This window comes from Mus caroli, unplaced genomic scaffold, assembly GCF_978045245.1.
Source record: "Mus caroli unplaced genomic scaffold, Mus_caroli_1 scaffold_15, whole genome shotgun sequence".
NCBI lineage: Eukaryota > Metazoa > Chordata > Mammalia > Rodentia > Muridae > Mus > Mus caroli.
The window spans coordinates 111,253,704-111,397,882 of NW_028227270.1; the positions used below are offsets into that span (position 1 = coordinate 111,253,704).

At 42.1% G+C, this 144,179-nt stretch overlaps 1 protein-coding gene and 2 pseudogenes across 5 annotated transcripts; 2 read left to right on the forward strand and 1 right to left on the reverse strand.

The window, feature by feature from the left end:
- Positions 1-578: 578 nt before the first annotated feature.
- Positions 579-83,497, reverse strand: Larp4b (La ribonucleoprotein 4B). Of its 5 annotated transcripts, none has more exons than XM_085831298.1 (18): positions 83,477-83,497; positions 53,517-53,635; positions 51,810-51,869; positions 38,012-38,159; positions 37,637-37,777; positions 31,112-31,190; positions 29,393-29,529; positions 27,437-27,540; positions 24,853-24,963; positions 23,870-23,923; positions 23,573-23,782; positions 16,472-16,578; positions 15,891-16,142; positions 9,949-9,994; positions 7,889-8,053; positions 5,628-5,752; positions 5,424-5,532; positions 579-3,686 (listed from the first exon to the last, which is right to left on the reverse strand). In XM_085831298.1, the coding sequence occupies exons 2-18, from the start codon at positions 53,595-53,597 to the stop codon at positions 3,396-3,398; spliced, it is 2,220 nt and encodes a 739-aa protein (XP_085687424.1). In that variant the 5' UTR covers positions 53,598-53,635; positions 83,477-83,497; the 3' UTR covers positions 579-3,395. The 5 variants fall into 5 exon arrangements, with proteins under 5 accessions (XP_085687424.1, XP_021035820.1, XP_029324431.1 ...); XM_021180161.3 differs by lacking the exon at positions 83,477-83,497 and adding an exon at positions 83,133-83,428; XM_029468571.2 differs by lacking the exons at positions 15,891-16,142; positions 83,477-83,497 and adding an exon at positions 83,133-83,427.
- Positions 34,130-37,146, forward strand: LOC147001074 (large ribosomal subunit protein eL39 pseudogene; annotated as a pseudogene).
- Positions 58,568-59,085, forward strand: LOC110308435 (small integral membrane protein 29 pseudogene; annotated as a pseudogene).
- Positions 83,498-144,179: the final 60,682 nt, after the last annotated feature.

The following is a 144,179-nucleotide window of genomic DNA, read 5'->3' on the forward strand; positions in this document are numbered from 1 at the left end:
CACAAAAGGAAACTTAAATTACCAATAGTTTACATGTAAGCTTGATTCCAGTCTTAATGAAAAGTAGAACAGAAACAGAAACCCTCAGGCAAGCTTCCACTTGTTACACTCCCCGTTCTGTGACTTGCAGCTGTTAGCACTCCTGGAATCTTCGATTGTCTGTTGCTTTCCGTATAACAGGCTACAAAGCACACAAACCCACAACTACAGCTCACTGAAGGGGACACAAAGACAGGTATGCACCATCAGTCGCCTGCTGTGACACACTGAACCAGTTTTTCAATATCAACTGCAGAAACCCTAATACAGCAATATAAGACTTTTTTTTTCCTTTTTTTTTTGTCTTTTTTCTTTTTTTTCTTTTTTTTTTTTTTTCTTGCCACCCACTAGTGGCAACCAGTGATGCAATGACAGGAGGGGTTCACAGAGACATCATGACACTGACTATGAGAGAGGAATCACTTGAAATTCATGTCTGGTGAAGTGGGGCCAGATTCCTAGTCCATATTTCCATATGATAATTAAGCATCATCACACAATTTTACAGGTTAAAAAGGTCATTGTGACTGTGGTATCTCTGATTCTATACCTTGAGATACTGAAAGGAATGAGTAAACTTAAAAATAGATTATGAAAACCACATATCACACTTGCTGTATGTGACATAGCAAGAGTCTGCATGCACCCTCAACAGCTTCCTATTTTGATAACTTCCATTTTTTTCTGAGTGGAAAACCACAAAGTGTTCAGGAAGTCTCTGTTTTGACATTATACAGCTATTTGGCATATCACCTTTGCTTCCTGAAAATGAGTGCTTATAAAAATCACATCTGAGCAAGGCTTTAGTTCCTGATGCCAGGCTGTCACTGGCTAAGCAGTAATCAGTGTCCCACCTCGTGCATCTGCCTACCTGCCCTTGCGTGCGGCCACTGAGCTGTACACTTCCAGCCAGCAGACAGCAAGCACCTACAGCTTGGCTCTGCCACACAGGTTTCGTGCTGCAATGCTCAGCCTTGGGGAAAGGACTTCTCATTAAAAATCAAAGCTCCTCTGTGAGAGCACCCTTGGGGATAAGGGGTGCTGACCATAATTTGGCCCCTCTTCCAGGAAAGATGTGATGTGAAGGGCCTGAGGCCTCAGGCTCGACTTTCCAGATAGACAGTATCTGCTAGTGTGGGTTCAAGAGGCCAGCTGTTTTCTTCTTCTTCTTTCTTTTATTTTTTAATTTTTGTCAGTGATCTGACATCTCTAAGGAAATTCGTCCTATGTTCCTTTCACAGGCGTCTGAGACGTCAGCACTGCGTATACTCCTATGTAACTGAATGACAGTTGCTCTGAAGGAAATGGTCACGTGCATCAGGCCATCTTTGCCTCTGGCAGGAAAAATCACTTAACAAAGTATACTTTTAATTAGCACATTCTGTTCTTTACTTTCATGGGAAGATCCTGCCAGTCTCTGCTTTCTATACTCTCCTTCAAAACCCTCACACATCACATACGATTAGTATGCACTTACATTCTTTTTAGAGCATGAAGACATCCAAAGGCTTTCAATAAGACTCTCCATTTCCCTTTTGCAGCAAAGAGGCAAAATCAGTTCAACACACCAGTATAAGGGGAAAAAGAAAAACCTTAACAAATTAAAATAATACTCAAAGCACAACATTTAGTTTATCTACATCAGCTCAACAGCAACATTTATAATATATCAATAATTCTTATCAGACTCTTCTCTGTAGGGTACCTTTCTCATATGTTTTGATTATTTACACTGTACACGCAGAGCACACTCCCAAGTGCACACATTTCACACAGTAGCGACTAGTTGCATTTACAGGACTTTTCAACAATCTGAAAAAAGATCAACTGTTGAAGATCTGTAGGTATGTTACAAAAACCACTGGAGTTCTTGTACAACAGTATGCGTTCTCAGCAAAACCAACACCAGGAGATCCGCATGGCAACTGAGTAACCGATCCACTCCCGCCAACCCAGGGGCAGGTCTCCGTGAGCTCTAAGCTGTCTTATACAAAAGTTAAGGCAAAGTCATTTTCAAGTTTAAATAAAATTCAAGTCTTTAAATATTGGATGGAAATCATTTTTTTCCTTAGAAAAAAAAAAGAAAAAGAAACCAAAACAACCTTCAGTCTTATTAAATAGCATTTTGTGGAATAAGCTGTATGGTTACATATAGCAGGAAATATTTTAATGTCTGCTGCTTAGAATACTTAAAGAAAAATTGTAGGCATTTTAAACAGAATAATTTATCAGTAACTTTGTTATGAACTTGCTAACTTGACTGCACTCTCGCTCTTCAGAGGTGCAGCTTCTGAAACAATCAATAAGACCCTCGTCCTGGAGGTAAAAGAGCAAGGACTCTCTGTCCTCGCAAGCCAGAGGGGACCACCGACACCACTCTCTCACGGCTAGGTACTTCTAAATCCACGTGCTGATGCAGAGGGACAAGAAGACATCCACACAGAGCTGGCTAAGACAAGACTCTCCAGAGAGTGTGTGTGGGGGACACAGATAGAGCAGGCACTGGAGGATGAGAGCCAGGTAGCCCACTCACAGGGATACACATCATGGTACAGCTTCTGACATCAGTGGGCAGCAGTTTTTAATTTCACCTAGGTTCTATTCACAATGTGCTTTCAATTTATTTTACATAGTAGCCACTTGGAACTGGAGTGAGAGAGAGGCTGGTTACTTGCTCGCAGGACATCAAAACTCAAAGGTTTCAGGTCTTTCTAGGGTGCTCTTTGCAGGTTCTGCCCACTAGATCAAAAAAGAACTGTATGTACATCTGTATCTTGTTTTAAAGCTAGAGTTACCTGTTGCTAAGGGTTTAGATGAAAACACAGCTCCTATGCCAGTTTGTCAGTGTCCTGACATGCCAGTCCCTTGCTCTGTGAGGCCATGGCTGCCTCTGCCAGTGCCATCAGCCCCCATCCAACTGCTGGACACCCTACCAATGCGCACTTGCAGACCAACTATTAAAATAAAAAAAAAAAAAAAAAAAAGGAAGTAGCAGAGTTCCCTTAATTTAGAAAAACTCATTATAGCTTTGCACTCAGAGCCACGTGGAGGCTTAATAAAAAATATCCATTTGTTAGGATAAATACATTTTCTATCCTGAAAAACATCAGACTTCTGTATCACCTCCAGTTAAGCACCAACCTAAAATAAGGTTTATATTATATAATTAAATCCTGAAAAATAGATTTTTTTTTTCAAGAGGGGGAATATCCGACTCACAGAAGGAAGTAACTTGCAGGTATCCCACGGGCCCCACAGACACTGCAAGCTCCTAACCAGCGGCTCATTCCGTACTGAGTGGGAGAGCTTCTCACGGTGAATACAGCTCTTCCAGACCCCTCGCAGGCATCCAGCTTTCACTGAGGAGACTTGGGAGGCGTGCTCTGTTCCTTGTTCAGGCGCTTCCCAGCAGCTGGAGGCGAGGGTCGGCGCCCAGGCTGCCTCCTCTGATCTTTGGGGACTCCAGGAGTGGACTTGAGGGCAGGGGGCTCTCGGCGTCTCTCGACAGGCTCAGAAAGGCTCTTCTCCTCCCTCCCACAGGCGACAGTGTTTGGCTTCTGTTCTTTTGGGGGTTGCAATGGAGAGGAGGAAGAAGGGTCTTTACTCGTTCTCTGACAAATCTCTGCATAACTGGGCTTTCTCAATTCCTGGAAACATAGAATGTGGGGTTATGCATACAAAATATCAGGGATGGAAGCTCTTTCAGGGATGAAGTTATATAAGATAAAGTTTTTATTTTAATTACAATTTCATCTTCATGGGTATTTTTACTTTTAAGAGATTCATAAAATTCAAGAGCAACTTCTGGCATGTCTATGGCAGCTAGTGATCAGCATCAAAGCTCCTGCCTCTAGAGCTTGTGGACATGTGTACAGCATCAAAAATTCACTCTGCGAGAAAACAGTTATTGGTATACTTGTAGGATGTGGTGATGGACTATGTCACAGAGTTTGAAATTACTGCAGAAGCAAGAGTAATTACTAAATAGGGACAATGTAACAATACTGCTTCCTAGAGGAGGGGCCTGAAGCACAAATGCAGTCTCTTGACTTATGTTACATTCTGGCTTTTTATTTGTTTAGATTCCATAAAGTTAAGTTTCTATTAAAATTAAATAACTTGAAAATACACATCCATTTTTTCTAAGCTAATCATGGTTGTCTTGAAAAAAAAAACACTAAGTTTTAAAGACTAAAAAAATACAGATGTCTTTGATTTTAAAAAGACACCGCTCCCTTTCCTTGCAGTACAGTTTCCCTCTGAAGATACTATAGAAATGCCTCTCTAGAACAGCCAGCAGCCATAAAGGCACAGCAATAAAATGGTGACCAAATTCTGACCAACACAAAGCCTTAAAGCATTCTTGAGAAACATGGAAGCCTATGAGGCTCGAGGGAAAAAAAAGACGCAAACACTGGCCCCTCTTTGTTTAATCTAAGTCGTGCAGGTGCTATGCTTACACAGAGAGCAGGCGGGGACAGTGTGACACAGCAGTCAGGCTGTGAGATGGCTTCACTCCCGATCCTTCACATGGAGCATTACTGCAGAGCCGTAGCTGGTTTGGCACTTACACAGACTTGTGGAATTCAATCTTCCTACTTCTGCCTCCCAAGTATAGAGATGCCAGATCATCAAAGACAGAAACTCCTGCCTCACTGTGCATCGCTGGCTGGCTGAAACTTGCTATGTAGATCACAGGACTCAAATTTGCAGTTATCTCTCTGCCCCATCTCCCAAGCATGGGACCTATGGGCCTAAGCCAGCAGAGCTGGCAGAGTCACTGGGACACATAAACGGCAACAGGACACCGCGTTGCTCTTTATGTCATTCTGCTTTATTCCATTCCTCATCCTTTTATTCTTCTCTCATATATATTATTACATCCTGACCTCAGTCTTTCCTCCACTGCTCCCAGTCCCTCCCTCAAAGGATGAAGAAGCCGTGAACCACCCATGCCTCTCCTCTAGACCCCCCCATCTGTCTAACCCTTTGAAGTAGACAAACTTTTGTTGTTGCTGTGTTTTTCTCTGTGTAGCCCTCCCTGGCTGTCCTAAAATCCGTTCTGTAGACCAGGCTGACCTTAAATTCAGAAATCCACCTGCATCTGCCTCTACAGTATCTGGATTAAAGGTATACGTGTACCACCACTACCCAGCTAATTTTTTCATATATACAACACACACAATAAATACAGAAATCACCAAACTCCATATAGGACAGAGTTGGGACCTTGTTACTATCTGAAAGACCCCATACTGAAATAGAAGATCTCAGTGAAATCATACAGAGAAATGAAGGCACACACTACTGAAAGCCCATCCATCGTCAGAGTCAGGACACACACGGAATGCCTGAGTGCTGTGGAGGGCAGGCAAGGCACTTACTGTTGCTGCTCCATTCACCTGCACGGATTTACATGCAGTTGTAGTAGGGGTAGAAGGGAGTCTGTCCATACTCTGAGTTTCCCTCTGCTTTTCTGCCATCTTGGGATCCCTGTGAAAATGCCATCTGGTTTAAGAATCACACTTAATATTACAGAGCACTCAAACTTGTACCTGGAAGAGGGCTGGCAGAATACTGATACTCACTCAGGTAAATGGACTGGGGACGGGGAACGTTCAAATGCTGCCGACACAGCACAGGGCGCTGGCACGGAGGGCTCTCTGGGTCCCACTACAGGAACAGTGTTTGTGCTTGCATCTGTACTGAGGTTCTGAAAACCATTAAAGTATTAGTTAGCAGTTGTCATATCTTTGCCCAAGAAGTTAAGGGTCCAACCACGGCAATCTCAACCCATCTTTGGAGACTGCTTCCTAACCCCTATGACTGATGCCGGATGGTGTATCCATACTCCAAGCAAACAAAACAATGGCATGTTACCAACAACTGTCAAGTCACAGCAGAGACACAGGAGAAGCCTCCAGCAAACATAATGACATTTTGAGTCTGTCATTGGCTGCACAGCACTCAGCCTTCTTGCTCTCAGCAAATGCACTATAATTACCCGTAAGTTTGTCTTTTCAAGTGAACAGCTTCCAAACATCCCTTCCTCATCTGACATATCAAGGATCTGACGTATCAGCTGGGGAGGAATTACCAAGTTACACTATGGTTCCCACTTGTAACTAATACAAAACAAAGACCGACATGTCCATGTGCACATAAATCTCAGTGCCCGGGGGTGGGAGGTAGATACATACCCACAGGAGCTCTCACGAGAATCCACAAACCACCCTTGGAAGCAGGTGTACAAAATTACTTTACCCAATTTAATAGGCGAGGTAACTAAGCTAAGACCTGAGTGAATCAGATATTACCCCATCAAGAGTTGCTTAGTGGAGCCGTGATTCATACAAGTGTACACATGGTGTGTCATTAACCCAGCATGTGATTTTAGGGCAAGTTAAGTAATTGGCTACAAGTTTAAATACAAAAAGACAAAATATACTAACTGCTTTTCTCTTCAAAGAAGGTGTAAGTTCAAAGGTAAAAAAAAAAAAAAAGTTGCTGGAACTTCAGCTTTGGGAGAATGGAACAATTTACACTTTTGCCTGGGGGGAGGGGGTATGGGAGTGGGGACAGAGGCTCTGCTGGATTGAGAACAAGTGAAAGAAACCTAACACAAGGAAGCTAGTGGCTTTCTATTTGTAAAAGCATGCTCAGATTCAGCGTGTGTTAAACACTGACTCTAACAGATACATATGGCACTTTGCAAAGTCATAAATCCAGGTCAAGCATGGAGGGGCTAGGTGGCCTAATGTCCCAAGTCCTCTGCAGTTTCTGCAGATGGATCACCACTGGCAGCAGTGAAGACTGTGTAACTTGGCCACCAAATCAAGAACAACCTTTCAGAAAGCAGTAACTGTTTCTTTAAAAAGGGCTTTCCACAGAAACTGCAGGGCGTTCAGAGCAGCAGCTGGTTTATCACTAAGGGAGGAGAACATGCTTGAAAACAAGACTTCATGGCTGTCGAAATGATAATTTTCTGTTTTATAAGCCAACTGGAAATTATTAGGTGAATGTTAAGACTTACACTGTCCAAGACATCTCAAGTCTAACATGTAACCCTTACTAGAAAAGATAGGGTCTTGGGAAACTCAGTGCCCATGCTAAAAACAGTAGCCATTACTATCCTAATCTGAGATTCAACTTTTCCCTGACCTTAGTCTCAAGTTACTGTAGCAAAGTCATCTGCCCTAGTAACTACGGCAGCCACTACTGTAGCGTAGAGTGGTGTCCCGCCCTCTAAAGAAAAGACACATGTGCTACCTGACGTTCAGCCATAGTTTACCGTGCAGCAGAAGGGATGCCTGGAACTAGGACTATTCTACAGCCCCCCAGTGTGTGTACCCCAGCACTTAGCCATACTTTAGTAACTGGGCAGAAAGTAATTTCTCTACATGTCCCACAGTCTTCAATCACTGACCCTGGCAGAGGGACAAATCCCATTTCCAACCTGCTAGTTAAGTGTCCTTCAGAAGTAGCCCTGGAAAGGAATCTCCTGAGATGAGGACTGTAGTGAAAGACCACGCTGCAGCCCAGTTTCCCTGAAGCCACTATACTACAGCAGAGCAAGCCTAAGCTTCCCCTACGTGCACTACGTAGGTTACCACAAGTCTTATTTCTGCTCTAATCCAGACTTCTATGTCTCATTCCGTGCTTCAACGGCAACCCCAGCAGATGGCAAGACAAAGGATGGCTTGAGCTGGCTCCAAAGACAAACACCCATCACCCAAACCCCAAACCTCAAAGCTCTCCCTCCCTTTCTAATGTGTGCAAAAGACCTGGGTCAAGTCCTGGTACAAAATCAGTGCTTAGAAACCATCAGCAGCTCTAACACATAGCTTACTCTTTCTTTTGAAGATCCTATGATCAAGCTGGAAAGCCTGTTTTCAAACAAGTCCTCTGTCTTCAAATTGCCTGCAGCTCCAGGTAATGGGGGGAAGTTGGACAGTCCCAGTTCGAAGCTCGGTGATGGAGGCTTTGGTGGTGTTGGAGACTGCGTCTGACTGCTCTGCAACACAGCAGCACCCCGTAAGGTCACACAAGTGCGGAGTGACAAGGGTAGAAAGCCAGGCAAAGAATTTCCAACTTTCACACCCGTCCCAAAACTTATAAATGTTGCACAATTAATTTCTAGGGTCCAACTAACTTGAAACTTAGGCCACCATGATAAACTGTGAGCAGAGTCTAGAAAACAATAACGTCAGAGTTCAAATGTAAACAGTAGGCCAGTGTGAGGGTTCAGTGGTCAAATGTCTGCTGCCAAGCCCGAGGATCTAAACTTAACCCCTGGGACCCACACAGTACAAAGAAAAAAAGAAACTACTCATACAAGTTGTCCTCTGACCTTCATATATGGCCAGACATGTGAGCTGTGCATATGCACACGCGCACACACACTTACATACAAGTTGTCCTCTGACCTTCATATATGGGCCAGACATGTGAGCTGTGCATATGCACACGCGCACACACACTTACATACAAGTTGTCCTCTGACCTTCATATATGGGCCAGACATGTGAGCTGTGCATATTCACACGTGCAAACACACAAACACACACTTACAAAATTCCAAAGGTAAGCAGGTTAAAAGATGTGATGCATCTAAGGTGACAAACCAAACAGAGGCTGTACTGATAACCTTTCAGCTGAAGTTCATCTGTCTATGAGCCCTTACAACCACTCTTTTAGTAGCCGTCTTGGTGATCAGATCAAATGTGATCTCCCAGAGCTTGTTTAAAAGTAACCCATACCTCAATGGCTCCAATATGTCAATAAGAGAGAAGCAGAAAGTGCTTCCTGCTGAGAAAAGGATGAGGTTCTCTACTAATGGGAAGAAAGACATCCACAACCCTAGGTACAAACGAAGCCTCTGCTCACGGTGCTGCAGAGGGAAGACGGGCTCATACTAGCTTGGCTACTGCATCTAACATCCAAACAAACTTGATGTTTCCTATTAGCCAAGGTTTCAGCATCCACTCTCGAGTCTTAGATGCTTCCCAGTGGTTGGGAGGAGAGCTCTTGCTTAAAATCCCATTACAGTTACCCACTGAGGGCCTTTTCTGAACAACATATAGACTGAACCATTCATAAAAGTGAGCTCGTACCTGAATTGTTCACAGCACCGTTATTTACATATTAAAGAAACATACCATAAACCAGCTTGTCATCTCTATTCCTAAAAACCCCACAATCCTTTCTTAATTAGGCCAAGCATGTCAGTTACAATTTAATGATACCACTTTTTAAGTTCTTTGCTCTGTTCCTCCTCATATCTCAGTCTTAATCCACTTAATTGGTGCTCATGTTTGCTATCTATTATATTTAAATGTCTTAGAAAGATATCCCTTTGGGGATAAGAGATGGTTCTGTAAGTAAGATTGCTTGCTCTGCAAACATGAGGACCTGAGTTTAAATCCCTGGAACTCATGTAAAAAGATAAATGTAAGCCGGGCGTGGTGGCGCACGCCTTTAATCCCAGCACTCGGGAGGCAGAGGCAGGCGGATTTCTGAGTTCGAGGCCAGCCTGGTCTACAAAGTGAGTTCCAGGACAGCCAGGGCTATACAGAGAAACCCTGTCTCGAAAAACCAAAAAAAAAACCAAAAAAAAAAAAAAAAAAAAAAAACAAAAAGATAAATGTAGCTGGATGTCTGGAACGCTAGCATTGACGGGATAATCAAAGGAGCTCACTTGGCAACCAACCTACCTGAAACAGGGGGCTTCCCGTTCAATAAAAGACTATCTAAAAACAATAAGGTTGAGAGTGATAGATACCTGAAGTCTCCCTTGGCTCTTATGTATTCCAGTGGATGGGTTCATACATTAGTGAGCGTGTGTGTGTGTGTGTGTGAGTATACATACACGCACGCGCACACACACACACACACTTTATATATACTTACTGTAAACTTCTCTTCTCTTTTCTTCCGATAGCCAAAGGAATTTTTCCTAGAAGAAAGAAAGCAAAAGACCATTATTTTTCCCCTCACTTGAAAAATTTGCAAAGCTCATGTTTGGTTCATGTATATATACAAAGCAGCATGCACCAACTCAACCAGTCTTTAATATGTTTAATCTTTCATTAATAAATTTGGATTCTAAAAGTGAACTTTTAAAAGCACAGCGGGATTGTGCTTTTAAGACATTGCAGCACACGCCTGCAGGTCTAGTGCTGGGGTGGCCGAGGCAGGAGGCTGGCAAGCTTATGGTCAAAATGGTCTTATGGTCTTAAACAAAAGTACAAATAAATCAAAATGTTGAAAGGAAATCATTAAGTTAGATATCCAGAAAGATAAGAGAAAAATAGTTATTCTTGGTAGCTACTTAGAATTTCTAAGATTTGAATGTTTAAATCCCTTCAGCTGGAATGACAAGATATATATATAATAGAAAATCTAACACTAAACTATATAGGTGAGCTATTTAAAACATGAGTAAAAAAAAAACTATAATTATTCCTTACTGCAAAAGTCACATTAAGAACCTCTAAACCTTAAGAGGTCCCTAAAGTTCAAGCTTGTCTTCCCATCAACAGCAGCCAGACCCTAGGCAGAAAGGCTGAAGTCTGTGCCCTGCAGCTCCACAGTGAGCCACTGCATCAAGATTTATAGCATCCTGGATGAGTCTGTGTTGCCTAACAAGACACACATGACTCTCAACTTGTAATTTTATTTTTACTTTTTATCTCTTCTATTATTTCAATTGAACATACTCCCCAAAGGAGATTCGTTATATAAACATAAAGAGGATTTTTATAGAAAAAAAAAAAAAAGGTTTTCCTAAAGTATTTTTATTAGAATAATAAGCTTGAGGACTGCTCTACAGACCCTCTGGTTAGCTTAGTAGGGGTTAAATGCCTGAGGAGAGATGAGCTATGTGCCACAAAGGTGGGCATGAGCAGCAACCTGTAGGAATAGGTCCCTTGGTCCCAGTGGGCATGTGGGTCCATTGTGAGCACTTGTGTTACAGTTGCTGCCTCAAGATAACATAAAGGCTCATCACTGGGCTGGCTTCCCTCAGGTATGTGTGTAGCAATACCAATACTGCCTGACAAGTGTCTTCCTGTCAGTCTATGGCCTTCCACAAAAAGTATTACTGCCTTCAGAGCACCTTGATAGCCTACTAGGAACCTACTGAATTCTGTAATGGCAGGATGTCCTGGAACACATTATCTGTGCCCATCCCTCACAAAGTGATTGCAAAGTGAAGACACTGCCAGAGGCCGAAGTCCACAGGGGACAGGCAAGGAGACAGTCCCGGCACCACTCAATCTGCAACTGGATACTGGGAATTCTCATGTTTTGGACCACACACATGGGCATGCTTCTGCTCTGTGAGCTAACAGAGCTTCACAATGTCAATCAGCACCTGGCGTTTGGAGTTTTTTACTACATTGACCTTGGCATGCACAAGGGTAGCAGATACACGATGGAAGCCTTGAAGATGCTATGGGAACCTCTCAGTGCTTCAGACCAACAGAAAAAGTTAATGGGTAACAAGTCCTCTGAAAAGCAATGGGAGGGAGATCTGTGAGCTCAGTGGAAGAGCAAGTGTTTCAGGAAGGAAGATCTAGATCACCCCTCCTGCTTCTGAATACACCCTCTAGACATGGGCCATATGATGCAGTAAGAAGGAAGCTACACATTAATCCTGGTTCCATTGGTCCATAGCTCAAAAACAAGGACTGAAAGCTACATCCATTCATGGTTCATCCATTCATGTTAGTAAAGTGAACATCCTAGCTTCTCTCAAGTTTCACTGGAAGTGTTAAGATCTTACTTAGGAACATGACTCTTTGGTTGAGAAACAGTAAGAATCTCCATTATCTGTCTGGTAGAAGCATAAACCTGTCCCAGAAGCTACTTGGAAGTTCAAATACTATTGGGAGACTAACAGTGACTACGTCACCGAAGAAGTAGAGCATACTGGTTAACAAGATGTCCTCCAGGCTCGGCCTACCTCTTGTTTTTCACTTTGTAAGGTGGCAAGGATTCTGCAAACACTGCTTTTCCTCTGACAGAAGCTCTGCTAAGCTTTCATTACCAAGTTCTGGAAGAACATAGGAAATTTACCCTTCAGCTTATAATCTTTTTACACTGTACCTGCTGGACCCAGAAGGTCTGTTGCTCAGACTCCCTTCTCTCGAGATTCTAGCCTTTAAGAATCTCAAACATGATCCTTGGCTGCCACCTGATGTCACTGTGTTACTCAATGCTACCCTTTTGACTTTTCAGGCTCCAATAACCCATTTGGTATAAAATGGCTGGAAGAGCTTTCTTCCTTGATGACTCACAGGCCATTGTTAGTTCTATTAAGCCATGGTGCCTGTGGCCTATCTCACAGTAGCTTCAAGATGCTGCCACCATCACTGAAGACAGGAGTTGCTGCTTCCAAATCCATCAAACTGCACTGAAAGCCAAGAGATCCTCTCCTCCTGTTCCATGCTGTCCTTCATGGTTATGAGCATTTATAGGTAGCAGCCCCAGCCAAGCAAGAATTTCCATGCTATTTCCCCTATGTCACTCACTTACTGTGTCTTTGTGCCACACTTTAAAAATCAGCAATATTTCTAACTTTATTGTGTATTTTGTGGTAGTCTGAGTTTTAAGATTACCACTGCGATTGCTCTGGGATGTCAAGAGCTTCACCTATATAAGATGGTGAACGATGGTGAACTTAACAGATGAATATGTGGTCTGAAACTTTACTGACCAGCTTTATATTTCCCTATTCCCTGGGGTACAACAATATTGAAATGAATTGTACAATGCCTTACAAGTGTTTAAGTGAAAAGAAGAGCCATATGTCTTTCTCTTTAAAATCTAGAAATGATTGAGCTAAGTGGAGAAGGCACAGCACAACAGAGAGACGGTGAATAGCCATCACACATCAGCCAGTGAATACATGAGTAACAGGAGAGCCAACTGGCCTTCCTGCTGACAGAAGACATTCCAGGGACCCAGTCAAAAGACCAAATGAGCCACAATATTCCCAGACGGATATGGGAATGATGGATAGCAAGGTTCCCTCTTTTCAGTCCTGTGGGAGTGAGAGAGGCAAGGAAGTTGTAGATGCTGACAGAGTTGGCATGTGACACACAGGAAAGAAGTATCTCCCTTACACCAAATCACAGGTGAAATGGCAGGCTCTGAGGCAGAGGATGCAGAGAGGTAGCCAGAAGACCCAGCTACCAGCACACACAAGAGGGTTCACCTAAGTCAAACAGCTTCCCATTGAAGGAAGATACAATCTAGGACATGCCAGCTACAGAAGTCAGTGCCCAGCATTGACACTTTTAATGGTCCAGCTGACTCTCTACCAGGGACTGCTGTAGCTTCTGACTATTATGACATGGTTACTCAATGTTTTAAGCAAGTACTGAAAATGTATTATTAAGAGTAAATCATTCTTTTCAGATTACTATTGTTTGTCGACAATGCACCTGGCCATCCGAAAGCTCGATGGAAACACAGATTAATAACATGTTAAAAAAAAAAAAACAAAACAAAAAACAACCTAACAACATGCATTCTGCAGTCATGGGCCAAAAAATAATTTTAACTTTTGGGCCTTAGTGTTCAGTAAACGGACTTCAGAGGAACTGGGTAGATGGTCAGTCCGAAAATGCTTGATGCCCAATCATTAAGACCTGAGCTTGAGCCACAGAACCCGTATTTTAAAAAAACATGCACTGGGGCTAGGGAGATGGTTTTTGTAAATTGCATGAAGCCGAGTTTGCATCTCCGGGTGCATAAAAGCCAGGTGCAATGGCTCTGCCTATAACCCCAGTATACACAGGGAACAACAGGCAGATCCCTGGAGCTCACTAGCCTGCAAAGGTTGCCAAACCGTCAGCTCCAGGTTTAGTCACAGACAAAGGTGGAGAGTGAGAGAGGAAGATTGTCTCTGGCATCTATGTGCATCACCCAAAGATGTATGTCTGTACATACGTAAGAACATTAGAGGTACGGACTCTCTAAAATAAAATTGCCAAGTGATTATGTTTACAATCCTGGTTTTGGGGTATTTGGGACAAGGGAAACCCTGTAGTCAACCAGCCTGGCCTAAACTGGTGAGCTCCAGTTAAATGAGAGAAATTGTCCTCAAAATGAAGGGACATGGGATGCGAGCAAGACCCAAAGTTGATAAACATGATACACGTAGCCTGCTTATTCCCTTCCCCAACACACACACACACAAAACAGTCGTAGACAACAGCAATCCTCTGAAAGACAAAGTCAACTGAGCGCCTTTGGAAAGGACCCAGCATCTCAGGTGCTGCTAAAACACCTGTGGTTGGTGAGAGGCCATCAGAGGGCAACAGTGATGGATGGATGTGGGTTTCGTGGGAGGAAGTGACTTCGGAGCAGGATGAGATTTGAGATCAGCCGGCTTCACGATCTCCTAACTGTACTTATCCACCCTTCAATGGTTTAGGGAGCTGCTTCGTACAGATCAGCAAAAATATGGTTTCTGAGATAGAGCTACTAATGACTCAGGTCTTCCAGTGGTATGGATGGACAACAAAAGGTTAAGACTACCACTGGGCGATTAGGCAGTAGCAGGGGGTGAGATCTGTGAGTAAAATAAACAGCAGCATAGGCTTTTAAAACAAAGAAACTGGACTGGACTGTCTTAGTCTTGGGTATCGCACACCTATACTAACCTTCAACACTTTGAGTCACTCAGTACACTAAACAAAAGCCTCTGTGGCTTGCTTTGCCATGATACCTACTTTATCGTGCTGCTTTAGACCAACACCTGCTGCACCTCAGAGGTGTGCCTTTGGTCTGACTCTGTACCAAGAAAGAGGAATCAACAGCCTTGAGTTTCAGTTTGTCATTAATCATGCTGCATAAGTATGTGTGGAAAGCTTAAGAGTTTTTTTCATTTAAACATTTCAAAATAGGTAAAAAGAAAAAGCCTAGGTAGGTGGACGTTTTTGCTTAGCATTTGTTAGAGGAAAACCCTGACAGGCTTCATCACATTAGCAACAGGCCTAGTTAACACTGGGTAGGGTGCAGACCCTGAGACCACCGGTTTCTTTTCTAATGTCACTTCTTTAGAGGAAGTATAAACGGCAGGAGAAAAGACAGTGAGCAAAAAGGAAGCTGCATTAGAGGCTACAGGAAGAAGTACAGTAGCTTACACTCAGTGTATGGAAATCACCCTAGATAATGACAACAAACATCAAGACTCCAAGAACTACTTGCTCAAGAATGGAAATAATGTGGCAATAGGAATTGCTCTACAAGAGCAGCTTTTGTTTCTAATTAAATTTAGTAGAAACGGAATTTAAATGCTGGCTTGTGTGGCTATGTGACTCACATCTGTCTACTATATCCCAATGCCAGTTCCAGTCCGGTTTCTTTAATTTGTGTGGAGCACTAGGCACTGAGCCAGGACCTGTTTATGCTAGGCATGTACTCCACAGCTGAGCTGCATGCCCAGTCCTTCTTACTACCAGCCCTAAAGAAAGCAAGGCCAGGAGCCCACGGGACATACCTTAGAGCCCAAGTCCGTGCAGGGCAGTGACCTTGAGGGCCAGGGCTAACTGCTAAGGTGAAACTGTGTGCAGGAAGAGCAGGCTAGAAACTGGACAGCCCCTAAAATACCCGCTTAGGTTTATGAAAGAAAATGTCATTCGTTTAAGAAAACAAAAACAAAAAACCAAAAAAACCCCCTGACTATCCTGAGGAATTAAGGAAAGCATTGTATAGCCTTTCATTTGATTTTTCTGAAGTGTATTACGATATAATTATAAAAATCTAAGTTGAAACTTAAAATATTAATAGTTCATGATCGGTACATGATATCTGTTTGACAAAATATGTGAGTGACTTACCTTCCTCTCCCTAAACCAGGAGAGGATTCAAGACTACTTGGCTCCACACGCCCAGTTCCAATCTCTCTCTTGGCATAAGCTGAAGGGTTTTGTATTCGTGTTCTAGTTTGCCCTGCTTGCCTCGTCTGTGGGCTCCGGACACCATTAATTAATCGATCTGCAGTGAAGTTAAATATTGAAGGACTTTCTAGCAGCCCAGGCCCTCTCTCTGTACTAGGAATCGCATGGCGCAGATGAGACTTACTAGGATTCCTGTAAATGAGATGTTTGTATATGCTGAGTTATAAAGCAATCAAGGAGTAGAGAATGAACATGCTAATGTGAACTATGTATGTCAAGATCTGCTTCCTGCTGAATAAAACACACGGTAAAGCTGCCCCCAAGCCTTCTCTGAAGAGAATCTCTTCCTTACTACCGGCATCCATTTGGGGGTGCCACTACTACTTTAGACTACAGCTTTGAGTATCAGGTAGTCTCATCTCTGATGAGCTTTATGAGTGTTACACAGATCTCTCATCACAGACGACCCGGAACACCGCAACAGGACGTTCATAAGCACTGAAAGAAACCTCTGAACTTGCCTGCTTCTAGGAGGGTATTGTCTGAGTGACGTCAGAGGAGACGTTGCAGGTTTGAAGGTCGGAGATGTAAACCCATTTATAAATCCAGTACTTGGAAAAGGGGTTACCTGCATTAGCAAAACATAACAAACAAACATGTAAAACACAAGACACTTCAATTGCATTTACACTGTTGTATCTTAGGTAAATCAGATTATGTTTTCTTCTTGTCAGGTGTTAATTCCATTTTATGCTTAAAAATGACTGCAGTGTAAGGAAAAAACTCACATTATGACTACAGGTAATGTCTATCGAGCACTATTGCTAAGAACGTTCGTTCTCCCTATCATGTAGTTAATTCTTATACTGACCAAGTGAGAACAGCAAGAAACAACACGGAGTCCTGAATATAGGCAGTGCTCAATTGCTTAAATAAGTCACTGCTACGAGCACAGCTACTTCCAATCTGGCGAGAGGAAGATGATTCTTTAGTTTCAATAGCCTTAATGAAATTCAGCAAAGAAGGCAGGTGTTGTTGGCGCACGCCTTTAATCCAGCACTTGGGAGGCAGAGGCAGGTGGATTTCTGAGTTTGAGGCCAGCCTGGTCTACAGAGTGAGTTCCAGGACAGCCAGGGCTATACAGAGAAACCCTGTCTCAAATAAAAACCTAAAAACCAAAAACCAAACCAAACCAAAACAAAACAAAAAACACCAAAAACCCAGCAAAGATCCCAAATTTAGGAATTCTCACATTCTTACTGTCCCTAGCCATGCGTATGCCACTCCCACAGCTTCTAACAGGGATTTCTTCTCTCCACTCCCTGCCCCTTTTAAGGTTTACTTTTCATGTAAAACTTGCTGTAAACAGCATCTTATATTTCAAACTATAATTTTTTTCATATATTGTATTTATATGTTCTTCATCATTATAAATTATTATAAATAATAATCTAAAATGAAGAACATATAAATACAACAATATAGGTTCAGGCCTTTAATCCTAGAACTTGGGAAGCAAAGGCGGGTGGATCTCTGAGTTCTGATTTCAAGCCCAGCGAGGTCTACAAAGAGAGTTCCAGGACACCTTAGGCTACAGAGAAACCCCGTCTCAATAAAACAGACAAGCAAACAAACAAACAAACAAACAAAAACCAAAAAAGCAAAAGAAAATTACAACATGCCATAATGGCTTCAAGATTTGAGCTAAATGTACTTTTAAAAAGTTTAAGAGCTTAAATGCAGGATTCTAAGTACCACTCGACTGTGTTTAACATCTTAACACATAAAAGTAAGGTAAACCCCAGCAGCGTCGGGACACAGATTTCACCACTTCAGGTCAATCCTTGGACGCCAGAGGGATATCTCCTCAGAGTGGTCCTTTGTCCTCTGACTGGTCCATGGACATCCTAGCATGTGTCCAGCTACAGACAAAGACACACACTTTTAAAACCTCAGTGTTGCCAGGCGTGATAGTGCATGCCTTTAAACCCAACACTCAGAAGGCAGAGGCAGGCAGATCTCTCCATTGGTTCACACAGGTGTGTGTGTGTGTGTGTGTGCGCGTGTAGTGTGGTATGTGTGTGTGTGTGTGTATGTGTGGTGTGTGTGTGTGGGTAGGTGTGTGTGTATGTGTGGTGTGTGTGGTGTGTGTGGTGTGTGTGTGTAATGTGTATGTGTGTGTATGTGTGGTGTGTGTGTGGTGTGTGTGTGGTGTGTGTGTGTGTGTGTGGTGTGTGTGTGTGTGTGTGGTGTGTGTGTGTGTCCGTGTCCAGGATAGTCAGGTTACAGAGAAACCTTCTCTTAAAAAAAAACAAAATCAAAACCAAGGGTGGGGGACACACAGTGAGATGGCCCCGGAAGGGTAAAGACACCTGCTGTTCAAGCCTGGTGACCCGAGTTCAATCCATCTCTAGAACTCACATAAAGACAGAAGGAGAGAACCAACTTCACACTCTTGCACATGGGCACAAAACCATCACCATCACCAGCATCACCACCCTCATCACCATCAACAATAACAAGACAGAAGGGTGAGGTCACTACCCTTCTGCCTCTGCGGCACGCGGTTTCAAATACTTCCCAAGTAAACACATTACTTTCCAAGGCACTTAGCTGCCTGAGGCCTTCCAGTTCCTTCATTTTTCACTCAACTGAAAGAAATACAGGTCCCATACAGCTGAGAAAAGGAAGAAGGAAAGGGAGGGAGAACCTAAGCAATTCTCTTCCGTACTAACAGGAAACAGACACTCTGATTTAAAATAGCTATTAGAGCTAACATATCATTCCTTGACTAAAAAATTAAAGCGATGAAAATACTTTTAAGGAATCCACTACTTGACAAACTCCACAATCCATAAAAAATATGCTGCTTAAAAAAAGTCTCTCCCAGCTACACAGACAGGAGATTAATATCTAGAATATTTGAAGAAATCTAAAATTAAACACAAAACCCCAAATCATCCACCTAATAAATGGGCCAATGAACTGGACATTACTCAGTTCTCAAAGGAAACTGACTGGCAAGTTTATACTTGAAAGGTACCCGGCAGCCTCAGCCATCAGGGAATGCAAAAACAGACTCTTTCTGAGCCCGGGATAGGGAAGGATACAAATGCTGACCTACCCCCAGAGCTCATGTCTCCAGCTGCATATGTAGCAGAAGATGGCCTAGTTGACCATCATTGGGAAGAGACGCCCTTGGTCTTGCAAACTTTATATGCCCCAGTACAGGGGAACGCCAGGGCCAAGAAGTGGGAGTGGGTGGGTAGGGGAGTAGGGGGTGGGTAGGGTATAGGGGACTTTCAGGATAGCATTTGAAATGTAAATGAAGTAAATACCTAATAAAAAATTGGGGGGGGGGGAGGAACTCGTAACTAGCCGCTAGTGTAGATGGTGTAGCCAATTTACACCATCTATAGAAACAGTCTGGGCACCAAAACCACCACGTGACCCAGCTATATATACTCCCCTTGAGTGGTCACACACCCACGTGTATTACTGCTTCTACCTATAAGAGCCAGGAAACAGAACCATCCTCGCAAGTGAAGCAAACCAAACCTTACACAGATAAGCACTGTGTACACAGATAAGCACTGTGTACACAGATAAGTACTGTGTACAAAGATAAGTACTGTGCATTTTCTTTAATATTTGGAACCTAGCCTTGAAGGGTGGTAGGCAGATGCAGGGAAGAGACCATGAAACTAGGAGGAAGATCATGAGAGGGGAGGGAGGGCTTTTAGAGGGGAAAGCAGAGGTAACACAGGAGCATTAAGCAGAGGAGAAAGTAGGGGGGATGGGAGAAGAGCATCAGTGGGAACAAACATAATAATACCCAGGCACCACAAAGCAGTAGTAAGTAAGACCCATTATACCTTGTTGGTTAACTTAAAAATTAAGAAAAAGAAAATTACATGCTACAAGAGCCACTTAACTCAGACCTAAGTTTAGGAGACTTTAAATGTGGCAAGACCATTCTGGTAGTAGTAACACACACCTTTATTTCCTTTGATCCCAGCAAAGGCAGGTAGATCTCTGAGTTCAAGGCCAGTATAGGCTACAGAGTGAGTTCCAGGACAGTCAAGGCTACACAGAGAGACCCTGTCTCAAAAAAAAAAAAAAAAAAAACAAAAAAAAAAAAACAACAAAAAAAAAACAAAAACAAAAAACAGCAAACAAACAAACAAAACTCCAGCTTAAACTCATAATTTTACACATAACATACCTCAGAAAAGGGCCTAAATGGGAAGACCTGGATATAAAACAACAGAAAAGGCATCTAGACAAGGAGTATGACAAGAGGTGACTGACAAGAGTATGCCACTGCAGGAAGACCTCAGCAACACAGGCCTGTGCGGCAGGCACGTGGGGAAGAGCACTACTGGGACAATTCCTCTACAGATCTCTTCTGACACTTCTGGGAGATGCAACCACATAGCCAAGGGTCTGTGCCCACAGAAAGTGTACTATTTTTAGAAACGTATTTCCTTCTCATTAGAACTCAAAAAGAGACAGGCGTTTGTTTCCTTCTGCCTCCTCTCAGCCTGTATCGTTTGTACAGTGCAAAGGCTTCACTGGGCATTCTCCTCCACATGTACATGCACTCAATCATGGCCACCTTGCCCTCCTACACCTCTTCTGCCCCTCCTTCCCACGCTGGACCCTCCCAAAACCAAACACCCCCTCCTCCAACCTTCATGCCCCGCCTGTGAGAAAACCACAAAGCACTTGTCGGATCTAGCATTATTTTGCTTACTCTATCAATCCTTTTTTTTTTCCTGCAAATGATGTGATGTAGTTCTTCTCTATGGCTGAATGTGTATATATATATATAATCTGTTTTTCCTTTCCCAGTCCTGCTCCTGGAATGATGACTCTGAGACTAATTAGTTATTATTAAATGGCTAGGCCAGAAGTGTTAGCTCATTTCCTGCCTAGCTCTTATTTACATTTAAACCATTCTACATCTACCACTTGGTTAGTTGTCTCTCCTTCAGTCCCAGACCACTTCTTCCTTCTCGCCTCTTCAGCGTCTCCTTCAGTCTCTCTCCAGGTTCATCTACCTGATGTCCATCCCTCATGTCTTCCCCAAGTCTCTTTTACCTCTTACTATTGGCCAGAATCCTCTCTTCTTGCCAGTGTCCCACTTTCTATTTCCTGCTTTTTTATTGACAGATGGCTTACCAGAGATCCTCTCTACAGTTAGCACATGGTTCTCTATTATATCTATTCACTAACTGACAGGCACCTAAAGTGATTTCCAGACTTGGCCACTGTGTATAGTTCACAATGCAGATGAATGTGCAGACATCTCTACTGTCTAGGGGTATTTATTCCACTGGATGTATGCCATGGATGGTAAACTGGATGCTACTACAGGTCCACTTTTACTGTTTTCCCAGAATCTCTACATTGATTTCCATGGTGGCTGAACTAATTTATATTCCCAGGAACCGTGTACAAGGAATCTCTTCCCCTGCACCCTCACCAGTGTATCAGCATGCCATTTATCTTCCTGATGATAGATGGAATCTTTGCAGTTTTTAATTGTATTTACTTCATGGCTAAGAAAGTTGTACAATTTTTTATTTATATATAAATTGGTCATGTGTATTTCTTCTTAAAGTTTTTATTACTGTGTGAGAGATATGATTTACATGTGGGGTTCTCATGCCACTGCACACATATGAAGGTCGTTGCCCAGGTTGTGAAAGCACTGAGACAGATCACTGGCCCACTGGCTCTGCTTTTAGAGCTGTCTTACCAACTTGTCATTTACTTATTTGTTCTGATGTGTCATCTTTTTAGTTCATTGTGAATTTGGGTAGGAAGCCTTTGTTGGATAAATCTGCTAACAGTTCTCTTCCAGTACAGGTTGTCTCTACTACGGCAATTGCTTCTTTGTTGGGTAGAAACTTTTAAGCAGGACAGAACCTTGTTTGTCCACTGTTGCTGTCTTTACCTATGCCTATGTCTCCGTGTATTTTCCTCTGGTCATTTCAAAGTTTAGAGATAGATATAAGTTTTCATTTTAGAAATGGTATACCAAACTTTGTACTGCAGTGTTTTATGGAACTTGAGGGAGGGGAGTGTTATAGGCCTGAGACTCTTCTGTAACTCCTGTCCCACACATGGTTAGAGAGCTACCTTTAAACATGGAACATACTTTCATTTCTTTTTTTTTTAAACAATTATTTATTTATTTTTAATATGCATAGGTGTCAGGTCCCCTAGAAATAAAGTTATAGACAGTTGTGAGCTGCCATGTGGGTGTTGGGAATTGAACTTGGGTCCTCTGGAAGAGCACAGCTAGTGCTCTTAACCACTGAGTCATCTCTCCAGCCCATTTCCATGTAAGGAAATGAAATCTTCCACATTACTTCCTACAAGATCCAGGTCAAAGTCCATGTGTCTAAGGACTCTGATGAAAGCAACTTACCACCTCCCCGCCCCGTTCCCAGCTGCCCGGTACACTGAGAATAAAAGCTCATCTTTAGCAACCTGGGTGCCTTTGTACACACAATCTATCCTCAGACCTTCCTTTCTTTGATCCTTCTAAGTTAACACGAAACATGAACACCAGATTAAGGTACACACAATGGCTCATCAATTCTTGCTGTAAGTTTAATGGTATTTTCTACTTATATCTATTTTTGCAGTATCAGCTCCTAAACGTACTCATTTTTTCATAGGCATTTATCTTCATCTTTCAGTATTTAACAGGAACTGCATTTTAAAGTCTGAACAACTCTGTCTCAAGCTGCCTCTTTCCCACACCTCTCCTGCTTGTCTGCCAATGAGTGGTACTGACTCTACCTGACAGGTGGTGGGCGGCACCCAGACACCTGATCCTGAGCACCCCCACCTGTTCTCTATCTGGTCCACAGCCACACTCTGGATATGTACTCACAGAGTTAATAACTTCCTTTCTGCGCTCTCACCATTTCCTTCTATGCATTCTATTCTTTACATCAGTACCAACAATGCCACACAAGCCTACAGATGTGAACTCATCCAGCTTTGTCCCCTGGGCCTCACTTTCAAGGACTTTACGTCACAAGGCTGATGTTCTTATCACGGAACCTTAGCACACCTCCCTACATCAATGAAGGCAAATCAGAGCCCATGCCCCTCCTGTCTATTGCACAAAGCTGGAGAAAGCTGAGCATGCTCACTACAGACATATAAATGAAAACCACAGCAAAGGCACACCCTAAGGTGGGTGTGCTGAGCTCTGTGAGACATTCTGTATGTCTCCTGCTTTCCAGGACTGTTAGGAAACTGCTGAAACACATCTTCTTCTACGACAGAACTCCTTGTGTCAAGTCCCTCGCCCTGTGCAGGACGGCAGCTGCAGCCTTTACTGGACTGTGCTTCACAGAAAGGCAATGCTAAGAGGGCAGGAGGCAAGAATCACAGCCTCGCAGGACTCTGTTGCACAGGACTCTACCTTTATTGCCCAATTAAATTTTAAATCCACACCATAAACCTGAGGTCTGTACACTAGACAAACAGTAGACACATGGTTCTCTGACTAGAGCAGGACTTAAGCTCCCCGAGTGCCCAGTGCAGTATCTAAATGTAAACCTGTTATGCAAATTTAAAACAAAGAAAAGGCTTACCAAGGGTGGATCAAGATAACTATGTGTTGTTGACCATGTCTGGGGGGTGATCAGGCTGTACAGAGGGAACTGCTGCTGGGGACTGTACACTGGAGGTAAGTAGAACGATGTAGCATAGCGCTGCTGGGTATAAAGGTTCATGTCCAGAGGTCTAAATCCATTCTTTGGCAAAAATGTGTTTATCGCTATTGCCTTTGCTTTTATCCGCGCCTGTTTGGAGACATTACACGTTCCAATGAGAACATTTAAGAATATTAACAATGCAATAAACAAGCTATATGCAATGGTCTTATTTACCTTAATTGGCTTTCCTTGGAAAGTTCTGACTTCTTCTCGAAGGTATTTGTAAGCCTATGGGTAAAATTATACAAAACACCATTCTGTTAACTTTGTAAGTTAACTTTACAGCTCAAATAATGATATATATGGTTGAATAGAGCAGACAGGATCTAAAGAGTGATTTTTGACCCTCTTTTGGTCACAGGTCACTAAAAGCATCCTTATTATAGTACCTGTACCCCAAATTATTGTAAAATATTTAAATAACTTTATAGTATTAATAAATACCATATAAGCAGCCCCAAACCACAAGCTAAAACTCTTCAATTTAGATACAAAAGAACACTGCTTCCCTCCTATTAACCCCAATTAGAGACTGAGATTACGTAATGTAGGGAAGGAAGTTCTTAAAAGGCAGGAACAGGAGATTGGAATATGTGTGCTGCTATCACTACATAGGCCTACGTCTACATCTGAGCATTGGTCCTTATCAAGCCCCACTTCACGTGAGCAGAGGCTCCTCGGGTTCCCCCGTGCTCACCCATCTGGCTCACCAGGCAGGCCACGGCCACACAACCGTGCTTCTACCCTTCGGCCTTCTAAGGTTTCTGTGCTTTTTCCTTCTGACCCTCTGTTTGTAGTGCTTAACGTTTCACACTTGGTATACTTCCCCTAAATCAGACACCTCCTTTAAGAGCACAAAACTTCTCAATACCTTTGAAAGCACTTTGCCACACAATGGACACTCCCTCACTGGTCAGGGTTAGGTTCAAATTTCCTCAGTTTGCAAACAAAAATTTTTCCCCAGATATGAGAGCAGATTTGACTTCCCACAACTGCTTACTCATAATACACTTAGAAGTAATGTGACCTTCTTTCAGTAGTGCTACAAAAACATAGACGGTGTTGCTATAGTAACCTCAATGTCCTAACTTCTGCTGTACACTGGTGAAGCACAGGGAAACGACAGACTTCACAGGCTGGCAGAGGAATACACTTACCTGCTGTGCATCAGCTTCTGTTTCAAAGGTAATAAACCAATTATCATTATAGGCAAATTCACAGTTTATAAATTTTGGTAAATTATCTCCTTTAAATAGTGCTTCTACTTCCTACAGAAAACAGAGAAGTTAGAAATTAGTCCTCAGTCATGCTACTTTTTATCTTCATTAAATTAGGAGGAAAACGTATCCTCTCGTGCTCTGATGCAGCTGTAAAGCCTCTTTCAGAAACACTGCAGGGAGCACCCACAGATCACGTGCCACAAAGGAAGGAATCACTGACAGCTTTCCCTTCCCCACAAGGAACTAGAATTAATATGAACAGTAGGGCCTGCACGCCCTGCCCAGTGCCTAAGGAACCCTCCGTTGGATCCCCAGTACAACATAAACTGAGCATTGTGGTACATGCTTGTACCAGCACTCAAGCGAGGAGACCAATTAAGTTGAAGGTCATCCTCAGCTACAGAGTTCTGTGCTACTCTGGAATACAGGATTCCTAACAAGAGGATGGGGAAGGGAGGGAGAGCGAAGGGGAATGTAGAATAAAGGAAGAGCAGGGGAATGGGAAGGAAGGGAAAGAAAACATTGTATTTTATCAACAGGCTAATAAATACACAAATTAATTTAAAAGATAGTTTGAAAACTAGAAATATTAGCTGAACTTTTGCTTCTGGCTAAGTTGAAGAGATTTATGGTCCCAAATGACACAAGTCATAAGTAAAAAGATAAACATGTGCTATATAAAGCTTTTTAGATATCTGTCATTAGCAGGCTAGGAGAGCCTTCTCTGAAAGAACATACAGGGGCCAAGAGCACCAAAGCCTAGGGTTTCCAGGTCACAGGATGGGCAAGTCTCCAGAGCTTTGTGGAGGGTTCTCGTTAGGTCATTAGCCAGAGACAAAACAACTAGAATGGTAAGGTAGAATAACCCTACAGCCAGCTTACTGGGCAGCCAGAGTGGGAAATCTGTCTTAACCCTGAGAACATGAGGGCAAGCGAACAAGACTGTGCCCTATATGAAGGCTGTTCTGAATCACTTCACAAATGTGTCTCAGAATAGCCTTGAACAGCCTTTCTTGCCTTAGTCTTGAGCAGTTGGGACTACACACACACCACCAGGGAACTTAGCTGAATCTCAGAATATTTATTAGAATTCAAAACTATCTGAAGGTTTTACCACTCACTGAAGTAATAATCACATTAAGAAATAGAAAAAGCTGCTTATAGTGAAAAAGACCAATTGGATTAGCCTTAAAATAATACAAACGACAGCAAAACCAGAATAGTTACTGAATGTCCATTTCAATTGCTCAGAAAGGAAAAATTTGATAATGATGAAAATTTCCCAAGAGTCACAGAAAGACAGAAATAAAGAGAAAAACTGGCAGATTTTTCTTTTCAGCAGAAACAATGCAAACCAGAGAACAATGTGTTTAAAACACAGGAGCTGGGGTGTTGGGGAGAAAGCACTCCCTACCAATCCAGCAACTTTACTAACTCCTCACCCCAAACCAAACAAAGCAAATAAAAAAGCTTTTAGTAAGCTCTAAATCAGGATTCTCTCAAACATACCAAAGGTGGACAAAAGGTTGTTTTCAGTACGAATGGATTGGTACAAGAGCTCTCAAAAGAATCAGGCAAAAGGGAAAAACAGAACCTGACAGAAGGGCTATTAAGACATACAACCAAGTGATGTTAACAAAGTTCATGCTTAAGAATCCGTGCAGTTGACTTACGAAAGAAACATACACACAAACTCATGTTTTAAGTAAGTTTACAGTTTTGTTTTGGGTGGCATTCTTAGCTATCCCAGCCTGCAAGCGGCTGAGCGGGGTGCAGGTGGAGGTGCCTGAAACCACTAAAAGTGGTAAATTATTTGGGCTGGTCATGGTGGCACATACTTACATTGCTAACATTCAAGAGCCTGAGGTAGGAGGACCATGAGTTAAAGGCCAGCTTGGACTATACATAGTGAGACCTTGCCTCTAGAAAACCAAAACTCAATCAACCAACCAAAGAGTTATAACCAGTGAGGCAAAAACACCAAAAAGCCCCAAGCCCAAACAAACTAAGAACAACAAACCAACAGATGCAAATAGAACAAAACGTAAAGTCATAAAGACCCACAGCATGTAGCCTTCCCACCCATTACATATCTAAACCTATTACATTTTTAATTTCTAACTACTGAAATATACAAACCTCATTATTTTTAAATTTTTAAATGTATAAAGGAGTCTTGAGAACAAAAGGTGTGGTGGTTATTTTCTTCTACAAGTGAATCACATTATATTTATCAGTGTGTATATCTTTTTTTTTTTTTGGTTTTTTCGAGACAGGGTTTCTCTGTATAGCCCTGGCTGTCCTGGAACTCACTCTGTAGACCAGGCTGGCCTCGAACTCAGAAATCCACCTGCCTCTGCCTCCCGAGTGCTGGGACAGTGTGTATATCTTGAGAAAAGGTGTTTTTGTATCTTTTTTTTAAACAAGTCCTATCAAAAACAGATATATAAACAAATACCACCACCACCACCAACAAAATCCCAGGAAAATGTCAAGTACGGCAAGTGGAGGCACCACTTACTTCCACAGGGGTGGACTCAGATATCTCACGCAGTATTACTATGCACCGGTTCTGATTTGGCCTTACTTTCTCTCCCTTCTCGTCCACTTGGACTAAAGGTAAAGCTGTGGAGAGGAGAAAACAAAAGGATAAAGCACACCTTACACGACACTGCAGCGGGATATGAGCACTAGTTACAAGCACACTGGAGAAACTGCACACATGGTGAACTATTAAAATGTTCAAAACTAAACCGTTGAAACCCATCTTTCTGTTAAATTTTCAAAATGAATATGTAAATTTAAAAATGTCTTCAAGAGCTACCAAATATAGACAAAATGAGGGGACGGCTGTAGATCAAACAGATCAAATCCTCACAGCACCAGACACGGGGTTAACGGGGTTTCTCCTTTCTACAGTGAAAACGGACAACTTTAGTCAGTGGTGTTGGAGGATAATACATAAGAATAATTCCACAGACTTAGTTAATATAGACAAATATGGCCAAGTTGCTGATCTTTTCAACTAGATCCAACAGAACTAACTCAACTACCCCACCCCCAAAGCATGTATTCTAAATGGCAATACTGAAAAGTAAACTACTATTTTGGAAAATGTCATATAATGCTTTAAGGTCCTACTGATAATTATGTTTGCCAGCTCTTTAGCTTTTTGTCAAGGGATAGAAAAATGAGAAATCAATTAAGGCTGGCAAAATGGCTCAATCAGGTCAAGATGCTAGTTGCTCAAGCCCAGTGACTCAAGTTCGATCCCTAAAACTCATAGGAAAAAAAAAAATCAAATTCCAGAAGTTACCCTGAGCACCATGTACACACACTGTGGTACATAAAACCACATAGTATCAACCCCCCCGCCCCCCCCCCACACACAGAGTAAAGATAAATTTAGAAAAGTCTTTTAGATCCAATTAAGTTCTAAAGGAAGACAGCAATCTTTTAAAGTCAAGAGCACACAGAAAACTTTTAAAATGACTGTCTCATTAATGAATAGGGACAGGGTAACATAGACACACACCTACCAAAAAAGCTGGTTGGCAGAATTAAGACTATTTCCAACAGCAATGTCTACTCACTCAAACGTTTGTAAGCAATACTGGTGTGCCAGCATGTGTGAGGTGGAACATACCATGTTCTTTGTGAGAAAGCCACAACAGCTGGACCACAGCAAACATCAGTCTCAAGGGAGGGGACAGGGAAGTCACTCACCTGGAATTTGTAGCTCGAGTATAAAAAGTGCATTTTTATAATAAAAACAATTTGATTTAAAAGGAAACAGAAACATCACAGCAAAGTACGTACAGAAAGCACCAGCAAAGCTCTGAGAGGAGCAGCAGCATCCTTAACCTCATAGTTGTTTCTTCACCCATGTACCCATGTGTCAACACTAACTGGCTACCACCTTTAAATGTGGTACTTTATGCCAACCACATCTAAGGAGAAGTTATTTTCTCTCTTGTAAGAAAATAAACTGGAAAAGGTAGTGAAGTCCCCCAGATCAAGTAGACTATAAATAAATCCTAGTTTTGACACAAAAGGTAACATGTATCTCCTGAAGTGGCTGTGGATGTAGACAGTATATAGTATTTAAACATTCACTGTATGTGCCAAATTCTGGAGAAACAACTTCATTCCCAGTATCTTTCTAAGAAAAAAGAGAAACAATATTTCATCAAAGCTTAAGCGAAAGAAAATCATTTAGTAGCTAAATCAATATATATTTACTTCATAAATGTTATTATTTGTTTTGGGTTTCATTAATTTAGTAGCTGTCTTTAAAGATGTCTAATAAAAAGATTCTTTTTCTCTTTCAATTACCTATAATATTTGTGACCTTACACTGTAGGTTCAACCAATGTTCCTTCCTGTTTTAGGAGCCTGTGAAAGGAAAGGAGGCCAGAAAGAGTATCTAATTTACCCCAAGTCCTATTAATATAACTTTAAATCATTATCTACTTACATCTTAGCACTTCAACAATCAAATCCACATCAGTACTGAGTTTCTTGATATGGTCAAGGTTAGCTACCGTTGTAATTGGCACATACTGATCACTGTCCATCTGGGATATAAGGTACATGTCGCTAGCAAGATTCTCCCTGTTGAAAGAAAGCAAACTCTTTTAACTGATATTTATTTAGAAGAACTTTCACCTCTAATACTACCAATTTTACATGAGGCATGAGTGTGGTATGGGACAGCTTTGAAGTGAGAGCTGAGTCTAAACTCCATTTGATATTTGCACAATTGATACAATCAAAATTAGCCACAAATGGATTCTTTGAACACATAGTTATAGCCAGGGGTGATGCATACACTTTTTTATCTCCCAGCTTCCAGGAAGGAGAGAGACAATATGGATCCCTGAGCTGGAGGCCAGTCTGGTCTATGGAACAAGTTCCAGGATAGCCAAGGCAACACAGAGAGACCCCCATCTTAAAGAAAAAACAACAACAACAACAAAAAAAAACCCCAAAACAAAAACAACAACAAAAAACAATAAATAACTTAAAACAAGCAAAAAGGGCACAGTTGTAGTTCATCTTTGTTTTGGACAATGTTTGAGTAATTTATTAAAAATGTCCATCTTTTTGTTTTGTTTTGTTTTGTTTTTTAATAATAGGGAAATCTAGCTAAACGAATAAGAAAGCTACAAGAAATACAAAAGGCCAGGAGATAGTCAGTCCCCAAATGTACCCTAACATCTGAACACATGTTAAAGGTACTGCAAGTTTTGGCTTCTAGGCAGCCAGAGTTATTAACAAGAAGGAAACAGGATTAGCACCTTTAGACAGGGTGGAAGGAAAACCATATACCAACAAGGAGGACACGATGCACTACTTTCTGCCAGGCGGGCCAAAGAAAATGTTTCCTGTGAATTCTCAGGGAAAAGACCGTATGTAATACAACATACACAGTCTCAAACATACCACAAAACAAAAACACAGGACTGGGTTTCACAGCCCTCCTTCAGTGAAGACCAAACAGTGAGAGGAGCCCTGCTCACCTGTCCCTCCTCTCAGCTATGGGAGAGCTACAACAAGGTTTGTAAATGGCAGTGAGTGGAACTTTGCAACTTGGACAAAAGTATGTTTCATTTTTATGGCATGCCATTTGCTAAAACTCAGTAATTTACTAGGATGTGATAAAGAGAAGGAAGGGTGCTTAGATAGTGTTACTTTATCTTAAGCAGGCCTTCTTGTCTTTGTGGGACCATTCAGACATGGTGATGTTCTCAGAGCTACAGGGTACTTCATTTGTTACCAGTTACCTACCCATCCACATGTCTACTTTCACCACTAACTCAAAAGTTCAACGTTTTCCAACAAGATGTCATTTAAGGGAAATTAAGACAAACATGTATTTAAATGTGAGTGCCATATAAATAAAGAAGCCCACTAAAGAGGTGTTTTGGACATTCATCTGAAGGTTGACAGCATGTTCTGCATATGCAGAAATCCACAGTCAGACAGCAGTCACACAATCACCACCAAGGTGGATCTGAGTGGGGATCCCTGGCCTGAGGGTCACTTCCAGTTCTCAATAGCACTTCTGATGAGTAGACAGGCATGTAGTTAGATAGTTATAAACATACTTCTATGAAAAATCACATTTGTAATCAATAGCCAATGTGTAATACAAGAGATATCAGGCATTAGAAAATATCACTAACAGCCTTACCTAGATAAGCAGAATTCCAATGTTTTTTTAAGTACTTCCCGAGGGTCTTCCTGGCTTTCTGGTTGAGACTCATTTCCTCCTACACAGAAGTAATAAATAACTCAGGAAAAAAAATGGCTTAAAATTTACCAAGCAGATTGGTAATTCAGTTCAGCATTTCAGTGATTTCACCTGCATATACGCACAATAATACGAAAAGTACTATTTTACCTGCTAGAAAAAAGTAAACTGTGAAAAAACAAAACAAACTCAGTAACTGAGAAAACAATGGCATTTCACTGGCCAAGTCTAGCAGTAGCTCTGTTCCACAGCAGTCGGCCCAGGCTTCCCTGGTATCCTGCCTTACTTCAGAAAAGATGTTCAGGTAGCAAACAAGCACACTGACTCTAAATAAAAGTAATTACAAAAGAAAGAATCAAAACAAAGAAAAGGTAAATACAGGTAAACACAAAGCCCCCGGATGGAAACATAAGGAAAGAAGGTTGCAGAGTGCTGACACACGGCCATTTGTTCTCTAAGACTGGGTATGGGGGACTTTTGGGATAGCATTGAAAATGTAAAGGAGGAAAATACCTAATTAAAAAAAAAAAAAAAAAGACTAGGTATGCTCTATAGGAGAGCTGTCAAAGGGTCAAATGGGAAACTTTTATTAGAGTCCTCATCAGATTCTCAGGATACAAGAGCTTGTTCTACATCCGGAGGAAACTGTTGAGGAAACGATGTTTGGGGCACCACAGGTATGTGTATATGGTCACAGACAGCAGAAGCCCCTGCCACCTGTAGCACTCACGACAACCTTGTCACCTAGTATTTAGTATCACTGATTTGAAGTCATTGAACACTAAAGAGTTTTTGTACGTAAGTCAGCCAAGAGAGCACAAAGGACACTTGTATTCTAAAAGTCAAGGTTAAAGACTAGTAAAAGGCAGACAAGGTGGGGGAATTCAGAACAAATGTAGAGCTGACAGTTCACAACAGTGTCATACACAACATTCACAACATATGGAGCATTCACAGCATAATACATCTTCACTGGCAAAAAGAAACTAAACTGAAAAAATAACCAAGGAATAAAGATCATGAGACTTGAAGGTGAAAACGCGGCCTGTTAATCCCTGAACTGGAGACTTTCCCCAGGTTATCTCATTTAAACTCACATTCCAATCTCCATATTGAAGAGACAATTATTTGATACAGGAACTGTGAATTCAGTCTAAAAGAATCAAGGCCCCAGCTCTCCCCAGGCCAGCATTCCACTGAGAGAGACAGACAAAGGACTACTAAAGAAGCCATTGTCAGCATAATGAGACTCAAGTGACTCAGGAGAAAACGGTCTGGGCACCGGCCAGAGTAGGATGGTGCTACCCCACGTGGAGGTGCCATTTGAACCAATGGGGGAAGAGTGCAGTCAAGTTTAGACAGCGGCCCGCGAGGCCGTGTCAACAGACAGTAAGGAGCTGTACAACAGTGGAGTGAAAAGGAAGCCACAGAATGAAGCACGAATGATACTCAGGTCAAGGAGGTTGTTCACATTTTTATTTGAATGTGACTGGAACCAATTTGGGGGAGGGGGATATTTTGGAAAGACCACCATGGTTACATGGTACAGACAGAAAGTGAAGTTGCAGCAGTATGGTCAAGATGCTAGCATAATCACTGAGGGAAGATTACCCTTCAGGACTGGAACCATAGGGTGCCAATGCCAAGCAAGGAAGACAAAGACCTACTATTTAGCTCAGGAGCACACCAGTGTTCCACTCAGCCGCAATAAAAAGCCAGTGGCTACTAGAAGCATCTGGCCCATTGAGACTACCATGTAAGTCTACCTTGAAGTAGATGGGGACTGGAAGTGAGAGAAGGGAATGATTTAGTAGGATGAAGAAATCACCAACAAAAATGGCACAGTCGTCTGGGGAGACAGCTTAGTTGTTATGTGTTTTTGTGTAGGCAAATGAGGACTTGAGTTCAACCTCCTGATCCATGTGAGCTGACTATGAGGTTACACACTTGTAATCCCAACACTGGCTGGGAGTCGGGGTGGGGGCAGAAACAGGGAGATCCTTGGAGCTTGCTAGTCAACTCCTCAGCCTAATCAATGAGGCCCAGATCCCACTGAGAGACGTGGTATGTCTCTTGAAGAGCAACATTGGAGGTTGGCTTCTAACCACGTGTATATTTACATGGCGCACATGCGCACACATAGATGTACACACACACACAATACGTAATGTAAGAGCAGGGTGAGATATATAGCTCATAGTTAGAGTGCTATGGAGTCTGTTAGAGGCATGAGGTTCAAATACCATAGGGAGGAAAAACCAAAAACCCCATCCACAAAACAGGCCTGGCCAGAATAGGGTCTTTTGTTTTGTTTAGTTTTTGTTTTTGGGGTTTTTGTTTGGTTGCTTGTTTTTCGAGACAGGGTTTCTCTGTATAGCGCTGACTGTCCTGAAACTCACTTTGTGGACCAGGCTGGCCTCGAACTCAGAAATCCGCCTGCCTCTGCCTCCCAAGTGCTAGTATTAAAGGCGTGCGCCACCACGCCCAGCTTCAGAATAGGGTTTTTAAAGAGCTAGATATATGCAATTATCACACTTGTAAGGCCAACTTAAGGCTTAAACAAATTCAGGAGGGACTGGTCAGGTCACGAGGCCATGATAAAGGAACAGCTAGCACAGAACAGTGTTCTGAAGGACCTTGATGGAAGGACATAGGTGTACAGAAGATACTGTGTAGGAATGATGGATACTAGGGGCTGGAGAGATGGCTCAGCAGTTAAGAGCAGTGGCTGCTTATTCAGAGGTTCTGAGTTCAATTCCCAGCAAACACCTGGTGGCTCAGAGCCATCTGTAATGAACTCTGCTGCCCTCTTGTAGCATGAAGGTGTACATGCAGATAGAGTACTGACATGTACAAAGAGTACTCATATACAAAATTAATAAATCTTAAAAAAAAAAAAAAGCAGAGTTCTTCTCCTTTCCTCCTCCGCCATCATGCATGCTACGCCTGATTCTCACCATGTCTGCTCACAAGACTTTCAGAATCAAGTGATTCCTGGCCAAGAAACAAAAGCAACATCATCCTATTCCTCAGTGGATCCGGATGAAAACTGGGAGCAAAATCAGGTACAGCTCTAAGAGAAGACACTGGAGAGAACGAAGCTTGGTCTGTAAGGATTCACACAACGGCAAGACAGAGTTTATACTGAACTGTGCTCATCCATCAGACCTACCAGATGGAGTTCAACATTTTTTACCCAGAGTTTTGCTCATGTCTAAATTAGAGTGTTTGTCCAGTAATAAAATTTATAACCTTTAAATAAAAACCAGAATGATGGGAACCTGATGTAGCTCAGACTGATGTAGCAGTGCAGGAGGTTCACGATGGTGCAGATACACAGACAGTAAGCATAGCAGGCAAGCAAAGGCTGTGCACGGTAGGAGAGGAGAGCTCATGAGGACAGGCTGTTCCAGGCAGGACTGACCGACACCAGTGAGACTCCAGTGAGTCACCACCAGCAGGACACAGTTACAAGGACTGAGGCTACTTATTAAAAAAAAGTAAAATAAACGACCCAGTATTTTCCTTGGAATGAATGAGCACCACTCCTAAATTCTAACTATTGAACTATTAAGAAATCAATGGGGCCGGGCAGAGGTGGCACACACCTTTAATCCCAGCACTTGGGAGGCAGAGGCAGGCAGATTTCTGAGTTCGAGCACAGCCAGGGCTATACAGAGAAACCATCTCGAAAAGATCCCCCACCCCGAAAAAAAAAAAATCAATGGGTCTTCAGCAGGCTGTCAAGGACAGCAGCTACAATGTTAAGTTTCTTTGTCACCAAGTGTGCATTCCTGTCACATGATGAAAACAGTGCTTTATCTTCATCAATTTTACTTACTCTTTATTATAAGCATGGTGATGGAAATACATCAGAAGACTTTCAAACAGGAGGACCACAGCACATGGCTGCTCCTTCTCAACACTGTTAAGAAAGAGTGAGGAGCCCAGAACAGGATGATGACTACGTATAATGTGGTGTTCAAGGCAGAAAAAAAGACATTAGGCAGAACATGTCATTCCTCATTCAGGTTTGTGTAAGAGAACAGAAAAGGCTGGTTGAGGGGGGTGGTTCCTTCCGACGGCAACTGCTGTCAAGGTAGATAGCATGCTCTGCATTCTTGACAACGGGTCTTTCCCACTTCCTTCTGCCAGAAGCACCAGACGGTCTCTAATAGTCACTGTGAGGCCCCAAGCAAGCTCTTGAAAGTAAAATTCAGTCACAGTGCCCAGTAGTTTAAAACTCTCTTCCTGTCCACCTGGAGCCTAACTACACTTCCCGTTTCCTGCTGGCTCTGGTTCTCTGCTGTGGGTATCTACTCACCTCTGTCTACTCTATAGTTACTTTGTGACCTTACTCTTTTGCCTAGAGCTGAGGGTATTTTAGACCTGTTAGCTCCTTGCATGCTCAAGCACTCTCGAATACACAGACATCTTCAGGATTGCTCTGTCTTTGCTGTGAATTCTAACACACTCTTTAAATGGGATATCTGTATCACCGCATCCAAGGTTTTGATAGCCCAACAGAAGATGAAGTGTGCTGCCAAACAGTGTCTTCGTTCAGCACATGACACGGCACTGTCCTGACCTAACTGCAGCTGGGCTGACCTGTGCAATATTGAGTCTGTTACTGTGTCATTCCTCATGAATGAGAGGGAGAAATGCATGAAGGCCTACCCCTTGATGTTACTAGGTGCTAGGAGAGGGGCTATATAAACAACAGACCACTGAGAAGCAGCCAGCATGCCAGGAACTAAGCCCAAATTTCCTCAAACTCAGTGGGTAAGACACCAGAGTCAGAAGGGTTGCTGGGAAGGAGAGGGGTTTTGGGGGGGAAGGAAGGGTGGGGGGTACTGACGTTGAAACAACCCAAGCATCAGTACATACATGCACTAAACTGTCAAAGAATAATAAAGAATAACGTCTGAAAAGAATAAAGATGCTGGAGACATTGCGGAGATTCGGGCTGGAATTCCCGTGAGCTCTGCTTGAGGTGGCCTGGCCACCCAGCGGCCTGCTCTCCCGCCTGTACTCCTGGGAGACTCTGGCCCACTGCAGTAGGAGCTCTCACAGTTGCTCCTTCTCAGCCTTCCCTTCATCTGCTTCCACCCCAGTGTTGAGGACTGAATCCAGTGCAGATGTTAACACTTTACAAACTGATAGGTTTTGTAAACCACACCAGAAACAAAACTGGAGGTAAGGAGCCATTTTCCCATCACCCACAAGCATTTCACATTGGTGTACATCCTAACTTCAAAGGAGAAGGGTTTTTTTTTTTTTCCTTTCAAAAATAGCTTTAAATACCTGTTTTACAAAGAACAAACTTTTGATTTAGAGTTTCCAGGCATACTTTAACATGTTATTTTGCTTTTTGATATTATCTACTTGGTGCCTTTTGCAGCTTCTGTTCCCAGTTTAAAATTTAAATGCAACCTAAGCTTTCAGTTATTTCTGATTCCTTTCATTTTACTAGAGGATCCCCACCACCCACTTATGCAGTGCCTGTTACTTTCCCTTTTGAAATCTACTTTAAATGTCTAGCATTCTTCCCTTATTTTGCCATCAAAAAGTCAACTTCACCATTACTCTAGTTTATCCCAACTATTAACCTGTTAGTGTTAGGTTAATAAGGAAGAGCTGATCAAGTCAAATTGCTAAATGCTGGTGAACCCTTTCTTAAATGGAGGTTTAAATCACTTAAATTCAAGATGGCTAATTCATATTTACTAGAAAGTAATGAGGTTTGATTTTTTTCTTTCTTTTATACATTCTTACCTTATTCACTTGACCAGTTTAAAAAAGACCTAGTGTTTAAAAAACATATTTCCTAGTGGCAATGCTTAATTTTGTCATATTTGAGAGTCTTAAACTAAATGAGGTGGTCTCACACAGCAGGGCCTGGCACCTTTGGGTCTGCTCACTAAGATAATGGTTTCCTATGTTTCCAAAAGGTGACAGTGAGCAACGCAGACTGAAGACAGGCCTTGGTTTAAAACCTGAGGTGATGACACGCTGCAACAATAAACAAAAATTTAAAAAGGGGAAAAAAAATGTATCCAACAGGTTTGCTTCCCCAAGTTTCTTTCTTTCTGTCACTCTGCACTAACAAGGGGACACAACACAGTTGAAGTCCTAGCTTCCAAAGCCTCTGTCCACTCCTCTGTTCTATCTCTATGACTCTCAGCACACCCAAACTGCCTCACTCTCAATTCCAACACTAATTCTCCACCTCTGTCAGTCTGGACACTTCACCCCATGAAAAACCTTGTGCTTCTCTACTCAACGCTATTTGTCTCAGAAGCCACTTGATTCTCCAGCACACTTTCCCTCCTGTATCCACCAGTCTCAAGGAACAGTAAAAGGAGGCAATGAAAAGTACACAGTTTAAAGAAAGACCAAGAAACTAACATTTAACAATTAAAATCCCAGATTCTAAGTGAAAACAAATTCATACAGCAGGCTTACCTGTATCGTTGTTCTCAGGCAGAGGTTCATATTCGGAATGGTCCAGAACCAGAGTGCTCATGTCTGTCTGCTCTGCCTCCTGTGCGTCCGGGAGTGCTGCATTCTCTCGACTTTTGTCGCCATCACCATTGGCATCCAATCCTAGAATTGTAGTTTTATCCCAAGAGGATGTGTTAGAAGATTAACTTTTCCTTAAAGTAGTAAATTCCCTTACTACATTGGCATTACTCAAAGTTTTTAAATGGACTATAAAAGCTCCCAAGACTCTAAACCTATCACAAACCAGGACACAGATGTGAATGGAAAAGACAGATTAACATGCGGAGGAAGGCAAAGGCTTGGCTAACAGCAAGCTACTCCAGGCTCACTACTCACCCTGCTGGTCACAGTCTGTAGGATGGCCGGGAGCCTCTTCCCACGCAGCATTCACACCAACAGCTGCACTACTCGCTTCCAAATGTAACATATGAGTCCCCCATACTTTTGCATTAGGGTTTAGCTCTGAAACCTTAGTTGTTGGGACCTAGAAAAAAATTTCACATATATGTATTTTTATCCTAAGGTCAACAAATGCTGTTTTGTTAGTTTATAGTAAAAACAAACATTAGTATTAAGACAGTTTAGGCTTAAAAGGCCAAACCTAGCTATTCACACACACCTTTGCAATTAAATGAGGCTCAAAAAGAAACAAAGCTGACACAGTCAGAACTCTAGCTAAGTCACCCTTACAGTTTCTTCTAGGCCCAGGGCTTGCTACACACCACAAATGACAGATTCCTTCATTTCACTAAGTTCAGTCTCAAAACTGTATAACCTGGGATTTCCTGGATGACCTAACACAAATCTCAATTTATAGATTTACAAAGTCAATACAATGGAAGTGAAACATCTTACTTATAAAGCTCTAAGCACTAAGCAAGAGATAGAAAACCAGAGCTCCTCCTAGCAGCTAAGACTCCCGAAACACCAGAGAAAGCCACAAATCACTAAGGCAGGAAAACCCCTTACACTCTCAGCAGAGCTACTCGCACCCATTCCTGAGAGCCTCCCTATTCTCTCCGCAACTTCAGAACAATAACTACCCAGAGCTCCTACAGGAAGCTGCAAGTGAAACGGACACTACCAGTCCAGGGTTCTCACCTGTGCTAAGCTACCACAGACAGCTGTGTAGTTACTTAATCTCAATAAACATCACCTGGAAATGATTTTTTTCTGCCAGTCTCACTTTTTATTATTTTGGTAATGGATAATTACATAAGAGTCTATTTGGTAGTGAAAGGGTGGAATCTTCATGTTCAGAACGGTTATTCAATTGTACAGAAGTTAGTCGAGGTTTTTAGACCTAGGGTCTACTAAAATCTGCATGATTTTTTTTTAATGTACAGGTTTTAGAAATTTTAGAAAGAAAAAAATTCAGATTTTAATAGTAGTAGTAGTAGTAGTGATGACATTACCGGCATAAAGCACTCGGCGTGATACCTAGCACACACTGGGCACTCACTACATCATTAGCGCACTGGTTTTAATGACAACAGGCAGCATCCCCTGCTCAGATGCCAGAGACCTCATCCAAAGGCTGTCCAACTCAGAGCATCAGAGCAAACACTCTTACAGGATCACCACCTCTCAGGCCTTGTTCAATTCCCACACATTAACTGCTTGCTGTTTCTAGTACACCAGCACTTCTGTACTTCGGTACACTTCCTTCTGGGACGTTGAGTCTTTGTACATACATTTTACAGCTAATCATATCCCCTCATTAAGTGGATATTCTCCATTTCCTCCCCCCCATCCAAAATAGATAGGTAGATAGATAGATAGATAGATAGATAGATAGATAGATAGATAGATAGAAATAGGTAGGTAGGTAGGTAGGTAGATAGATAGATAGATAGATAGATAGATAGATAGATAGATAGATTAAAATCTGTCTTTCTTCTACTTACAAACCCTGGATTTTTTTTTCCCCAACCCAATGAAAAATAAAACATCTCAGCAGTGGTTATTTCCCAAATACTAACTCCAATTTGCCACTGCACTCTTTTAACAAACTACTTGCCTTTTCTTTTCTTTCTTTTTTTTTTGGTTTTTCGAGACAGAGTTTCTCTGTGTAGCCCTGGCTGTCCTGGCACTCACTTTGTAGACCAGGCTGGCCTCAAACTCAGAAATCCGCCTGCCTCTGCCTCCCGAGTGCTGGATTAAAGGCGTGCGCCACCACGCCTGGCACAATACTTGCCTTTTCAAGCACACCACCAGCCATCGTACCCTGAAGTAGCACCTCTTCATGCAGGGACAAGGGGCCCCAGTCCTGGGTGTACCTCAAACTAGTGTTCTAAGAAACTGTGTTTCTCCAGGGTTCAGCATAGATAGTACCCATTTCTGCACTCAATAACACATGAGGCATCATTAATGAGTTCTATCAAGGAAGCATGGAGATTTGTAATTATAAACTGGCAGATTAAATCCACACCGTTGCAGGCATGGGGAGCTTCCAGGGAAACCCCTACAACTGCTTCTAACACTGCAAGTAGAAGGCTGCTGAGTCAAACAGTATTCTCGTTCATTCTCTGAAAGGGACTCTGACCTTCTGCAACTGCCACTCACTGGGCAAAACTAAAACCCAATGCCCACAAAACAGATGCCTAAGCAAGTATCCATCTGGAATTCTTTACTTTGGTATTTCCAAAAAGGCAAGAATTTTCCTCCAAGTAAGTGTGAGCAATAAACACTGATTCTTCAATCACAACCGAGTGCTAGTGTGTGTGCGCACACACAGTTTTAACAACTTTACTGAAGTATAACTTGCATATTTTTAAAGATTCCCAAATATTTGGAATCATAAAACTATCATCAGAACTCTCCAAAGAACCCGTTGTTTCAATTACAACTATTATTATCTGTATTATTATATTATTCTCTACAATATGACTTATTTCTCTTTTTTCCTTCTTGACTATATGCATAAATCACTTTTTGGATTAAGCTCAGTTCTCTTCCCAGTATCCCCAAACAGAAAATCAATTTTTTCTATTTCAGTTTCATTCAATATATTAAGAGACTCTTGTCACATGTACATAGTAAATACATTCATTAAATTACTAATACCAACTAACAATCTTTTTCATGTTAGTGCCTTTTGCAGCTGAGAAGTCTGACCAATGTATGTTCTATAGTTTATAAAGACAGATTACATGGCTCCCTGGCTGTCAAGTGCCCACAAGCAGCACTCAGAGTTATTATTATAGTACGGCATAGTCAGTCTTCCATGTGTCCACAGCTAAACTGTGTCTGTGGCTCTACATAACACCATAATAACATAGACACCAGACACATTCTGCTTCTCACTGTGTTGCTAATACCCAGCAGCATTCAGAACATAGTAGAAAGGGGCTTAATGAGTATTTAACAGCACAGAAATGTACATTTTTCCACAACAGTTTTAGTTCAGAAATGACTTTGACCCTATGGGTAAGAAATTATTACATCTTGGGTGCTAAAGTGATGGCTCAGTGGCTAAATATAGGCTACTTTTCAGAAGGACACAACTGGAGAACTCGCAGAGGATCAGCGTTTAATTCCCAGTACCCACATAGTAGCTGACAACCAGTCACTCCAGTCCTAGGCAATCTGGAGACCTCTTCTGACCTTCCCTAAAACCAGGCATGCTGTGCACACATGCTACACAGATACATGCAGGCAAAACTTTTATGCAGATAAAAAAAAAAATTAAAATGAGAAATGTTTAAAAAGGAAAGGAAAAAAATCATTATTTAAGTGATAATATCCAAGCCAGATGTCAGGAAAGCTATACAATTTTGAGCAGTTAATTAGGATTTGGAGAGAGTACTGAAAAGAGATGATGTGCGAAGAGACTGCCAAGACCCACTGGCATAACAACAGAAAGTCACTGCATTCTGCACTCCTACTACAAGTGCAACAAGCTTAGGGGAAGGGGGATCACTACCCCCATTGCACGAGAAAATTCAAGAAAAAGAAAGGCTAAATACCTGCCAATGGTGATGATATTATTAGAAAATTATACTCTAATATCAGCAAACTCAAAACATTCAAGAACTGACTTCTCAAAATTCACATGAAAAATATTTTTAACAAAGACCAACCTACTACTATTTATTTAAAAGATGGATTTTGCTTGTAGGTATATGAAACTTGTAAAGGATTATCATCAAGAACCCTAGTTTTGTCTGCGTGGATCTATGAGCCAGAATTTTTTTTTTCTCTGAAAATGTATGGGTTGGTCAGTTATTAAAACCAGAAGCAAGCTGAACTTGGCTGCCATTTGAACTTGGCTGTGAGGTAGGTAACTGGTTCTCTTTGAAGAATGAGGCAACCCACCTGCAGGCTCTGATGCTTTGTGCATTCTGTCTCACCAGCAGGCTGCAGAGCAGGACAGAACTAGGAGTGTCAGAGTGGGGAAGTAATGGGGAAACTAAAATAGATGAGACAATAGAGCAAAGGGTAGAGTGCCTGAGGAAAGCCTGTATTCCTGGAGTTGCCCTGACTTCTGAGCCACTCAATGCTACTTCTGTCCCTTTAGCAGTAAAGAGACACAGCACCCAGGCTGGAGAGATGGCTCAGTGGTTAAGAGCACCAACTGCTCTTCTAGAGGTCCTGAGTTCAATTCCCAGCAACCACATGGTGGCTCACAACCATCTGTAATGAGATCTGGTGCCCTCTTCTGGTTTGTGGCTGAAGATAGCAACAGTGTGTGTATGTATGTATGTATGTATGTATGTATGTGTGTGTGTGTGTGTATATATATATATATATATATACACACATATACTTTTTTGTTATATATGTATGTGTGTGTATATATATATATATATATATATATATATATATATATATATATACATATATAACAAAAAGACAGAGAGAGAGAAAGAAAAACACACCTCCCAGTATAGGATTAGTTTAAAATGTCTGTGACAAGACTTTGGAAGTAAGTTTTAAAATGAAGGCAACACCATTAAACATGATACCAGAAATACGTATACTGCTTGAACATTATCTAATAATTGAAAAGCCAGCTTAAAACAGCATATATCTTGCTTAAAGCCACAAGGATAAAGACAGCACTCAGTCTCCATGTTGCATAAATGTACCAAACAGCAACTGATAATGAGCTACTGTGTATACTTAAATAACAGAAAAAGTAGGCGAGGCAAGACTGATAGGCAATCCATTCAATTACATGACTTGCTTATTCCTATCTTACAAGTTTCTCCTTAATATCTAAGTGAAATCTTCCTATTGCCAAGCTTTTCTTACTGATCTCTATAAAAATCACTACAAATAAATTACTAGCTGAATAAAAAAAAAATCCTATTTTAGGTCAGCCTTTTGTGTCTATATGGGTTTCACATCCACAAATTCAACAAGTCACAGATCAAAAATATTTGAGGAGGGACCTCTAAACACAACTTTTTCTTGCTATTTCCCTAAAAAAGATAGTGTACGGTATTAGGTATTTTAAGTATTTTAGAAAACCATAAAGTATGCAGAAGAATGGTTTTGGTATCCATAGGGTCTTGGAACCAATTCCCTTCACATACAAAGGGATAAGCTTATTCCTCTCCTTACTAATACGTTGGTATGTGTGTATTATGAGTAACACTGGCTTCCTGTGGCTGAATAATAAATGCATTTATTAAAGAACTTTTACAAAGATGCTCAAGTTAGCTACCCAGTGTCAGTGGCAAAGCTTCTTCCAAACCATGGAGGTTGGGACATAAGTGATTTTCATCGAAACTAAGATTTTAGGTCCAGATAAGTAGCAAATTTTTCTGTCTTAGACATACATACTACAAATAGAAAACACACTTGAAATGTATTTGTGTTCTGCAAGTGTGACATGTTGGTGACTTCAAATACTTATTGAAACACATCACACTGCCCATGTGACAAGAACCTCTCTCAGAAGGGTAAGGTACACTTAGCAAAACAGTATCCATATGAAAAGGTCTACACAATGCTGTGGTCTACACAATGCTGAGTGGGGGTTAATTAGTGAGGCATGCTTTAACATCAACAGTTTACACACAAACTCTGATTTAAATATGTCAATAATTCACATTTTCATTCGAAAAAGGTTAAATTAATGCTTCATGCATTCAGTCTTTAAAAAGCATCCAGACTGCCCACAACATAGGTTTAACTAATTTTCATAAACACAATCAAACAGCAAAAACTGGCACAGCACAACACAAAAAGACCAAGAGAGCATACTTACTAACTGTCCTCCTCTATTTGGCCACCCCCAAACAACACCATCCTCTGACACTGGCAGCTGAAAAGGGGTCTGTTCCAAGGAAAATGAAGTATTTTCTAAGTATTGGGGCTTGCTGTGTAGATCCTCATTAAAAAATTGAGCATCTTCTGTCATGTTCTCTGTGGCTGTGTTAGCCCATAGATAGCCCACTTGATATCTGCCACACCCACCTGCCAGTCCTGAAAGTGCCTGACTTGCTAGTCCTCCCACAGGGTAATAGGAAAATTCATTCAAAAAATGAGCATAGAACTCTTCGGGGATCCTGTGCCAATCCATTTCTGAGGGATTTTCAGATACAGCCTCTGTGGGTAATGCAATGTGGTCCGCACTTGGCACTACACATTCTGTGCTGTCGGCTGGGATGGCAGGAATTGCCTGCGGAGCATTACCAGGACTAGCTACAGGCATATCCACTCGAATAGACTTGACATCAATCAAAGAAGAACACACTTCAGAAGTGTCATGTAAAGCTGTTTTCTTAAAAGTCACGTCAGAGTTTCCCAAAAAATGTATCTCCCCATTTAAAGTGGATTCTTTAACTGTGGATCTGGCTTTTTTCCTTTTCGTCTTACATGGGCCTAAGCAGCCAATGCTGTTAGGATTATTACTGTCTTTATCCAAACAAAGTGTCTCGTTCTCTTCTTTGCATGTTAGCTTTTGTTTGCTCAATTCTGAAGCATCATTACCAAAGGCTTTAGAAACATCTTGAATTGATTCAGTGTTAATGAGACACAGGTCTGGGCTTCTGTCACTGTTGGCCCACTCCTCTTCAGGTGACAATAAACTGTGGTTTAAAGGTGGCACAACTGTAAGGTCTGGGTCTTCATTCACACCATCAGTTCTGTAACTGTTTTCAATTTGATTAGTTTCACAATCAGGATCTGCTGCTATGCCAATACCAATACAAGTTACCATATTCCCATTGGGCACAACCTTGCTAAGAACACTGGTTTCCCAATGAAAACTGGACTCGGCATTTCCTATGTTCTTCTCACTGATCTCTCTATAATTAGCTTTCTGTGGTTCCTTTTCAACATTTGCTAGTACATTGGGCCCACTAGATTGGTTGTGTAATACACCAACTAAGCTCTTCACATGTACTTTATCTCCTGTTTTGTCATGTAGGCCTGTTTCCGTTGCTTCAGGACCAGTACAAGTGAAAATAAATGCAGGGGATGTTACTGTGCCCTGATGAGGTCTGGAGTGAGACTCGTCATTCGGCATTCTTTGTGAAAGTCCAAGCTTCAGGAGACCCACCTTCTGGACCACCTCTTCTGTGTCTGGTTCACTTTTCACTTGAGTTAAATCATAAGTTTCTCTCTCAGCCTTGTCTGCCCTATTACCTCTACAGACATCTGCTTGACACCGACTTTTCAACTCCCTCTTGGCATGGCTCTCCGTCTCTAAAATGCTCATTTTATCCTCATCTTGACAAATGGAACTATTTTCAGAACACAAGAACAGCTCACCTCTGTTTGCCAGGTGGATACTTCCAGTTTCCAGATCGCTATCCCCTAAGTGTTGTTCCTCCATACATACTGGTCCCCGGTGGGATATAGGACTAGGGCCATCAAGTTTGTTCAAGGCAGCTTCTTTGAAATTAGCATGAACTGGGAGATAGTCCCTGTCCAAGCTCTCTGAAGCTAACTTTTCAGGACTTAAATTAATCTTCTCTAGAGCAAAGGAAAGGATCCTACCTGACCTGCTAACACCGATGTGGAAGTAATCATTACGTTCTAGTGGCTTTTCAGAGCTGTGCTCTCTTTCCATTTTAGAGTTTAAAGTTTGACAAGTGCTAACTGTTGTAGCCGCAGGTTCACCAATCCCATCAACATAGGAACTATCACTTGGTAAATTAACAAGTGAATCATCCATCTGACTTCCTATTCCTGAAGCACTGCTCTCCCTCTCTTCAGATACAGCACACATGCACTGTAATGAGTCACTGCCTATGTTAATAGTTAATTTAGAGAGTAGGCCAGTATTATGTAATATACTATGTTCTGTGTGATCGTTAGGGACTTTGGCATGAACTTTTGCCCTTAGAGACTCAGCTTGCAGGTCACTGATGAGTGCTTCATCAGATGCAGCACTGGCCACCAAAGGATCAGAAGTCCATTCACTTTTCTCACTAGACACTTCTCTTGCGTCACGTGGGCGGAGGACATCTTGGGGTAACAGCTCTTCCTGCTGCAGCTTTAGCTCTCCTGCCCTCTGTATGGCATCTGAGGCAGTATGCTCTTCCCTGTTATCTAAGGGCCGATCCTCTTGGAAAACTTGGTAAGTAACAGCTGAATGGCTTTCTTCTGCAGCTGTTCCATACATGGGAGTGAACAGTCCCTCATCCATGTTCATACAATCCAGATCTGCAGCACAAATACTATAAAATCTGCTTTCCCTTGAATTCTTACACAGTTTGTCACCAACACAAATACGGGTTGTATTTTGCAACTCTCCAGCAGGCACGCTAACAGAGTTACTCTCATTTAAACTACTGATTCCACCATTTAGCACGTTTTCTTTTTCTAATGAGTTTTTGCAAGTGGCCAGGTAACATTGCAGATGGTCACTTACAAAAATTTTCTCCTGCTGGTCAGAAGACATGGGCACACGTGAGAAAGGCTGGTCATTTTCAGAACAAGCCTGTCTATTACTATTCATACCCAGTGGATCACTGGCAATCTCAGAATTCTCTTCAATAGCAACAGTATCTAAATTCTTGTTAACCTCATCTAAATTTTCAGACCCACAAAAGAACTCATAAGTGGTAGAGGAATTAGAATTCAATGACTGCTTTGATCTATGATCCTGTTTGTGCCTGGACCTGGTAAAGACTTTAGTCCACACAGTAACACCAGCGGCTGCTCTGCTGGGTCCATTTTCAACATTATGAAGCTCCTCACCTTCAAGGGTATCAAATAATGAAGATAAAGTTTTACTTATCTTGGTCTCCGGTTTCTTCTCTTCCACACATTTTTGTAACAGGCCAATTTTCTCATTGTCACTGTCATTACTGAGTTCTTTGCTGAAGCAACAGCCCATATCGAAACTTCAGAACTCACATCACAATGTTCGTCCTTTTTTGCGCCTCTACAAATGTGTCTCACACTAACTTGCTACAGTTTGGAGACTAAGCCAACAGCCCATACCAAAAATAGCTCCTTGCAAAGCAGTCACATGCTCCTGCCACTCAAATCCAAGTCCTAATGACAACAGAGTCCTGCCTGACACTCATCAGACTTCTTGTGCTGAAATTCAAATGGCACATGGAATCTAAAGCTGCAGAACAGCCACAGGGGAACAGAAACATATACAAGGTTTGATCTGATTTTCAAACACTTAACTCTAAAAACAACTGAAGTTCTTTAGCTCAGCCAGAAGAAATTTCAAACTTCTGTTCTTTTTTTTCAGTGTTTCAGTATTACCTGGATTATATTTCATAAGACAACAGCCACCAAAAAATTTAGTTTGTAAAGTCCCTTTAAAGAAAACAATACCAGAACCTTACTCTGTACATTTACAACCATGAGACTGCTAGGCGTGAGATCCTGCTGTGCAAGCCTGAGCTCAATACCCAGATGGCACACAGGACCTCCACATGTTCCATGTGGCACAGGTACTTGCCCTTGCACATGCACACACATGCGCGCGCACACACAAATAATCGTAAAAACTCTACATTTTAGAGTTACTTAATTTCTAGCTTTAAAACACTAATGGAAGGAGGTACAGAGACAAAGTTTGGAGCCGAGACGAAAGGATGGACCATCTAGAGACTGCCATATCCGGGGATCCATCCCATAATCAGCCTCCAAACGCTGACACCATTGCATACATTTGCAAGATTTTGCTGAAAAGACCCTGATATAGCTGTCTCTTGTGAGACTATGCCGGGGCCTAGCAAACACAGAAGTGGATGCTCACAGTCAGCTATTGGATGGATCACAGGGCCCCCAATGGAAGAGCTAGAGAAAGTACCCAAGGAACTAAAGGGATCTGCAACCCTATAGGTGGAACAACAATATGAACTAACCAGTACCCCCTGGAACTCGTGTCTCTAGCTGCATATGTATCAAAAGATGGCATAGTCAGCCATCAGTGGAAAGAGAGGCCCATTGGTTGTGCAAACTTTTTATGCCTCAGTACAGCCAGGGCCAAGAAGTGGGAGTGGGTGGGTAGGGGAGTGGGGGGGGGGTTATGGGGGACTTTTGGGATAGCACTGGAAATGTAAATGAAGAAAATACCTAATAAAAAAAAAGTTAAAAAATTTTCTTAATGTTAAGAAATCATGTTAATTCTGTCAGGCAAAACAATAGAATGACAAAAAGATCTATTTTGAAGTGTTGATGGTGAGATAACAAACTGTCCAGAGAATAAAGTTCTACTTCTATGCACGGGTAGAGTGTTGTGTGGGGCAGAACTGAAGCACGAGAGTGAGAGCCAGGCTGACTGCTAGGGTTCATGATGCCTGCACTGAGATGCACATACTATTGTCTTTACTCTTTAGATAGCTGAAAAGTGAAATTATGAAAGAAAATGCACTGGTATTTCTACTAAGAATTCTCCTAAAATCACTATATACTGCTACAACATTTAACCTGTAGGACTCTGTGCTAAAAGCAGGCAGCTGTCATTTACAAACAAAATGCAAGTACTGGCTATTTTCATGAGTGTGAGCCTACTTACTTATGCATACTTGTAGTAGTTAATTTAACATTCACTCAGAAACAATGTCATCAAAAGGTATAGTTTCTCCATGGGGGCAGGGTGAAAAGGTAAGTCCTGGAAGTTAAACTATAGCCTTGTAAATGACAAGCAAGCACTCTACCACCGAGCTATATCCCAAGACAGTTAGTTCCTTTGCCTAAGTTCTCTGATGTTGTTTTTAAGTAGTTCTGAAAGCTTATTTCTGATTGGGCCAGTAAAACGGCCATAGTGGATAAAGGCACTTGCTGCCAAGCCTGACAATCCCAATTTGATCCCTGGGTCCAACTTATAAAACAAAAAAACCTGATTTCCCTTAAGTTGCCCTCTGACCTAACTAACCCTACACACACATACACACACACACACACAAGGAATAATTAAATATAATGAAATGCTTAAGGTCATTCTGACACAGTCCAAACTTTACGACTTGTCTACAGAGTTAGTGCATAAGAATCAAATAATAATATTACAAGTAGAAAAGAACATGGCACTCCCCAGAAAAGCAAGCACTAACATGGCCTGTCTTTATCCAACAGCATCTTTGCTCATTTATGGAAATACAACAGAAAACGCCTGAGGCCAAAGCAGGAGGATTTATAGAGTCTAAGTTCCTTACTGGGCTTCTAACGGTGACTGTTTCCTTCTGGCAGAATCTGTGGCTCTAACTGATAACCTTGTCAAATATCAGTCATCAGATCTTGTTTCTTCCTTAAGTAGATCCCATCATATAGGCCCAGAGTCTTCATTCAAACTATGTCCAAAGCCATCCCATCTCTATCTGTGTTAGCCTCCTCTTGCTACCAATATCAGGACCTTAGGCAGAAAGCAGCTGTAAGTGCTGTGCCCATCACTCTTGCATCTCTGCCCACTGCAATCTCGCTTCCACTTACATTACCCTGGGATCTGCGCTTGCTGAGGTCATAATTGATGACCTGTTTTGCTCCAGTTCTGTCAAGTCAGTTGGTTCCTATTCGCTTCCTTTCTATCTTAGCCTAACACTTTCGTTCCCTCATTCCGTCAGCTACTTTCTTTCCAGTTTCTCAACACTCCATTGCCATCATTTTTCCTGTCAGTACTTTACAGAGACATTTAATGCAAACTTAATACTTCAGTCCTCTTGCTTTAAAACCAGTAGTGAAAGTTACAATATTTTAAAAATCCCTCTTTTACTAGGGACAAAAAACAAGAGTATTTCTTCTACAGATGCAACTATAGCTTCCTATTCTCCAAGTTTGTATTTACTTTGCTCATATAAGCTTCGGTAATACAACTCCACATGCTGTGTTAGGCCTAACATTAACATTGTGTCCTGTCCTCATCTGTGAAACACCTGTCCATAGAAAATGTTTCCCCTATCTTTATTATCTGTACTCTGCCCTATTGAATGAATACTCAAAAAAAACTTTGTTCAGAAAGTAATAGGCACAAAAAACACAGTAATGGCACAGTACATCTGGCTAGAATAGTGATAGATGCCTTTGATGGAAGATTTGGAAGGCAGAGGCAGTCTGTAAGCTCATCTGTTCTTGTTTTTCTTTCCTCTTTTCTTTCTTTCTTTCAAAAAAAAAAAAAAAACCAGAACACCTGTGAGAATCCAAAGCTGGGGGTTGAGGGGCCAGTGATTAACTCTAACTGTCCACCAAAATGCTCAGTGCACCACCGTTACTTGGAAGATAAGGCAAGGTGATTGAGAGTTCAAAGCCAACATGGACCACACATACAGGAAGATTCCAACTCACAAGAAAAGTTCTAGAAATACAAGACTGTAATGAGTGTACAACTTAGCAAACTGCTAAGTATCATCAAATTCTACACTTAAGCCTAACATAAATAATAATTAAAAATTAAATTCAAGTGTAGTGGAATATACACACACATCTCTGCACCTAAGAGAAGCCAGGGCAGAAAAGTCACAAGTTCAAGGCTGGCCTGGACTATGTAGCAAAATCTCACCTTAGGGGGAAAAAAAATACTAACATATAATAATACATGGAAGAAGAGTAGAATGATAAGGAAAATATACAACAATAGCTAAAGGAAGTGTCTTGGAGGCTAAATGCCTGTAACTCTAGTTTCAGGGTCATGCATGGGGTATGGAGACATACATTCAGGCACTAACACACACACACATAAAATAAATCTTTTTTTTTTTTTAAAGTAGATGATGGGTTAGTGAGATGGCTCACCAGGTAAAAGTGCCATCCACCAAGACTGATGATCTGAGTTCAGTCTCTGAGAGCCACATGCTTGAGAGAACTAAGTCCTACAAGTTGTCCTCTGACTTCTGTGTGCTAATTTCATAGATGCTATGTATTTCAGAGAATAGATCACTAATGTTTATTATACTGCAAAGTTCCTAAGAGTTGTAAAATACTTAAAAGATAAACTAAATTTGTAATATTATGGAGATGTACTTCCTATATGCACATATACATGCAAAAAGCAAGATTTACTCCCTTATCCTTTTCTTCAAACAAAAAAACAACAAACAAACCATGTCTCATGTCTCTAAGACTGACCTCAAACATGCTCTGTATTAAAAATGAGCCCCAGCCCACCCTTGTTTCTTGCCTCCCATGATAGGGTGAGAAGTATAAGCCACCACACCCATCTACACAGTCCTCTCCTTACATATGAGGCAAATCCCCTACCAGCTGAGCTATATATTTAGCCTGTTTTCTTTTTTTTTTTGTTTGTTTTTTTGTTTTTTTGTTTTTTTGTTTTTTTGAGACAGGGTTTCTCTGTGTAGCCCTGGCTGTCCTGGAACTCACTTTGTAGACCAGGCTGGCCTCGAACTCAGAAATCTGCCTGCCTCTGCCTCCCGAGTGCTGGGATTAAAGGCGTGCGACACCACCGCCCGGCCTAGCCTGTTTTCTTGTTCTTTTATTACTTAGGATTTGACTTGAATACTCTAAAAAAGTTATCAAAATGTAAAGCTAATCATATACATACGTAACAGATTAACTGTCATAAATACTTGAGAAGAAATTAATATATCTGACACATTGTGAAAAAGAGTATTAACATTTAACACACTCAAGGGCACAATGCCAAATAGATCCTCCTTTTAAGAAACATCTACATCTTACTAATTATTTCACAATATGTATTTGGGATAATAATCTGTAGTCTTGGCTGCGGTTGGGCAGTTTGTGATTACTGAATTACCTGAGTCAAAGCTGGGAGGGAACTTGTTTGAGAAGTGGTTTGCGATATAGGACCATTCATCTGTAAAATTGGAAACATCAAAAACTCCATTATCATAACATTAATAAAACATAATTTTAAACCATAGCAATTTAAGTAAAACCAAACCCACTGGAAAAAAAAAATCACGATTTTATATAGCAAGAAATCTGTAAATAATGATATTCAGAAGTACAGTGGCACCTTAAGATGTATAACTTCTGAAGTTCTAACTAAACATTACAAACAAAATCTCTGGTAGTTTCAAATTGAGGTAATTTTAAAAGGCTGGTTTTCCCAACATCACTTAGAAGCTTTAAATATTATTGTTTGACAGGATTAAAATTTTTTTCAGATGTATTATTTTTATGAATGTATGCATGTATGTATTCACACATGTGTGGAGGTGCCTTCAGGGACCACAGGATGGCGTATGAGCTGCCCAGGGTGGATGCTGGGAACTGACCTCTGCAAGAGTAAGTAGTACACTCAAATACTGAGCCATCTCTCTAGTCCAAGGGTAAAATTCAAAGGTGGCCAAAACAACACACAAAAAGAAAAATCAAATCCTATCTCTTCACATATAATTCACTATATACCATACTTAGCTTTTAGGGTTATTTTATGTGCATGCATGAGTGTTTTGCCTACATGCATGTCTATATGCCTGGTACCCATGGAGGTAGGAAAGAAGGGTCAGGTTCTGTAAGTAAGTCATAGAGTGAGAGCTAGGAATCAAACCCGGGTCCCCTGCAAGAGCAACGAGTGCTCTTAATTGCTGAGCCAGCTCTCCAGCTCACATTTTCTTTTATTATTTGATTATCTTTTGTGTTATGTGTATATGTACACATTGTGTGTGGGTGGGTGGGTGATGTCAGTGTGCACATGAGAGTCAAAGAACAGCTTTGACAAACTTGTTCTCTCTCTCTCCTGCCACCGTGGAACACGGCAAATCACATTCAGATTGGCAGGCTTGTGTGGCAACTGCTTTTACTCACTCTGTGGACCCCAAATTGCATTTTCTTGAAAAGCTCTAAGTATCTAAAGTTATGTCTTTTGCTTCCTGTATCACCTATACTTGTAGTTTCTGTTAATAAAGCTGCAGATATTTTTTTCAAACAAATATAGTTCAGCCTGAAATACTACAGCTTGCTACCAGGAAAAAAAAGAAACAGAAAAATCAAAACTAGAATTTCTACTACTTTCTCTTCAAGTATACCATAAAACAAGCTGACTTTCCTTTGAAAATATGTCACAAGGCCCTCATTCCGGAGGCAATCTAGAGGAATGCCACACACAGATATCAAAAAACCAAAAATAATCTGAACAGCTCGAGCTAAGTTCCCAGCTAATACCATCAGATCACACCATCTTTTAGATAATTATGCTTCAATATAGCTATCCACTTCTCTTTTATTATAAAACTTAGCATAGTTTGCCCTGTAGGTCTTTCTCTCTGAAAACTTCTGTGTATATCTGTTGCTGTAGAGATCTCAGCCAGGAACACTGGATGAATAAGTTCTTTTTCCTCTGTTATCATTTGATACACGTGTTCTAAGAAACTTTATTAGTGTTACTGTTAACCTCTTCTTTAGTCCAATGTAGAGTTCTTTATCAGAAATAGGAATGGATGCCTGTGGCCTGTGCCCTACAGGCCTCCCTCTGGGCCTCCCCTCTAACAACACCTACCAGATGAGAGCTGTCCTTGCCCTCCTGGACTCGCTGTGCCTGCGGTTCAGCCACAACTTTAGCGTCCTGATCAGAAGTCATGGGCTCCACTGGAAAAGTATAATGCTAACCTCAGGACGCTGGAAAAGACAGAGTGTGAAAGTTAGCTTTGATTTGAGAAGCACCAGTTTTTATTGTTTTATCTAAATGTTCCAGGTCTAAGCTAGCCTGGAATTCATAGGAGCCCACGTCGCATACAACTAACTCATCACAATCCTCCTGCCTTAGATTTCCCAATGCTGGGATCACAAGTGTGAGCCACTCCACCCAGCATTATAACTGATTCTTAAAGTAAATTACTAAGCTGAGACTGCCAGAGTCTTTCAGAATATTTGTTTGCCCTCTGGATTCCAAGTAGTTTAGAAACATTTGCCCAGAACACTCATGCTATTCACTAAGCAAGCAGCAAGTTTCTCCTTCAGACCAACCGGGTAAAGGCTACATCCGAAACCTTAGAAAACATGTGCTAACAAAGAAAAGCTCAGGTATTCATCTTAAAACCTAAAATTAAGGGGTTGATAGTCAAGGCACATGAGGAATATTCACAGCTCAAGAGCAAAAATCAAACTAATTTCAAACCTGGCCAAAGAATGCAAGCGTGTGCGTGCGAGTGTGACGGCACACACACGTTCCCAATGGAAAATAACACACATACATACTAAAATATTCAAATACCTCAGTAATCGTCAGGGAAAAGCTAATTAAAACCACAAAAGACACCATCATGCACCTGTTGGGATGGCTATAAAAAAGACGGGCGACAAGTGTTGGCCTGGGTGTGGAGAATGGGGAATGCTGCTGGAAGGACCTGTGTGCCGTTACATTAGTTCTCAAACTTTTAAAAAGAGAACTACTACACTACACGATCCAGCAATTCCATTTTTTGGTATACATCCAAAGAAAATGCAATTAGCTCCTCATGAAGACAGCCCATGCTCACTGCACTACACACTAGCCAAGACAGATAGAAATGAAAGACTCACTGATAGATAAAGGAGTAACGGAGGGAGTGTGCGCTTGCTCAGACTTAGATCAATCTTGTTATTTTCTGAACGTGAACAGATAAACCTGAGAGATGCTGAGCTAAGGGAATCAATCATCAAGCACTGCAAGTTTAATACTGCATGAATTCCCTTACAAATACAACCTAATCAAAGACACACAGACAGAGGGGTGGGGAGAGTGAGGGAAAGAGGGAAACAGAATGGTAGTTTCCTGGGCCTGGGAAGAAGAGAGGAAGCCACGGGTCAAAGAACTCAACAGTGCAGTAATCTAGCAGGATGTCTCCTGTCAGTTACTGTGCACAGAAATCTGCTTTGCATGTAGATGTACACATAAAAAGTCACAATGTGAGATGACGAATGACAAGAACCATTTTACCATGTATACCTTAGTTAAGTATATAGTAACAAATCACAGAATCCACCAATTTCAAAAATAGAAAACTTTTTGTGAAACCCAAATTTGTATCTTTATAGTTTTTGAATGGTCCCCTGTTTATTTATCTTGATCAAGAACAATTGTGGATGAGGCATGGTAGCAAATATTCTTAATCCCAGCATTCAAGAAGCAAAGGCAAGCAAATCAACCAGTCTGGTCTATATATCAAGTTTCAGGTCAGCCAGAGGTACATTAAACAATAATTGCAAAAGAATGATTTCACTAGAAAGAAGCTAAAAATATTTGAGCAGAGTTATACAAACATTGGATCATTCAGGAAATATTCTCTAAACTCAGCACTAGGCAATAAACTTCACATACTATATCTAACTCTTAAAAATGACTTAGAGACAACTTTCATGACTATTACTGTGAGGATTCATAATCATTTATTTTAGTTCTGAGTTAAAGGCATATCTTCTTTAATGCTTTACAAATAAGATAAAGAGTTCAATGTAGGCCAGGTACCTTTCAGTCACTTCTGAAAACAACTGGGCGTGAGGTGGGCGGGGCAGATAAAAGTAACTTGTTTGGTTTCACTAAGTCTCCATACAGGTTTTTTTCACTTATACTATTTTAATTAAGTTAGCACACAAAGCATCGGGCTTCATCACACACCTCATTATACTTTGTTCTCCTGAGTCCCCTTTCCCACTGTCTTCTTTCATGTCCAGAACTTTCCAGCTGGGTTCTCTTTCTTCTCCCAGCTAGTCCCAAAGTATTCTTTATCACTTGCATTCCATCGTCCTATTCCCATCCCCCAACATCTCATGACCCTTGCTTTGTGACTGCCATACACATATATATGTATATAAACACAGAGGGAGAAGGAGGAAGAGGGAGGAGAGAACTGAAAATTTTAAATGTAGGTTCCAAAGGAGACAAACAGTGGACTTGTCTTGAATGTGGTTTGATTTTCAGCTGCATCCATTTTCCTGCAAATATCTTGATTTCATGTGTAAAATTCTGTTATGTACCATATCTTCTAGGCTGGCTATGTATTGATGGCCATCTAGGCTGGCTCCATTACTTGACCATTAAGAAGAGTGCAGCAATAAACACAGGTGAGTAAGTATTGTGTGCTGACTTGGTATACACAGACCCATGTATAGTCAGGTTATACTAAACTGTTATTTTGAGGAATTTCATAATGGATATATACGAGTTCACATGTCCGCTGGCCCTCTCCCCATAGCCTTACCAGCATTTGTTGTCATCTGCTGTCTTTATTTACTTATGTGTTTGAGTGTTTTGCCTGTGTGTCTGTCTGTACTTATTAGCGCCTATTGAGGCCAGAACTGGAGATGTCAGCTGCCTTGGGCGCATTTTTCCAACAGCTAAGGATGTACAGGGGTTTTCCATCTTTTTAATGCTTCTTTCTAGTCTCCAAAACCTGGTTCTAATTTCCAACACTCTTATTAAGGAGATTATTTGATAATCAAAAGCAATCTCTCACACACATATTAGCATAGATCTTTAAATCCAAAACCGGGGGGGGGGGGGGGGGGGTAGGAGGAACAGAAACAAGCAGATCTCTTTAAGAAGCCAGCCTGATTTACAAAGCAAGTTCCAGACCAGGTAGGGCTGCATAATGAGATCCTGACTGAAAAAAGAAATGAAATTTAATAAGTAACAGCCAATTTCAGGAGGGTACTGTTAGAACACATGTGCTATCTGGGTGGAGGGGACACTAGGAAGTGGGACGAATGACGATGGTTGGTTAAAAGGGCCAGATGAAGCGCTGCGCCTCTTTGATCCCAACACTTGGGAGGCAGAGACAGGCAAATCTCTCTGCGTGTGAGGTCATCCTGGTCTACACACGCATTCAAGGACAGCCAAAGCTACACAGAGAAACACTACCTTGAAAGAACCAAACAAACAAAAAACAGAAAGAAAAGAAAAGGAAGAAAAATGGAAGAAAAGGAAACAGGAGGGAATTAGGGGGGTGTCTACCCTATGAAAAAGCTTTAAGGATACTTGGTAAGCTAATTTAAAAATATGAAGTTGAACAGAAGTAACTTGACTGCGTAGATAATCTAACTCTCAGAAGCCATAGGTTATTAAATGAGAGTCCCCAATGACTCCTCTCACCTCCCAAGTTGCTGGTCAGGAAGATCTGAGAATATCAAACAACACAGGCAATTGCCACAGTGGTTGACTGCCAACCAGGACTAATGACCTTACTGCTGAAGACGCCACATGATCTCGTTGCAGGTCACAGAGAAATCAATTTGAACTGAGATGAAAACCTTTCTCCCCAGGTAGCCTCTACAGTACCAGAATGGGCTGGTGGGTCTTTCATGGTATATTATCAACCTGTTAGGTAGGGTGTGCCCTGCTAGTAAGATAGAGGTATGTCCTCTTCATTTTGGCTGGTATTGAGACCCACTCCACTCCAGGGGGGAATCCCTTCTGGTCTCATAAAGCCTGGTCAGAGCTGGGCCTGTGGAGGCTATAAGTCTCATTTTGCTATGATATACCCATCATTTCTCCCTCTTAGGCTTTTGCAAAAGCTGTCAACTCTGGCACAAGAGACATCCCCTGCAGTGAGCAGCAGTAACTACAGACTCACAGTGGTCAAAGTGATCACAGTGACCGCTGCACATTCAGTAATCAATGGGACATCCACAGTCACCTACCATAAGGCTCAGGGGACATCATAGAAGACAGTTTAAAGACTGTAAGAACCTAAAGGATAAAATATTTAGGAAAGCTCTCTGCTAGGCACAACATGGCCACAACACTCCTGAACCCACAGCAGCTGTGATTGTGGAGCAAGACTAGGACCATCAACCTACCATGTGGGAGTGGGCACTCATGAGGCCCCATGACTCCCTAAGGATTGTAGCTCAGGCTGTCTTTGACCTTGCTTGCTGTGTAGTCAGAAAACTTGTAACTTCTGGTTCTACAGTCTCCATTTTCTGCATGCTCGGATTGCAGGCATGCCCTACCATGCCTTTTATGCTGTGCTGGGAGTTGAACCCAGGACCTTGTGCATAGCAGACAAGAACTCTACCACCTTACCTATATCCTCAGCCCTAAACAGGTATTTTATAAGTCATATAGATTATCCTAAATCACCTGAGTAAAGAAAAACTACTTAGTATTTGCCCAACCCACCCCTAAAAAAACAAAGAAGCTGGAGGGAGGGCAGCTCTCTGTTTTAAATGTGTGGATACAGATGTACATGTGTATGCATGCACTCTTTGTCTTAAACCTTTGAGAATGAGTGAGTTTCAGTAATGTGGAGGCAGGGTGACTGCCAACCCTAGTGACCCTCCTGTCTCTGGCTCCCACAGCGCTAGGGTTACAGATATGAATGGTCATATCCAGCTTTTTATGTGAGTGCCTAAGATTTAAACTCAGGTCCTCACGCTGTGTGTTAAGTGTTCTTACAAAGTCAGCTATCTCCCTAGCCCAGTCAGGTCAATTCTGAAGGGCAGATTTAGGTATGTAAGAAAACTACTAGGGAGGGCTCTTCCAAGGCCGGGGCCAACCCAAGGTGTTGCTGTCAGGGCTGCACTGCACGGCGGGAGGGAGCCCAGAAGAGGCACCCTCCCAAGGCCACCACTGCCCATGCAGTCCATCCATTCAGCCATCTGGCTACTGATGTCATGAGTAACACGACAGTGCCCAATGCCCCAGGCCAACAGCGACTCTATGGTGGGCTATGTGCTGGGGCCCTTCTTCCTCATCACCCTGGTCGGGGTGGTGGTGGCCGTGGTAATGTATGTGCAGAAGAAAAAGCGGGTGGACCAGCTTCACCATCACCTGCTTCCCATGTATAGCTATGACCCTGTGGAAGAACTACAGGAAGTTGAGTAAGAGCTGCCATCTGATGTGGGAGACCCCAAAGATGGTTCATGGCTGGCAGAGCAGCAACCAGCACAAGCGGATGCCCCTGCTGGACATCAAGACAAGACCGTCCACACCCCGCCATTCACCACCCACCCAGATAGGTACAGGAGCGTCTATTCTGAGCACCTATTGCTGGCCCCGAGCCAAGCCTTCCAGGGACGGACGGGCCTCTTCCACACTAGCCTATTCCCACGATGACAGGTCCAGATGTATAGGTGTATATGTTTTGTAAATAAAAACTTTTGTGGCTTCAAGATACAAAAAGAAAGAAAGAAAAAGAAAGAAAGAAAGAAAGAAAGAAAGAAAGAAAGAAAGAAAGAAAGAAAGAAAGAAAGAAAGAAAGAAAACTACTAGGAAGGAGGGACCAGGAAGGGGGACAACATTTGAGATGTAAATAAGTAATATAATTAATAAAATGAAAAGAAAAAGGACAAAAAAGAAAACTACTTAAGATGAAGCTGGTCTTGAATCACAGTGAATGACAAGAGTCAGAATAACAAGAAACACTGTTTCAAAGAACGTGAGTGAGCCGGGCGTGGTGGCGCACGCCTTTAATCCCAGCACTTGGGAGGCAGAGGCAGGCGGATTTCTGAGTTCGAGGCCAGCCTGGTCTACAGAGTGAGTTCCAGGACAGCCAGGACTACACAGAGAAACCCTGTCTCGAAAAAACAAAAAACAAAAAACAAAAAACAAAAAACAAAAAAAAAAAAAAAAAAAGAACGTGAGTGAAAAAACCTAAGTGGCACAGGGCTTAGTGTCAACCAGGGAGTGAGCAGGATAGTCTCATCCAAATCTGTCAAGCCCTGGGGCAGGGGATGCCTTAACCTCTGGAGACTTTGGTCTGCTGTTGCAGCAGAAGCTGAACACTGAAGCTGCAGAGGACTGAAGCTGTATCTCATAGAGCACTTGTACAGATGCTTCCCTGATTCCAGAGCACTCCAGAGTCAGGCTCAGAGCATCTGGGGTATTTGAGGTAGCTGGGGGAGGAGGAGAGAACCTGCCCAGCTCACAGCCTACTCAGTTAAGTGTGGCCATCAGAGGTTCCCAGTACACAAAGCACAGACGCTACTCAAGTGAAGACTGCAGTGACAGACACACTTGTCTAGCATGTGCTCGGCACCAATATAAATTGTAAGAAAGACTCTCCCAGTTTAACTGACACTCTCCCCACACTCAACTCCTACCCCCGCCTACCAGGAAGAGTCCAATTTTGGAGAACTGAGAGAAAGTCACTCCAACAGGTCATTTACTATACTTTGAATAGTATTTTGAGTTTAAGAGCTATCATGCCTTTTTCCCCCCACATATATATCTAATCCTTTTTAAAATTTTCATTGCTAAGTGAACTTTTAAAAACTCACTCTTCTTTCCTCTTCCACTTTAGTCACGTTTCCCAGCCCTTCTCCAGTCCATTCCCTCTTCTAACCTGTAACTGCAAACACTTTACTTTCACGCCTCATGACTGTTCCACAGCCATTATGGGCTTTAATGAATTTTAACTGTATGTATGTACCTTGTTCAGGTTTTGTTGTTGTTGTTGTTGCTAATGCAGTCTTTATTCGAGGACTGAGAAGGCTGCTTCAAGTTGGGGAGATAGTCCAGACAACAAAGTACTTAGCATTGAGTGTGAGGAACTGAGTTCAGATCCCTGGCACATACATAAAAAGTTAGGTGCAGAAGCCTAATTACTGTAGGCTAATCATTGAGCTCTAGGTTCAGTGAGAGACTGTCTCTCTCAATAAGCCTTTGACCTTTGAATTCCACACACATACATACAGATGTGCATATACATATGTACATGTATACAACTATATACCACACAACAGCATTCATGCACAAGCAAACAGGCTGCTCAGTAAGAAGACAAAGGGGATCAGGGATGCAGGGTTCAATTCCCATCACCATGTAAACTAGGTGTGTAGTACCACACTGTACTACCTACTATATAATCTCAGGAAATGGAGGCAGGACAATTTGAAGTTCAAGGTCAATCTCGGCTGCCTTGCAGGTTTGGTGCCAGAATGAGTATGAGTCTCAATATTAAGAAGAAAACAGAGCTGGAGAGACAGCTCAGCAGGTAAGAGCACTGACTGCTCTTCCAAGGGTCCTGAGTTCAATCCCCAGCACCCACATGGTGACTCACAACCACCTGTAATGAGATCTGACGCCCTCTTCTGGTGTGTCTGAAGACAGCTACAGTGTACTCATATAAATAAAATAAATCTTTAAAAAAAAAAAAAAAAGAAGAAAAAAAAATGTCTAAAGGGCTATCAGCAGCTTGTCTGACACCTAGTAGGTTGGGTTTTGTTTTTGTTGTTTTAAAGACAACCCTGGGATATCTTAATATGAAAGTAAGGAAACCGCTCACAGTAAGTGTGGCTACACTACAAGAACACTAAGGAAACCGTTCACAGTAAGTGTGGCTACACTACACGAACACTAAGGAAACCGTTCACAGTAAGTGTGGCTACACTACACGAACACTAAGGAAACCGTTCACAGTAAGTGTGGCTACACTACACGAACACTAAGGAAACCGTTCACAGTAAGTGTGCCTACACTACACGAACACTAAGCCACAGCAGGAGAGGCAAAGAATGAATGATTTTAAAGTATCAAGATGTGGGCTAGAGACAGCTCAGCGGTTAAGAGCACTGACTGCTCTTCCAGAGGCCCTGAGTTCAATTCCCAGCAACCACATGGTGGCTCACAACCATCTGTAATGGGATCTGATATGCCTTTTTCTGGTGTGTCTGAAGACAGCGACAGTGTACTCACACACATGAAATTAATTAATAAAAAAAATTAATCATTAAAAATACCAAGATGTTAAAAGAGTTTAGTGCTTAACATAGTGGCATATGGCTACAATTTTAGCATTTAGTAGTCTGAGACCAGAGGGATTTTTTTTTTGTTTTTTTTTTTTGTTTTTTTTTGGTTTTTCGAGACAGGGTTTCTCTGTATAGCCCGGGCTGTCCTGGAACTCACTTTGTAGACCAGGCTGGCCTCGAACTCAGAAATCCGCCTGCCTCTGCCTCCCGAGTGCTGGGATTAAAGGCGTGCGCCACCACGCCCGGCTTACCAGAGGGATTTTTATCCTACTTTATAGGATAAAACTGTCAATCAGATCCTGACTGGGGCCATTTTTCAGTCTTATCACTGAAACTGGAACTCTAGGCATTTTCCCCACTTCCTGGTCTGCTACATATAGTGCCTTTGCTGCCAGATGGAATATATGGCCTCAAACTGAGAGCCAGAAACCCCTCCCTCCCTTTAATTACTTATTAGGCAGTTTGTCATAAGAATGGGAAACACTAATACAATCTGGAATTTGTTTTTTAAATATGCTAATAAAATTTAAAGAGGGGAAAAAGAAACAAAACCACAAGGACAGCAGATCAATGGCTGCTGAAACCAGATAGTACAGGTCAGCTGAGTGAGGTTTATGAAACTGTACTCTTTACTTTGTATATTTAAATCTAACTAAGGAAAATATGACTTAGATATTACTGATACTCAATTAAAATGTCACATTTATTTATACTTAAAATGTGTCCTGATGAAATCAAAGGAAATGTGCAAAGCACTTTTTTTTTGTTTGTTTTTGCTTTTGTTTTTTTGAGACAGGGTTTCTCGGTATAGTCCTGGCTGTCCTGGAACTCACTTTGTACACCAGGCTGGCCTCGAACTCAGAAATCCGCCTGCCTCTGCCTTCCAAGTGCTGGGATCAAAGGCGTGCGCCACCACGCCCGGCTGCAAACCATTTTTATGAACAATAATTGTGTTGGCTTTTGCCATAAAAAGGAAATAAGACACTCAACTACAGAAAAGCAGAAACTAGTACAATCAATCACAACGATTTAAAAATTGACAAAACCAGCAAAGTAAAAAAAAAAAAAATGATATGAAATGATAAACAGTAAAGTTGTAACTAGATTTTTAAAATTCACATAACTTAGTAGTTACTTAAAAAACAAAACTAGAAAGAAATAAGCAAAGAGATTGACCATGTGTGATTAAGGTTTCACTTCTTGCACAGATAGACACACTGTAGCAAGGATACAACAGTACAACTCAGTCCACTGATGCATCTTTCATTATCACTCAAACACAAATGACTCACTACAGTGCTGACCAAGTAAGTACTGTATGCCCTTCGCCATCAGCATTCATACAATGACGTTGACCACGGTCCCTTCTCAGTCTCATGACTGGGACCAACTAGCTAAGGGATGAAACACAGGGAAAGTACTGGACGCTACTATACAGTCCCATGCTTCAAGAACTCCAACTTAATTTCTAAAAGTTTACCAAAAAGGAAAAAGAAAAAAAAGGTAAACGAGGGGCCAACAAGACGGCTCAGAGGGTGGAAGTACTTGATTGAGCACAGGCCTGATGCTTTCACTTGATCTGGGGATCCTAAAGGGCGGCAGAAAAGAATAAACTCGAGAAAGCTGTCCTCACTTCTACACATGCACCCTGGCATGGGCTGGGGTCACACAGGCACATACACACACACATGCAACTACATACACACACAAAAATAAACTTTGCAAGTTAAAAAATAGTCAATGAATAATATTCAACTAGGTAAGTAAACAGTTTTTCTGAATAAGAAAAACAGGCTATTCACAACTGTACAGCTGCCTTAAGTACTGTGTGGATCCCTGGGCAATCAATTTTAAAAGCCAAATTGTGTTTACTTTTAATGTCCAAATGTATTTATAAGTGAAACAGTTTACCTACTAGACTCTGGCTTCCTTGAAACTAAGTAAACTCATCGAGGGGGGGGGATTGTCAAAGTAGATCTAATGGAGAGTTATTAAAATAAAACTCTAGCATTGTAGGGCTGAAAAGAAGGCTATTTCTTAGTGTTATTATTTTTCTATTTCTAGGGAGGAGGTGTAAGGAAGTGAGACAAAATAGGAACTGGAGGGTCTCATTCATCTGCTCCATGTTGCTAGATCATACTCCCTCATGGCTGTCAGCATCATTCTGACATATCTAAAATGTGTAGTCTGGTTTTACACACACACTCTACACACAATGTCGAGCTCCTCAGGGGAGGCGACTCTGCTCCTTTCTTTCAACTCACAGATTACATACGAATTCATCTTCAATAGTGGGAATATGTACAGAGGAAAAGATGGCTGTCTCCAGGAAGGCTGCTATTCTAGCTCTTTGTTTTTACAGACTTGGTATCTCTATAATAGTCTCCTTAATGAGTATTCTTATAGTAAATGTGTTATTCAAAGATAGTGGCAGATGAAAGAAATGAACCCAATCTCAGTACAGTACCTAATTGTTCATTTACTCTGGCACCCAGCACAGGTGTACTCCTAATCAGACATGGCCAATAAGCTTCAAGATTATTTTAAATTTCCTTTTATGCACGCACACCTGTGCTTCTACTGAAACAGCTAGTGGTAGGATTCGAGTTGTTTGTGCTGGGGGAGAGGGGTGATAAAATCAGACACAGATAGAACAATTTATTAGCAAAATCTGACTGGAAAGGTAATCAATTCACAAGAAATATACCAAATAAAACTGTATTTTTAAATGTCACAATAATAAAAATCTAATTTAGAACGTATGACTGCTTTTGTGACACACTGCTAGGCCCCAGAGAAACCTGGGGCAGACTGCACTCAGTACCATGGCTCCTCCCAGCACTTCTCACCACCCACCTACACCTCTCCAGCCAGAGGCCCATTTCCTTTTCCCCAGCTTCTGATTCCTATAATAACTCAGGCATTCTGACTGCAAACTCTCTTGGGGTCTTGGTACTCTGCCCTGGGCCTCTTGGTCCACTTGCGCCACTTCTCTCCTGGTATGATGGATTCTGTATGCTCAGACCAGGGAGTGGCACTATTAGAAGGTGTGGCCTTGTTGGAGTAGGTGTGTCACTGTGGGTATGGGTTGTAAGTCTCTCCTGCTAGCTGCCTGGAAGTCAGTATTCTAGCAGCCTTCAGAAGATGTACAACTCTCAGCTCCTCCTGCACCATGCTTGCCTGGATGCTGCCATGTTCCCACCTTGATGATAATGGACTGAACCTCTGAACCTGTAAGCCAGCCCCAGTGAAATGTTGTCATGGTGTCTGTTTACAGCAGAGAAACCCTAAGACACATGGTGTGGTTTCAGTCTTTCCAGATGCCTCTGGCTGTCCTCTCCCTCATATCTACAATAAAACACTTCTCCTCAACTATACCTAGGAGCCATCATGTCCTCATTTTCATTCACAAATTACTAAAGGACACTTTTTTTACTTTTTTTCTAGTTGGCATTCTTCTTAATATAAACCAACCAACCAAACCAGACCAAAACGAAACAAAACAAAAACCCTGAGAATTTGGTTCATCTCATTAGGTTAAGCCTCTGTTAGGAAAGATGTCATATTACACATTAATATTCTGACAAACCCCGAATCACCACTCCAGTATTGGTTTATAAGGAAACCTAAAACAATCCCCTGCAGGATTTGGGAGTAGGAGTGACTCCTATCTCTCATTTTGCATGTGGCTGTAATAGAATGTAAATGGCTCTGTAAGTTTGCTTCCAAAAAGCTACAGCATGTGGACAAGCACAGCTTGGCAAGATGGAGCCCTTCACCCCTCAGAAAAACCTCTTCCTTTTACTCTGTATTGTGCTCCTCTTCCAATAATCATGAGAAAGTTGTTTCTAGGGCTGGAGAGATGGCTCAGTGGTTAAGAGCACCGACTGCTCTTCTGAAGGTCCTGAGTTCAAATCCCAGCAACCACATGGTTGGTGGCTCACAACCATCCGCAATGAGATCTGACGTCCTCTTCTGGTGCATCTGAAGACAGCTAGAATGTACTTAGATATAATAATAAATCTTTAAAAAGAAAAAAGTTGTTTCTACAAACACTTCACACAATTTCACATGAGTCTGAAAAGCCAGGCAGAAAAGGAGACAACCCCACTAGGATTATCTCAGGCTTGACTGATTCACATATCTTTCTTGGTCATTAGGGAAATACCATTACCAGGAAATGCCATCCCTTACACTTGACGTCTCTAAAAGGTTTAAAACCATACAATTATTTTTACTTAACCTAAATTGGGAAAGTATGTAAGAGAGGAAAGGGGTTTAATGAAAATGTTAAATAAACCTCATGTTAAAAGTCAATTGTCTCTCAAATCCAGCCTGCTTATAATACACTGACATTTGTTTACTGATGACTTTTTTAAAAAGAACCGTTCCCTACGTTTACTATCCCATGGTTCGGCATGGCTGACCTAGCAATCAGTACACAACCATTTCCATTAACAAGTCAACTGTGCCTGGCTTGTCTGTGTCTTCCTCCATCATGGCTTTGAGCTCTGTCTGTTACTTGGTCCTGCTCATTTGCTGTCACTGTTGTTGCAATCCAATTAATGTATGTGCTTCTGTTTACTCAAGCCATTTCTTTAAGAAGATGAACATAGGGTGGTGTACACCTGTAATCCCAGATATTAAGGGGTGGAGCATCCTAAATTAGAGGCTAGTCTGGACTACCTGGCTAGACCATGTCTCAAACAAGTCAAACAAAATACATATAAAATCCAAAGAAAGAAAAGAATAACTTGTCAACATTTCACATGTATTACAACTATCCTTATAAAGGGCAAGGCTACCTGACTCCAACTGTTTCTATCTGTGCCCTATATTCATCACTTCTTCACTGGGCAGCTTTACTAACTTTTTTTTTTTTTTTTTATTTGAGTAGATGAACATTTCCTTGAGACCACTGACAATTCTCACAAAAATCTTCAGTCATTTACATTTGAAAACAAAGAGTTCTAATGAACAAGGCAGTGACATTAGTACATGCTTGTCCCACAGAATTCAGAATCAGTGGCTACAGAAGACCTTCAAGCTTCAGATACCTTCATTTTTAAAAAATATTTATTTATTATTATACATAAGTACACTGTAGCTGTCTTCAGACACAGCAGAAGAGGGCATCATATTTCATTACAGGTGGTTGTGAGTCACCATGGGGTTGCTGGGATTTGAACTCAGGACCTTCGGAAGAGCAGTCAGCACTCTTACTCACTGAGCCATCTCGCCAGCCCTTAAGATACCTTCTTAAGGAATCTCTAGAGGAGGGCTAGAGGGGCGAGGAGGGGTGGGGGAGATTCATGGCGGGGAAGAACATTTGAAATGTAAACAAATAAAATGATTAATAAATAATAATAATAATTTAAAGAAATCTACCGTGGAGAACTCATCATCAATTGTTGAATGGGAAAAAATCTCTATTCACCTCACCTTTTGTCTTCAAAGGCTGCACATCATCCATCCCAATGTATATTTACAATTAAGACTCTCAGTCGACAAACAGTGAAGGTTGAAACTTTAAGCAAACTTAGGTGTGAGCATTTATTTATAGAAGGGAACGCTAGAGTTGAAAACAGCTAGAGGTACTGCAGCCTGCCCTGCTCAGAGGCATGTCTATTCTCAGGAATAAAGCTTGAGACCTAAAACCTGAGGCTTCTCATCATTCCCAGCTGGTTTGGAGGTTCAGCAAGAGAACACAACTACGGAGAGACGCTCCACCAAAGATGAGTCCTGCTCTATTGCAAAAGTCATCTTCCTCAACTGAGCACACAACTTCAGAGGAACACATGGAACAGTAAGAACATCCACCCAGCCAGGTCGATTGGCCAATCAATCCTGGAAGCAATGGATCAGACTGCCCTTAAATACCTATTACAGCCTCTAGAACATCTGTCTTCACCTTTTCTGTAACACATTAAGTGATTAGTTTCACAACAAAAAACAACTTTAATATACCTGAAACCGACAGCATTTTTACCTTTTTATCCCAAGGAAGATTATCCAAATACTAAAATGTTCCAGTTTCTTAGAATGTTCAATCAAAACTTCACTTGGAAAAAAATACTTCTATATGAATCAGTCGATCAACCGAAACAAAGCGAGAGTGCCTTGAATGTGTAGTGAAGGCTGTGAAACCCTCCAGACCATGGAGCTCTGGAGAGGCGAGCAGTTTCTTGCTGATGGCAAAGCAGATGGCGGTTACAGAAATGGCAACTTCGTCTTCATAGCCTAAATTACAGTCCTGACTATATGTCCTCAAGTCTTGTTTCATGAACACGCAAATCGCCTTCCTTAAAAACTAAATGCCAACGTGGGTGCATACCTGTCCTCGTACTCGAGAGGCAGACGCTGATGGGTCCTATCTCAAAAAACCAAAACCAAAACCAAAACCAAAGCAAAGCAAACCGCACACTAAAATGAGCTGAGGGATAATAAGAGGTTATACCTGCAGTCCCAGCTACTTGGGAGGAGCAGGATTTACTGTGAGCCCTAGTGTCCAACGCCAGCATAAGTAACAACGTGAGACTGAATAACTGAATAAACAACTGAATAAGTAACTCATTTAACAGCATTAGAAATGATAAAACATCTTACTTTCAGATATATATGAATATGCAACCTTAGTTCTCCGTTTAATGTTTGTATATAAATAAAAGTATGTAGATATAGTATCTATATTTAATATTCTAGTGAAGTGGAAGTATTCCCTAGCAATTATAATCTTATAAAAAATTATACCTCCTAAGTAAAGACAAGGTGCCTAAATATAGACTAGATATGATGGGGGTTTTAAAAAAAGAAAAAAAGGTAAACATGAAAATAAATGGGTTTTGGCTACACAGAGAAACCCTGTCTCGGAAAACAAAACAAAAACAAACAAACAAACAAAGTGAATGGGTTTTTATTACCAGAAGTTCCTAAATTAAAAAAGTTTTGAGAAAAAGCCAAACAAGTAACTGGAGGTGCAATGGTTCTGTAATAGTCCTGTAATAGTCCCTACCTATAGTCTGGGTCCTATTCTGTCTTTCCCCATCTTCAACATTTCCTGCTGTAACTGTTTCAAAAAGCCTGAGGCTGGAGAGATGGCTCAATCATTAAGAGCACTTGCAGAGAACCTGGGTTTAGTTTCAGCATCCACATAGCAGCCCACAGGTTCCAAGAAATCTGACTCCTTCTTCTGGCTCCAAGGGCACTGGGCACTGGGCACATATGCTCAGGAAAAAACACTCATACATAAAAAAGAAGTCTTTTTTTTTTTTTTTTTAAAGTAACCCAATCTTGACTCAAAAGAAAAGAGGTGTGAAATGAAAGGAGCCAAGTCAACCCTGACTGGATGACCTTGTTTCTGAGAGCCAGTCTCTCTAACATAACCCTCTCAGTCTGTTCCTTTCTCCAGCCTCGCCAGCCATTAGCAATCTCTCCCCTGCAATACCACTGATACAGCACAGCACAGCACAGCACAGCACAGCACAGCACAGCACAGCACAGCACAGCACAGCACGGAGTCTGCTCTGCCTTCTCCCCCTCTGGCCTGGTGCTTCTGCTTCTGTAGCTACTCTTTCTTAACCACCCTGAAATGTTCTTCCTGTGTGCTAAGCAGAGTAAGAGGCTCTGTATCCCATACAATTAAAAGGAACTGCAAAAGCAAATAGGTAGTTACAAAAATTAATGTGTGCATACTTAACTTGAACTTGTGTGTGTTCTTTCTTTTGATCTTTACCCTAGACCCAGTCCTTGTATTGATGTTCTTCTTACATAAGCCAAAACACATCACTGTTTCTTTAAAGCACATCTAGTACAGATGGAGAATTATCTAAATACACAATATTTATAGGACTATTCTCCTGTGTGTGTGTGTTGTGTGTGGACACAACCTTTCATGTCACCCTCAGAAAACACATTAGATGCTACAGGAACTGCCAAATAGGTCAGGCTGACTGGGCAACGAACCCCACACATCCTCATCACAGCCTCCCCAGAGCTGGCCTAGCCAGCACAACACCATACACCCAGTTTTTCTTTTTCCTATTTTGTTTACCTTATCTTATATGTATTAATGTTTTGCCTGTATGCATCTATGTGAACCAAGTGCATGCCTGCAGATCTCCTAGAACTGGCATTATGGATGGCATTATGTGGGTCCTGGGAATAGAACCCAGGTCTTCCACAAGAGCAACAAGTGCTCTTAACTGCTGAGCCAACTCTTCATGTGTGCTCTAAGTTATCTCCCCAGACCCTCCACTACAAACATAATTTTTAAAAAACTTTTAAAAAAGATTTATTTATTCATTTTTTGTATATGAGTACAATGTAGCTGTCTTCAGACACACCAGAAAGGAGAATCAGATACCATTACAGATGGTTGTGAGCCACTGTGTGGTTGCTGGGAATTGAACTCAGAACCTCTGGAAGAGTGGCTGGTTCTCTTAACCACTGAGCTAATCTCTCCAGCTCCATTTGCAATTTTTTAGTGGAAGAAAACATTCAAAATTCTCTCTTGACTACTTTGATTTCTAAGATACAGTATCCATTCACAGTAATTAAATTATGTAATTGCAGTAGCAGAGGGTCAATGTGAATAAGGTTATAAGGCTTTGGTAAAGAGATAACTCTGCCAGGAGAAAGACCCCTACCAAGGAGGTGCCTACCAGCCATAATGCAGCATTCCGCAGGTGCCCGAGATCTCACAGGAAGGGTACCAAATCTGGTAAATGCAACTGGGAAGATGTGGCTCTAGAGCTCCTGCCTCTTCTTGAATCAGGCCCCTGTGTTCACTTTCCACAAGGCTAGTTCACAACTGTATGCTAAATCTCAATACAGCTATCTAATCAACACACAGTGAAATATTTATGGTTTGGCTGACTCCTATATATCAGTTGTTTAAAATAATGAACCCTATTGCTCTTTTAAAACATAAAACCCCTATTGGAAGGCTATGCAAACAACCCAATTAAAAACCTGCAACTAGATTGCTGTAGCCTCTTCTCAGAAAAAGGGTCATTTCTAAATTCCAAGTGTTATTAAATTCTTCAGAAAGCCAGCATCTCTGAAACTATCTTAACTTCGTGCTTTCTTACACCTTGTAGAATTCTAGAAGGCAAGTTGGTCTTCCTAAAACACGGGCCTCCTCAGATCAGCTCTAAATCTCTAGCCTGCCCTTGGGATGAAGTACAAATATATAAGCAGCTATTTGGATGTTACTTTTCTTCCTCCCATCAAAGCCTGAGTTAATTATTTTATGTCTCTTACTAGCCCTTTTTACCCTGGAATATGGCATAGCAAATTATGATCATCCGAGCAACTCCAAAATTCTGTCACAGGGAAAGACATCTGTGCCAGCCTGCCTGCCTGTTCACACTGTGCTCCTAACATGGCCTAATAGAGTAGAATCCCACTAAGTGTGCGTCTAATAATTCTTTTCTGTGGCAATAAATGTGGGAAGACTTGCCTACCAATTAAAATAAAAAACACAGGAAACGAGATGGTTCCAAATAAACCTTCACTCCAGTTGATGGGTTACACACAAAAGACAGTAGTTGTTGTAAGTTAGGGTAAATTTACTTTGAATAAACTTTCATCTTCATTTTAGTCTCTAGATTTAGTGTTGTATGCATATGTGGGCATACAAGAATGCACTTGAGATCTAAGAGTTACATATCAAAGAGTGACATTAAAAATTAATTTAATATTAAAACAACAAATCAGTAAAGAAGTCTCTTAGTAGCAAACACATACTAAAGCAATTATTTGTATGGGAGGAGCAAGTAAAAATACTGTTTTGAAAATCTGCTCAAAGCTTATCCCACTGGAAAGATATTTAATATAAATGACCAGGCTAGAAACGTGCAAATACATTTCAGCCTTTCTCAAATAGGCTTCATTTCCATATTGCAATTGTCACTAAATTCTTCAGAAAAATCAACTGAACCAAGTAACTACGCCAAATTCTCCGGACTCCTTCACAGTGAGCATAGGTTAAAAGGCGCATAGGAAGTGTGTCCCGAAGCATGATGATGCCTGGGAACTGCACTCCTTCCCTACCAGGCACAACAACTACATTCCCCTGGGTTTTCTCATCAACAGCACTGTGAGGACATCTTAGAACATGGAGACAATACAGTACCTGGTACATAATGTGTCTAAGATTCCTGAAGTACTGAAATACCACACTGCTCACAAAGCCACAGTATCAAACTGCAAACCTCAAGTAGTAAGCATAGCAATTGCAGACATGTTAAAAGTTTGACAAAGTGTAAATGGTACTATTAAAACATAATGAATAGCCAGGCGTGGTGACGCACGCCTTTAATCCAGCACTTGGGAGGCAGAGGCAGGCGGATTTCTGAGTTTGAGGCCAGCCTGGTCTACAGAGTGAGTTTCAGGACAGCCAGGGCTATACAGAGAAACTCTGTCTCGAAAAAAAACAAAACAAAAACAAACCATAATGAATATCCTCTAACATGTACAGAAGCGATACAACATTTAAAAAAAGAACTGACATTCCAAAATAAAGCAGAATCAAATCTTACTTTGGTTTAGTACTTACTGTAAAAGGTCCATTTCTATTTCACAAGTGGGTTACAACTCGAGGCAGTTAGGATTATACTCCCTTTTTAGTAGATAATATGCATCACATAGTCAATTTTTAGCAGAGAATCCACATCAGTATTTTTAATTCCAATTAACTGGATAGGGTATGGCTCACAATAAGAACTTGCCTACCAGTGAGAGGATCTGAGCTCAACCTTTACGACCATGGTTTTGTTTTGTTCTTTAAAAAAAAAGAAGCTTCCTATCAATACAACCGTTTATTACTAATATTCAGTGCGGTATTAACTGCAGCTTCTATGATAACATTACAACGTCTTTCTCTTTTTAAGATGGTCTTGTTATATAAGACACTCTAGGATTAAACTTGGAATCCTCTGTCTGTTCTTCCTGAATGCTAGGACTTGAGATGGGCAGTCCCTACCTGGCTAGAGCTTTCGCATCTCGCATAAGCCCCAGATATACATTATCGTATCATCTTAATCCAAGATGTTGAAACAAGACCTTTTCTTTTTTTTTGGCAACGGGTTAAGTATTGTCATTACGGGCTTCAAAGTATGAAACTAGAAAACATCATCATTCCTGTCTTTCTGAACTGGAAAATGCAGAGCAAACGGTCTTCTGGCCTCAGGTGTTGTGAAGAATGAGAAACAAATCAATAGATTCAATCTTCAGAATTATAAGACAAGCACACTGTTGTGAGCTATTATAATGTATTTACCGCTCTAATTTTGTGGGAAAACAATTGTTAAACTGAGATCCTGACACACACAGCAGCTGTTTGACTTGAACACAGCAAACAAAACCACAGAAAAGTTCTCCAAAAACTCACATTTCCTCTAGCGCAAATTCCTCCTTTTAAAAAATATGGATGCTGGGCTTTGTATTCATTCGCCTTTAATCCCAGCACTAGGGAGGCAGAAGCACAGGGATCTCTGTGAGTACAAGGTCAGGGTAGAGCTACAGAATGAAACCCTGTGCCTTTAAAAACAACATTAACAAAAGCCATGCACAAAAATGCAAGCTATGACACTGGACCTTTGAACCTATCTATACACATGTACCTATGTTAGCGCCAAGGATACTAAAATGAACAACTGTATGAATACTTTAGCAAGAATACTGTAAAATTTATGTGAATTTCTCTTGAGATACTCTTTCTTAAAGGTGAACTATAATCTAGTCTGTTTATATGAATTGGATGTTAAATCACAACACAATCTGAATCAAGGATGCTAGATATTCTAGAATGACAAAATCCTTAATTTTCCTTGCATACATACATACAGTCACATACTACACAACATAAAGTTAAAGATAACACAAACATAATGGTGACCCTATACATTACATAGGAGCTAAATATTCAGGGTAAGGGCCCCTGGAGAAACACTTCAATAAGAGTACTTGATGCTCTTGTACAAGACTGGCATTTGATTCCCAGCACTGACATCAAGAGGATTACAACTGTCTATAACTCCAGCTCCCGGGAATCTGATACCTTCTTTCTGACATCGGTGAGCACCTGTACTCATATGTACAAACCCTGCCACTACCTTACCTCAATTCCAATGAACAATTAAAAAGGAAGAAAAAAAAAGTGTGCGTGTATACACCCACCCACCCACACATATATGAATTCCAATTGCCTATTGCTACTGTAGATATTGTAACATATCTAATTGCAACATATTACTCACCATTGTAGCAATGCTGATGTAAACAAACCTACTGTAGTACCAGGTATTTAAAAAAACACATGCAATAATGTACAGATAATAATAAATGATTCTTACTAGTTTATTTATTTACTACACTATTTATTGAGTATACCATTTATTTATTTTTTTTAGATCTTACTATAAAATAGCATGCCATGCTTTTTTTGTTTTTTTGTTTTGTTTTTCGAGACAGGGTTTCTCTGTGTAGCCCTGGCTGTCCTGGAACTCACCTTGTAGACCAGGCTGGCCTCAACCTCAGAAATCCACCTGCCTCTGCCACCACGCCCAGCTAGCGTGCCATGTTATATAGGCACAGGTTATGTATTACACATCTCTCACTGTAAGCCTTGACTATAACAAAAGGCTATGTGAAGTAACGAGCCTATCCTGTTTGTGCTAAGCATTCTGAGGTATTCAATATAGTAATAATTAAACAGTCTAACTGCATTTCAGAACCTACCCCATCATAAACAACAAATAATACTACCTCAATCTTTTTTAAAGCTTCTTTAAGAATATGCTTTTAGGGTTGGAAAAACGGTGGTTAGATTAAGAGCATATACTGATCTTTCAAAGAACCTGAGCTCCACCCCTAGCACCCATATGAGGCAGTTTACAATTGCCTGTAGCCTGTAGACCCAATGTCACTGGCCTCTCTAGGCACCTACCCCACTTACCCTACCCACAAGCAAATAAATATATATTTTTTAAATTTGCTTTAAAAATTAAAATGGTTCCTTGAAATTCTACAACAAAAATAAAGTTAATATTTTCACCAATGCCAAGGCTGGTTTTCCAGGCTTGCAAGCGTTCTGACTGAGCAAGCAGCTAAAGAGTGCAGTAAGCCTGGGGTGGGTCCACACTGGAGAAGAGCCAGGAGATTATGGGTTGGAGGCCGGCCGGTCCCCGCTCTGTATCATAGATCCTGGAATGCAAGGAGTTACAGTCCTAACTCTGTCACTAACCAGCTAGCTCTAACCAAGTACAACTTCTGTGACTTCTGAACTCTACAATCCTATGATAAGATACTGGTTTTTTGGCAACTTATAACTAGTTATCAAATTCCAACTGGCAAGAGTGTAGACCAAACAAAACTGGAAATCTCAGAAAATGACTGTAATACCTTAAAGTGATATAAATTTTTACCTAACTATATAAGCATCTAGTAATTCCAGACAAATAACAACAAAGTTAAAACCTCATGAACCAGGGCTGGAGAGAGAGTTCAGTAAAGAGCACTGACTGCTCTTCCAGAGGTCCTGAGTTCAATTCCCAGCAACCGCATGGTAGCTTACAACCATCTGTAATGAGATCTGATGCCCTCTTCTGGTATGTCTGAAGACAGTGACAGTGTACTCACATACATGAAATAAATAAATAAATCTTTAAAAAAAAAAAAAAAAAAAAAAGACCTTCAAAGCTTGGTCTTTGTTTTATTTTATTTAAAAAAAAAAAAAAAAGCAACTCATGACCGTAACTTACTGAGTGCTATGTTACTATTAAGCACTTGGTAACTACTCTTTATAATAAATTTAAGGACACCTCCACATAAACTGAAAACTGGGCATCCAGAATTTCTTTTGCCTCTGCATAAAACTGAGCTGACATTATTTTGGTATACACTGGATATGCAAATATATCAGTACAGTTTCTATCTTGAACTGTAACCTCATGTGCTTCATGAGATATGTGCACTAGATATAACCCACCACCATGAAAACTACTTTCAATAATCTGAAGTTAAAAGGCACAGTACACCAAGAGTGCCTCTAGGTTTGATTGAAATTAATACACTATCATTCTGAATTGGGAGGTATTCTGTAGAAACAATTTGAATTTTCCACATCATGGAGATTTAAATTCTATGACTCGGAGTGCTTCTGGCACTTTTGGTTTTGGCAATTCTAGTTTCCACCTCCAATTTTCTTGTGTTTAGATTTAATTCATCCTTTATTAGCCACTCTTGAAGGACATTTTCAATAGAAGAGGTTTAAGTTTATTAACATATACAAACATAAGACCTGTACAAAAGTACAGAACACACACCAATCACTGGGCACACAGCTTCTTGTATTTCACCCTTTGGTCTTCCTCATGGTTCTCCCCTTCCCTAAAGGTGTAAAGAGGCAAATATTGCTGACTCACCAATTACTCATAACCAACTGGTCTGTACTCCCACTGACCTGTTAAAGGCCAATACTAATTTGCATTCTGGCATGATGGCAATAACTGGGAAAGTATGGGTGTCAACCACTAAGGTAACAGGACTTAATGATTATGCCATGCAGTTTTGACTGAGAATAAAACCATAAGTAGAATTCCTGAGACGCACTGACAGAAAATTTAAATATTATACATTGTCTTTCAAATGTTTTTAACCTCCTAAAAAACATTTTTAAAAATGCTCTTCCCTTTCTGAATATTTAAAGGCAAACTTTTCCAACAGTACTTTAAGTCTACTTTTAAAAGTCTTTGTTCACACAGTCACAACTAAGTGGTTAAAGCAATGAAATACAAGAATCCTCCAGAAAGGAGCTCTCCTGACCCCTTGTAAGTCATTAGGAAGAAGTGCCAGTGTTCTCCAGCTTGACCAAAAGCTTCCCTTTTCCGCAGACCCTGGTTAGAAATGACTGGGAGCACGTTTAGAGATTCCTGTTACTTACTATTACAATTCAAGTGAAAACGCCTAGCAGGATATAAATCTCAACAATGAAACGTAAGGGGATACTGTAATCAACCAAGAGAAAGAAAAGCTCAAAAAAGTCTAAGTCTTTATAGACTAACACCACTCCCTACCCCAGAGATAAGGGCTCATATATATGCCGAGGCCTTGAACTCTTCTTGCTCATTCTGGGATTGTAAGTGTGGTCATCCATCACACCGAACCTACAGAAAGGTTGTACAAGGTATTTTTTAAAATCAATGCTGAAACTGTTCACCAAGAGTAATAATCATTGAAGCCACCTGTAACTTTACATCAAGTTGGCCAAGGGGTTTGCATCCTGTACTGTAATCAACCCACAACAGAAATACAAAGATGTTACTTAAAAAAGAATGTTAATTAGCCTTGATAAAAATCTCAACTAACAATATACTTTTAAACAACTGACAAATACTAGCAGAGTTAAGGCATATTTTTAAGCTATTTTTTAAGCCTACATGAATTTGCACAACACAAACTAAAGGAATCTAAGCAAGTTTCCCTCCATGTAGACTGGAACTGGGCCTTTTCAACTCTGACCAAAGGAAGTAAAAAGAGTCTGCATTTTGCCCCTAAGTAAAATTCATGTCTGTAAGCTTATTACTGCCTCTTCCATATCACTTTCCATAAAGCAGAGCCAGTCTTTTCTGAAATGTTTTCATTTTACTAGCTTTACTTATAGATGTATGTGGGATCGTGCCATAGCATCCATGTGGCGGTCAGGACAACTCTCAGGGACTTGTTCTCCCTTCCATCCAGGTGGGATCTTGGGGTCAATTCAAGTTTGTCAGGTTTGGCGGAAGCACCTTTAATCTGCTCAGGTTACCTCACCAGTTCCCAACAATTATTTTTAAAAGCCAATTCTGATCATGCAGTTCACTACTTAAAAACACTCCAAGAGTTTCCTGATGTTCTCAGGATAAACAACAAAATCCTCAACCTACACAGGGACATCCAAGGCCCTATAAGAGCAGTCACCACCTACTTCTTCCGGCTTTTTCACCTCATTGAGCCATTTCAACATTAATTTGTCACATGCTCTTTGTTCCTGCCCACCTCAAAATGACTACTACGTCATTCTGAGAATGCAGCTCTCATCTCCTTTCTTTTCTCAGTACTTCCCTCCAGGTCCACATCTCTGACCTGTAGGACACCGTACTCTTATGGGTTAAGTGGCTGCACTCCTGCTTTAGTGGACACGAGGTACACTCAAATGAAGACCAGATATTTTGCTTTATTCATTATCATAGATTGGAGTTTATTAAATTCCTCAGGGAGCAATGCTAGAGCACTTGCCTGAGACAAACAGGGCTTACTTCCCAGCAACACCCCCCCCCCAACATACACACACACAAATCATTTATGGCACTTTATGTGTCTAATACAGTTCTGAGAACTGGATTCATACCAATAAATAAATTTTTTTAAAAACCCCTTGTATATGTTAAGGAGTTTATATGAGTACAGAAAACAGACCACAAATAAATACTGTTATGGCATGTTACAGTACCATAAGTAAAATGAAGGAAAAGTACAGGAAGAAAAGGAAGTAAGAGAGCCACACGACATAATACATACCACAACTGTAACTATTAAGGAACCATGTAGCTGTCACCAGCATCTGAATGCCACTGTACATGGCATTAATACCATATGAAAAGTATGTTAGAAATACTATAATTGCTTTGGGTTTTGTAAAAATAATTTAATTTTAAAGCAAAAGACAGAAAGAAAAACAAACAAAAACCTACCTAAAGTGGTTATGTTTAAAAACTAAAAGGCAGTGAAATCCGAGGAGTCCCGGAGTTAAGTTACTGCACCTAAGCCATTTTATCTATTACATACAGTTATGAAAGGTCAGATAAAACTTTGTAAAAGTAACTTTAGAAACCAAAAGAAACTTGACAATGTATCCTTTTCAGGTGTCCATTTTTGTTAGCAGACATATGGTCAGCAATGTCTTTTACACACCTGGGAGATGTCCCTAGCCATGCTTCCATCCCTCATCACACCAGGGCTTCAAGCGGGAAAACCAAGTCAGAAGCTTCCACGAGACCTTCCCCATCCGCATGCCCCTGAGCTGTGTAGTCAGTGAGACGACAAATCAGACGCGCCCAGTCTGAACTCAAGAGTTGTCAACGAGACCTTCCCCATCCGCATGCCCCTGAGCTGTGTAGTCAGTGAGACGACAAATCAGAAGCGCCCAGTCTGAACTCAGAGTTGTCTTCAGGGGTTATTCAGGGTATTAACAGACCAAGCAAAACTTAAAAACAAAAATTACATTTTGGGGAGTGGGGTGAAGCATCCGATTTCAAGAAAAGAAACCAACAAGAGCCAAGACAGCAGCACCGTGGGGGAAGGGAGGAACAGAGGAGAGGAAGGCCTAGAAGGTGGGGCAGACAATGAAGAAACAGTGTACAGTAGGTTACAGTGGGCAAGTCACAGATCTTAGAGCAGTCTTGATAAGTTTCTAGGAAGGGTCAAGCAACCAGGATGTGCCTGAAAGGCAGTATCTGGATGGAGATGGCAAAAACAGTTTGTGTAAACACAGGACTACTTAATTTTGATCAAGCAAATGAGAACCACCCTGAATAACAAGCTTTAAGGAAGACTTAACACACAAACTTCAAAAGGATATTTTCAGTGACAACCGAGTCTTGTATCAGTGAATATTAAGCTACCTCTAAAAAAATAGCAGTATGTTTTTCATTTGTGCTAGGTACAAAATATGTTAAATGCCTAGGCCTCAGAAGTTAGCTAGGATTGTAGGTACTGCAAGGAAGAAAAAGATCACAAAATCAGCAGCACCACTCCAATACAAATAGGGGTCATGACAGCTTCCACAAAAAAGAGGTGCAAAGACAGACTTTATAAAGGCACAGAGACAAGAGGTGTGGGGGAAGAGAGCAAGGAACAAAAAGCAAGGAAGCACAGCTAATAATTTTCCCCATTCCAAGGAAGACACCTATACATGGGAAATGAAGCAGCTTGTAAGCGCAATATTAAGGGGATAGTTCCAAGTCGGACTTTAGCTTCCTTCTCTTCTGGTTTTGTTTCACATTTATATATTTATTGTGTGTGCAGAGGTCAGAAGATAACTTGCAGAAATCAGTACTCTCCTACCATATGGTTTCTAGGGACTGAACTCAGGTAGGCAGGCTTGAGAGCAAGAGTCCTCATCGGCTGAACAAAAGGCCCCTTCCTTTTCTTAAGGGAATCTAGAGGCTTGCTATTCCAATTCCATGCCCTAATAAGAAAATCCATTTCTAATTAAGGTAACTGCAGAGAGTATCAGCTCCAAAACATCAACAGGTCTAACAATGAGCGCAAACTCACTAGCCTGGTGCTAGCCTGGTGGTACACGCTTGTAATCCCAGCTACTGTCAGGCTGAGACAGCAAGATAAAGGCCTGGGGGTAACTTAGTGAGGTTTTTTTTTTTGCCTTAATTTAAAAAAAAAAATTAATTTTTAAAAGAGGGTTGGGAGTATAGATCTTGCCTAGCATAACCAAGTACCAGGGTTCAATCTTCTGTACTGCCAAGTAAATCAGGGGAAAACATTTAAACTAAACTGAGGTCTCATGAATTTAACCCTCAAACAGTAATGGGCTCACTTACTGTGTACTCTAAAATTAACTCTCACAGAAAAACAAAAACAAGCCACAACAAAACAAGATTTCTTCACATGAAATAAATAATATAAGCAAACTGCAGCATTAACCCTTTTTAACAGACTCACTTCCAACATCTGCATTTTAAGGTTAAAATGGTTCAATGGTGGAAATTACAAAAAGATACAATTTTTCTGCTTTTACTAATGTGAAATTAAGGAAGGAATATACTTTAAATCTCAAAGTATCCACAGGAGCACTGTATGTTAGTTAAACACTGTAAACTCCGCCTTTAACTCTGTAAGAGCAATTGGGCTTCACAGGAATTAGCCTATCCTATGCAGCAGACCATAAAAGACCATCTCTTCTCACTAGAAGAGGAGACCCAGACTATAATCCCAGTTCATATTTCAGCACAAGTATGAATGCCCCATGACATAAAAACGACAATGAGAGGAGTCTATCAGCCCTTTCTTAGCTGCTAACATGACCCATGTCTAAAAGTGTTTGTAACTCTGAGCGCCTGCTGCTTCTCGAAGGCACTGTTTACTGTAATTACCATTAAACTGTTATACAGACTTTCACTTAACATTTCAGAAGTTCGTTTCATAGAACGTTGTGAAGACTTCTTCATGAAAACAGGTGGGTGAGTGAAATATTTGTTTCCACAGAGTTTACATCTTTGTCAAACTTTGTACATATTTAGGTAAGTCACATATATTTAATTCTTCAAATCTCAGGATTTTTTTCTTTTATACAAAATGGGCAAGCCCCCAGATCATTACTATGAAATTGCAGCTACTTCATTTCAGCTACTCTTCTACAGAGTGTGGAAAAATGAATGCTAGCAAACTTCTACACCCATTATAATCATCTATTTTCTCTCTGGAGCCTACTCACATATAGTATAGCTCCCTTCTCCAAACTTATATGCTGCCTCAGAATCTGTCTTCTATGCCAGAGGCATGTGATCAAGACATGAGTAATAAATTAAAATTGCCACCTATAAGGTAGAATATCAAAATTAGGAATTCAGTAACAAAAATAGCAAAAAGCAAACATCTGCATGCTTCATGCCTACATCAGTCTTATGAGACTTCAAAATTTTAGTCACCAAGAAAGTAAGTTTTTTGTTTGTTTGGTTTTGGTTTTTTTTTTTTTTTCAAGACAGGTTTCTCTGTGTAGCCCTGACATTCCATCTGTAGACCAGGCTGGCTTCCCTGCCTTTGCCTCCCTAGTGCTGGAATCAAAGGTGAGCTCAGGATAGCTTCTAATGACTAAGAAGCCATGCCGTATTTATCCATATAAATAAGTCAACTCAAGTCACATTAGTTTCCAAAATATGAGATGAAATATATTTCTAACTAGTGAAAGTTTTAAGGGAAAATGTACTAAAAAAATAAACTTTCAGGGAGCATTCTACTTTAGCAATTCCCAACAAATCTCCTTAAACTATTTCTTGTACAATTTGATCACAATACTGGATTCTGGTATATTAAGCACGAAGAAAAAAAGCCTCAACCATTTCAACTTCTGTAAATTAACCCTGACTGTAAATAAGAGGTGCCAACCAAGTTAGGGGAGTATAGAAATTGCACATAATATACTAAAAGACCACCAAAAACAAAAACCATCACCCTTTTCTCCTCTTGTGGTCTTGCAAACACCAACTCAAAACAAACTGCAAGTGCATTTTAAATATTCAACTCAATTTGAAAAGGAAAGCAGCTAAATATCCTAAAAGAAACAAATGTAGTTGCTATTGCCTCTATTTAAAACTCCCTTGTTTGACTGTGTGCTACAAACTAATTCCACTGCAGCCACGGGAAGCCCTCTCGTTTGTTCAGTTATGGAAAACTTCAAAGTTTCAGTTTATGATTAAAACAAAGTATTCCAACGCCAGTGAGAAGGTCTCGAATGGAAGGCAGATTGAGATCATTTTTCTCCGGGTCGTTTTCTCACATTTTGAGTCAGTCCAAATTCAAAGCCACCTTACACCAAAAAACGAGGGGGGTTAACAAGATTACATTCACTGAAAGTCACAAGATGCAATGACCTCAACTCTGAAACAAACTTCATGTTCTACTGTACACCACCGAGAAGCAGGTGGTTAAGAGGTTCCTGGCCGGTTACCATGAGTCTTCACATTTAATTTTTATTTCTTAACTATCTCAAAGTCGGACCTGCTCAAGTCTATCGAGTGTAAGGGGGAAAAGGGAGCAGCATTCCAAACACACACTCGAGCAACAGGATCCTAACTTCCTGGTTCTAAAGGAATGCGATTCCCTAATGAGCCATCTCTCCCCGCAGCAGCGAGCACGGCTGTCTGGCCGGTCTCCGGCGGGACCGAGGGGGGCGAGGCCCCGGGCGCCGCACTGCGGGTCCCCGGCGCCCGACCGCCTGCCCTCGGGGCGATGGTGGCCTGCGACCCCAGTCCATTCTCCTCGTGCTGCATAGGCAAACCCCCAAGAGCCTCGGAGACGCGGCCTCGGGGAAGACTCTGCACACGTCTCACTTCGCTCCAGTCCTCCCCGGCCAGGGCCGTGTCAGTCAGGTCTGACCCCGGCCCGCAGGTCCTCCCAGGTCCAGCGTACCCCGGGCTACCGGGGCCACAGTCCAGCCTGCCCTGCCGCTCCCTCCGCGGCACTGCCCCTCTTTCTGTCCTCCCCAGCGCCGGCCCCAGCCCGGCCCCGGCCCTGTGCCGTTCCCCTCCCCGCCCGGGCCCGGCCCTGCCCGCCACTGGCCCCGTCCCTCCGGGAAGATGGCGGCCCGGTGACAGGCTGGTGGAGGCGCGGGTCCGAGCACGGGGCGCGGAGGGAGGCCGCCCCGTCGGTGACCGAGGACCGCCCCGCTCACCTGTCAGCCGCCCGCCCCGCCCGACCGGCCGCCCGCGGGCTCGTCGCCGCAGCCCCGGTGCCCGGCGACCGCGCAAAACACGCGGGGACGGCCGAGGAGGGAGACGGCAAGAAAAGGCGGCACGGCCGGGCCGGGCCGGAGACAGCAAAGAAGAGCGGGCGCGGACTTGGCAGCGACGGCAGCCGATCCTTCCTTTTTCGGGCCCGAAAATGTCTCAACCTCGAGACTCCAGATCCCCAACGCTCCTTCCCGTTCGCATGAGAACACACAGATCCCACTTCCGGGGCCCTGCGGAAGTCCCACCCCCGCGCGGCCCCGCGCCCTACCCCGGCGCCCTCACCCACCCGGCCCGCCGACTGGCGTTTGGCGCCCAGGAGAGCCTAGCGTCATGGCGGCGCTACGTAGTGATTGGCTAAGAGGGGACGCGAGTCCTCCCTTCTACTTCCCCCGGCCTCTCCGAGCGCACCCATCTCGCGGCATCTGTGATTGGCGCGTGCGCTCACGACGCCATTTCCCCCCACCCCCACCCCGCCCCACCCCGCCCCGCCTCGCCCTGAGCTGCTGCGCGCGCCGCACACCCCGTCTCTCCCCGCCCATTCTGCAAACCCCGCCCTGTAGCAGTCGGAGCGCCAGTTGTAGGCAGCTTAGCGTCTAATGAGCAAGTGCTGGGGTGTGGGGCGTCCCAGGCTGGTGGCGTCCTGAAAGCGCACCCCTCGCTCCGGACCCGCTGTCCCCAGGACCTGGACCCGTGTCCCGCATTTCTCTACAGCTTCCCCGACTTCAGTGTGGGACAAGAATGATTTGGATAAGCAAAGAAACCTGCTCTTGTCGCTTCCCAGAGAATTGAAAATACTAATACCCTTCCTTTATCGATTTTCTTTTTTTAAAAAAGGAAAAACGTATATTACATTTACTTTACTTAAAACTTGCTGCCTACTTATCTGCGTTTATGCGCCGGTTGCTTATTGTCTATAAATCATTATTCGAAGCCTTACGAATTTTTCCCGAATGAAAAGGCTCTCTTGGAACTATATCCATGGTTACCATACCATACCATGGTTCTGCTCATTAGTTTCTAGGAACATTTTTCAAATACTGAAGAGTGCATTTTGGAAGAAGGCATCTTGGACTCTCGTGTATTGGGTCTTTTTTGTGGGAGTTTATTCTCTTCCTCCCTCTGGGTCTTGACGCTCAAACTCCTGGTGTTTACACTTCAGAGCAAAGGCCTTAACCAAGTGAGCCACCTCACCCACCCTCTATGTGACACCTTGTTGCAGTTACTAGGCTTACTGTTTCCTAGTTAAACATTTTCACAGGCATTCTCACAGTGTTTAGTCTCATAGTAACTATTCTCACAGTATTTCTTCTTCAAAGACCAGTTCTCACTATTTTAACACAGGCTGGCTCGCATTGATTGTTTTGCCTCCCACCTCCAGAGTTGGAAGTACTGCCTGGCACTATGTGCCCTACTCATTGATGTGTTAATTCTAAAGATAATAAATTGTAAGTAAAGATTGCCTCTGGTACTGGAAAGCATATACAACATTAGTACCATCGATACCTTTCCCTTCCCTGGTAGTTCTGCCTGCTGTTAACACCTCAGGGTATTTGGTGTCAGTAAATGCAACTGGTACACCTAATCCAGAGCACCAACAGGTATGTCCTTCAAATATATCTTCTCCATCTTGTCAACAAAGATCTTCATGGCTCCGTGTCTTTCCTACAGGATAACATTAAGTACTATTGCATAAAAAGAAGGACTTTCACAAACTAGTGAAAACAGTCTATTTCAGCCCCGTCCCTTACCTTTCCTGCCCTGTAGATTGAGACACCCTAACTTTCCAATTACATTAGTGTACTAAGAATTCTTAAGACATTAGGTGAGTTAACTCAGTCTATGCTAGAATAAAGCACAGCCTGTACAAAGTTTTTACTGAAAGCCAAGTCAGTGTTTAATAGGTGGTTTTTCCTATAAATCCCCTGGGATGTGGTTCAATGATAGTGCCTGCCTGACATATGGAAGGCCCTGGCTTCCATTCGTAGCATGGAGAGAGAAGGGGAGAAGGGGAGGAAAGGAGAGGAGAGGGAAATAGAGAGAGATGAGAATCTAGGATCCAGAGCATCTTAGGTCCTAATCACTATGATTCTGTTTCCCTCATACGCCCACCCTCTACTTCTGATCTATTCTTGCTTCTCTCCCCCCCCCTGCCTTTCCTGTGATCCTATCTCCCTTCTAGGTCCTCTCTGTACTTTGTAGATCTAGTAAAGACTTAGCAATCAGAGCCAGATGCAATGGCTCCCACCTTTTGCTTGAGCAGCTCATGGAGGTGAACCAGGAGGATCACTGAACTCCAAGCACTCCTGGGGAGCGTCAGTGTGAAACACTGTTTCAAAAAATAACTGAAACAAGAAATCCATCCAGTCACTACTATCCCCCTTTTTAAACTTTTTTCTTTTCTTGTATGTGTATATGTATCCAAAAATAATAGAGATAATGAGGGAAAGGGGAACTCACTCACACACACACACACACACACACACACCTTTTAGGTAGAAGGAATTGATTCTCATGTGGGAATTCATTTGTTCCTTTCATCATGTTGGGTCCCAAGGATTCAGCTGAGATCATCAGAGTTAGTACCATGTGCCTTTGCCACCAACTATCTCAGTGTAATTTGCAACTGGCACCACAATGCTACCCTACCCCAGTTAAATGGTAAGTACTGGCCAAGGAACTGATAAGTGCTTTTGCCAGCTGATACACTGTGTTGTTCATATGCCCATGGATCTTCCGCTGGAGCACAGGAAACTTGCCAATGACAACGTTCTCAAACAACAACAATAAACAAACAAACAAACAAACAAAAACAGTAGCTCCTCAGTAAGTGGTGGGGCCTGGAGATCACGTCCCATCTGGATGGGGCCTGGAGATCACTTCCCATCTATATCAGAATTTTGGCTACCTTAATCTTGTGCAGGGCTTATGCAGATGACCACAGGTACCGTGAGCTCATGAGTGTGCATAGCCATGTCATGTACAGAAAACAATATTTCACAGTACTCTTCCCATCCTCTAGCGCTTACCTTCTTTCTGCCTCCTCTCCTGCAGTGTCCCTCTAAATATCCCTTTTAGGACACCTAAGTTCTCTGTCTCTTATCCTTAGTACTTAAGCGGCTATGCATACATCTATCCATTGACTGCAAGCCACTGGGGGGGGGGGGGGGCTTCTCTGACTAAGGTGAAGAGCAGCCCAGGTCTATGAAGTAAACATAAACATTTAGAACTTATTTAGACAGAATAACCATTTAGCAAAATAATAATGGCAGCTTCTAGCCCACAGCCTATGATCTCCCCAGCCCTGGGAGATTCACTAGCTTTTACCACAGGCATGATATTCTCTCCACAGAGATAGGACTCAAATCCAATCAGAAAGCTGTTAGTTCTCTCCTAACAGCTATGCCACTATTATAGCAGTGGGCTTATCCTGCTCGGTAGGTCATACTGTAGTATGCAAGGTCCAGTGCTAGGTAAGACTCTTGATGCCTTTCCTCCTCTAGCAGCCTACATAGCACCGTAACCAATAAAGAAGACATTTTCAAGTTGGATTAGCATTGGTTTCTCTGTGCCCTGCAGCCAAAGTGTGTGGCGTCCTCAGCAATAGGGTCTTACCTTGTAACTATGTTAAGTGACCAAGGGCAATGACAGTTACCTATGTTCCTTTGGGGACCTCTGGGGCCTCCCTAACCAATAACTCGTAAGGAAGCATTCCATACCTTGGTAGTGAGGCTCTCCTTTTATAACTCATGTCTACCCATGCAGAGAAGTTCTATTCAAACATTCTTTTGTTAAGGTGTACTTTGAAATTATCTTGCTAACTAGTGAGTTTTCATATGGCTTTCAATTTCTAATCTAGGCATAGTAGTCCACTCAGTAATCACAGCACTGGAAAGACTGAAGGAGGGGATCCCAGGGTTGAGGCCAGTCTAGATTTTGCTGTTAGTCAAGGATATCAAGGATACCCTGGACTACAAAGGGAGGCCCTATCTCAAAACACAACATCAATTCTAACTCTTTCCAGCTAAGGTTGCCCATCAATTAAACAAATATTTTCTAAGAACTTCCTTTGTGTTAAGAGACTCTATTGAGTTCTGGGGCCAGGAGAAGAATCCTAAAGAGAAAGTAACAAGTAGGAAAAGAGAATAAAGGATTTTCCAGAGGAGGATCCCAGTCACCTCAGGAAGGAAACAGGAGTGCTAGGTAACCCAAGTGTTAGGTAACAAAGGGTGAAGGGGTTGCTCACAAGCCTTCCTCAGATAATGAGCACCAGTTGGGAAGCTAGAGGCAGGCTAGTCCTGTTCGGTGAGTCAAGATTTTATTATGAGCCAAGGAAGAACCCTTAAGAAGCTTTTCTCAGACCTGCTACAGGCTTTTTCATACCATAAAATGGACCAGAATAGAAACACACTAAAGAACTGGCTAAGTCAAATTAGGCGGAAGTATCAAAATGAATGACAGTCATATTCTAGAATATGTTGAATTTTTTTGAATGCATGAGTTCACACAGTTACTAAGGGGTGTCGTGTGTGTGTGTGTGTGTGTGTGTGTGTGTGTGTGTGTGGTTTGTTTAAAAATAGTAGGGATTATAAGAGAAAAGGGAAAGCTCTTTTTTATAGTACACTACTGGCTAGTAAATGAAGAAGAATTTGTTGGTTTGTTTTTTTTTTTTTTTTAAATCAACCATGCTGCCACTATCATAGAATTTACAACAGCCATGAATGCTAAGGTGAATGAAAGTTTATTGAGGCAGAGGTTATATATGACACTTCAATGCTTAGTAATTTCAAAGGGAAAGGACATTTTGCACTTGACAAATGTGTGTACTCCTTCAGAATCAAGTGAACCGAGTCAGCAATAATGGTTTCCTGACTGACATGCGCTCCCATGAGACCAATTCAGTCATGTGGGATTCATGCCCAAAACACAATGGGCAAGATGATGTGTTGAGCATTGCAGCAGCTGCATATGATTGACATACAGGGGACCATACAGATCTTCTCCATGCTCTTTTGCATGATTTAATTTTTTGTGATAACTGAAATATGAGAATGCTATGGAGGATTTTAATTTCCTATATGTATTCCATTAATATGTGATATTCATATCACAGTTAAATAAATGAAGGAGTGCATTTCCTAGGATATCCCATACTCCCTAGCTGAAGAAATTAAGGGGCCCAGGCAAAGCCTCTGAGTCTTGCATCTTAAGACACTGAAGAGACATACAGCAGAGCTTAATGGGCAAGCACAAAACCAGGAAGAAAAGAGTCCAGGCAGCAGTAGTAGGATGACCTGGGAGAAAGCAGCAACAGACCAACAGACTAAGGAACCTATGGATGAGGAGCTGCAGTGGGAACTTAAGATTTGCATAGCCGTAGAATCCTGGAATGAGGGGCCATATCTAATGGCTCTCTCTCTCTCTCTCTCTCTCTCTCTCTGAGTGTGTGTGTATGTGTGTGTGTGTGTGCGCGCGTGTCCGTATGTGTCTGTGTCTATGTGAATGCAGTGTAGTGTATGAGCATGTACAGTACACATACCCACACATGTACATGTGGAGGTCAGCAGGATCCTGTTCTGTCACTTTCCTTTTTATTCCTCCGAGACAGTCTCTCGCTGAACATTCAGCTAGTCTGGCAGTCATCAAGCCCCAGGAATCGCCCTGTCTCTGCCTCCCACAGCAGGCCAGCACATCTATACCTGCAGTCTAACTCAGCTTTTTATGTACATTCTGGAACTTCAAATTCCGGTCCTTTTAGCAAGTGCTTTCTTATCAAGCACGCTTACCCACTGAACCATCTTCCCAGCTCCTCTAGAAAGGTAAGAAAGCTTTCTGCTTCATGTGCTTCACAACACCTGGAGGATGATACATTTACAGAAAGCCCACAGGAAAGACCTAAGCTGCTCTATCCAGATTTCAGAGGTTGGGTCTGTGACTTCTTTGAATGTGACACTGTTTTCTCTTATGCTGATTAGGACTGCAGCTCGAATCCGTGGTACCTGTGGATTTCCACAGGGATTATCTGACCTGCTTACTTTCAGTAATTTTTAGTTCCTTTTACTTTGCCATAGCCAAAATACCTGACAGAGATGCTGAAGAGAGCAGAATGTTATTTTGGCTTGTGGTTTTAGTTTATATTACTCCATTATGTTAATGACATGGTGGGATGGACCAACATGTCAGTGGGTGTTTGGGATAGAGACTGTTCACAGAAGCAGAGAGCTAGACACAGAATATAGCCTTCAAAATCCCGCCCCTTTGTGGCCCTCTTCCTCCAACGAATTCCTGCATCCTTAAAGCCCTACCCACTTCAAAAAAGTACCACTAACTGGGAAACGGGTACTGAAAATATGAGCCTGGAAGGACACTGCAGATTCAGACATCAAAACCTACATAGTGCCTGCCTGTGTCCAGGCATGAAACAGTTACTAGGCCCAAGGAAAGACCTATGTACATCTTGATTGCGTGCCTTACTGAAGCCCTCACAAAGGAAAAGAGTGAGTTGGTGAGTGTTATGACTACTCCTGGTTGTCAACCTGACTATATCTGAAATGAACTACAATCCAGAATTGTAGGGCTCACCTGTGATCCAGATCTTGAGGCAGGGAGATACAAGTTTCTGACCTGGATCTTGGCATGGAGATCTTGAGACATAGTGGCTATGCCTCCCAGGAGACTAAGGCAAGGAGATCTCTGAGTTCAAGGTCAGCCTGAGACAAAACAAGTCCCAGATCCAGGTGGGCCACACCTTCTGCTGGAGACCTACATAAGGACATTGAAAGAGGGAAGATTCACTCTTCACCTGCTTGCATTGACTTGCCAGCACATCTGTTAGATCTGCTAGCCTTGTGGGACTGAGCAACTACTAGATCCTTGGACTCCCCATTCTCAGTTGACCATTGTTGGGGAGTTTGACTAAGACTGTAAGTCATCATAACAAATTCCCTTACTATATAGAGACTATCCATAAGTTCTGTGACTTTAGAGAAGCCTGACTAATACAGTAAGAGTCGAGAGATTTTGGAAGGATCCCTAGTTTGGGAATTGATACTTCAGACAGAGAACCTGACTTTGCATGTCCACCAACCACTTTTTTGTTATTTCTTTTTGTTCGGTTGGCTTCTTTGTCTGAGATAAAGCATCATAACCAAAAGCAATGTATGGAAGAAAGAATTTACTTGTTTAGTTTGGTTTACTGTCCAAGAGAAAGAGTTCATAGTGGCAGCTGGCAGGCAGAACAGGAAACTAAGAGACCACATTCTCAAACATAAGTACAAAGCACAGAGTGCAAAATGGAAACAGAATGGGGCTATAAACTCTCAAACTCTGTCCCAGTGAAATACTTCCTCCAGCAAGGCTATACTTCTTAACAGTTCTGTAACCTCCCCCAGATACCACCTGGTGACCAAGTGTTAAAATACACGAACCCATATGTCTTAGTTAGGGTTTTACTGCTGTGAACAGACACCATGACCAAGGCAACTCTTATAAGGACAACATTTAATTGGGGCTGGTTTACAGTTTCAGAGCTTCAGTCCATTATCATCAAGGTGGGAACATGGCAGCATTTAGGCAGGCATGGTGCAGGCTGAGCTGAGAGTTCTACATCTTCATCTGAAGGCTGCTAGGAGAATACTGACTTCCAGGCAACTAGGATGAGGGTCTAAAGCTTACGCCCACTGTGACACATCTACTCCAACAAGACTAAACCTCCTAATAGTGCCACTCCCTGGGCCAAGCAGATACTAACAATCACACCATAGGAAACTTTTTTTTCATTTAAACCTATACATCATGTATATGTAAGTATATTCCCCTGAGAAAGCTTTAAACTCCTAGAGATCTGACAAAGTAGTCACCTTTTTTGTTTGTTTGTTTGTTTTAAATTCAGCACCCTTCCACTGAACCAGAATTTGTCCCAGAGCCTCTGTGGAAGCAAGAAATGGTGCCAGGTTCCTCCCATCCACCACCTTGGGTGAGAAATGCAGTCACCTCTGAAAAGTATGATATCCCAACAAACCATCCTAAGAAATAACTGTGTGTTTTGTTGCTTTAGAAAATGGACATGGGGGCTGGAGAGATGGCTCAGCAGTTAAGAGCACTGTCTGCTCTTCCGAAGGTCCTGAGTTCAAATCTCAGCAACCACATGGTGGCTCACAACCATCCGTAATGAGATGCCCTCTTCTGAAGTGTCTGAAGACAGCTACAGTGTACTTACATCTAATAAATAAATTAATCAAAAAGAAAAAAAGAAAAAAAAAAAGAAAAGAAAATGGACATGGGTACCCAGTCCACAGCCATGATGGCTCTTTTTACTGGATAAAAATAATTCCCAGGAGGTCTGTGAAGGGAGAGCCAAATAACAGCAGGCTCTATAATTTTGAGGGTTTTTTTGGTTGTTGTTTTATTTGTGTATGTTTGTGTGTGTGTGTGTGTGTGTGTGTGTGTGTGTGTGCGTGTGTGTATGTGTGTACAGGTGCACAAGGACATAGAGATCAGAAGTCGACTTCTGGTGTCATAACCAGTTTACCTGGTAGTTTTATTTTTTTATGTTTTTCAGTAGTGAATCCAGCTGACCTGGAACTTTTATCACTTTTTCCCCTTTCCTGAACTTCATGAAGATAGCTATTTTTATTTCTTTGATTTGTCAACACTATAACCTTAGATACCATATAATATAATTGAGAGGCACAATCTTCCATACGTCACTTACATTATACTTGTATTTCCTCTAGGCCTATGTTAGTCACTTTGACTAGACTCGGAGACAGTTTTCTAGATCCTCTTTGTAAAACATCTGAAGTTCGCAGGTCACATGCTACCAGTTGCTCTTAACAGGAATCCCACAGGGAGACTGGGAATCCAAAAGAATACTTACTTATTCTCTCCTTCAGTTTCTTTTTTATCCGTTTATTTTTTACAATTTTATATTTATCTGTGTGTATGTGTGTGTGTGTGTGTGTGTGTGTGTGTGTGTGTGTAGGTCATGTGTCACAACAGCATGTAAGTGGAGGTCAGAGTACAACTTGCAGGAATGTGTTCTCTCCTTCTACCATATGGATTCCAGGTTTTCAGGTTTGGTAGCAAGTGTTTTTACCTGCTAAAGCGTCTCGCTAGAACCTCACTCTCCATTTCAAGGTTGTACTTTCAGACTTCTTCACCTCTCTGGATGTGCTATACTTTGACTACCGTGTACTGGTTATATGAGCAAATATGTATCAGGAATGGAAAGAAAAACAAAAATCAGATTTTTTTTTTAGGGTCTCATGTTTCTAGGTGGACCTTGAGCTCCCGGTTTAACAGAAGACGATCCTGAACTTCTGATTCTCCTACCTCTGCCTCCTGAGTGCTGGGATTACAGGTGTGTATAACTTTAATTTTTTTTCAAAGTCTACTAAGTTCTTAAACACTTTTTTTTGTTTTGTTTTTCGAGACAGGGTTTCTCTGTATAGCCAACTCAGAAATCCATCTGCCTGTGCCTCCCGAGTGCTGGGATTAAAGGCATGCGCCACCACGCCCGGCTTTTTTTTTTTTTCTTAAACACTTTAATTTCCCTTTTAACCCACCACCCACCAGAGGTAGTGGGAAAGAAAAGATACTGTGGAAGTGAACCTGTTTAGAAAGATTCTTTGGAGTAACTCCCATCTGTGTTATTTGGAAATCAGCAGTTCGGTTCACAGGTTAGCAGCAGCAGCAGCTCAATCCACTCACAAACTCTTCATGGATACACCAGTAATCCACTTTGGTAGAGTCAGGATAGCAAACAGGAATCAGCAGTGGTGGCACTACCTAGCAGAGACAGCCAGGCCTCATCCTTGGCACGAGTCAATGCAGGAGATATGTATGTTCTCGGCTGTGCCTCTCTTGGTGAACTGAAGATCAGCGAAGATTCAAGACCAACAAACACTGCACAACTAGCTCTACCAGCAAGCCAAGCTCATCCCCCATCACTGCCTATCGAGTCCTATTTACACCCTCCATACATCACAGGTCCTCCATGGGTCATGCCTCAGCTGACATCACTCTGCCAATAAGCCCAAGTCCATGGAAGCAGCAAGAAACTGCAGTACACTGTGGAGTCCCAACAAATGGAGCTCAACGACACATGTAAGGTGAACCAATACATGCGTATTAGCAAAGAATCCTTCATCACGTGTCCTTTCACGTGCTTGCTTTAGCAGAACACCCTTTCACCTGTGTCTGCTTCAGGAAAACACTCCTCACGTGTTTGCCCCAGCAAAACACCATCCAACACAACCAACTTTGAAAGAACTCTTAAGTTTTCACCTCAGGTGTTTGCTGCCACACCCAGTTTATATAGTATTGGAGATCAAACCCAGGTCTTCAAGCATGCTACACAAAGCATTCTACCAACTGAGTCACATACCACAGTCCTGATTCAGAATTTTTATTTTGTCAGGAATCTAAATCTATTATTTTTTATCATGTCCCCCTATTTTAAAAACCATTTTGAGTCTTCATTTTAAAGCACCCCAATATTTCAGTTTTAGTCAGATAGTTACTAAATTGTTATTTCACATATGAGAAAATTTTGACCAGTTCATTTTTCAGGTTTTTAAAAATATGATTGTAAGTGACTGTTGACTACTTGGCCATAGGTGGACATGCATTATCTGTTCCAAGGTCCATGGCACAGGGGCAGAGAGGATGTGACAGTCAGGGGGAGGGGAGGACCTATGGAATGCTGCCTTCTGGGCCTGACATGGCAGTAGCACTCGCAAACTCCCAGCAGCTCTGATTGCCTGAAAAGACTGGGCTTGTTTGAATTCCATAAATGGAGGAGACAGGGTACATGAGGCTCCAGGCCTCTTAGGATCTATAGGCAGTTAAGGGTTGCTGGAGGAGGGAGAGAATTTTCTGCAGTGATGTAGCGATCCATAAGGTGCCCATGGGCTTTTAAATTACCTCTAAGTTGTACTCTTGTAAGTGATCCTAGCAGAATTCATGGGGTTATTAAAAAACAAAACAAAACAAAACATGGAAGTAGAAGAGGAAGTCATTGAAAAGAATCAGGAGGGAGACAAGGAAGAGTAAGAAAGTGGTAAATATACTCATAAAACATTATATACGTGTATCAAAATGCTGTAATGGAGTCCTTATTATGTATAATTAACACATGCTAATAAAAACTTATAATAAAAACAAGATCGTACATGTATACATATATCACATTACAATCCACTCCACACAGATACACAACTGACAGATACACAACTGAAACAAAAGTTTCACATAATATCGGCAACTCGTATCCTGTATCACACATGAGCTAAAACAACTCTAAACTGTACGCTTACAGTGGCCACACTGGTTTTATGCAGTAAGATATTTAACCTCTATCTTAAAACACATTATGAAATAATACTTGACTTTTACTTTGTGCCACTTTGGTTCTGGTTTTGTTCTGGTTGCAGGCATTTAAGTCTATTCGTGCTTTGCTGATGTCAAAGCTACTACTAGCAAAACGCTGACCCGGCTGATGAGACCACGGAAACTCGGGACTCCTGATTTCCTGCCACCCACATAATCCCCTCTATGTGCACAATCTGCTGCTTTTGAAGATCAGGTTTGAAACCCTACATAGAAACAGGCGCTTAATTGTATGTTAGTAAATGATATTTCCTGTATTAATTTGAAATTTTTATATTATTGAGTTAATTAATTTTTCTATCTTGAATGATAAAAATTTCAAACACGAATGCCTTTAGGGACCGGGCAGTAGGGTCAGTGGAGGAACTGACTGGTGTGTGGTAATAGGGAGGGGTGAGCCTGCGGCTAATGAAGGGATGTGTGCACAAGGAGGAGGTGCTCCAATTCACTTTAACAAACAGTGACGCTGACATGATGTATGCCTGGAATCACGCATGCCTGGAATCCCAGCAGATGGGAGGAGGAACCTTGAGGGGCAGGACTTCAAGGCCCTCTGGGGTTACACAGTAAAATTCTGTCTCTAAGAGCAAAAACAAAGCAAACAAAAGCACAGAATGGATGCACAAACTTCCGTGCTGACAAAGGGAATTATGTGATCTTGGACCCAGAGTTCAACATCGTGGTTAAAAACAGGTTTTTCAGAGGTTTGGGGGATGAGCATGACCTCGTGGAGTTTTGGGACTTGAGAACCCGAACACACAGAGTATGGAGAACATTACCACAGAGCACAAACTTACAGTGCCCTGCCTCTTCAGTCTGATGAACCAGCTTAACATGGCTGAAGAAGTCATTTGTAGTTTCTACCAACAATAGAGGATTTTACTAGCAATCCAACTGCTTCTACATAATAGCATTATGAACAGTGTAGACCAAGCTCCTGAAAATCACAAGATGTGTTTCCTTTGTATCATCCCCTACACTCCAAACGGCACTGGAATGTAATTTACCGCCATGTTTAAGTGAGGAAAATAAAACTCAAACACTGGAACAATCTACCTGAGATTCCCCTGAAAAGGAACAAAAAACAAAACCGGAACTCTGGAGCCTAAGCATTTTTTTCGCACTCCCCTTCCTGTCTGTGTCCTATGTGCCCCACCTGCAGAATGGAACTCCTACCACAATGTGGCATTTTCCTTCATTCTCATTCATTCTCTCTCTGTCTGTCTCTGTCTCTCTCCTTCATTCCCTCCTTCCCTCCCTCTCCCTCCCTCTCCCCTTCCCCCTTCCCATTCCCTCTCTCTTCCCTATATGCTTTGCTTAACACAGCAAAGTGGAAGACAAATAGCTTGCTATATAAAGAAGCAATCAGATTTAATATATTGCTCTCTGGTAGTTGGGTCATAATGTGCTGTCTCAGCCCAGAGAAGAGGGATTCTTCTTCCATTGAAGAAATGTTGTGTGTTGTGGTTCGGCTCTGGTTAGACAGCTCCTGTTGAGTGAAGATGAGAGTCAGTGGAAATCAGAATTCCTTTGGTCTTGAGAGGTTCTGTCTGTATCTTGGTGACTCCACTTAAATGCAAGCAAATGTCCATCTTGCTGTACCCCTGACTCCTCCCTGTCCAGGTAAGGCTCCATTCTTATCCTGAGCACTGTGCTGCTCATTCAGAAGTTCACACCAGGGTCTGGAGAGATGGCTCAGCAGTTAAGGGCACTTGCTGCCCCTGAAGAGTGCCGTCACCTCCACAGCATCTCGCCACCTCAACTCTACAGCTCAAGTCTCAGGGCATCTGACATGCTCCTTCCAGCCTCCTTAGACAGCAGTACCACATGTGATGCATATACATATATGCAGACAAAGCATCCATATACATAAAACAAAAATAAATGAATCGTTTTGAAAAAGGAAGGTCACAACCGACTTTTCTTTTGTTAATAACACAGTTCTAACTGTGTTCCTCCTATGTTTGAATCTTTCCGTGCTATGTATTTTTGTTTTAATTTGTATTTCCTGTGTTAAGTGTATTGTAAAACACTTTCATATGTTTTTTAATATTTTTTTTATCTCCCTTCCAGCTTAGATTCTGTGATGATTTGTATATGCTTGGTCTAGGGAGTGACACTATTAGGAGGTGTGGCCTTGTTGAAGTAGGTGTGTCACATGCCTGCTGGATACCACCCTGTTCCTGCCTTGATGATAATGGACTGAACCTCTGAACCTGTAAGCCAGCCCCAATTAAATGTTGTCCTTATAAGACTTGCCTTGGTCATGGTGTCTGTTCACAGTAATAAAACCCTAAGATCCAGATTTTAAGGTTTTTTTTCAGAACTTCATACATGAACACTGCATCTAAATCACTCCAGCCCCCCTTTCTCACTTTCCCCCTCCCAAATTTATGACCTTTTCTTAATGATTATGGGCATATATATGCACATTACATACATACATACATACATACATACATACATGATTATACAATCCACTGAGCTCATTTAGCCTTATTCATTAGTACATGTATCCAGAGATGACCACTTAAGATTGGACAGCCTATTCAAGAGTTTGTTCCTGGAGGAAACTGATTCGTTTTCTTTCAAGTCATTGACTAGCTAGAGCTCTTCGTTTATAGGTAGGACCTTCTGGATTTCCCCACCCCACCCCATCCACAATATCCATTGGGAGTGTTGTTATTCCGATCTTGTTGAAATTTTGTGGGTGCATTTTCCTTGCCTAGGGGATACTGGCATCAGGTATCGTGGTCCTCTGACTTACAATCTTCATGATGTTCGATGAGCTTTAGTGGTGATACGTGTTACATTGCAGATGTAACAGTCAGGGTTGGACATCCTTCTTGAAGGAAGTTTTTTTTGTATTTTTCCCTGTTATGGTCCTCTATAGTAGTCTCCTTTTCTTGCAAAAAGACACTTCAGATACAGATATTTGTGTAAAAAAATTTTTTTGAGTAAAATACCTTAGAAATGAAAAAGGTGGGGGACAGTTATGCTAATGGAAATAGAAAATACTAGTAGAGGAAAAGAGATAATTATAGAGAAGTTAGAGTAAGTTTCCCAGATAGCTAGAGTATCTTCTTGTTGACCAGGGGGAAAAAAAAACCCATTTCAATTGCAAAAGAATAGAAAAAGGCTCAATGGATATTATACGATCTCTGGAACTTTCCCTAAGTTATTTATTCTTAATCACCATCACATCACAGCATGCTGAGATAAAGTAACAAAAATAAAAAAAAGAAACAACTGTAAAATTTTTTACATACTTCCAAAAATTCACAAAGAACATGCTATGCTCCTTCTTGCTACTTATTTTATCAAGTTTTCTCTCCACAGCCTAGACTGGCCTTAAACTTTACTTCATGCCTAGTGCTGGGATTATGGGCGTGTGCTATCATACTTACTCTTTATGTTCTTTTCTTAAAGATTGGTGTGTGTGTGTGTGTGTGTGTGTGTGCGCGCGCGCGCGCGCATTTGTGTGCGAATGCATGTGGAGGACAGAGTTGATGCTTGGTGTTTCCATCTTTAGTTCGATACAGGGCCCCCTTGAATCTGGAGTGCACTGATGCTGCCAGATGAGCTGACCAGCAAACCCCAATGATCTTTGTTTCTGCCTCTCAAGTGCTTGGATTGTACAAGGATTTGACAACACTGTGCTCAGCATTGGGATCAGGAAAATTCAAACTCAGATCCTCATGTTTGTGTGACAAGCACTTTACCTACTGAGCCATCTTCTGAGCCCTATATTCCTCCTTCTGTTAACACTTTCTATGCTCTTAGTTATAAATGCTTGCTTTAAAATGAAAACAAATATTTTTGTGTTGTTGCAGAAGGAAATAACTGTTACATTTAGAAGTAAATGCACACTTATCCAAAAAGACAGGAAGATGCACACATCATATGTCTCCATAGAGACAAAACTGATATGAGATGTATGTAAACATACAAGATGGGAATCTATTGGGGAATTGACTATGCTAGTATAGTAGCTAAGAAGTTCCATGACAGGCACAACAGGCCAAGCTGGATGCTCTGGGATGCTTATTTAGGGACTAAACCCTGAGAATCTGGGGAGGAGGGTGCTGGTGGATGTCTACACTTCTGGTGCACTTGGGAGGGTGGTTACTATGGCAGATCAGTTTTCCTCCTGTATCTGTTCTGTCTAGTCCTCTGGCTGTACAGATGGTACCTATCCACACTAGACAAGGTTTGTCCCTGCTACAGCCTCCTGTCACCTTCTCTTAAAACACACTACAGGCACACCTAAAGTAGTGCTGCGTCAGATCCTTAGGCAGGTCTCCATCCAGCCAAGGGCACAGCAAAATTGGCCATCACAGGAGGCAAGCAAATTGCTGCTAATTTTCAAAGCAATTAGTGTGGTTTCCATGTTATTCTTAGCTAAAGAATCATAGGCAAATCACCCCTCCTTTAAAGTCTCTTCTTTGCTGTAGTGACGTGATTGAAAAGTTACAAATGCAGAGCCTATGGTCTTGGGGGTACCCATTTCTGCCCATACATTTTTATTTACTTATTATTATTGTGTGTATGTGTGTGTATAGTTGCATGATGTGTGCATTTGCCATGGCATGTGTGTCTCTGTGTTGTGTGTTGTCACGCCTGTGTTGTCACACAGGAAGTGCCTTACTCCTTACCCATGGGGCCATCTCACTGGCACCAATTACTGCCCTTTGTCTACATCTCTAACTTTTTATATCTTATTTTTCTATTTGTTGAAGCAGATAATTGAATTAGAAACTGTACTGTGGTTAAGCAAGGCTAATAGAGTTGCCTTTTTTTAAACTTCAAAACTTTTTTTTTTATTTTGATTTTAAGGAGAAAAGCACTGAACAGTGAGGACTCAGGTTCAAGCTGACTAGAAAAGAGCAAGGCCGGAACACTAACTCTGAACCATTTTTATCTGCTACATTCCAGAGCAAACCTAGCCCAGACTCAAGAGGAAGCAAGAATCAGCTCCAACCCCATGGGTCCTGCCAAGGCTTGGCAACAAGTGAACAAGCAGAAGGGTTTGTTCTGTTTCTTTCAGGCACATAGACAATGTGTCTGTACTGTATGAGAAGAGCAGACAGACAACTGAACTACTTCCAGGTAGCAGGAGGGGTCAGTGGCCCATGTACACTAAGGAAGGCATCGGACGCTGGCCCAGTTAATGAAGGTGCACATTGCAGTTCTAGGAATAAGGGAAGACCTAGCACAGCCTAGCAGAGAATAAAATGTTCTCTGGCCCCAAAAGGCAGAGGTGAAGAAAACACAGAATTTCTTATGGGTGATAGGTGGTGCCTTCTTTAAATATAAAAGGCACCCCAAATCATGAAGTTACTGGTGTGATTTTTTAAAATTAATAAAGCAAACAAAACTTGCTCCATATGCATTCTAGTGAGACAGCTGGCAATGTGATCATGGACTTGGGACTTCACAGGGCTGCACAGAAGATTCTGAGAGCAAGGACTTTCTGTTCCTTGGGGGATGAGGGAAGGGGGATGGGCTTGCGGAGACAAGCTTCGTGAAGTCCTTACCCCAAACTCCAAATATAAGGTCACATGTTTTTAATCAAAATTTTGATTCTGTGTATAATTTATACACAGTTGTGACAAACGATGCAGAGAGATCCCGTGTGCACTTTACCCACCAAGGTAACAGTTTGCACCACTAGAGCTCAATGTCATAACCAGACTGAGGGAGAAAACATCCCACAGTTCACCCCTTTGAGTCACTCACATGCCTACCAGAGACCCCTCAACTTTAATCCTGACAACCCCCACTTACGGTCTCTAGTCCTACAATGGTGTCACTTCCAGCATATTCTGTAAGTGGCAAGTGTGCTCTTTTTTTCTCTTTTTTTTTCCTCATTAATTTATTTATTCACTTTACATCGTGATCTCTGCCCCCCTCTTCCTGGTCCATCCTTCACACAGTCCTTCCCCCCCCCCCATGTCCTCTGAAAGGGTAGACGCTCCCTCTGGACATCTTCTCTCCGCACACTAGCACTTCAAGTCTCTGCAGGACTAGGCACATCCTCTCCCACTGAGCCCAGACAGATAGATAGAAAAATATATCCCACAGACAGGCAACAGCTTTTGGGATAACCCTCGCTCCAGTTGTTTGGGACCCACATGAAGACTGAGGTGCACATCTGCTACATACGTGCAGGGAGCCTAGGTCTAGCTGTGTATGTACTTTGGTTGGTGGTTCAGTCTCTGAGAAGGATCCAGTTTAGTTGACTCTGTTGGTCTTCCTGTGGAGTTTCTATCCCCTTCTGGGGACTCGATCCTTCCTTCCCCCAACTTTTCCATAAGACTCGCCCAATGTTTGGCTATTGGTGTTTGCTTCTGTTTCAGTCAGCTGATTGGTGGAGCCTCTCAAAGGACAGTCATGCCAGGCTCCTGTGTGCAAGCATAACAGAGTGTCATCAATAGTGTCAGGGACTGGTGCTTGTCCATGGGATGGGTCTCAAGTTGGACCAGTTATTGGTCGGCCATTCCCTTTGTCTGTCCCTGCATTTCTTGACAGGACAAACTTCGGGTCAAAGTTTTGTGGATGGGTTGGTGCCCTTACCCCGCTATTGGGTCCTGCCAGGCTGGTAAGTGTACTCTTATGTAAACTTTATCATAGGTGTACTTCATCCAGTATAATATTCTGGAGATTAATTCGTACCATGGCATGGATAGACAGGATTTTCCCCCTTTCCATTGCAGAGTCGTGTCATGTAATATGGACTTAGTACTGTTTGATTAATCGGCCACTTGCTGAGGTTCAACTGGGTGGTTTCCAGTGTGGGGCTAGGACAAATAAAACTGCTATCAATGTTTGTACATAGGTTTTTGGTATGAACACAAGCCTCTATTTTTCTGGGATAAATGCCAAGGTATGCAATTCATTGTTGGTTTGCATGTTAGTTGTATATTTAGCTTATTAAAAATGGTCAAACTGTTTCCACAGTGGCTGCATTGTCTTTTATGCTCCCACCAGCCATGACTATGTGTGAGCGACCTGGTTTCTCTCTGCCCACGTGCAACATTTGGTTACTATGTGTAACTATTTGTTACTTTAGTCATTACCTTCTTTCCTCAGTGCTGGAAATCAAGCCTAGGACCAAATCAAATCAAATGCTAGGCAAACGCTATACAGCTGAGCTGCAGCCTGGGTTCTCCTGTAATCATTCTGATGGATACAGTGACACAGTGAGCTGTGGTTTTAATTTGCATTCCCTGGATGCTCCCTGAGTATCATTGTAGTGTACATCTTCTCATGCACTTAACTTGTCAATGGATATCGTCTTCAAGTTGGGCCATTTACTACTTCATGACTTTGACCCCTCTTCTAATTGAATAGCCTTCTGAAGGCATTGAATTTTGTGAATTCTTCATATATTTTTGATACTAGTTGGTTGGAAACCTGGTTTGTGGGTATTTTCTTTTAGTTTGGAGCAAGTTCACAAAATAGTTATTTATTGAGAGAAGCACTCACTCGCCTGGAATTTGCTATGTAGACCTCTCCTCCTCTTTCCCTTCTTGGAAGATTTTATTTCTTTCTCTTGCTTTAATTACAATGGTTAGGGTCCCCAACACTATGCTGAATAATGATTCCAGCAGTCATCCTTGCTTTGGTCCTGATGTCCTGGTCTTCCAGGACAGCATTAGGAAAAGAAACACAAGGCTAGCTAGAGGTAACTAAGATGTTCCCATCTGTTCTTACTTTTTCAGAAAGTTTTTAAAAAATATTTTATTTATTATATTTATATGAGTACACTGTAGCTGGTTTTAGATACACCATAAAAGGGCATCAGATCCTATTACAGATGGTTGTGAGCCACCATGTGGGAATTGAACTCAGGACCTTTGGAAGATCAATCAGTGATCTTAACCACTGAACCATCTCTCCAGATGGAAAGTCTTGTTTTGTTTTTTAATCGTGTAGTGGTCATTATTTTTGTTACATGTATTTTTCTGCATCAACTGACATGAATCTTTGATTTTTTTTCATTTTCTTCCCTCTTTTTTTTTTTTTAAGCTTGTGTAAATGTAATATGAGTCCCTGGTTCCGAGCTTCAAGTCTGCAGTCCCAGACTTCCGTCTTCCATTTTCTTCCCTCTTAATGTGGTAGATTACATGAAAAATTCCACTTATCAACTTTACAATCTTAGAGCAAACTTAACTATAGTATATTATTTCTTATACATGCTAAACTTTATATAGTATTTTATATAATTTTTGCACTTAAATTCATGAGCAATATTGGTCTATAGGTCTTTCTTTTTTGCACTGCTATTGTCTAGCTTTGGTATCAGGGCAACACCAACTTCATAAACTATCCTCTATTATATTTCCAAGAAAATATGAAGTAAAGTTGGGCTTAATTATTTAAATTTTGATAGAATGCTGTTGTGAAACCTCTGGGCCTAGAGAGTCTTCCATTCAGGTTTAAGTTTTTCTACTATGAATTTAAAAAAAATAATTTGTATTTCTTTTATTTCATGTGCCCCATTCTTTTTTCAATTAAAAGGTACCATAAAGGAACAGACTCAAAGAAAATTCACGCTCCAGTATCCCAGCTGGCACCTGGAGGCCAGCTGGATGCAGCCCTGAGCATCTGTGTTTTGTTGGCTATGGCCTCCTCCCAGCACAGGTGTATCCTGGTTGGCTGCCAAACTCTTCCCCATGCCTGCTCCTCCTCCTTACTCATTGTTCCTGGAACTTCAGTGTTGCCTCTTACACTCTAAGAGTCTTCTGCTGTTTATTTTTCCTGCTGTGACCCCCACCTCCTTGTTGTTCTTGTCAAGGAAGTGGACTTCTGTTCAGTTCAAGTCTGAACACTATGTTCTAGACTCTGGACCACCCCGGAGAGATCAACCCTGTCACCCAGGTCAATAGCTTCTTTTGGGAGGCTGGCATCCTCTTCTTCAATTCTCACACCAAGGCTTCAGGTATATAAAGCTGGCATGAATTTTAAAGTATATATTTGACCAAGTTGTTGTTAATATCAATAATGCTAAGCACTAATAAGTAACTAGTCTTTTTGAATATCAGTTATTTAAAATATCCTAATTTCTTCACTACACTCACATATCTAAATGGCATAGATAATTTCTTGCGTGGCTTCTCTGCTGCTTTTGTCTTGTTTTGTTGAGACAGGCTTTCATGGAGCACAGGCTGGTCTCTATGTAATGTGTAGCCCAAGATGACCTTCAGCTTCTGATCCTCTTGCCTCTACCTCATTAGTGCTGGGGTTACAGGTGCATGTCACCATGCCTGGGTTTATGCAGTGCTGGGGATTGAACCCTGGCCCTCTTGCATACTAGATAAGCACTTTATCAATTATGCTATACCCTAGCCCCTCTTTAGATGTTCAATATCACCCATAGGGATTTTTAATCACAAAAAGTATATCAAATGCATTTACTAGTATGATTAAAGAAAGGAAAAGGAATAATTGTTGTAGAGAGAAATTAGGATGGGCCTAAGGATGAAGGTAGAGGACTCTGATTGCAGAACACTCAAGTTCTCCTTCCTGCACAAGTACCATTCACATACAGATGTATCGGCTTGGTGGTCCAAGGGTTTCTTATTAGATAGAATGTATGAACCAACAGAGGAAAACTTAAGAAGAAATAGGCTTATTGAAGTCAAAGAAAATGCTTCCTTAAAAGGGCCAGAAGGTACCCACTGAGCTGCTGAGTGAGTCTTAAATGTTGGGGATGAGGGAGGGTCTTATGAGTTAAGGCAGCTCTCATGCTAATTCTCAACACTGGGAACTCAAAGGAGTGCTCTGACCAAATGCGCATCTTTCAGAAGTAGGATGGTGATTTGGAAGGAGGTGCATATATACAGTGGTAACTCTCAAGGAAAGTTCCTAACTGCTCTTCCCGATCCTTCAGATCCCTGCAGTACCCAGCACACTGATACAGTAGCAAGAAGCCCTGCAGTGTGGAGCCAGATCAGGACATGGCCATCAGTCCACATGTTTAACTCACTGCCCCTGTCCTTTTTAGCTTCCCACATCAGAAACATTGGGGATGTTGAGGGAAAACTGATGGTTATGCTGGGCTGGAGTGCGGGGGTCTGTATGCATTCACTTCATAGTGTCTGCTGCTTGGGAGGAGGCAGCTATTCCTGAGATGCTATTGTTCCCGTGCAGTGTCAGCAACTGTGAGGTCAGAGAATACACACATTAACACAAATGAAACCACAGTTGGGAAGGGAATAAAGGTTTATATTTTATATGAGATAAAATGTACTTTTTGCCTTAAAACATATCAACATATAGATGAAGTCCCATACTTCTTCCAAAATTGGAGCACTTCGATACTTTCTCAAGAGAAATGCCCAATAAAATGATCCCAAAGCCATGTTTACAGAATCCTGCCATACAGCTTGGACTTTATCTTTTCCTAATGTACATCCAAAAAGGGTATCATGACAAAATAGCAATAATGATAGCTCATTGATAACTCACTGATGTGATCCACCACCAAATGGTGTCTACCTACCTAACATTGAAAACCCCAGAGCCAGAGGTGAGAGTGTACTTGGGAGACTGGAAGCAAGAGGATTGGGGGTTCAAGGCCAGCCCAGGTTATGAAAAAAATAAGAAGTAAATAAACAACAAAAACCCCAGGCATGTTTTTCATGGTGCATGTTTTTAGTTGTTTGTCATATTTTTATTTTGGTTCAAGCAAGCAGGGATGCACCACATAGCCCTGGCTTGTGGTCCATGCTGCTCTATTTCAGAGAAGGACGGTTGGTTCTCTGAGATCCTCAGAACTGCATGCACAGTACAGTCTTACAGGACCCTGGATAATCTGCGGAGCTCCTCTTCGTCTTCACTTGAGCCGCACAGCACAGGCATTTTCTGCTTGTCAGAGAGCTTTGGGCTCTCACCTCTGCCTGAGACTCACTTTCTGTCCTGATTTACTCAATGCTTGTCATCCCATGATGAGAATGCAGAGAAACAGTGGCTATGATAGAGAGTTACGGGACACACATAGGGAAGGACATCTCTGAGATAAAGACCTTTATGTCTAGACGTGGAGTCTAGGGAGAAAATCTCTAGGCAGAGGGTGCAGTATGTTAAAAAGTCCTGAGCTAGAACAAACCTCTAATTAGTGAGAGAAGGCTAGACAAGGTGAAGGTGTGAGGGAGGGGGAGGTTGGACAGTGGGCAAATGTCTGGCCATGTGTGCATTCTATACCCATTCTGGAGTCATTAACTGATCAACCAAGAGAGTAAAATGATAAGTATGAGGCTTAAGAGCATCCCAACTTTTTTTTTTAAAGATAGACAATGAATGGAAGTAGAGAAGCCATTCTCAACCCTCCCCCCCCAGATGATTTCGACTACAGTGGATATTCAGTTTTGTCTGGAGGTGTTTGAAGTTATGATAGCTGTGGGCAGAGTGGAAGCCAGGAATGAGGCTCATATCCTGCTAAGCACAGGGTGCTCCCTTACAGTCAGATCCCTACAAGTATCAACAGAAGTGCCGCCCGCCGAGAAACCTGTTGGTCAGGAAGAAAGCTGCCTGGGCCACAGAGAGTTGCTGCAGTGTCCAAAAATGGGACGTGTTGTGGCTGGAGGCAGCTTCAGAATGTATCTGGGAAAGGAGGATGTGACTTCTGAGAATGGAAACAGAACTCAAGTTCCGAGTTTCTGAGCAACCATGCCTATGGGAAACTTACTCACCCTGATGTAGATACTTGGGAGGTGTGTGTGCTGTAGGTGGCAGGTGAGAGGCATATTTCGGACATGTCTGGTTTGAAATAACCATAAGACATCCAAGTACAGGGTGACACTTAAAGGGTGTGTCAGGACTAAACGTCAGGACTAAGCACTGGGCTCTTCAATGAGTGTATAGTTTTGTAACCATCAGAACTGGTAGATCTGTGTCTTAGGGTTTCTATTGCTGTGATGAAACACTATGGCCAAAGTAACTGCAGGAGAAAAGGGTTTATTTGACTTACATATCCCAAATCAGAGTCTACTGGGGGAAATCAAGGCATGAGCTGAAACGAGGCAGGAACCTGGAGACAGAAGCTGATGCAAAGGCCAGAAATGGTACCATCCACAAGGATCTGGGCTCTCCCCCATCAATCACCAATTAAGAAAATGCCCTACAGGCCTTCCTACAGCCAGATATTAGGGAGGCATTTTCTCAATTGATGCTCCTTCCTTTCAAATGACTCTAGTTTATGTCAAGTTGACACAAAACTAGTCAACATATTTAGGAAATTATAAGAATACAAGTAAAAATGTCTCGAGGTAAAGCCTCGAGGTTCCCTTCCTTCATCAATACTCTCTCTCTCTCTCTCTCTCTCTCTCTCTCTCCTCTGTCTTTGTCTCTGTCTGTCTGTCTGTCTGTCTATCTCTCATTTTGTGGTGTGTGTGTGTGTGTGTGTGTTAGGCAACACGTTGTGTGTGTCATCCACCTTTTCTTTTGAGACAGTGTTACTTAGTAACCTGAAATTTGGCAAATAAGAACGACTGTCTGGCCAGTGAGCTCCAGAGACCTACCTGCCTCAAGAATGCTAAGAATATAGGTTCTGGTGATATAGGTACTCCAGGTTGCAAGACAACCACATTAACAATTGAACTATCCCCTTACCCCTAAACATTGTGAGGGTTTTTTTTTTTTTTTGCATATATAATACAGTAAGGGAAATCACTTTGAATGGAATCATCCAAGTTGATGAAAAAAATACTTATAACATCAGAGCAAAGTTGTATTTTTTAATTAATTAATTAATTTTACATTCTGATCGCAGCCCCCTTCAGTACTACCCTTACAAATCCTCAGAGGAGAAGTGGAAGCCCTTCTTAGGTTCCACCCCACCCTGAAATATCTAGTCCCAGCAGAACTAAGCACATCTTCTCCCACTGAGGCCCAAATAGGCAGTCCAGTTAGGGGAAGGGAATCCAATGACAGGCAACAAAGTCAGAGACAGCCCCAGTTCCTATTGTTAGGGGACCCACATAAAGACCAAGCTACACATCTACTGCAAATGTGTAGGGAGCCTAGGTCCAGCCCCTGCATGATCTCCAGTTAGTGGTTCAGTTTCTGTGAGCCCCCATGAGCCCAGATTAGTTGACTCTGTAGGTCTTCTGCTGTTCTTGATTCCCCCACCCCACTTGCTCAATTATATCCCTGACTCTTCCACAAGACTCCCCAAGCTCTGCCTGATGTTTGGCTGTGTGTTTCTACATCTGTTTCCATCTGCTGCTAGATGAAGCCTCTTGGGAGACAGTTCCTGACTGTATGTTCCTGGTGTGGTGGGCCTGGTGAAGGTGGGCAAAGAGGTTGCAAAGCTGGTCTGGATGTTAAAATATACTGCATGTTTAGTGCTGCCCTGTGGTCCTCCTCAGCAAGTGTGCAATACAAGAAATGTCTTGCTTCTTATCAGAGTATCCAAGGGTCTAAGGTGACCTTTGTTAGTAGAACTGGGCCAGGCTAGATGGAAAGAACACTGTGGAGATCAAAGACTATGAACCAATCTCCTTTCCTGACATTGGCCCCAGACTCTAGTCATCAAAGAGTTCTTCTAGTGCTGAAACTCTCTGCTGCCTGATGACACTCAGCAGAAATCTGGCTTATGGCTAGTATTTGCTAAGATCTTATATAATTACATAACACATAGACCATTAATCCTGAATAATTGTATACATAAATATCAGACACGGTCTCTGCTTGGCCAAACTTCTGCTGACCTTCTGAATTAGCCATGAAGTCTATCTGTGTATTTCTTCATGAAGCACATTTTGAGTAAAGCATGCTATTGAGTCAGTTTAGCGACTACAGCTCAGCATTCTGGACTTCTGTTTATCTATGATAGTATGATCAGCAGCAGCAGCCTCTATCACCCTTAGGTGACATCTATTCCCCTTGATCTGTCTTCAGTAAGATCCTGTCAGGTCAGTTTAGTCAGAACTCCCTTGCCTCCAATCCTAGAACTTTTCACTCACTGGTCCCCACAAACCTCCTTGGCTATATGTCTCCACTGCTCAAGCTACACTCAGAACTAAGCTCTATGTCTTTCCTCACCAAAAGAGCCTATTTGCAGTAGTCACGATACAAACAGTCCTATGCCTTAGCAGATGAACATTTTTTGCTCTTTAATACATCCTATATGAGCATGCACTTTTACTTTGTTAACTTTTGTATTCCAACGTTGAATTCCTCAAACTCTTCTTTTATGACAAATTTTACTGTAGGACAAACCAAGTGATTCCACTACAACATGAAGCATCCGCTAAGTACAGAGCACGGGACAGAGCAACATACATTATGATAAAGAAAAGTAGAGCTCTGTCACACTCTGAAAAGGCCAAAGAGGGTGCCGAGAGTGAAGCAGACACTGAGCTCTATAACCAGAAAGCAGCAAACAACTCACTTTACATCCGTGGGGTTTCTATCACCGCCAACAAAAAAATATCACTAGGCTTAGCTGGAAATCAGCACTGCCTTTAAGGAATCCCAGTGTTGTGTTCAGAGAGAAAGACAGACCCTCATTCTTTTTTTCTGACAGTTCATAGGCAGACCCCAGCTCATGACTAAAAGAAGAGAAACTCCTTAGCCCCCTTGGTTCTTGCTGTTGTGGCTAAAATATATGGTATGTCAAGAGATCTGTAGTCTCAAGAAAAACAGTTACTAAATATCTTGAGGTGCCTTTTTTCTTTTCCCACACCTTCCCCACCTTATGCTACCTAAGGTTTTCCCCTTACCTAGGTGTATTGGAAGCCGTGAAAAGAAGGGCCTCCCTGGGTGAGCTCGGTCACAGCTGTAAGAAAACAGCTGCCAAGGAAGCAGAATAGTTACTGAGAAGAAAATTCGACCAAGCTTCAGGTTGCATGTAAAGCAGCCCAGAGAGTCTCAGAGATGAGCATAGAAAATGAAAACACAATGCCCAAGTCCAGCTCACAAAGTGGGAATGTGGGGGGCAGGAGATAACTAAGTCAGTAAAGAGCTTGCCATGCAAGCAGGAAAACAGGAGCTCAATCCCTAGGACCCACTTTTTAAAAGCAGGGTGAAATAGCATGCACCTGTCATTTCAATAGGGAAGACAGGACAAAAGAAATTGATCCCAGAGGCTTACAGGCTAAGAGGAGCTCCAGGCAAGTGAGAGACCCTGTCTCAAAGAGACAAGATTGGCAGCTCCTGAGACATAACAGTGTGTGTGTGTGTGTGTGTACAACTTAGAGCTGTTCTCTGGCACAACACACATACACACACTGCACATACCTATATACTGAGTGTTGGGGTGGGGGAGGAAGTTCTCTCTCAAGGTCCTTCTTCTCCTTCTTTGAGTCACAGTTACCTTTGTCTCTAGGTTCCAGATAATGCCAGTGATATCTGCTGATGATTCTGCAGGAAAGCCTACAGCGGGAAAGAGGGAGCCCTGTCCTGGTTCTTGCCTTGATCATGAACTTTAAGTTGCTTACTCTTTCTGAACCTTGGTTTACTTACCTGTAAACTGGGAGTCACTATTCTGAACTGCTAGGTTTTTTTTTAGCATTAAGGAACTGACTCATGTCACCCACAAAATAGAATAAGCAGGTTTGCTTATTCATCCCAAACAAAACCATTATCACTGAATTCAACAATCATAATTGACGGTTGCTCGCTATGGTTGATAACAGGAGTCAAGGGGTTAATTGTACTGGCTGGTTTTGTGTGTCAACTTGACACAATCTGGAGTTATCACAGAAAAAGGAGGTTCAGTTGGGGAAGTGCCTCCATGAGATTCAACTGTAAGGCATTTTCTCAATTAGTGATCAAGCGGGAGAGGTCCCCTTGTGGCTGGTGCCATCTCTGGGCTGGTAGTCTTGGGTTCTATAAGAGAGCAGGCTGAGCAAGCCAGGGGAGGCAAGCCAGTAAAGAACATCCCTCCATGGCCTCTGCATCAGCTCCTGCTTCCTGACCTGCTTGAGTTCCAGTCCTGACTTCCTTTGGTGATGAACAGCAGTATAGAAGTGTAAGCTGAATAAACCCTTTCCTCTCCAACTTGCTTCTTGATCATGTTTGTACAGGAATAGAAACCCTGACATATGAATTATGCATTCAAAGATACTTTTAAAAGCCAAAGGATTAACCCTCAGTTGTATTCGGTAAGTCAGCTGGGAATGGAAACACCATTTGTAACCTTATTCTGAACACCACACAGGGATTAGCTTTAAAGGAGGAATTCTTTGTAATATGAGGACCCTGAGCAGCATGTCTGAACAGATGCCTCTGAAGTACCTCCCTCCTGAGAGACAGAAATTGACAGCGGAGAACTCAGGGAGAAAGCATCAATTCATAATCAAGGTCCTTCCATTTATAACAGGCTGCATTCAACACCACTGAAAATACTTCTATACAGGGCTGTCTCGTGCAATCTTCTGCCTTGAGCCATTTATTCCTGGAGGGTTGTGACTCACCAGCTGGTGGAAATACTGCTACCATGGATTTCTGTGACAGCTACGCTAGGTTCTGCTTCCTTCGGGGACATTTCATTTAATTATAGCACAATAGTAGCATTGCATATATTCTTCTGGAGCAGATGCACTTAGATTTTTACTGTCAATGGAAACTGCTTGGAGAAAATGTGTGGTGTTTGCTTACAGAGTTTTGCAGCTATAGACTAAACACCACTGCTATTTAAAGCCTCGAAACTTAGCTCCATTGTAAGCCCTCCTCTAGCCTTTCTCTTAGCTATTGATACAGCTTTCTATCCAGAGCAGAAAGGAACCCAAAAGATACTTCACCATGCCGGCAGTCCATGAGAATGAAGCATGGTGTAAATTGCTGGCTGTGGAATTCCACCTGGAGATGGTTATTTTTACAAAAAAGAAAGAATATAAACGGAAAGCAGACTTTTGACCCAGGCACGAGCCAGAGACACTCTCCTTATACCCAGCTCTAGCATTATCTTTGTTCTTGCTTCATCTATTTATAGTTTCATCTTGGCCTTCAGTTGCTGTATGGACCCAGCAGCAAGAAATTCTCAAAACAGACTAGAACGAAGAAAAATAAATGGAGCTGCGGTAACAGAGCCACACAACTGTCCAGGAACTTCACGTCAGCCTTGGAGCGGAGAGCCTCATTTCTCATGTGTAAAATCAAATAGATTTTTAAGGATGTCTAAGTAAGGAGAAATAACAGCATGAAACAGAACCACTGGGAAAAGTAGGATAAATCAACCCCAGATATAATGGTGCTAACTTAGAAAAGAGACAAGAACTTTAAACAATGTTAAAAACAATAGTGTAATCAGAGAGACTCAAGAAAGTGCTGAATTTGACAGAAGGAGCTGCCAGAGTGGAAGAGATAGATAGTTTCTAGTTTCCAGGTGTTGTAATTTGTATATGCATGCCCATGGAAGTAGAAAGACGTGGAGCAACCTCATTGTCGCTCCTCGGTGGGTCTCACTGGCTTAGAGCTCACCACATAGGCCAGAAGGGCTGGCTAGCAAGCCCTAAAAGCTCACCTGCCTCCACCTTTCCAGCACTGGGATACAAGGAACTGCCACCATGTCCAGCTTTTAAAACCCAAGTTCTGGGGATCAAACTAAAGCCATCATGTTTTACAGGGCAAGCACTTTACAAACTAACCTATCTCCCCAGTTAAGCCATTGCCCTTTCAAAAGTATATTTTGTTTTTATTTCTATTTTTATATTTTTGGTGCCCAAGGAACATAAATCTTTTATCTGTTGCCTGGGATGGGTAGTTTATATCTTCTAACTTCATGGCTCCTAAAGAACATTTCTAGGCTGCTTGACTTCAAAATTTGCCTAACTTATGGCTTCTTCTGTAAGTTGTAATAGACAAGAAAGAAAATATTATTTTGACAGTTGGAATAACTTGAAACTGCAGAAAATTCAGTGATATATATACATATATATAATGTATGTACATATATTCACTTAAATGTATATGTGTATATGTATGTATGTATATATATATATACACATATTCCTGAGAGAGAGAGAGAGAGAGAGAGAGAGAGACTGAAAGAGAGAGAGGAAAGTGTGTGTGTTCCTTTGAAACCCCTAGCAAAATGAAAATGCAAGGAGCTACTTTTAAGCTTGGACCTCTGTTTCTCTATCTTAATCCCACTTGCTGCCGACTGCCTGAGAATTCTCTCCCCATGTTGTCCTTCAAATATGCATCCCTCACTTTGTATACACTGGTGCCTGCCGAGCAGCACTTGGAGGAAAGGAGAAAGTACACACCACTCTGCAGGAGAGGCGGCTCTGAGCCAGGTTTCTGGTCTATCCACCAAACTGGCGCCTTCTCTGTAGAGCTGCTTCCAGGAGCTGACTCAGACAGCCTTTCTACTCCCCAACTGTTAATGACCCCATGAACTCTGATGGATTAAATCAAATTATACAGGTACCAAACCCTCCAGCTAGGTATAATGGCAGCTTGGAGTTTGCCGTGTACCACAAAGTACAAACTACATAGTTATGTTAGCAGAGTACTTATCGGCTCCCATCTGTGTGCCCAAGGCTACACCTGCATCCAAGAGGCTCAAGCAGCAGTCTTTATATGGGCAGGTAAAGACTGCGCAAGTCTCTACCTTATAATTTTGTTCAGTCTAAACTCAGCAGGTTCCAACCAGAATATTCCTTCCTTGGGTCTGTGAGGCACAAGACTCCAGGCTGCCACCCTCTTCGGCTAAGCTCACAGGCCCACTAGCCAATAGGAAGGTCTCCTCTGGGGCCAGGGTGGAGGATGGCAGTGAAGGCAAGGAAAAGGAGAAGCAAACTTTCTAGGTGACTGTTATTTGGGAGGGAAACAAGGAAGGTCCTAGAACGCAGCTATGAGGCACACACACAGAAGAGCTAATGTTTTCTGGCTCCTGCCTTTACAGTTTTGGTCTAGAGTAAAGCCTGAGACACTGCCTAGGTTTTGTTGCTTTATCTATCCTCTGTTATGTCTTGATGAGGATAACTCCAAATTAGAATTGAACTAAAGCCTAAAATCCCTAAACCTTAGCAATTCGTCCCCTATGGTAAGTATTTCTGACAAAGGGAGAACGATTGTCGGTGCTTCCAGGGAGTCTGAGACAGTGTGTGGTCCGTCCTTCTCCAGTTCATTTCCCAGTTCATTTGGAGTCTTACCCACTCCACTCTTCTGTTCAGATCCTCTTGGGTTCTGACATCAACCACGAGTAGTGTTTTTCCAGGCATGCCGCCCTGCCTCTCTGCAAGGTTTTACTATACAGCTCAAGCCAGCCTTCAAGGTGCTATCCTCCTGCCTACATTTTCTGAATACTGAGACTGTACCTGGTTTGGATCCTCCTTCTTCTTTCCCTTTGTTTCTTGTCTACCCCCTGCCCCCCCCCTTTTCCTCCTTCTGCTCCCATTACTTTCCCTTATCCACTCTCCAGTGTTTCTCTGTGTTGCCCAGGCTGGCCTCGAACTCACAATCCTCCTGTTTTAGCCTCTCAAATGCCAGGATTACAGGCTCACACCACCACACTTGGCTCAGTACCTAATTTCTCTGCATATAGAAGTCATGCATCCATGGTCTTTGGCCACTAAGATGGAAGCTGTAGACAAGGCCAAAGTAGAAAATAAACACTTCCCATATTCCCACCACCAGGAAATAACAGCTTGTCTGTATATGCACTTCTAATACAGTATATGTGATCATAAAGAGGCATTATGATGCATGGATAAGGTTTTGTAGAGTAGCTTTTCCCTTCTTTATGTGAAATTCACCATTTTGTATCCCTAAATATACTGAGTGGGCAAGGGTCTGCATGAACTATACTTCAGTAAACAATTCCTCATCAGATGCTAACCTTTTTCCAACCATGTAACCATTGACATTGATGCTTTGATGAGTGTCCTTGTAAATACACCTTTGTGCACACTCATAATTACTTTTACAAGAGACATTCCTGGGAGTCAAATTACTAGGTTATAAGTTGTGCAGCCAATGCGATTGGTGTGTCTCCACTGGCATACTTTAGCAAAGTTGCACTAATTAAGAGCTCACCAGTCTTGAAAGTAGCTGTTTCCTTGAAGCTCCCACCTTCAACCCCAAGCTCAGTGCAATCGTGCTGCTTTGTTTCCATGAACTGAAAAGGAAAAGCGAGCCAGGTGTGGTGGCGCACGCCTTTAATCCTGGCACTTGAGAGGCAGAGGCAGGCAGATTTCTGAGTTCGAGGCCAGCCTGGTCTACAGAGTGACTTCCAGGACAGCCAGGGCTACACAGAGAAACCCTGTCTTGAAAAACAAAACAAAACAAAAAAATGGAAAGGAAAAGCATCTCACTGGCAGCTTCATGAGTGCCCTGGGTGGTGACAAATGTTCCTTCAGACTTCGTCTGAACTGCCTACTCGTCTGTTTTGCCTATTTTCCTGTTGGAGTCGATATTTTTATTTTGTTTCGAGTTCTTTGTACATAAAAATATTTAAAATGTGGCAAATGGTAGATGACAGAGTCATTGTTCAAAACGCAGGAATAGTCAGTTGTCAAAGGCAACTGGAGTGACAGCTCCATGCCAGTGCTCGCGCTCCTGGGAAGCTGTCTTTCCAGTTCTGAAATTATAAGTTATTCACGCTCAGATGATATCCACAAGGAGCATGAGGTAAGGACAGACAGCTAAAGATGAGCTGCCAGGAGCATTCATGCTTTAAAAAGTACAGGTAGAGAAAAAAGATTGACTATCCCAGACATTCCCGAGATTCCCCAGGAACCAACATAGAAGGTGTTCTCATGGAAAGAAGAAGACAGATTTGTCAGATGTGACCACAGCACTAAATGCAAAACCAATACTAAGTAAGATCAGAACGTTCAGGAAGCCCTGGGATTGGGTAAACAGGACATCCTGGTATATCTGCCCACTGCTGTTTCAGAGGTGTGGAAAGAATGGAATGCAGAGAGGAGTGTTCGATAACCATCACTGAGAATCCCCGCCACCAGCCTGCGTGCTGACAGAAGATTACAACAATCCTCTTCTCTCTGCTCAGTTAGAACTAACTGTGGACAGCATTTGGCTGGCCCTTTGGTTACATGGCCTCGGCTTGCTGACAGGCTGGACAGACTGTGGTATGTAGCAAAGAGCATCCTATCAGCTGTGACTCAGGCTGTTGTCTGCCTTTTTGTGTCATGATTTCTGATGTTTACTCAGAGTGGCTAGCTATTCAGCCTCCAGTGTCCATTCAGTAGGCTAAGCTGTTTGCTGGTGTTTTCCCAGACACTTGTAGAAGGCCGTGTGACACTGACGTGTTCTTTCTGGGACTGGGATGTAGCTGAGATAGTAGAATGCTTGCCTTGCCTAGCATACACAAAGCCCTAGCACTGCATAAAGCAGCTGCGGTGGCAGCATGCGCCTGTAATGGCAGCACTTGGGAGCTAGAGGCAGAAGGATCAAGGTAACGCTCACTACAGAGTGGCCTTGAGGTTAAGGCTAAGTTGAGCTACATGAGATTCTGTCTCAATAAAAAAGTCTTTCTGAGGAATACCAATTCTTAGTATTGGTTTTGCATCAAATTGTCTTTGAAAAGCTAAGATGGTTTGGGAGTATTCTGAGAGGTCAACTTTTGCACCACTTTGTAGGTAAATGCTGAACTTCAGGGCATTTTGTAGGTAAATACTGAACTTCAGGGCATGGTAGGTGATGGGGAATGATGATAGATTAAGCATCGAACACTAAGGAAAGGTTAAGCGAAGGTCAGTGGAAATGCAGGATTATAATAACTAAATCCTGATACCGTTGGCAGCTATGGAAGAAAGGCTGATATGTGGGACTACACTGTGTAAAGACAAGTGGGAAAAGAAGGGAACTCAGAAAACAAGGAACGTGAAAGAAGCAGAATTTTTACAGAGAAAACCTTCAAAGGAAGACTGGTAGTACATAAGAACTATCTCGAGGTAGAAACATGGGTTTTATTCCTCAGCCTGTGATGAGGAATTTGGCAGCAGCTGGCAATTTGTTTCTACAAGCCAGCCAGCCAGCCAGCAGCAGATTTGTTCAAACGAGTCCTATGATACGAGGATACCCGGCTGAAAAGGAATCAGGCCTGATGAGGCCCCGGCTCTAAGAAATGCTCTGACAATCCAGTCAGCTCCTGAGGTTTTCATCACACACAGCCTTCGGAAGGCAGGAAAAAAAGATGAGATTCTGAGAATATTACAGGATGATTGGAGGACATCTCAACTGGCAAGGACTGTTTACTTGACTCCACCCCTAACTCCTGAGAGTAAGCCTTCACCCTAGGTAGGTGGGGAGAAGTCAGGAACATAAAGAAGCAGCATCTAACGCAGCCGCCCCTCGCCTCAAGCTCGTGAACTGAAGAGTGTTCAGAACAAATCGATGAAAATAGCACAGTCTGAGGGCATCCTTCCACAACATTGCAATCACTGAATGACAGGGTCAGAGCAGGGGATGGAGAGGGACAAACTCCTGTGATACCCTGATCTGGAGTGGCTAAACCCACTAGTGGCAGACACAAGGTCATATCCCAGGACCTGTTTCGGACTCGCTGTTGCTTTCTCTGTGTTTATCTCTCTTCAAGTTGCATGGGATATTCTTTATTGATACAATTGGCTTAATATTTATTATGCTTTCTATTTGTTGAACTTATTTTTTCTTTGTGTGTATAATGTCTGTGTGTGAATGTATAGGCGCTAATATGTATGTGAGCTCTCGTGTGTGTGTGTGTGTGTGTGTGTGTGGAATGTCTGTGTGTGGAATGTATCGGTGTTAATATGAGTGTGGGCTTTTGATAGGAGTCAGACATCAATGTCAGCTGTCTTCCTTGATTGACTTCATCGTATATACTGAGGCAGGATCTCCCACGTAAGCCCAGACTTTGCTGAGTGCCTGAGTCGGGCCAGCTATCTTGCTCTGGAGGTTCTGTATCTCCATCTTTCGCTCCCTGGGGCTCAGGCAGACCATCACTTCTGCCTGGAATGTACATGGATGCTGGGGATCTGAAATCCAGGCTTCCTGTTTACCAAGCAAGCCCTGTGTCCATGAGCATTTCCCTAGCCTCACGCTTTCTTCTTGTTTTGCACTCCTTTTCTACTTTATTTGAGCTTTACATTTTCTTCCATGACTTACGGCTTCACTCACACTAGGCTATTAAATAATATATAAAACTAAAATTTTCTTCTCTCTTAACATGTCAATACACTTTAATTTTTTTTTTTTACTTTTGTCTGTTACTTTCAAGTTTACAAAAGACATTCACAGCTAATCTAAGCCCATTCACAAATACTACTGTGCCAACTCATCAGTAATACTGGCCACACAACAGATGTTTCCTTCTCATCCAGTCTAAAGAGCCAGCCTTCACCCATGGGTGAGCTAGTACATTGTTACTATAAGAATTGTGAATAATATTTAATATTCTTTTTCTTTTTGTTTCCTTCTTTACTTCTTTCTCCCCTCCCTCCTCTCCTTCTCTTTCTCCCTCTCCTCCTCTGCCCCAGCCAGCTATACTTCTTGAAGTTCTCCTGCCTTTAAGTTTGGGGTTTTCATTTGTTCTGTGGCCTTTGTTTTTGATGAGTCCCAGAAAAATTGCTGAGTTTCTGTTTATTTAGTGTCTTTCTTGTTGTAAAAATGGGGTGACAACTTTCAGGCTCTTTATAGGTCAGACTTAATGCTGATATTCTTTATTTCCCATACGGTTAGCCATATCTACTAAATAATGCATTGATTAATTTACTCAATAATGGCACTCATTTCCACTTCTCAGTCCCTGTCATTTGAAACTCATATTTTTGTTTTGTTTTGTTTTTCTTTACTTTTTCTTTCTTTCTTTCTGTTTGTTTGTTTGTTTGTTTTTCAAGACAGGGTTTCTCTCTGTAGCCCTGGCTGTCTTGAAACTCACTCTGTAGACCAGGCTGGCCTTGAACTCAGAAAGCCACCTGCCTCTGCCTGGGATTAAAGGTGTGTGCCACCACTGCCTGGCCATTTGAAACTCTTAATCAAAGCCTTTACTCTTCCATGTACACTGCCTGAGACATAGATATCTCACTACCAATAATAATTTCATTTAAGAGCCTTACTTTTGGCTGTGTTACTAGACACCTAGGGAAAAGGCCTCATTTCACAACCTGTCACATAGCATGGAGTGGCACTGCATCTGAAATTAGGTCAATGGTGTGCAAGTGGGATAGACTGAGCTTGGGCCATGATCTACTGGTCAGCTTCTCCATCCCTGCATCCCACTTGAGCACACTCCATGCTCCTCTCCTCTACGCCATTCACTCTACCACTGGGTACTCAGTAAGTCCAGACCATCGTAATCGACTTGGATCATCAACACTATTTCTGCTTTTAATAGCATTAGCTGAATGGGAGAAGAAAGAGAAAAGCAAGTCAAATCCACACAGCTGTGGTTACTAGAGAGATTCCTTCCTTCCTTCCATCCTCTTGGCTCTGGTCCCAGCTCAAACCCTGGGGCCTGCTCACGCCACTCAGGTGTTCCGACTCCTTCCCCAGACTGGCTTTCCCTCCATCTCACCTTCTTTCTCTGTTATTTCTCACCATGTTACTGTTTCTCACTGTGTGCTTGAGTACCACGGGCCACCCAAACATGGGGAACTGACAAAATGTATGTCAACAGGCCTTGTCTCAGACCTGTAGAATCAGAACCTCCAGTGTGAGGTCTGGGATGTGCAAATCCTGATAGTTCTTAGATGCGTTGCAACTTGGTAAATTCTCTGCTACCTGAATGGAAACTTGGGAAACACAAAGATGAAAGAATCACGAATCACCTAGGCTTCCCAATGAGGAAGAAAAGATGTACGAAATGGGGCTGGTGAGATGGCTCAGTGGGTAAGAGCACCCGACTGCTCTTCCGAAGGTCAGGAGTTCAAATCCCAGCAACCACATGGTGGCTCACAACCATCTGTAACAAGATCTGACTCCCTCTTCTGGAGTGTCTGAGGACAGCTACAGTGTACTTACATATAATAAATAAATAAATAAATCTTAAAAAACCAACCAAACAAAAAAAAAACATTTATAAAAAAAATGTACGAAATGACAATATCAGAGAAAACTCAGGGGGTTCCACAAAAGAGCTCTAAGAAAATGAAAACATAGATGCCAAATGTAGTTGGCTTTCTGTATCACTGTGTTCCTCATTCAACTGGTTGTGCATCAAAAATATTAACAACAAAATCATTGCACCTGTACTCAACGTGTGCTTGTGCTTATTCTCTAAACACAGTGTAACAAGTGCTTATACAGCACTGAGCCCTGCAGTAGATGTGCAGATATAGAGAGATGTTTATGTTTACAGGAGGATGTGCCTAGGGTTCCTGTAACTCCCATGCCATTTTAACAAGAGACTTGGGTGTCGCTGGATTTTGGTCTTTTTGGTATTCATAACACCAATTCTTCCTAATGACAGAGGACTGACTTGTCCATATAAACCCGGCTCTTAGCCAACAGTTTTTGAGTGGACATTAGATCATGTTAACTTTTTACAGAGAATTTTGCTAATAATAATTTAATTTCTTTTCTAAAAATTAAAACATTACATCTGTTATAGATGAAAGCACAAGTTCCAAGAATCTGTTAATTAAGGGGCAGGATAGATAAAAGACACTGGAGCCAGAATACCAAATATTTTTGCAGCAAATATTCACTTTGTGGTAATGGGAACTGGAACTGACTGGTGTAAAACAGAGGCCTGGTTAATAGATAAATAGAGGTCAAAAGCTAAGTCAAGGTTAAAGGGCATGGGCCACAGAACGCAGGGTTCAAGGTCCAAACCTAGAGTGACTCTTAGTTGCTAGGTGCCAGTGGGGACAGCAGCGTGAATCCTATAAAGAACAAAGGTGTTTCTGAAGAGAAGGTAACAGCTGCCGGGCTGTGTTGACAGTGCAGAGGCTGAGGCTGCAGGGGAGAGGAAGCTCTCATGAGGCAATGGTTATGGCTGTGGCAGGGGAATGGGGATTGGCCATTTCCTTGAGAGGGAATGGAAAGGATAAGTCACCACCCTGGGAGAGAGAGCATATTGGATGTTCTGAGAAGGAACATTGCGAAACACCAACTCACATCTTGTGTAGATACACCAACAAGGAAAAATGACACCAAGTCAGTGTGCCTACTCTCCACTCTCTATCCTTGGCCTTCCAGGCTGAGCCTCTGAGATGTGGTTACCTACCCGGACAAGAAGTGGTAATAACCAGATTGGGCTGGATGCACGTTTGGTGTATGTCTTAGTCAGGGTTTCTATTCCTGCACAAACATCATGACCAAGAAGCAAGTTGGGGAGGAAAGGGTTTATTCAGCTTACACTTCCATATCCATACTGCTGTTCATCACCAAGGAAGTCAGGACTGGAACTCAAGCAGGTCAGAAAGCAGGAGCTGATGCAGAGGCCATGGAGGGATGTTCATTACTGGCTTGCTTCTCCTGGATTGCTCAGCCTACTCTCTTATAGAACCCAAGATTACCAGTTCAGAGGTGGTCCCACCCACAAGGGGCCTTTCTCCCTTGATCACTAATTGAGGAAATGCCTTACAGTTGGATCTCATGGAAGCGTTTCCTCAACTGAAGCTCCTTTCTCTGTGATAACTCCAGCTGTGTCAAGTTGACACAAAACTAGCCAGTACAATTGACCCCTTGTCAACTTGACACACAAACACATCACTAGTAAGCCTCAACCATTACATTCTTATTCATCCCCAAGATCTAAACAACTTTAAAAGTCCCACAGTCTTTACATATTAAAAGTCAATCCCTTTAAAATATCCAATATCTTTTAAAATCCAAAGTCTTTTTACAATTAAAAGTCTCTTAACTGTGGGCTCCACTAAAATAGTTTTTTCCTTCAAGAGGGAAAATATCAGGGCACAGTCACAATCAAAAGCAAAAATCAATCTCTAACCATCCAATGTCTGGGATCCAACTCATGATCTTCTGGGCTCCTCCAAGAGCTTGCGTCACTTCTCCGGCCAATGCCCTTTGTAGCACATGCGTCATCCTCTATGCTCCAGATGCCTGTACTCCACTGCTGCTGCTGCTCTTGGTGGTCATCTCATGGTACTGGCATTTCCAAAACACTGAATGACACCTTCAGTCCTGGGCCGTCAATTGCAACTGAGGCTGCACCTTCATCAATGGCCTTCCATGCCCTCTCACAGTGCCAAGCCTGAGCTGCTCTGCGTGACCCCTTCATGCCTTCAAAACTAGTACCACCTGGGTGACCCTTACACATTACCAAGTTCCGCTGCAGCGGGAGGACAACCTTGGCTATCTCTGTAACACAGCCTTTTTGTGCTTTCAGAAAACACTTCCCAGAAGATGTCACCTCAACGATGCTGGTCTCTTTTTAATCACCGCTAATTTCTTAGCTCCAGCTAACCAGCATCAATAGTCCCAGCTTTAGTAGTTCTGGTATCTTGTTAATCACAGCTGATTCTTCAGCCCCAGCTAACCAGAACCACAAAATCTTCACAATCAAAACAGCAATGGCCCTGAAAAGAGACTTTAATTTTCCCTCTGAAATTTCACAAGCCAGACCTCTATCTTCTGCACTGTTCTCAACATTATCTTCCAAGCTCTTACACAACATCTGACAGAGCTCTTAACAACAAATGGATCTTCAAGCCCAAAGTCCTTCCACAGTCCTCCCCAAAACATAGTCAGGTTGTTACAGGAATACCCCACTATGCTGGTACCAATTTGTCTTAGTCGGGGTTTCTATTCCTGCACAAACATCATGACCAAGAAGAAAGTTGGGGAGGAAAGGGTTTATTCAGCTTACACTTCCATACTGCTGTTCATCACTAAGGAAGTCAGGACTGGAACTCAAGCAGGTCAGACAGAAAGCAGGAGCTGATGCAGAGGCCATGGAGGGATGTTCATTACTGGCTTGCTTCTCCTGGATTGCTCAGCCTTCTCTCTTATAGAATCAAGATTACCAGTTCAGAGGTGGTCCCACCCACAAGGGGCCTTTCTCCCTTGATCACTAATTGAGGAAATGCCTTACAGTTGGATCTCATGGAGGCATTTCCTCAACTGAAGCTCCTTTCTCTGTGATAACTCCAGCTGTGTCAAGTTGACACAAAACTAGCCAGTACAGTGTATAACTTCCTAGAGACATTCTCGTGTTCACTCTCAGTAATGAGAGAAAGGACAGCCCATAGAAATGACTCCACACATGCCCAGCTTGGCTGGATTGCACCACTGCAGTCCCCCGTGCAGCTTGCAGGCAGCTACAATACCTGAGTCTTACAATACAATACAAGAGTCTTGTCCCCACCATTTTACTGGTCCTATAACCTTGAGAAGGGACATCATGAGTCTGTTTCTTTTGAGTCTCTTGAGTTTCATGAGCCTCCTTGATGCCCCCTGAAGGAGTAGGTGTGGCCCTAGTGGAGTAGATATGACCTTGTTGGAGTAGGTGTGTCACTGTGGATGTGGGCTTTAAGACCCTCATCCTAGTTGCATGGAAGGCAGTATTCTGCTAGCAGCCTTCAGATGAAGATGTAGAACTCTCAGCTCCTCCTATACCCTGACTACCTGGACATTGCCATGTTCTTGCCTTGATGATTATGGACTTAACCTCTGAACTGTAAACCAGCCCCAATTAAATGTTATCCTCATAAGAGTTGCCTTGGTCATGGTGTCTGCTCACAGTGGTAAAGCCCTAACTAAGACACCTCCTATGTAATACTTCATGGTAAGTTTGCCAAGAATATATTCCTACTAAATAAAAGGGACTCTGGGCTCAGGAAAGAATATGCCAGTCTGATATGGGGAAGAGGAGAGAACAATGCCTTTGATTATTAGGATGGACCTAGAAAACCTAATTCAGAAGAAACCAGAAGACAGAGGATCAAGAGACCAACCCCAAGGAGATGGACCAGGCAGAATCCCTAAAGTGTCTGTACATAAGAAGAAACTGATATTCCTGGAATATCAGGATTTAGGAATTCATTTAGGCTCACAAAAAGGCAATCAACTGATAGAAATGGTATTTCCTTTTCAGAAGAAAAGAGTATGCAAGGAAGAAATCATAATCTACCACGTAATGTTTATATAGATACAATCTGAACAACCAAATATTTCTAACACACAGTAGCTGGGATGTATGTGCCTGTGCGAGTGTCTATGTGTTTGCATATGTGCATTTGATTCAGAGAGGCAGCTGGCAGCAAACACTGTATTATGTGAAATAGATGCTACCCAAAAGAAAAAGAAAAAAGGATTCATTCAGAGCTTGTCACATTGCACTTTGCATTTGTCTCCCAGGGTCCATTCCCTGGGGACTTTTTCCATGTCCCTTTCTCCTTTCCTTCTCCTAGACCCACCCTGTAATGTTTAAAAGTGACTTCCTTGTGCTAGGTAGGGCCCACTGATGGACAAGCATGCTAGTATGTTCACCTGATTTGCCTGGACCCTCCCTGAGCACAAAGATCAGTCAGAATGCTGCCTCAAATAAAAATATGGTAACCTTCTTTTGGGATGCTTCTAGAAAATTCTGTGTGACTGTTTTGTTTAATTTTCTTCTGCTAACAGATTTTTTTGCATGTGACATGCTCATTCTGTCATTCTTTCTGGTGAGCTGGAGTTAGCGTTGACGCTGTTATAGATGGTGTGACTCACGGACGTGGGTCCCTGAGGGTAAGGAGCATGACAGTACTACAGCTTACTTTTTCCATACATGAAGGGGCCTATGGACTCAGATACTCAACCATCACTTGTTTTGAACAGTCTTACCAAAAGAAATGTTCATTTTCATTCACTTTTAAGTCAGGTGTCTTTTCAGAGTACAGAGTTCATACAGTCTACAATCTGAAATTTTTTCCATTGACAGGTATTTTTCCTATTTTTCTGGAGCAAATTTTAAATGTACTGTGTTGTGTCTTTATATACACATTTCTAGCTCAGAAAAAGCCATAGACTTCTAGAAGTGGATAGAAAATTGAACTCAATACCCACTCACATTCCTTCTGCTTCTGTGACTCTATAATCCTAATGGCATGAGAAACTTCATTAACTTGAAACCTGATAATTTGTAGTTTGTTAAAATCACACTGGGCTCAAGTTGTGGTGTGCTTTTGAGCTAATAAAAAGACTTTCTTTTTAAAGATTTATTTATTTATCTCATGTATATGAGTACACTGTAGCTTTACAGATGGTTGTGAGCCACCACGTGGTTGCTGGGATTTGAACTCAGGACCTTCGGAAGAGCAGTCAGTGCTCTTACCCACTGAGCCATCTTTCCAGCCCATAAAAAGACTTTCTAGACAAGGAATGCTCCTGAAGATCAAACTAAGGTCAAAGATCTCTGATATAATATGCAAATAATTTGTACAACCATTAAGGTAGTTTCTCAGAGACTGTGTTCAAGTATATTCTTCTACTTAGCAAGTCTGGTTTAGCATTACTTTGAAACTAAATCTGCTTGACCTTTCACTAATTCCATTCACCACTCCTCCCAGTTCCTGTGAGCCTAGGGTTCTGCCATATGCAGCCGCCTTAAACACAGATGTAGAAAGAGGACTGAAAGGGGTTCCTTCCTTCTAAACGATGAATACAAAGACAAGCCCCACGGGACGGACACTGTCTTGCCAGTCAGAAGTTTTAAATCTGCAAGCTCAGCATCTGACTGTACTTGAGTTGTTGGTCACCTCTCCAAAGGCTGAAATCCTGTGACCCACAAAGATGGCTGATAGAATGACTGGATATTTTTTTCTTGAACTCTGTGATAGGAGTGAAAGTGTGTCCTCTGGTAACAGGAGGAAGCCTCAGGGGAACGTTACAGAAGAACATAGTTTAGATGAAAATTAATTGGGTAGTAACTATAATGTCCGAAGAGAAAACAGATGCCATCTTCAACTTAAGTGTTTCACAGAACAATGGCCATACCGTAACTCCAATCTTCCAATCTGTCTCTGTCTAGATCTGACTAGATCTGACTTTTTATTTTAGTGCTATATTTTAAGAGAGATTTGAGCAAACAATAGCAGGTCGAGATAGGAGTAAAAGAAAAAAAAACCCAGAAACTATGTTTTATAAGGAATAATTGAAGGCCGAAAATAATTTCTGAATTTTGGGAATGATTTCAGACAATTCTGAAATATTTAAATATAAGAGAATGATTCTGTTGGCATCATTTTGTTATTTTATTTTATTTGGGTTCTTATATCTACCACTCTTCTCCACTCCCATCCCTCCCAACACCCAACAACATATATTCTACTTAGCAAGTCTGTTTCTCTAGGTAACAGAGAAAGGTTAGAGGAAAATGGGGGCATTGAGTTCCTTTTGAACTACTTCCTGCTGATTAGGGGAGTTCCTTGGGGCAATTCCAAGGAATACCATTCAGGACAGCTCCAACTTCTTCTTCTTGTCTCTTTTCTATCCACCACTTGATAAACCAGCAAACAGCAGCAGCAAGAGTAGGAACCAGCAGGAGGCACAGCGGGCAGCCAAAAGAGTAAACTGACACCCAAATCAAAGAACTGAAAGACCCTCTAGATCTTTCTTCAGATACCCATGGAGCAGCAGATAACACCCAACAGTGACCTTACAGTCAGCTGACTCTGACAGACTGAGAAGGAAAACAAGGTGTGAGAGTGTTCTGTCCCTTGAGTATTTTTTTCTAGTAAAAGCCAGATGACAGAAGAAATTCTTCCCTGGAGCATCTTTTGAGTGGGTGACAATACTCAGGAAAAGAAATGCTGCCACAGAACACAAAGGCAGGAGTAAGTACCAGAGCATCTCCAGACTTGGTAGATCTCAGTTCTGTTTCAACACTGCTGACCCTGAGTCAGGAGGGCAGTCTTCAGACTTGAAGAAGGAAAAGACAGCCACGCCTCCGGTCTTGGGGCTCTGGCCTATTTAAACCCTCTCGAGAGTCCCCAAAATTAAACTCTCCTCAACTGGCATAATCATACCCCTGCCAGAACATGCGTGAGGCAATAGTCTGCTGTTGTGGACAATCTGAAGCAGCCCCACATCCCACACCTGGGATTAAAACAAAGCATGGTTACAAAACCAGGTTTTTAAAGTAACCAAAACTCTTACTATAGGATTCCTTAAAAAAAGAAAGAAAAGAAAAAGAAAAAGGAGGAAAAACCCCTACATGCATTACTCTTCTCGCTACTGTGGCCAAATACCTGACAGAAGCAAAAGCAGAGGGATTCCTCTGAGTTCGCAATTGCAAAGACTCTCTCCATCAGGGTATGGTGTCTGGAATGGGTCAGGCATTGCAGTGAAAGCTTGCACTGGTGTCTTCTCCCAAGGTACCAGCTAAAAAGTGAAGATGGACAGCGTGATGGCTATTCTTGACTGTTACCTTGACTACACCTGGAATTACCTAAAACCCAAACGACAGGGCACACCTGTGCTGGACTTTTTCCCTAATTATTTGAAGTCTGAAAGTCCACTTCTAATCTGGATCTTTTGAGTTGAGAAGATCTATTTTTATTTTATTTATTTATTTATTTATTTATTTTATTTTTTGGTTTTTTGAGACAGGGTTTCTCTGTAAAGCTCTGGCTGTCCTGGAACTCACTTTGTAGACCAGGCTGGCCTCAAACTCAGAAATCTGCCTGCCTCTGCCTCCCGAGTGCTGGGATTAAAGGCGAGCACCACCTCTCCCAGCAAAGATCTATTTTTAATCTGGACCATGCCTTTGGCCTATGAAAAGAACATGGAAGAAAGAAGCTCCCTCGCTCTCACCCTTGCCCTTGCCCTTGCCCTTGCCCTTGCCCTCGCCCTCGACCTCGTCCTCGCCCCCTCTTCTTTCCTTTGCCTGCTTGCTCTTGGTCGCACTATAAGTCCATTACTTCACTGGCATTGTAGGCATTGGAGCCTACTTCTTTGGGAATCCAACATATACTGAAGACCTGCGAAGACATCCAGCCTTGTGGACTGAGCAACTACTGGATCCTTGGACCTTCCCTTAATAGACAGCCATTGTTGGATTAGCTGAGCCACATCCTGTAAGCCATCATAATACATTATATATGTGTATATGCATATTTGAACACATTCATTATTATACGCACTGTGCAAATTCTATTCCTCTAGAGAACCATGACTAAAGCAGATAGGAAATGACGACAAGGTGTAACTCTTAACAGATCATGACAGATGACCCACCTTTGCCAGCCATGCCTCAGAGACGGATAGAAGAGCTCCATCAACTGGAGAGCAGGGATGCAAACCCTTTGACCTGTGAGGGGCATTTCCGAGGCAAAGCAGGAAACTAGGTGTGGTGGTTACTAGTGCTCAGTTGGTTTTCCTTGTCTTCCCTTCCACCCAAGCTCATTCAGGCAATGAGTATCAGACACTGAATTCAATTGCCGGGGTTGGATGTAGAGACTGGCAACAAAGGCTTCTTCTGCCTTTTAAAAAGGCTTAGAAGTAATGAGAGAAATTATTTCAATTAGTGAAGTGCTACTTTCTCTCTCTCTCTCTCTCTCTCTCTCTCTCTCTCTCTCTCTCTCTCTGTGCATGTGTGTGTGTGTGTGTGTGTGTGTGTGTGTATGTGTGTGTGTGTGTGTGTGTGTGTGTGTGTGTGTGTGTGTTTAGGTCATGGACTATTTCCAACCTCCCTGTCAATCCAAGGGACTAAACTCAGGTTGTCAGGCTTAATAGCATCTACTTTATCCTCTGGGACATCTCCTAGACCAAAGAGTGCTACATTTTGGAATAAAGGGAAGCGAGTACCCAGGGAGGAGGAACCTCAGGGCTCCTTGACTGTGGCATCAGCAGCTTGCTCTCTCACAGCATCCCCAGTGGAATCTAGAAAGGCAGAAAGTCAAGAAAACATCACTAAAACAAGCAGGGCACCAGTGAACAAAGAATTCAGGAAAACTCTGAATATGTAGCTCTGTGTGGGCTTCTGGGACTTTCCAATTCACACGAGGCTACAGGGAAGTGGCTGGGACTCCAATAATGACCCCCATGGAGTATTGCTATCAGCACTGTCTAGGAGAGGCTCAGATTGGAATGTAAGCTGATTTAATGGCATGATAATTTCTGGAATACTACATCTGTATAGCTCAAAGACATAAAAGATCAATACATAAAAGGTTACAGAAAGAATATTTTGGTTATCACAAGAAATAAATTTCTGTTGAACCTGCCCAGCAATTGATTCAGATGGGTTTGAGAGGCACGAGCTCCTATCACAGAGCAGAAATCTGGTCTATAAACCCTTCAGAAACGTGCTAAGGAAGAATGTGGTGATTCGGTGGCACAAACTAGACTGAATGATCTCTTTACTTCTTCAGTGCTGGGTCTGTGAGTTCCTGAGTAGTTGGCTCACAGTACCAATGGAATGGCTGATCTAAGTAGCCAGGAAATATTACCACAGGGGCCCTCAGGAAACAATCAGTGGGTATCCTGTGTCATCACACTTCTTGCTGAATAACAACTGAAGTGTTTGTTTAACTCTGGCTCCTAGAGTAGGCAACACAACTCTCAAAGAGGCGGAAAAGGCAGCTGTGTTAGCTTTGAATGTTCTCAAAGCTGGAAGTATGGCTCTTTTTTTTTTCTTTTGTGATGTCTAAGGAACATATTTTCTTGTACTTTGAGGTAACTACAAGACTAAGCATCAAAGAAGAAATTTTCAGTGAAACTGGAGGAATTACAGGCAAAGGGAAAAGAAAGGTTAAAAAAAAAAAGATGGAAACATTTCAAACATAATTCCAAAGCCAAACTGCAAGTTTTATGACAGGAAATGTTAGTTTACAAGTGTTGGACTTGGCTCAGATGTCCTGGTCTTGCTCTGCTGTGTCAGATGCAATTGTCAGTATTTGCAAAAACCAATTAAAGTGGCATTAGCACACACACCTTGTGCTGCCTAAGCAGTGTTTCTTGTCCAATATCTTTGGTAGTATGTCAAACCCAGACATAACTTTAGAAAAGAATAATTTGGGCAGATGATTTAGTACAGGAGTTTTCAAAGTGGCTCAGTGGAGAAAACCTTTTTATAACTAAGTTTGGCAACTGGCAACTTGAGTTTGATCCTCAGGATCCACACGGTGGAAGGAGAGGCCTAACTGTACCTGGGAAGATACCCTCTGGACAATATGAATGCACTTTGGCACACATGGTATGTATATATTTGAAAGGCTGGAAATTCAGACAAGCCCTGGATAATAACATGGGAAATTATTCTGTTACCCATCTCTTGTTACACAAAGCATGGGTTATGAAATGAGCGTTTTCCCACACTTGCTTACTGGACTATAGGCTGCAGTTTGACCCTATGCCAGACCCCCTGAGCCTTGTCTTAAGTTCTGGAGTGTTGTTGACTTTAGAGTAGCAGAAGCTCCAACCTTCCATGTTGATTCTGAGGCTCAGTAAGAGAAGAGGGATTCTGTTAGCTCATTTGATTACCTGGTTGTTAAAAGTTGGTAACTGGAGCCAGATTGGAAAGTGCTGTAATGTGTTTGAGTCGAGTGAATTCCTTTGACATGGCTTTTATGCTGCATAACTATCATTTAGTAAGAAAATAAAACTTCCCAGCATGTTCCTGGAATTAACTTTCCTGTGACCCAACAAAGACTCTTTACTTAGCCAAAGGTTAATTGGGATTCTGGATCTTCTGTTGGCCCCTCGGTGTATTGACTTGTAATATCCATCATTGACAAAGTCAGTTTAGCAGAAGCCTCCTCATATTCTAGATCTGACTACCCATGATCCCTGCCAAGAGTCCTCAACCTCCACCACTCCTAAGCAATGCCTATGCTCCCTTGCCTGTCTCCAGCAAGAACTCTATAAGGTAAGTTCATCTCCAGTCTCCCTTACCTGATCTTAGGCACTTTTCTATACACTGACATGCACCCTGCTTTCTGGCTATGTGTCCCCACTTCTAGCTCTGCTGTATTTAGAACTGAGTCAGGTCTCTCCCTCACTCTGAGACCCCACCCAGCAGTCCCTGTGCCTATCAGGAACGTCCTGAAAGAAGCCTTTTTTATCTTGCTTCAACTTCTCACTTTAGGGTTTTTGTTTTGTTTCTTGTCTAAAGTTCTTTATTTTACCTTTGTGCTGATTTAAAAAATATTTTTATATGTTCCTTACTTTACTGTGTAATAATTTTTCATAATACTGTTTTTGAAATGGGGCATTGAAAATATAGACTTAAAAACATTAAAGGATGCTGACCAGATTTAATAGGGACTGCCAATCTCAGGCCTTCTGAATTCAGACTCTTATGTGGATACTTGCTAACGTTATTTTAGTTTCTCTGTGTCACAAATTCTTCATTTGTGAAGGAGAAATAGGAATCGAGTTGGTAGGAGAATTAAGTTAATCTAGCTATATTGATATCAACAGAGGGTTGCTGTGGACATGAACCTGAGAGGACAGAGATGTGTCTGATGGGATGAAGGATTTGGTGAGTAGTAAGTCCGTATATCAAAACACATATGGGCATATGAGCTCGTCAGGCCTAGACTTCACTATGAATTAGCAACTTATCAAGGAAGCTATAAAAGTTCCTCAGCCTCGAGGAATCCAAGTTTTCTTATCTATTATGATGGTTAATTAATATTGTCAACTTGACAAAACTCAGAATCGCCGAGGAGACAATCCGCAGGTATGTATGTGGGAGGGAATATCTAGCGTGGGTTACTCTTGGTGGAAGGATCCACCTTAAATGTGAACAGTGCTGCTCCACATGCTGAGGGTCTGGACTAAAGAAAAAGTGATCAGTTTTCATTTTGATCAGATTCATGACTCCATTTACAATGTGACCAACAATGTGACCACCTGCCTCATGCTCCCGTATGCCTACTTTCCCTACCATGACAGACCACACCCTCAAAACAAACCCTTACTTCATAGAGGGTTTTTTTTTTAAAGGTATTTTGTCACAACAACAATAAAGAATACATCTATTAAGTAGGAATAAAGTCTCTTTTTATAGGAGTTTTTTAGATGTAATGATATAAGACCAGAAACATCATTAACCAAACCTGGTGTTTACCAGATACTCAGCCATATTAACTTCATTCTCTTCTTCCAGCCCTGAGAGGATTTGTATCCATTCTTAGACCTGAAGCCCAAAATCCAATCTTGCGCTTAGAGAAAGCAGATGACATTGGAATATACAGAGCTCATGTTGTCATGTTAATGGCATTAAGTGACTGCTGGGTCCTGAGAACCATTTTGTGGGCAGAGGTAGGTCAGGAAAGAAAGGTACCATCCATCATCAAGCCCAGTGCTGAAGGACCACCAGGATCTGAGAAGCTGGAGTGTTCCTCCAGGGGTCATCTCTGTGGTACAGATGCCCAGTGGGAATGAGGGCAGAGACTGCATAGTATCAGGCAGAGAGCTGTCTACTCAGAGAGGGAGCAGCCAGAAGAACCCCAGGATAAGGATGGATCAAGACAGTCACTGGACACAAGCCAAACAAGTTAGGGGTCAGGCCAGATGCCACCCCTGGCAGGAGTTAGGGAACTTAGAAAAAAAGAGTAGAGGAGGTTTCAAGATTGAGTCTGGGGTCCAGGGTACACCTGCCCCTTCTCCTCCTTTTCTTTCTGTTCCTCTTCCCCCCACCCCCTGCTCACTCTCTACCTCTCCACTGCTCACCTGGATGCCTCTTGTGCTTCTCAGTCATCATCAATGCTGAGTTCCATATGCTTGTTGTCATCTATCTCACACCTGAGGTATCTGCAACACTTTCTTCCAGGGCCTCCAGCCCAAACCACAGGGATCCCAGCAATTTGATTTCTTAGACACAATTCAGTTCTCAACTGTATCCAGAGTTCCAGCATCTCTCTCCAAACATGCCATCATCTTCTTTGAGGCACTTAAACCAAGATCCATAGCCCACATATCTTCTCCAGAGTTCACTGGGTATCTGAGAAAGTATTCAAGTGTGCAATGGAGCTATCACATCAATTATCCTCCCTTGACTACTTAATTTTGCATTTAATACTAGAAATTGGCATGGTCATACTTTTTGGGTTAAATTCTTCTCATGTTCATGTTTGTTGTTTTTGGAAGGAGAGGTGGTTAAGAGTTTTAAATTCTAAGAATAGAATGAAGGAAGGCTTCTAAAGTCATTTAAAAGAGCCATTTATGTGCAAAGAAAACCCAGAGTTAGTCTCCAAAAAGAAAATCAAATTAGGATATGAGGAGAAGGCTTGTTGGCTAAGGGTTCTTTCCACCAAACCTGATGAGCCAAACTCACTCCTTGAAACCCATATGGTAAAAGAAGAGAATCAACTCTTGAAAGTTGATCTCCAATCTTCATATATACTCTCACATACATGTGCTCAAGCACATACATAAATTTTAAAAATTAGCATTCTTCTAATAGTGAAAATTATCAAAATAGCTAATTTTAAATGATCACAAAGTTTTCATATTGCTTTTAATAAATTTTAAGTAACTCAAAAGTTCAAGGTATTAGGGATTTAAAATTGGTGGGATGCAGAGGAGGGAATTTTACTACTACACAAATGAGTAGCTAGTTTTCCATGGTAGCTGCTTTCCTTTCTTGGTCCTGTAAGATTTCATCATCACCTACAACCTAAGTGAAGGTGAATTTCTTCTTTACTTGTTTTCACTCATTGAGAGCCTCTCTGATCCCTGCACCCCCATATCTTCCTTGCCTGTTTCTTGAGTCTATGCATGGAATAGATCTATCTGTAATCCTGGTGTGGCCTGAGAAAGGTTCTGAAAGTATTTTCTCATGGATTTTCACCTAGAGATGGGAGTTTGAGCAGAGAACATTGTTCTTATCCAAGACACCATTTGCTTGGAAATTATGTATAGATACTATCTCTGAGACTCACTGTCATTAGTTTGTCAACCATAGTTGTCCTCTTCTCCTCCACAACTCAAGGTTTCCATCTAAAGGTAAGCAAGGCTACACTGATTATCTTAGTCAGGGTTTCTATTCCTGCACAAACATCATGACCAAGAAGCAAGTTGGGGAGGAAAGGGTTTATTCAGCTTACACTTCCATACTGCTGTTCATCACCAAGGAAGTCAGGACTGGAACTCAAGCAGGTCAGAAAGCAGGAGCTGATGCACAAGCCATGGAGGGATGTTCTTTACTGGCTTGCTTCTCTTGGCTTGCTCAGCCTGCTCTCTTATAGAACCAAGACAACCAGCCCAGAGATGGTCCCACCCACAAGGGGCCTTTCCCCCTTGATCACTAATTGAGAAAATGCCTTACAGTTGGATCTCATGGAGGCACTTCCCCAACTGAAGCTCCTTTCTTTGTGATAACTCCAGACTGTGTCAATTTGACACCCAAAATCAGCCAATACACTGATTCTCTGAGTTTATTCTGCATCTCCATCCACTGAAACCCTATAGTAAATTTCTGGTTTGGTCATGAGCCTGCTCATGCCAGGAGGCTCTGCCATACCTGGTTCTGGGTAGACCAGTCATTTGAAAGCTGCTTGATTAAGACCATAGCACATTAAGATCAAGATTGTTTTCTAGGGTACCAAGGTTTTTGTCTAATACCCCCTAGACAGCTAACAGGAGTCACTAAGGGCTTCTAAGTCCTTTTGTAGGCAGTCTGTTTCCAGTATTATTTGTTTATCTGTAGTCCTTAGGAGGATGGACTTTGAAGTCGGATAGGTTGATTAGATCCAGCTCTGCTTCTGATAGTGTTAGCCAACTTGTACATCTGTGCCTCAGTTTTCTCATTTGTAAAATAGAGGTGATAATTATGTATAATGTTGCTGTGAGGATTTAATTTCTAGTAATTTGTGAAGGAAGCAATTAAGACAGCACCTGGCATATAACAATTTTATGTAAATGTAGTTTATAACTGTTCATTTAACTGATATCAATCAATCTTGGAGCTGGACCAGAGCATGTGCAAGATACTGTTGCTTAATAACCAACTCAACAATTACAGTAACTTTTGTTTTGTTTCTTTTTGTTTGTTTGGTTTGGTTTTTCAAGACAGGGTTTCTCTGTGTAGCCCTGATGGTCCTGGAACTCACTTTGTAGACCAGGCTGGCCTTGAACTCAGAAATCCACCTGCCTCTGCCTCTGAGCATACTTTCAAACTCCATCCTTTGGACAAAGAACTTCAAGATGGCCCATTCTTCCCTCCTAAGTGTCATGAAGTTGGGTGCCTACTGTTAGTGAGCTTTAGTCTTAACTTCTCAAACCATGGATCTCCTGATATCTGCCTACGTTGAATAAGAGTCAAAAGACTGAGACATAGAGACTGAGATCACCAATTATTATTCTGTAAAACACGCTAGTGATTGTGTTTCATCTTTGAAGTTTTATCTGAAATAAGATATTCTAGACACATATAAGCACACATTATCTCCCCTGCTTCTCTCTCCCCAAGAGACACTTTATACCACAGCAACTTGCAATAAATCAGTGCAAGCACAGGCCTTTGAACTTAAATCAGACCCATCAGAACCAAAACAAACCTCCTTGTGGGGATTAAAAAAACAAAACAAAACAAAACCTATCTCAACCTTAAATTTATATTAATGGCCTTAAAAGTTACTTGGATATTTTTGGGAGACTGAGGCATGATGATTGTGACTCCATAGTCAGCACTGAGTGTAATGTATGTAAAAAATTTGTCCACATTAAGTCAATAATCTGATTAATTTACCTCTGTTACCGCTGGGTTCAGGCACCATGTGCAATGACAAAACCAAGCAACAACAACAAAACTCACCAATACCAGATTTCCTTTCTTTTTTCTAAAGATTTATTTATTTATTTATTTATTTTATGTATGTGAGTGCACTGTAGCTGTACAGATGGTTGTGAACCTTCATGTGGTTGTTGGGGATTGAATTTTTAGGACCTTTGCTCGCTCCAGTCAACCCCACTTGCTCAGTCCCTGCTTGATCCGGCCCAAAGATTCATTTATTTTATTTTATTTTTTTGTTTGTTTGTTTTTCGAGACAGGGTTTCTCTGTATAGCCCTGTCTGTCCTGGAGCTCACATTGTAAATCAGGCTGGCCTGGAACTCAGAAATCCGCCTGCCTCTGCCTCCCGAGTGCTGGAATTAAAGGCGTGCGCCACCACGCCCGGCTCAAGATTAATTTATTATTATACATAAGTAAACTGTAGCTGTCTTCTGATGCACCAGAAGAGGGTGTCAGATCCCATTGCAGTGGTTGTAAGCCACCATGTAGTTGCTGGGATTTGAACTCAGGATCTTCAGAAGAGCAATCAGTGCTCTTACCCGCTGAGCCATCTCATCAGTCTCAGATTTTTCTTTCTTCTCTCCCTCTTGCTCCACAAGAGCCTGCTTCAAGCTCACCATGTAACTAAGAATGACCTTGGTCCTCTAAATATCAGCATAAACCACCTTGTGTGGTTTTATGAGGTTTGGGGGATTGGATCCAGGTCTTTGTGTATAATAGGGAAGGATTCTGCCAACTGGATTGGATACCCCAGCCCCATAATTTCTTCTCTCCCTTTCTTCACCTGCCCCTTTCACTCACTGACTGTTTTGAAACAGGGTCTCATGGAATCCAGACAGGTCTTCAATTTACTATGCAGTGGAAGATGACCTTGAACTCTTGATTCTCCTGCCTCTACCTATCAAATTCTGGGATTACAGGTGCCTGGTTTGGTATACAATACTTAATTCAGTCCATAGAGACTACTGATTAAGATAGTAAAGTCTGAAAGAGAATAGTTGCAGCTTGTGGAGGTACCACTCAAATAACCCACTAACCAGGCCTTTGGAATTTATGGAATACCCCAGACTCTCAGGATGTGAGGAAGAGTATTAACCCTTGATCTGTCGGTGTTTCTCTCATTTGCCTCAAACATACTCGACTCTGTGATGTCTTCACTGTCCAGTTTATCCACAAGACCCTAAGTGAATGTCTACAGTTAGGCAATTATTTGTTGCTGCCAATAAGACCCCTTAATACAGTCCTCATGTTGTACGGGCACACAACCATAAAATCATTTCATTGCTATTTCATAAAAATTTTGCAACTGTTGTGAATCATAATGTAAATATCTGATACATGATTCCTGTGAAAGAATTGTTTGGGGGAAAAAAAAGTTGTTTGATCCACCAAAGGGGTCATGACCCACAGGTTGAGAACTGCTGTCTTGTCTAGCGTATCTTGAAGAAACTTATGGTAGAAATATGAGTGTTAAGATAATCCTGATGAGGTTTCAGAAATAAGCAGTACACTGCTGGAAAATTGAGAAAAAGTGGCAAGGAATTTGGCTGGATTATATTCTAGAGTCTTTTTTGTATATTTGGCTTTTTTGAGATAGATTCTCACTATATAATTTTAGCTGTTGTGGAACCCACATTAGCCTTCCTGCCTCAGCCTCCGTAGGGACACAACCACAAGCACGAATACCACACCCAGCTATCATTCTTATGTCCTGTGGGAGGTAAATATTTGAACATGAATTAGGACACTTAGCAAAAGGTTGAAGGTGTGGCTTTGTTTCTCCTGGTAACTGGTACAAAATGTCAGAGGAGAAGATATATTATAAATAATTGTTAAGGAACCAGGTTTGGAAGATTGGGAAAATTATTCACCTAGTTCTAGATTAGCCACATTTGTTGTCACTATGACACACGTAACTTAAGGGAAAGAGGATTAATTTCGCTCACAGTTTCGGAGGATTCTGCTCCAATCACTGTGGCCAGGAAGCAGAGAGAAAATAACTATAACAGTAAGATTCGTCCTCTCTTTTCATTTACTCTGCTAGGAATCCATACTATCATTTTGTCTATGGTGGGGGTGGGGGTGGAGCAAACTGTAACCATCACAGACATAACCTAAAGGTGTGCTCTACTAATTCCAAGGTAACTCTCAATCCAGTTAAAGTAGTGACCAAAATCAACAAGCATTGCACCACAGTCTTCCCAAATTAGAAACTGTGTTGTCAGGAGACATGAAGGGACGAGCTAAACAAGCATTTGGCTAAGAAATAGTGAGTGTGAACCACGGCTGCATGCCACCTGGACTAAAGAAAACAGAAAAACAAGATAGACACAAAAGAAGACTGTATTCTGCTTTTCTTTTCTGCTGCTATGATAAACACCATGCCTAAAAGCAACTTAGGGGTGACAGCCCATCATTAAGGGAAGCCAAGGCAGGAACTGAGTACAGGAGCTTCAAGCAGAAACCGTGAGCAACATTGCTTACAGGCTTGCTCCATCTGACTTGTCAGCTAGATTTTCTTATGGCCCATACCCACCTGCCTAGAGATGGCACCACCCAACAGGTCAATCTGATAGAGGCAATCCCTCAACTGAGGTTCCTTCTTCCCAGGTGTGTCAAGTCGATGAGCAGGCCTAGCCATCAAGATCTGTTAACACTTTGATCATTTTGCAAAATGGGGGGAAAGGGTCATATGACTATAAAATATGCTTTATACTTTAAGGGAAGGGAAGGATGCTAATAGTGATCCTGATGTTCACAAGCACAAAAGAAAGCCACGTGGAAATAGGTAGGAGCCAGGAAAAGAGCATCACAAATAGTCAAAATCCCCTACATTTTGATCGTTTATTTCCAGACTCAGATTTCTGAGAAAATTAATTGTTATTCAGCCCAGTCCATACAGCTTGAGTAGCTTCATATAGTGAGTGGCACTTGGTGGAGAAAATAGAATCTTCCATACCATGAATAGGGTGGAGCAGAGCAGACGTTTAATAAAGCACTGCTAGAAGTCAGCATGGAATTAGGAAGATACAGAGCCCTTAAAACCATTGGGGTAGGATATAGCTGAGCACAGCCATCAGTCAAGCAGAGTTGGGGGGTGATTAAAGTTAGAAACACTAGACCATGAGGCAAGGACTTACTCTTTGTTCTTACTCTTGGAGTGAAGCAGTAAATCTGGGGACAAGACAAAAGTAAGGGGGGGCACACATGGGTAAAGAGGTCAGAGGTCACCAAGTGACCTCTTTCATTACTCTTCACCTTGTTCCTTTGAGCTCATGATTTTCAGTAAGGCTGACAGTTGGTATATGCCAGCCATCCTCCTGTCTCTTCCCCTCTCAGTGCTTGAGATACAGACATGTATGTGACACACCTAGCTTTCCTCCCTTCGCGCTCTCTCTCTCTCTCTCTCTCTCTCTCTCTCTCTCTCTCTCTCTCTCTCTCTCTCTGACAGAGTTTCTCTGCATAATAGCCCTGCTGCTCTGGAACTTGATTTGTAGATTAGGCTGGCATCGAACTCAGAGAGATCCGTCTACCTCTGCGTCCCAAGTGCTGGGATTAAAGGCATGTGCCACCAAACCTGGCTCACATACAGAACTTTACACGGGGGCTTGGAATAAGCACTCTCAACTTCTGAGGTATCTTGCCAGGCTCAGAATTTTTATTTAATAAGTTTATTAGTTGATGCAAGTGCTACAGAACAAGCAACCGTGAACCATATTCTAAATCATTGCTCTTGTCCAACTTCATAACCAAGTCTTTCAGTGCCCTAAAAATGCCAAAGCTAGAGACTTCCGGGAGTTGTAATTTAGTTCCTTGCTTTGGGAGGAGAGCAAAATCAAAACACATAGAAACAGTGTTTGGTTCCTCATGGGTGTGGTATCAGTAATAACAGCGGCAAGCAGCAATGATCATTGTCACCACCCTTCTTCCTGCCTTACAGACTTCTGTAGTGAAGAGTGAGCCAAGTGGTCCATGCATCAGTGTGTCAGGAGTTGATGCGCTTGACAAGTTAAAAGTACAAGATTGTGGAGTATGTGTATGTTTACTCTATTGAAACAGGAGCCAGTGTTCAGGTGGCACCAATCGCCACTTAGCTAATGGTTATATGCAAGTCACACTTTTAAGGAGAGTAAGTGAATTTGCCCTTGCTATTAACACTGTGATTCCTTATGGTGTTATGTGAACAAAGGTAACAAGGGGCTGAAATTACAAGGATTCTAGGTGAATATCCTAAATTTCTGTCATTTTAAGAGTTGGTGGCCGGGTGGTGGTGGCACATGCCTTTAATCCCAGCACTTGGGAGGCAGAAACAGGCGGATTTCTGAGTTCGAGGCCAGCCTGGTCTACAAAGTGAGTTCCAGGACAGCCAGGGCTATACAGAGAAACCCTGTCTCAAAAAAAAAAAAAAAAAAATCCAAAAACCAAAAAACCAAACCAAAAACAAACAAACAAACAAACAAACAACCCAAACCAAAACAAAACAAAGAGTTGGTGGCTGGAGAGAGAGTTCAGCAGGTAAGAGTACACATTGCTTTTGTAGAGGACCACAATTCAGTTCCCAGTGATCACATTGGGTGGCTCAGAACTGCCCCAAATTCCAGTTCTAGGGCAGCTCATGCACCGTCTGGACCTGGTAGTCCAACCTGCACTTATTCAATACACAATCGCGCCGGGCGGTGGTGGCGCAAGCCTTTAATCTCAGCACTTGAGAGGCAGAGGCAGGCGGATTTCTGAGTTCGAGGCCAGCCTGGTCTACAGAGTGAGTTCCAGGACAGCCAGGGCTACACAGAGAAACCCTGTCTCAAAACCAACCAAACAAAACCCAAAAAAACAAAAACAAAATAAAACAACAAAAACAAATCAATACACAATCACAGACATATAAGCATAATTAAAATAAAACAAATCAGCTGGGAATGGTGTCACATGCCTTTAATCTGATCTCTGGAGAGGCAGAAGCAGGAGGATCTCTGTGAGTTTGAGATCACCTGGTCTACATAGTGGGTTCCAGTAGAGCCAGGGCTATTACAAAGAAACCCTGCCTTGAAAGAAATCAAGAGGGGAGGGGGAGGGGGAGGGGGAGGGGGAGGGGGAGGGGGAGGGGGAGGGGGAGGGGGAGGGGGAGGGGGAGAGTAAGGAAAGAAAGAAAGAAAGAAAAGAAGAGAGAGAGGGAGAGAAGTGGGAGGGGAGAATAAGAAAAAAAGGAAAGAAGAGGAGGGAAGGAGGGGAGGAGGAGAGGAAGGGGGAAGAGGGGGAAGAGGGGGAGGGGGAGAGGGAAGGGGAGGGGGGGGGGGAAGAGGGGAGAGGGAAGGGGGAGGGGGAGGGAGAGGGGGAAGAGGGGGAGAAGGAGAGGGGAGAGGGAGAGGGAGAGGGGAAAGAAGGGCCTGAGGTGAAGAGGCGAGAGTCAGACTTAAGTGCATTTAGAAGTGTGGGTGACACCTGCTTAAGGGTTCCTTTCTTCTGCAAACTAGGCTAGAACTGTTTTCAGAGAAGAGGACCCAAAGGTAACCCTCCACAGATGATTTCTGTGAGTTACTTGTATATAAAATATCCTCCACAGACTCATGTGTTGAACACTTGTTTCTTTTGGGGAGGTGTTGGACACTCAGAAGGTGGGGCCTAGCTGGATGAACTGGCCACTGAAATGCGTCTTTGAAGAGTATATCTGGGTTCCAGCTCCACTTCCTCACCGCCATGTGATGATCAGCCTCTTATGCATTCTCTTACTACCATGACATTCTGCCTCAGGACAGCTGAGAAGTCAGGGAGCTAAGGATACAGACTGAAATCTGTTACCATGCTGGTGTATCTTGGTCACAACCATTCATATGTAACTGACACACGATCCCTCTGAGAGGTGTCAGTGCTTCAGCAGATACCTAGAACATTCTGACACATGCAAAGAGAGGCTTCATCTGGGGATTATTCTGTCTTCCTTGTTTTATTAGGATTACAAAAAAAAAAAAAAAAAAAAAAAAAAAAAAAAGGTGCCAGAATCCTATTGTGAGCACACTGAAACCTCTGTTTCTCATGACTCACTGGGCTCATTGTTGCTGATGATGGGCATGGACTGACATTTTTCCATGGACAGAGCATGAGTGTTGCTCAATGATCCATGTGTTGGCTTTGAATAACAAGTCGAGATCTGACACCGGTGTACAAAATAAGGAGAAACAGCACTGACAGGGAAGAATAAGTTTGGATAATGATGTTCCAAAAGAATGTGATCAGAAGCCATGTTTGTTCATTCCTGCCAACAGGAAGTGGTACTGCACATTACTTCATTCTTCCTGCCAACAGGAAGTGGTGCTGCACATTACTTCCTACTGTCTTCTTGATAACTATGGGCTGACCAGAAAGAAGGGAACACTGACAACTTAGGCCCAATGGCGCTATTTAAGAACATCTTTTAATTGGGTATTTTATTTGTTTAAATTTCAAATGTTATCCCCTTTCCTGGTTTCCCCTCTGCAAACCCCCTATCCCATCCCCCCTTACCCTGCTTCTATGAGGGTGTGCCCCCACCCACTACTCCCACCTCAATGCCCTAGCATCCCTCTACACCGGGGCATCAAACCTTCACAGGGCTGTCTTAGTCAGGGTTTCTATTCCTGCACAAACATCATGACCAAGAAGCAGTTTGGGGAGGAAAGGGTTTATTCGGCTTACACTTCCACACTGCTGTTCAACACCAAAGGAAGTCAGGACTGGAACTCAAGCAGGGCAAAGAGCAGGAGCTGATACAGAGGCAGTGGAGAGATGTTCCTTACTGGCTTGCTTCTCCTGGCTTGCTCAGCCTGTTCTCTTATAGAACCCAAGACTACCAGCCCAGAGATGGTCCCACCCACAAGGGGCCTTTCCCCCTTGATCACTAGTTGAGGAAACGCCTTACAGTTGGATCTCATGGGGGCATTTCCTCAACTGAAGCTCCTTTCTCTGTGATAACTCCAGCTGTGTCAAGTTGACACAAAACTAGCCAGTACACAGGACCATGGGCCTCCCCTCCCACTGATGCCAGCTAAGGCCCCTTCAGCTCCTTCAGTCCTGGAGTCCCCATACTTAGTCCAATGGTAGGCTGTGAGCATCTGCATCTGTATTGGTCAGGATCTGGCAGAGCCTCTCAGGAGACAGCGGTATCAGGCTCCTGTTAACAATCATTTCTTGGCATCAGCAATAGTGTCTGGGTTTGATGTCTGCATGTGGGATGGATCCCCAGGTGGGGCAGTCTCTGGATGGCTTTTCCTTCAGTGTCTGCTCTACTCTTTGTCCCTGTATTTCCTTTAGACAGGACCAATTCTGGGTTAAAATTTTGGAGATGGGTGGGTGGCCCCATCCCTCAACCAGGGAGTCATGCCTAACCTCTGGATATGATCTCCACAGGTTCTCTCTCCCTTTTGTGGGGTACTTCAGCTAATGTCATCCCCATGGGGTCCTGGGAGGCTCTTGCTTTCCTGGCATCTGGGACTTTCTGGTTGCTTCCACCAGCTCCCCATCCCCCATTGCTACACAGCTCTGTTCAATTTCCTGACCCTCTGTACATCTCCTCCTGTACCTGATTCTGCCCCCTCCCTCCCACCTGCACCCCCCCCTGCTTCCTCCCAAGTCCCTCCCACCCTCAGCTTCCCTTGATTATTGTTCCCCCTTCTCATTAGGACTGAAGCATCCACTCTTTGGTTTTCCTTCCTGTTGAGCTTCATGTGGTCCATGTGTTGTATTATGGGCATTCCACGCTCTTTGCCTAATATCCACTTATCAGTGAATACATACCATGAGTGTTCTTCTGTGACTGAGTTCCCTCATTCAGGATGATATTTTCTAGATCCATCCATTGGCCTGTGAATTTCATGAAGTCATTGTTTTTAATAGCTGAGTAGTACTCCATTGTGTAAATGTACCACATTTTCTGTATCCATTCCTCTGTTGAGGAACATCTGGGTTCTTTCCAGCTTCTGGCTAGTATAAATTTGGCTGCTATGAACATAATGGAGCATGTGTCCTTATTACATGTTGGAGCATTTTCTGGGTATATTCCCAGGAATGGTATTGCGGGATCCTCCGGTAGTACTATTTCCAGTTTTCTGAGGAACCGCCAGACTGATTTCCAGAGTGGTTGTACCAGCTGCAATCCCACCAACAATGGAGGAGTGTTCCTCTTTCTCCACATCCTCGCCAGCATCTGCTGTCACCCGAGTCTTTCATCTTAGCCATTCTGACTGGTATGAGGTAGAATCTCAGGGTTGTTTTGATTTGCATTTCCCTGATGACTAAGGATATTGAACATTTCTTTAGGTCCTTGGCCATTCAAGTTTCCTCAATTGAGAATTCTCTGTTTAGCTCTGTTCCCCATTTTTTAATAAGGTTATTTGGTTCTTTGGAGTCTAATTTCTTGAGTTCTTTGTACATATATTGGATATCTAGTCTGTTAGTCTCTGGCTTTTTATTGGGGAATTGAGCCCAGAGATATTAAGAAAAGGTGATTGTTGCTTCCTGTTATTTTTGTTGTTAGAGGCAGAATCATGTTTGTGTGGCTATCTTCTTTTGGGTTTGTTGAAAGATTACTCTCATGCCTTTAATCCCAGCACTTGGGAGGCAGAGACAGGCAGATTTCTGAGTTTGAGGCCAGCCTGGTCTACAAAGTGAATTCCAGGACAGACAGCTAGGACTATACAGAGAAACCCTGTCTCGAACCCCCCCCCCCAAAAAAAAGAAAGATTACTTTCTTTCTTTTTCTAGGGTGTAGTTTCCCTCCTTGGTTGGAGTTTTACATCTATTATCCATTGTAGGGCTGGGTTTGTGGAGCGATATTGTATAAATTTTGTTTTGTCATGGAATATTTTGGTTTCTTCATCGATGGTAATTTAGAATTTTGCTGGTTATAATAGCCTGGGCTGGTATTTGTGTTCTCTTAGTGTCTGTATAACATCTGCCCAGGATCTTCTAGCTTTCATAGTCTCTGGTGAGAAGTCTGGTGTAATTCTGATAGGTTTGCCTTTATATGTTACTTGACCTTTTTCC

Excerpts from the sequence above, each read along its gene's own strand:
- Larp4b (XM_029468569.2), bottom strand. The coding sequence starts at position 46,973 with ATGGGCTGTTGCTTCAGCAAAGAACTCAGTAATGACAGTGACAATGAG. Across the intron at positions 27,541-29,392 it reads GATTGTTGAAGTGCTAAGAT|CTTTACCTTTAGTCCAAGTG; the intron begins GTAAGTAGATAA and ends TCCTCTCCACAG. Across the intron at positions 24,964-27,436 it reads CTGAGTCCACCCCTGTGGAA|GAAGTAGAAGCACTATTTAA; the intron begins GTAAGTGGTGCC and ends TGTTTTCTGTAG.